Source organism: Ranitomeya imitator, chromosome 1 (genome assembly GCF_032444005.1).
Source record: "Ranitomeya imitator isolate aRanImi1 chromosome 1, aRanImi1.pri, whole genome shotgun sequence".
Taxonomy (NCBI): domain Eukaryota; kingdom Metazoa; phylum Chordata; class Amphibia; order Anura; family Dendrobatidae; genus Ranitomeya; species Ranitomeya imitator.
The window spans coordinates 1,211,043,367-1,211,187,545 of record NC_091282.1 but is presented as its reverse complement, the minus strand read 5'-3'; the positions used below and the strand labels follow the sequence as shown (position 1 = coordinate 1,211,187,545).

Genomic DNA, 144,179 nt, shown 5'->3' with positions numbered 1-144,179 from the left:
CCTTTGTCCCCTCTGGACCCTCAATCTTACTATCAGATTCCTCTGTCTCCTCTAGATCTCTATGTCCTCTTCCGCTTTCTTCTGTCTTCTCTATACACCTATCTTTCCACATTCCTTTGTCCCCTCCAGACCCTCAATCCCACTATCAGATTCCTCTGTCTTCTCTAGATCTCTACGTCCTCTTCCAGATTCCTCTGTCTCCTCTAGATCTCAATGTCCTCTTCCGGATTCCTCTGCCTCCTCTATACACCTATGATTCTTTCCACATTCCTTTGTCCCCTCCAGGCTCTCAATCCCACTATCAGATTCCTCTGTCTCCTCTAGATCTCTATGTCGTCCTCCAGATTCCTCTGTCTCTTCCAGACTCCTCTTTCCACCCCCATTCAGACATCTATGGCTCCATAGACCACTCCTTCTAAACAAAGCTCAAACTATCTTCCACCAGGGTCCTGTTACTTCCAGACAACTATCATCTCTAGAGTTCTTTGCCTCCTTTCACCTCCTTCTCAATTGACATTGCACAGCTGCCGTCACAAGAAAGTATGAACATAACAATGACAGAAGTGACTACTATTTTGGGACAGTCCTACCTGCTCTCTAGATGTTACAAGTCCTCTTACCTGGGGGGCCGGATTTATAATCCCTTCTTATGGAAGGGGACAGTTGGTTTTTCTGCTTGAATGATGTAAGGTTCATGTTTTTCAGCTTCTTCTTTTGTTGTGAAGTCTTCGATGGCTGCTGAATACCTTTTCTTCTCGCCTTGTCTTGGCTTTTTTTTGGGTAGACGTCATTCTCCGAGGGTTTATTGTTCTTGTCTACTAATACAGATGTGCCATAAGCTCTCACTGGCTTTGTAGGGATCACACTCACTGTCATTGGGGTAATTGTTTCTTTTTCTGTTGGTACATCTGGTTCATCGTTGGAAAAAGCTTTGTTACTGACAGTCTTGTCAATGTGGGGTGAACTGTCTAGATGAAGCAAGGGATTCACCAAAACTGAGTTGTATTCTTGACTTGGGTGAGCAATCACTCTACTGGAAGGTTGTACCGATGTCTGTTCTATGCCAACTGGACGGGAATTCTCCCTTTTCTGTGGAGTACTTGTCTCTAAAGGTACTGTGCTAATTTGAGTTGTTAATGAGCCCAGCTTCAAGGTTGTTGCTTCAGTAACTATCACTGACAGTGTTGATTCTGGAACCGTCTCCGATTTTGTTGAATCTGGGTTAAGCTCTGATTTTGTTGGTTCTGGAACCTGTTCATGTTGGGTTGCCTGTTGAATAATCTCTGATTGTGTTGGTTCCAAGTACAGTTGTGATGGTGTTTGCTCTGGGACTAGTTGTGATAGTGTTGGTTCTGGGTCCAGCTGTGATGGTGTTGGTGCTGGGTCCAGCTGTGATGGTGTTGGTTCTGGGTCCAGCTGTGATGGTGTTGGTTCTGGGTCCAGCTGTGATGGTGTTGGTAATGGGTCCAGCTGTGATGGTGTTGGTAATGGGTCCAGCTGTGAAAGTGTTGGTTCTGGGTCCAGCTGTGATGGTGTCGGTTCTGGGTCCAGCTGTGATAGTTTTGGTTCTCGGTTCTGCTGTGATGGTGTTAGTTCTGGATCCAGCGGTGATGATGTTAGTTCTAGATCCAGCTGTGATGGTGTTAGTTCTGGGTCCAGCTGTGATGGTGTTGGTAATGGGTCCAGCTGTGATGGTGTTGGTTCTGGGTCCAGCTGTGATGGTGTTGGTTCTGGGTCCAGCTGTGATGGTGTTGGTAATGGGTCCAGCTGTGATGGTGTTGGTTCTGGGTCCAGCTGTGATGGTGTTGGTTCTGGGTCCAGCTGTGATGGTGTTAGTTCTGGGTCCATCTGCAATGGTGTTGGTTCTGGGTCCAGCCGTGATGGTGATCTGTCTGATATGAGCGCTGGTTGAGCTGTGCTGGTTTCCTCCTCATCTAAGCTTGTATCTAGTCATAAGTAAAGAGAATCTCATGGGGTCACCAGCAATAGAGAAAACTTCTGTAATAGTAAAAGACAATATCATGCAATCGTGATTTAGAAACAAAACCTTCAGCTTTATCTTCCTTCACTGGACAGAGGACATATTAATACTGTACTGAGGACTGAGGCCGTTTTCCCATCCTTTCCATATTCCATGGGTGATACTGTTTGTATTATTTGAATATTTGGTAAAATATATACCGTAAATTCCCTCCTGTATGTTGCTGGACAGGATCCCCACCAATAACTGCAGGGCTGTTACCAGTACGGCACGGCCAGAATTAACCCTACACTTTCATTTCCCTGTAAGATGATGCTGGAGAGGTGACTGGTTAGTTTGTTCTACTCACTTATAGAGCGCCATTAATTCCACAGCTCTTCACACACATTATCATCGCTGTCCCCATTGGGGCTCACAATCTAAATTCAGAATGTCTTTGGAGTGTGGGAGAATACACAGGGAGAAGATACAAACTCCTTGGTTGGGTTTGAACCCAGGAGCCCAGTGCTGCAAACAATAGTACTAACCACTGAGCCATCGTGCTGCATCACTGGATCACCATGGACAGCGTGTTCCTTCCCACCATCTGACACATTCTCTTCTCTCCATTTTTGAGGGATTTTTTGCCTTTAAGTGGTGACTGAGACATCATCTAAGAGATTGCAATAGTATAAGGGGGAATAAAATGAGGTAATGCGCTACACAAGGTATGGACAGTGACCCCGATGACTGGCGCTTAGTCATCTGGGCTACAACCAATGTACTTATAAAGCCTCATTTCATTCTCCCCTTGTGCCATGGCGGTCTGTTTGATGAAGGTCTGATGTTTCAGACCCAAACATTACATTTCAATCATTTGGATCTTTGTCTTTGCATTATTCATGGAGTGGTGTCCTATCCGAGCACCCAACATCACAGAATCACATAGATCCTGCTTGAAAATCATCTAAGCTTATTGGAGTCCGACTTTTTGTAGATATGGGGTCTGTGTACACAGGAGCAGAGTTATTCATCATCTCTTTCATCTTAGACAAACCGACAGATTGATCGTCCTGATCCTGTGCAGCAAGGACGGGTCTGAGCTCATCCGATCCTCCTCTGTTCTTCTCCATTTCTGAGGAGGCTGAATAGATGGAGATAATGCCTATGGTAGACCTTGTGTCCGAGGGGAAAACGCCTCATTTACTGCTCATCCTCTGTCATGTACAGCGCAATATAAGGCTAGAGAAAAAGTTTTGGAGCACCTTAAGACTTACACATGAAGGAGGTTGGGGAGGGTGCAATTCACTCATGCCAACGTGAAGGAGAAAGTGGGACATCACCAGAAAGTAGGATTGAGCAACTACGGTGAAGCTGGAGAAGATACTAGCTAACATTTCTAATGTGCCTCCATAAAACATGTGAGAGTGCCTCAATAACAGTGTTATGGAGACATAGACAGACACAATATCAGTTTCAGTGTACCCCCATAAAATGTTGCAGACTACCCCAACAGCAGTATCAAAGTTCCCCCATAACCGCTGTTGAGGTGCCCTGCAAACAGGGCAAGATTTCCCCATAAGAAGCTCCTAATTGCATTCAGTGGAAAGGTCCAGAAGATCCCTAGAGGGGTCCATATACTGAACGGCTAGTGAGCAATGAGCTGTGTGCACAGGACCAGGTCAGGAAAAGCTTTTCTCCTGGATTTAGCTTGTGTCCCAACTTACTGACACAAAACAGAGACCTTGACCATGAAAAAAGTGAAAGTTTCAGAAAGTTACATTAGTGTGAAGGATCAGAGTTACACCGCACTGCCCAATGCCTGATCCAGGCCGGAGCCATATCGTGACCCTGAGGATCCAGTACACACATGAAGAAGTGTTATCATACTAATGCTGGGAGGTGGGAACACTGCCGAAAAATGCTGCAGCAGCCCATGGTCTACCAAGCTGGAATATTGGCATTGGGTGCGCGTCAGAGGCTGTGATGGCGTTGACCCCCTGTAATCCACGCAGAACCGGGTGGTCCGGTCTTTCTTTGGCACGAGAACTACAGGTGAGGCCCACGCGCTCTTTGACCATCGAATCACCCCCAGCTGTAACATCTCATTGATCTCTTGGCGCATAATCTGCTGCACCTGGTCAGAGATTCGATAGGGTGTTCGCCATAGTGGGGCGTGATTCCCGGTGTCCACCTCATGGACTGCTAACTCAGTCCTCCCTGGTCGGTTGGAGAACACGACCCGGCAGGGCTCCCGTGTGGTTTGCAACTGCAACCGCTGGGGTTCAGTTAACAAGGCGCTTGAGGAGGATAATTTGCATATTCCAGGTGCCTTCTGGGAAAAGCAAAAAGTCTCCCTCAGCAAGAAGATTGTTGGGTATAGCTGGGACCAGCTGCTTGGAAAGCATCACCAAACCAGGGATTCAAGCTTGAGGAGGATAATTTGCATATTCCAGGTGCCTTCTGGGAAAAGCGAAAAGTCTCCCTCAGCAAGAAGATCGTTGGGTACAGCCGGGACCAACTGCTTGGAAAGCATCACCAAACCAGGGATTCAAGCTTGAGGAGGATAATTTGCATATTCCAGGTGCCTTCTGGGAAAAGCAAAAAGTCTCCCTCAGCAAGAAGACCGTTGGGTACAGCCGGGACCAGCTGCTTGGAAAGCATCACCAAACCAGGGATTCAAGCTTGAGGAGGATAATTTGCATATTCCAGGTGCCTTCTGGGAAAAGCAAAAAGTCTCCCTCAGCAAGAAGATCGTTGGGTACAGCCGGGACCAGCTGCTTGGAAAGCATCACCAAACCGCGCGCTGTACGGCGCGCAAATTTTTGCCTGTAGGACATTATTGCAAGAGAGCTTGGCTGAGTAGATTACACAAGAAGGAAAACACACAGCAAGTCAGCAGGATCTAGGAGCAACGTGGCAGATGTGACAACCTACATGGTCAGCTGCAGCATGTGCTACATGTTCGCAGATCGACCAGAAGAAGAATCCAATTTCACCTGTCAGAAGTGTAGACTAGTGGCCCTTTTAGAAGAAAAGGTGCGGGGTCTGGAAGAAAGAATATCAACTTTGAAACTCATCAAAGAGAATGAAGACTTCCTAGACAGAACAGAAGCATCTCTACTGGTCACAGAAGGTGAAAAAAGTGTCAGAGAACCTCCAAAAGCAGATGAGTGGAAGCATGTGACCAAAAGAAGCAAGAAGACCATGGAGAAATCACCAACCACACAACTGAAGAACCGATATCAAATCTTTGTAGAGGATGAAGATGGCACACCTAAGGATGAAGCAATACCAGCAAGCAAAAAAGAAAAGGGCACACAGCAACAAGTGACAGCAAAAAGTACAGCCAAGAAGCAACGAAGAGTGGTGGTGGTGGGAGACTCACTACTGAGAGGCACAGAAGCAGCCATCTGCAGACCGGACATAACTGCAAGAGAAGTATGCTGCCTTCCAGGTGCGATGATCAAGGATGTGACCGATAGGATACGAAAGCTCTTCAGCTTCAAGGACGTCCACCCATTTCTTCTGATACATGTTGGCACCAATGACACGGCAAGGAAGGACCTACCGACAATCTGCAAGGACTTTGAAGAGTTGGGGAAGAAAGTAAAGGAACTGGATGCACAGGTAGTTTTTTCTTCTATCCTTCTAGTTTTTTCTTCTATCCTTCCAGTAGACGGGCATGGAACCAGGAGATGGAACAGGATCCTTGATGCGAACAACTGGTTAAGACGATGGTGCAGACAACAAGGATTCGGATTCCTGGACCACGGTGTGAATTACTTGTACGATGGACTCCTCGCCAGAGACGGACTACACCTCAACAAACATGGGAAACACACATTCGCCAGAAGACTCGCTACACTCATCAGGAGGGCGTTAAACTAGAAGAAGAGGGGACGGGAAGAAAAACATTAGACTCGAACAAAGAAGACCCAGGAAAACATACTCAGAAGGGAGGTAAGAACATTTCTAAAACAATCCACAGCAAGGAGATTGGAACAAAACAAAATCCTCTAAACTGCATGCTCGCAAACGCCAGAAGCCTGACAAACAAGATGGAAGAACTAGAAGCAGAAATATCTACAGGTAACTTTGACATAGTGGGAATAACCGAGACATAGTTAGATGAAAGCTATGACTGGGCAGTTAACTTACAGGGTTACAGTCTGTTTAGAAAGGATCGTAAAAATCGAAGAGGAGGAGGGGTTTGTCTCTATGTAAAGTCTTGTCTAAAGTCCACTTTAAGGGAGGATATTAGCGAAGGGAATGAGGATGTCGAGTCCATATGGGTCGAAATTCATGGAGGGAAAAATGGTAACAAAATTCTCATTGGGGTCTGTTACAAACCCCCAAATATAACAGAAACCATGGAAAGTCTACTTCTAAAGCAGATAGATGAAGCTGCAACCCATAATGAGGTCCTGGTTATGGGGGACTTTAACTACCCGGATATTAACTAGGAAACAGAAACCTGTGAAACCCATAAAAGCAACAGGTTTCTGCTAATAACCAAGAAAAATTATCTTTCACAATTGGTGCAGAATCCAACCAGAGGAGCAGCACTTTTAGACCTAATACTATCTAATAGACCTGACAGAATAACAAATCTGCAGGTGGTCGGGCATCTAGGAAATAGCGACCACAATATTGTGCAGTTTCACCTGTCTTTCACTAGGGGGACTTGTCAGGGAGTCACAAAACACTGAACTTTAGGAAGGCAAAGTTTGACCAGCTTAGAGATGCCCTTAATCTGGTAGACTGGGACAATATCCTCAGAAATAAGAATACAGATAAATGGAAAATGTTTAAGAACATCCTAAATAGGCAGTGTAAGCGGTTTATACCTTGTGGGAATAAAAGGACTAGAAATAGGAAAAACCCAATGTGGCTAAACAAAGAAGTAAGACAGGCAATTAACAGTAAAAAGAAAGCATTTGCACTACTAAAGCAGGATGGCACCATTGAAGCTCTAAAAAACTATAGGGAGAAAAATACTTTATCTAAAAACTAATTAAAGCTGCCAAAAAGGAAACAGAGAAGCACATTGCTAAGGAGAGTAAAACTAATCCCAAACTGTTCTTCAACTATATCAATAGTAAAAGAATAAAAACTGAAAATGTAGGCCCCTTAAAAAATAGTGAGGAAAGAATGGTTGTAGATGACGAGGAAAAAGCTAACATATTAAACACCTTCTTCTCCACGGTATTCACGGTGGAAAATGAAATGCTAGGTGAAATCCCAAGAAACAATGAAAACCCTATATTAAGGGTCACCAATCTAACCCAAGAAGAGGTGCGAAACCGGCTAAATAAGATTAAAATAGATAAATCTCCGGGTCCGGATGGCATACACCCACGAGTACTAAGAGAACTAAGTAATGTAATAGATAAACCATTATTTCTTATTTTTAGGGACTCTATAGCGACAGGGTCTGTTCCGCAGGATTGGCGCATAGCAAATGTGCCAATATTCAAAAAGGGCTCTAAAAGTGAACCTGGAAATTATAGGCCAGTAAGTCTAACCTCTATTGTTGGTAAAATATTTGAAGGGTTTCTGAGGGATGTTATTCTGGATTATCTCAATGAGAATAACTGTTTAACTCCATATCAGCATGGGTTTATGAGAAATCGCTCCTGTCAAACCAATCTAATCAGTTTTTATGAAGAGGTAAGCTATAGGCTGGACCACGGTGAGTCATTGGACATGGTATATCTCGATTTTTAAAAAGCGTTTGATACCGTGCCGCACAAGAGGTTGGTACACAAAATGAGAATGCTTGGTCTGGGGGAAAATGTGTGTAAATGGGTTAGTAACTGGCTTAGTGATAGAAAGCAGAGGGTGGTTATAAATGGTATAGTCTCTAACTGGGTCGCTGTGACCAGTGGGGACCGCAGGGGTCGGTATTGGGACCTGTTCTCTTCAACATATTCATTAATGATCTGGTAGAAGGTTTACACAGTAAAATATCGATATTTGCAGATGATACAAAACTATGTAAAGCAGTTAATACAAGAGAAGATAGTATTCTGCTACAGATGGATCTGGATAAGTTGGAAACTTGGGCTGAAAGGTGGCAGATGAGGTTTAACAATGATAAATGTAAGGTTATACACATGGGAAGAAGGAATCAATATCACCATTACACACTGAATGGGAAACCACTGGGTAAATCTGACAGGGAGAAGGACTTGGGGATCCTAGTTAATGATAAACTTACCTGGAGCAGCCAGTGCCAGGCAGCAGCTGCCAAGGCAAACAGGATCATGGGGTGTATTAAGAGAGGTCTGGATACACTTGATGAGAGCATTATACTGCCTCTGTACAAATCCCTAGTTAGACCGCACATGGAGTACTGTGTCCAGTTTTGGGCACCGGTGCTCAGGAAGGATATAATGGAACTAGAGAGAGTACAAAGGAGGGCAACAAAATTAATAAAGGGGATGGGAGAACTACAATACCCAGATAGATTAGCAAAATTAGGATTATTTAGTCTAGAAAAAAGACGACTGAGGGGCGATCTAATAACCATGTATAAGTATATAAGGGGACAATACAAATATCTCGCTGAGGATCTGTTTATACCAAGGAAGGTGACGGGCACAAGGGGGCATTCTTTGTGTCTGGAGGAGAGAAGGTTTTTCCACCAACATAGAAGAGGATTCTTTACTGTTAGGGCGGTAATAATCTGGAATTGCTTGCCTGAGGAGGTGGTGATGGCGAACTCAGTCAAGGGGTTCAAGAGAGGCTTGGATGTCTTCCTGGAGCACAACAATATTGTATCATACAATTATTAGGTTCTGTAGAAGGACGCAGATCTGGGGATTTATTATGATGGAATATAGGCTGAACTGGATGGACAAATGTCTTTTTTCGGCCTTACTTACTAACTATGTTACCTCCACGTCCTCGATGGACCCACTGGCCTTGGCTTGGGCCAGCATGTCCAGGAGGGTGTCTTCCTCCCCGTCTTCGGGCAAGCTGCAGACCGGTAGGACGAAAGGTTTACGTTCGTGATGAGCCTTCATCATGTTGACGTGAAAGGTCTTTCGTCTACCCCGAGCGTGGTGACCGGATTGAGCTGTTGGTGGACGACGTACGGGCCCTCCTAGGCTGCCTGAAGCTTATCCTTTGGTACGGGGACCAGCACCCACACCTTTTGACCCACGTGGTAGGTCCGCTCCCGGGCGTTCTGGTCGTACCAGTGCTTTTGGTCAGCCTGAGCCTGCGTCATGTTGTCATGCACCAACTGCGTCAAGGTCTGCATCTTGTCACGGAAGCGCATGACATACTCCACTATGGACACTTCAGAAGGGTTCGGCTCCTCTTCCCAGGATTCTCTTACCAACCCAAGGGGTCCCCGGACTCGCCTGCCGTACAGGAGCTCGAAGGGGGAGAACCCCGTCGAGGCCTGCGGAACCTCTCGGTAAGTGAACAGCAGGTGTGGGAGGTACCGCTCCCAGTCGCGCCCTTGAGTCTCAACCAGCATGCGTAGCATCTGTTTGAGGGTACCATTGAAGCGTTCACACAAGCCATTGGTCTGTGGGTGATACGCACTCGATACCAGGTGCTTCACCTGCATTCTTTTACAGAGAGCCTCCATTAGGCGAGACATAAATTGGGTCCTTTGATCAGTAAGCATTTCCCTGGGAAATCCTACATGTGCAAAGATGGCCAACAGGGCATCCACCACCTTATCTGCCCTAGTTGACGACCTCTGGGTACCGGGTAGCGTAGTCTACCACAGTAAGAATATATCGTTTTCCAGAGCTGCTGGGGACGGCCAGCGGGCCCACAATGTCCACCGCGATCCTCTAGAAAGGCTCCTCTATCACTGGCAATGGGATCAGGGAGCCTTAACAGCAGGCCCCGCCTTCCCCACTCTTTGACAGGTGATACAGGAGCGGCAGTAGTTTGACACATCGGTCCCCATCTTAGGCCAATAGAAGTGTTGAGACAGCCGGGCCTTAGTTTTGCTGATCCCCAAGTGTCCAGCTAGCGGGATCTCATGGGCTATCCATAACAACTCACCCCGGAATTGCTGCGGGATGACCAGCTGTCTTTCCCTCAACCACTCCTTTTGTGATTCTCCGGGTACTGTCTCCCTGTACAACCTTCCTCGTTCCCAGAACACCTTCTCCTTATCAGTCTCGGAGAAGAGCGTCCCGGCAAGTTGTCTCAAACTCTGTAGGCTCGCATCTGTGTGCAGAGCGGCCTGAAACTCCTGGCTAGAGGAAGCCAGAAGTGATGTCAAGGTCCCTTCCCCACGGGAACCCTCTTGGACCTGCTCTGGGTCCACCTCTGGTTCAGTCACAGTGATGACTGAGGAGGGTCCGGAAGGCCGACAGTTATCTGCGTTCCGGGCACTCTGACTGCGGGTGACAGCAGCTACGTAGGCTGTCTCCCCAGGGGTTTCTACAGACCCATCAGCCGGCGCTGCTATGGGCTCTACCTCCCCATCCACCCCCAACACTCCAGGGGCAGTGCTACTTATGGGCCAGTTACCTTCCTCCCTCATGGTCGTCAGTTGGGAATTCTTTCAAGGCCGCCTGCAGGTGGGGGTCCAATTCGCCCGGATTGCTAACAGGGCCAGCATTCAGTGGTTGGACCTCTGCTGCAGCACCATGTTCGCTTGTGCTGGCTTCTGCAGCCTCTGGGCTCTGGGAGTGGTCTAGAGCGGCTTCCCATTGCACCAGAACTACGACCAGTTGGGCTTTGTTTTTGCTCGCAAAGTCAATGTGCTGTGAGTTGCATAAGGCAATAAGGGTGTCTCTCGTCTGCTGCTCATAGAAGGTTTCTCCCAGCACAACCATGGTTGCCAAATAAAAGATACGGGAGCATGTACTTGACATTGAAAAAGCTCAAACTGAAGATGACCCTCATAAACTCAAGCCCATTCCACGGCATTTTAGAGCTTTCCATGGTTGTGACCCTAAGGGATTGAGCATAAAGGGTATTGACAGAGTCTTTATGGGATTTAGAGGTGGTAATTGGAAAAGGATGTTGGCACAGAAAGAAGCCAGATGGATTTTTAAATTGGATACCATCTCACCATCTGGCCTTAATGACCACAACAGTTTTGCCCCCTTTTTACCTATCTGAGTTGGTAGTCCCTTGATAGGATGAGTTTCTGTTTATATTGCTGTCTTTTTGATTCTGGCCTTTTAGCTTGGTTTTATTTGTTTTAATTTTTTGTGTTTGTGTTTTTCCCTTTAACCCCTTTACCCCCAAGGGTGGTTTGCACGTTAATGACCGGGCCAATTTTTACAATTCTGACCACTGTCCCTTTATGAGGTTATAACTCTGGAACGCTTCAATGGATCCTGGTGATTCTGACATTGTTTTCTCGTGACATATTGTACTTCATGACAATGGTAAAAATTATTTGATAGTACCTGCGTTTATTTGTGAAAAAAACGGAAATTTGGCGAAAATTATGAAAATTTTGCAATTTTCCAACTTTGAATTTTTATGCAATTAAATCACAGAGATATGTCACACAAAATACTTAATAAGTAACATTTCCCACATGTCTACTTTACATCAGCACAATTTTGGAACCAAAATTTTTTTTTGTTAGGGAGTTATAAGGGTTAAAAGTTGACCAGCAATTTCTCATTTCTACAACACCATTTTATTTTAGGGACCACATCTCATTTGAAGTCATTTTGAGGGGTCTATATGATAGAAAATACCCAAGTGTGACACCATTCTAAAAACTACACCCCTCAAGGTGCTCAAAACCATATTCAAGAAGTTTATTAACCCTTCTGGTGCTTCACAGGAATTTTTTGAATGTTTAAATAAAAATGAACATTTAACTTTTTTCACAAAAAATGTAATTCAGCTCCAATTTGTTTTATTTTACCAAGGGTAACAGGAGAAAATGGACCCCAAACATTGTTGTACAATTTGTCCTGAGTATGCCAATACCCCACATGTGGGGGTAAACCACTGTTTGGGCGCATGGCAGAGCTCGAAGCGAAGGAGTGCCATTTGACTTTTCAATGCAAAATTGACTGGAATTGAGATGGGACGCCATGTTTCGTTTGGAGAGCCCCTGATGTGGCTAAACATTGAAACCCCCCACAAGTGACACCATTTTGGAAAGTAGACCCCCTAAGGAACTTATCTAGAGGTGTGGTGAGCACTTTGACCCAACAAGTGCTTCACAGAAGTTTATAATGTAGAACCGTAAAAATAAAAAATCATATTTTTTCACAAAAATTATCTTTTCGCCCCCAATTTTTTATTTTCCCAAGGGTAAGAGAAGAAATTGGACCCCAAAAGTTGTTGTACAATTTGTCCTGAGTACGCGGATACCCCATATGTGGGGGTAAACCACTGTTTGGGTGGATGGGAGAGCTCGGAAGGGAAGGAGCGCCGTTTGACTTTTCAAAGCAAAATTGACAGGAATTGAGATGGGACGCCATGTTGCGTTTGAAGAGCCACTGATGTGCCTAAACATTGAAACCCCCCACAAATGACACCATTTTGGAAAGTAGACCCCCTAAGGAACTTATCTAGAGGTGTGGTGAGCACTTTGACCCACCAAGTGCTTCACAGAAGTTTATAATGCAGAGCCGTAAAAATAAAACAAAATTTTTTTCCCACAAAAATTATTTTTTTAGCCCCCAGTTTTGTATTTTCCTGAGGGTAACAGGAGAAATTGGACCCCAAAATTTGTTGCCCAATTTGTCCTGAGTGCGATGATACACCATATGTGGGGGGAACCACTGTTTGGGCACATGGGAGGGCTCAGAAGGGAAGGAGTGCCATTTGAATGCAGACCTAGATGGAATGGTCTGCAGGTGTCACATTGCGTTTGCAGAGCCCCTAATGTACCTAAACAGTAGAAACCCCCCACAAGTGACACCATTTTGGAAAGTAGACCCCCTTAGGAACTTATCTAGATGTGTGCTGAGCGCTTTGACCCACCAAGGGCTTCACAGAAGTTTATAATGGAGAGCCGTAAAAATAAAACAAAAATTTTTTCCCACAAAAATTATTTTTTAGCCCCCAGTTTTGTATTTTCCCGAGGGTAAAAGGAGAAATTCGACCCTACAATTTGTTGTCCAATTTGTCCTGAGTGCGCTGATACCCCATATGTGGGGGGGAACCACTGTTTGGGCGCATGGGAGGGCTCGGAAGGGAAGGAGCTCCATTTGGAATGAGGACTTAGATGGAATGGTCTGCAGGTGTCACATTGCATTTGCAGAGCCCCTAATGTACCTAAACAGTAGAAACCTCCCACAAGTGACACCATTTTGGAAACTAGACCCCCTAAGGAACTCATCTAGATGTGTTGTGATAGCTTTGAACCCCCAAGTGTTTCACTACAGTTTGTAATGCAGAGCCGTGAAAATTAAAAAAAAAAATCTTTCCCCCCAAAATTATTTTTTAGCCCCCAGTTTTGTATTTTCCCGAGGGTAAGAGGAGAAATTGGACCCCAAAAGTTGTTGTCCAATTTGTCCTGAGTACGCTGATACCCCGTATGTTGGGGGAAACCAACGTTTGAGCGCATGGCAGAGCTCGGAAGAGAAGGAGCGCCATTTGGAATGCAGACTTAGATGGAATGGTCTGCAGACGTCACATTGCGTTTGCAGAACCCCTAATGTACCTAAACAGTAGAAACCCCCCACAAGTGACCCCATATTGGAAACTAGACCCCCCAGGGAACTAATCTAGATGTGTTGTGAGAACTTTGAACCCCCAAGTGTTTCACTACAGTTTATAACGCAGAGCCGTGAAAATAAAAAATCCTTTTTTTCCCCACAAAAAATATGTTTTAGCCCCGAGTTTTGTATTTTCCCAAGGGTAGCAGGAGAAATTGGACCCCAAAAGTTGTTGTCCTATTTGTCCTGAGTACGCTGATACCCCATATGTTGGGGTAAACCCCTGTTTGGGCACACGGGAGAGCTCGGAAGGGAAGGAGCACTGTTTTACTTTTTCAACGCAGAATTGGCTGGAATTGAGATCGGACGCCATGTCGCGTTTGGAGAGCCCCTGATGTGCCGAAACAGTGGAAACCCCCAAATTATAACTGAAACCCTAATCCAAACACACCCCTAACTCTAATCCCAACAGTAACCCTAACCACACCTCTAACCCTGACACACCCCTAACCCTAATCCCAACCCTATTCCCAACCGTAAATGTAATCTAAACCCTAACTGTAACTTTAGCCCCAACCCAAACTGTAGCCCTAGCCCTAACCCTAGCCCTAACCCTAATCCTAACCCTAGCCCTAACCCTAGCCCTAACCCTAGCCCTAACCCTAGCCCTAACCCTAGCCCTAACCCTAACCCTAGCCCTAACCCTAGCCCTAACCCTAACCCTAGCCCTAACCCTAGCCCTAACCCTAGCCCTAACCCTAGCCCTAGCCCTAACCCTAGCCCTAACCCTAGCCCTAACTCTAACCCTAGCCCTAATGGGAAAATGGAAATAAATACATTTTTTTAATTTTTCCCTAACTAAGGGGGTGATGAAGGGGGGTTTGATTTACTTTTATAGCGGGTTTTTTAGCGGATTTTTATGATTGGCAGCCGTCACACACTGAAAGACGCTTTTTATTGCAAAAAATATTTTTTGCGTTACCACATTTTGAGAGCTATAATTTTTCTATATTCTGGTCCACAGAGTCATGTGAGGTCTTGGTTTTTGCGGGACGAGTTGATGTTTTTATTGGTAACATTTTCGGGCACGTGACATTTTTTGATCGCTTTTTATTCCGATTTTTGTGAGGCAGAATGACCAAAAACCAGCTATTCATGAATTTCTTTTGGGGGAGGCGTTTATACCGTTCCGCGTTTGGTAAAATTGATGAAGCAGTTTTATTCTTCGGGTCAGTACGATTACAGCGACACCTCATTTATATCATTTTTTTATGTTTTGGCGCTTTTATACGATAAAAACTATTTTATAGAAAAAATAATTATTTTTACATCGCTTTATTCTCAGGACTATAACTTTTTTATTTTTTTGCTGATGATGCTGTATGGCGGCTCGTTTTTTGCGGGACAATATGACGCTTTCAGCGGTACCATGGTTAGTTATATCTGTCTTTTTGATCGCGTGTTATTCCACTTTTTGTTCGGCGGTATGATAATAAAGCGTTGTTTTTTGCCTCTTTTTTTTTTTTTTCTTATGGTGTTTACTGAAGGGGTTAACTAGTGGGACAGTTTTATAGGTCGGGCCGTTACGGACGCGGCGATACTAAATATGTGTACTTTTATTGTTTTGTTTTTTTTATTTAGATAAAGAAATGTATTTATGGGAATAATATATTTTTTTTTTTTTCATTATTTTGGAATATTTTTTTTTATTTTTTTTTACACATTTGAAATTTTTTTTTTTTACTTTTTTACTTTGTCCCGGGGGGGACATCACAGATCAGTGATCTGACAGTTTGCACAGCACTCTGTCAGATCACTGATCTGACATGCAGCGCTGCAGCCTTCACAGTGCCTGCTCTGAGCAGGCTCTGTGAAGCCACCTCCCTCCCTGCAGGACCCGGATCCGCGGCCATCTTGGATCCGGGGCTGGAGGGAGCAGGGAGGGAGGTGAGACCCTCGCAGCAACGCGATCACATCGCGTTGCTGCGGGGGGCTCAGGGAAGCCCGCAGGGAGCCCCCTCCCTGCGCGGTGCTTCCCTGTACCGCCGGCACATCGCGATCATCTTTGATCGCGGTGTGCCGGGGGTTAATGTGCCGGGGGCGGTCCGTGACCGCTCCTGGCACATAGTGCCCCCCGTGAGCGCTGCCGATCGCATATGACGTACTATTGCGTCCTTGGGAAGTAAAGCCCACCCCACATGGACGCAATAGTACGTCTAATGGCAGAAAGGGGTTAAGGATGTTTTAGTACCGATATCTGGTTACCTACAGTGGATTGTCAAGCACTGGACTTACGTGTTATTCTTCATTGATGGCTCCTTCGTATTCATCTTCTGTCGTGCGGCTGTGTGTCCATGCAATTTTGGGTTTTATTGATATTATATTATTCTTGTTGTTAATAAATATAAATATATGTAATGAGGCACTTGTATAATTACATTACTATATCACATGTGTATATAATTGTTTTGTGTATTGTTGTATGTATCTTAATAATTTTCCTTTATAGGTCTTCTTATTATTTTTCTATGCACATACGCACTTTAAATCACTTTACGCACTTTTTACGCCGCTTTCTACGGCTTTTGAGTAGTTGCGGCTCTATCATTGCGCGTTATGTGCTTGGTTCGGTCATGCGCACTTATATCCGGCAGTTTGTAGTTCTTAGGAGTCGCGTATCTTTAGTGCAGGGCGCTTACCGGATATGATGCCAGTGGTCTGTCACCTGATGTGTTATGGGCCTGTGGTGCTGCTGTATGTGGGCGTTTCCGGTCATGCGCCGTTGTATCCGGTGGCATGTAGTTTCTAGGAGTCGTGTCCCGATGATCGGTGGATGCGCGCCGGATATGACGTCAGCGGCTCTCATTCTTTGTTACTCGGCGGTTGCATACGTGGGCGGTCTAACTAATTGTATGCTCCTATACTACCGTGGTGATTCACTTCCGGTACCTTGGCGTCCCATGTGCGTTATGTGTGTCTTCTACACAGTAGGTATCCATTAGTCGCTTAATTAGTGCACTTATTTTATTGGTCCATAGGGAATATATATATATTAACATAGCTGGCCAGCACCCAACCACCCCTGGACGAAGCATTTCCGTGCGAAACGCGCGTCGGGTGTGGTGGGTCCTCAGGAGTGCTCCTTGGTAAAAATGTCTTAGTACTGACTTTTCATACACTTGTATATTTACTATCCTTTGTACCTTGGGATTGCAGGGTCACACAGTTATCAGACATGGTACCTGTGTTTATTGTTGCATTACATTTTGTGTAAGTTACCATATGTATTATATATACTCTTGTTAACTTTGGAGTTATTACCTGGGGTGTCCCACCTACTGTTACCTGTGCCTGTGGTTATGTACCTGTATATGTATTTTAATAGGATTTAATAAAGATTATGTTGATTTTACTGGCCGTATATGAAGAGATTCTTCTTTTTTTGGTGAAATATTTGGCATATTGCTTCATGGCCTTATATATGGATATATTTAGGTGTGTTCAAATAAAATATAGGACAGAAAAACAAAGAGAAAGGGAAGGGATAATTACCAGTACACAATTGTCTCAAGACTAATAAACACTGAGTTCGTTCTCCAAACTTATTTGCGCAGAGTCCTCGCAAGAACTTTGCAAGTTTTTAGTGAGGGGAATGATTGCTCAAACCAAATCACTAATGCTCTAATATCCCACCTCCTTGCCACCAATTTGTCACGATTCACACCGTGACCGTCACCCCTACGTCACGGGTCGGGGTGACTTTAGGCCAACAGATGGCTATCACATGTGCAGGGGGGCTTATCTTAGTTATCCCTCCACTGCTAGCAATGTGATGAAAAAACACACACAAGGCTATTGACCTCTTAGTTTACAGCAGGGGCTTATGCTAGGTATCCCACTGCTCTTCAATATACCACGAACTGCAGGGATTTATGTCTATCCCGCTTACAGTTCCACTTAACACTTGCAGCTCTCTGGCGCCCCCTTACTCTTAGGTCAGATTAGGTACTGCACCCTGGGTAATTAGTCGCCAGACAGGCTGCCTGCTATGTACTGGCTATTGGGCACGCTGCAGCGACGCGATAAACTACTCCCACTCAGGCAGGAACAATAATTATTAACGCCGCAGTCGCTATAACATCACCCAAAAGCCTAGTACAAAACATATGCTGCCACCAGCTTCGATTAAACAGGTCCGAAGCTAACCCAAAACAGTAGCGTAATTCCCTTCAGAAGACAGGGTACGTTTTAGAACAGGAGAATGAACTAGTATTAAATAATATACCCCATCAAAAGTTTCAGGCAGTGTTTATAAACGGTTATATAAAGATGTTACAATATGAGACAATTGAAAATATGTACAAGATAATTATAAAATAAACAGGGATTACGTAAGAAAAGGTACAACTCACATGTTCTCAGTTCATATCAGTTCAGGCAACCAGGCTAGTGGGGGGGGGGGGGGTTCCATCTGTCCCAGTGCATTGGATACGCTCTTCAGATCAGACTCACATGTTCTTCCAACAGCAGACTGACTGCTGGGATCTGGCCAGACAGTTATAGCTGCAGCCTGTGACATCCCAGAAAGGGGTTGGATCACCTCATTCCTCCTACCTCTTCAGTTAACTAATTTTACCCTAACTTTTATCTAATTTCTGTAACTCCGCTACAGAACATGTCATAGACATAACAAACCCAGCATTCATCTCGTATTAACATGGGCATTCTAATGAGATCATATGTGTGATGCGTCATTACAGAGAAATCCCTATGTTTTTACCTGATGGCGTTAGAAGCTCATGTTTAGAGTGGTGGATAGATCCGCCGAGGGATGTAAAGAATATATATTTTTCCTATTTCTAGCTTAAATTGTTTGCCTAATATCTTACAATAACAGAAGAAAGGACTTTCATGGATTTCTGGAAACTTCTAGACACTTCTAAACAGTTCTCTGCTAGAGGAAGATTCTAGCCTGGTCGTAAAAATTCCTTTCGGCAATAAAACTCTCTTCCCCCATACCTTGGAAAGGAAAGCTCTTGGCTGAGTTAAAGGGAAGGGGGGCTTTTTTAGCCCGCAGCCTGGCTAACAAGAGAAACTCAACTTCTATGATATTTCACACCATATCGTGACACCAGGGAGGAAGCCACTCCAGCCAGTGTAATGTTGCACCTTTATTTGGGTCACATGGTAACTCACATGCATTTATTTACAGTCCACAGACTCCACTCTACCTCTCTCCTGTTTGCTCCTCCCACATGACTCACAGTCACACTTCACTGGCTGAATCTGAGAAGCTGCCAGGCCCAGACAAGAAAGAAAAAAAAAGACTTGGCTCACTCATGCTGCAGAGCCGGCTCCTTTCATTCACAGCAGGGAGCCGGCTCTTTGTATCGGCTCGTTCAGGAAAGACAACATCACATCACCAGCGGCGTCCTCTGCCTCCTCCTGTAATAACAGCGGCGTCCTCTGCCTCCTCCTGTAATAACAGCGGCGTCCTCTGCCTCCTCCTCCTGTAATAACAACGGTGTCCTCTGCCTCCTCCTCCTGTAATAACAGCGGCATCCTCTGCCTCCTCCTCCTGTAATAACAGCGGTGTCCTCTGCCTCCTCCTCCTGTACTAACAGCGGCATCCTCCGCCTCCTCCTACTGTAATAACAGCGGTGTCCTCTGCCTCCTCCTCCTGTAATAACAGCGGTGTCCTCCGCCTCCTCCTACTGTAATAACAGCGGTGTCCTCTGCCTCCTCCTCCTGTAATAACAGCGGTGTCCTCCGCCTCCTCCTGTAATAACAGTGGTGTCCTCTGCCCCCTCCTCCTGTAATAACAGCGGTGTCCTCCGCCTCCTCCTACTGTAATAACAGCTGTGTCCTCCACCTCTTCCTCCTGTAATAACAGCTGCGTCCTCTGCCCCCTCCTCCTGGAATAACAGCGGTGTCCTCTGCCTCCTCCTCCTGTAATAACAGCGGTGTCCTCCACCTCTTCCTCCTGTAATAACAGCTGCGTCCTCTGCCCCCTCCTCCTGGAATAACAGCGGTGTCCTCTGCCTCCTCCTCCTGTAATAACAGCGGTGTCCTCCGCCTCCTCCTGTAATAACAGTGGTGTCCTCTGCCCCCTCCTCCTGTAATAACAGCGGCGTCCTCTGCCTCCTCCTCCTGTAATAACAGCGGTGTCCTCCACCTCTTCCTCCTGTAATAACAGCTGCGTCCTCTGCCCCCTCCTCCTGGAATAACAGCGGTGTCCTCTGCCTCCTCCTCCTGTAATAACAGCGGTGTCCTCCGCTTCCTCCTGTAATAACAGTGGTGTCCTCTGCCCCCTCCTCCTGTAATAACAGCGGCGTCCTCTGCCTCCTCCTCCTGTAATAACAGCGGTGTCCTCCACCTCTTCCTCCTGTAATAACAGCGGCGTCCTCTGCCTCCTCCTCCTGTAATAACAGCGGTGTCCTCCGCCTCCTCCTGTAATAACAGTGGTGTCCTCTGCCCCCTCCTCCTGTAATAACAGCGGCGTCCTCTGCCCCCTCCTCCTGTAATAACAGCGGTGTCCTCCACCTCTTCCTCCTGTAATAACAGCTGTGTCCTCTGCCCCCTCCTCCTCCTGTAATAACAGCGGTGTTCTCTGCCTCCTCCTCCTGTAATAACAGCTGTGTCCTCCACCTCTTCCTCCTGTAATAACAGCGGCGTCCTCTGCCTCCTCCTCCTGTAATAACAGCGGTGTCCTCCGCCTCCTCCTGTAATAACAGTGGTGTCCTCTGCCCCCTCCTCCTGTAATAACAGCGGTGTCCTCTGCCCCCTCCTCCTGTAATAACAGCGGTGTCCTCCACCTCTTCCTCCTGTAATAACAGCTGTGTCCTCTGCCCCCTCCTCCTCCTGTAATAACAGCGGTGTCCTCTGCCTCCTCCTCCTGTAATAACAGCGGCGTCCTCTGCCCCCTCCTCCTGTAATAACAGCGGCGTCCTCTGCCCACTCCTCCTGTAATAACAGCTGTGTCCTCCACCTCTTCCTCCTGTAATAACAGCTGCGTCCTCTGCCTCCTCCTCCTCCTGTAATAACAGCGGCGTCCTCTGCCCCCTCCTCCTGTAATAACAGCTGTGTCCTCCACCTCTTCCTCCTGTAATAACAGCTGCGTCCTCTGCCTCCTCCTCCTCCTGTAATAACAGCGACGTCCTCTGCCTCCTCCTCCTGTAATAACAGTGGTGTCCTCTGCCCCCTCCTCCTGTAATAACAGCGGTGTCCTCTGCCTCCTCCTCCTGTAATAACAGCGGTGTCCTCCGCCTCCTCCTCCTGTAATAACAGCGGTGTCCTCTGCCTCCTCCTGTAATAACAGCGGTGTCCTCTGCCTCCTCCTCCTGTAATAACAGCGGTGTCCTCTGCCTCCTCCTCCTGTAATAACAGCGACGTCCTCTGCCTCCTCCTCCTGTAATAACAGCTGTGTCCTCCACCTCTTCCTCCTGTAATAACAGCGGCGTCCTCTGCCTCCTCCTCCTGTAATAACAGTGGTGTCCTCTGCCCCCTCCTCCTGTAATAACAGCGGTGTCCTCTGCCTCCTCCTCCTGTAATAACAGCGGTGTCCTCTGCCTCTTCCTCCTGTAATAACAGCGGCGTCCTCTGCCTCCTCCTCCTGTAATAATAGCGGTGTCCTCTGCCTCCTCCTCCTGTAATAACAGCGGTGTCCTCTGCCTCCTCCTCCTGTAATAACAGCGGCGTCCTCTGCCCCCTCCTCCTGTAATAACAGCTGTGTCCTCCACCTCTTCCTCCTGTAATAACAGCTGCGTCCTCTGCCTCCTCCTCCTCCTGTAATAACAGCGGCATCCTGTCACAATATTGTATGAAATATAATATGATGTTGCAGCTTTGCCCTTCAGCCCATGCTCTGGGCTAACCCCCCTTCCCCCTTCTCTCTTTGGCTCTCTTTGCTTCTCTGTGTGCTTCGGAATGTATGGTAGAAGGGGGTTTTATTGCCCTGGCCATAAATTCCAGGCTCGAAGCAAGTTACTCGTCCCCTCCCAACTGCACTAGCTGAAACTGGTATAGATGGCTCCAAAATCCATGAGAGTCTTTGTTCTAATATTATAAGATTCTGGGCCAACGACTTGGGCTAAGAGAATAATAAATACATATTGCTAACGTTCATCGGCGCATCTATCCATCACTGTAAGAAGGAGTCTCCAAGTCCAATAGGGACAGAGTACGGATTATGCTGGAATGGAGTGTCCATACTAGCCTGAGTTTAGTATCTATAGAGAGCAAATCCTAATACAAGATGAATGCCGGGTGTGGTATGATTATGACATGTTCTGTAGCGGAGATACAGCAATTAGACAAACTTGTGCGAAATTTACTAAGGCTGAAGAGGTAGGAGGGTCTAAGGAAGCCAGCCCTGTTGGTGATGTCACAGGCTGTGGTTTATATGTTTCTGACAGACCCCAGCAGTGAGTTTTCTACCTGGGAAGCCCTGGCTGCTAGCCTGATGCACTGGGACAGATGGAAACTCCACCAACTAGCCTGGTTGCCTGCAATGCTCTGAACACATGTAAGTGTTGATTTCTCATGTAATCCCTGTTTTTTTTTATAATTACCTTGTACATATTTTCAATTGTCTCATATTGTAACATCTTTATATAACTTTTTTTAAACACTGCCTTATCTTTCGGAGTAAAAATATTTAAAGTACTAGTTCGTTCTTCCTGTTCTAAAACGTACCCTAAGTCTTCTGAAGGAAATTACGCTACTGTTTTGGGTTAGCTTCGGACCCGTTTAATCAAAGCTGGTGGCAGCACGTTTGTACTAGGTAGTTGGGAGTCGTTGTAGCGACTGCGGCGTTGATAATTATTGTTCCTGCCTGAGTGGGAGTAGTTAAATTGCCTCGCTGCAGCGTGCCCAATAGCCAGTACCTAGCAGGCAGCCTTTCTGGCGACTAATTACCCCGGGTGCAGTACCACATCTGACCTGAGAGTAAGGGGGGCACCAGAGAGCTGCAAGTTTCAAGTGGAACTGTAAGTGGGATATACATAAATCCCTGCAGTTCGTGGTATATTGAAAAGCAGTGGGATACCTAAAATAAGCCCCTGCTGTAAACTAAGAGGTCAATAGCCTTGTGTGAGTTTTTTCATCACATTGTAGAGGAATAAATAAGATAAGCCACCCTGCACATGTGATAGCCGTCTGTTGGGCTAAAGTCACCCCGATCCGTGACGTGGGGGTGACGGTCACAGTGTGAATCGTGACAAATTGGTGGCAAGGCGGTGGGATCTTAGAGCATTAGTGATATGGTTTGGGCAATCATTCCTCTCACTAAAAACTTGCAAAGTTCTTGCGAGAACTCTGCGCTAATAAGTTTGGAGAACGAACTCAGTGTTTATTAGTCCTGAGACAATTGTGTGTACTGGTAATTATCCCCTACCCTTCTCCTTGTTTTTCTGTCCTATCTTTTATTTGGCAACCATGGTTGTGCTGGGAGAAACCTTTTATGAGCAGCAGACCAGAGACACCCTTATTGCCTTATGCAAGTCACAGCACATTGACTTTGCGGGCAAAAACAAAGCCCAACTGGTGGCAGATCTGGTGCAATGGAAAGCTGCTCTAGACCACTCACAGAGCCCAGTGGCCGCAGAAGCCAGCACAAGCGAACATGGTGCTGCAGCAGAGGTCCAACCACTGAATACGGGCCCGACTAGCAACCAAGGCGAATTGGACCCCCACCTGCTGGCGGCCTTGGAAGAACTCCCCACTGATGACCATGAGGGACGTCGGCAGCTGATTCAGCAATACCGGCAGGAGGCTGAGGCCCGAGCCGAGCGAGAGGCCCAGCGAGCCGAGCGGGAGGCTGAGAGAGCCGAGCGGCAAGCGGAGCGGGAGTACCAGCTTCAGATAGCCCGACTGCCAATGCAGGGGTCGTCCCAGTCCAGCCGTGAGCCCAGCAGCGCTCAGATACCGAAGCCCCGGCCCAATCACTTTCCTGTTATGGAAAAGGACGGGGACTTGGACACTTTTCTGTGGGCCTTTGAGAAAGCCTGCAGACAGTACCAGCTGCCTGCACAAGAATGGGCACGATACCTGACCCCAGGGCTGAGAGGCAAAGCTCTGGAGGCGTTTGCTGCCCTCCCTCAAGAACAAGATGGTGACTATGGGGCCATCAAGCAGGCCCTGATAGCATAGTACCAGCTTACACCCGAGGTTTACCGTAGAAAGTTCCGGAACCTCCAACGTGGCCCACACGACAGTTACAGTGATGTGGCACATGGACTGGGGACCCACTTTGACCAGTGGACCCAAGGACTGTCAGTGACCACCTTTGCACAGCTGCGAGACCTGATGATCAAAGACCAGTTCTTACATCTTTGCCTAGCTGAGGTGCGATAGTTCGTGATGGACAGAGAGCCCAAAGACGTGACGAAAGCAGCACAAATTGCCGATGCCTATGAGGCCAATTGTAGATCGGAAGTGCGGAAGCCAGTCACCAAAAGCTGGAGAGGGGGTAAGCCTGCAACCAATGCCAGTACCCCTGCCAGCCAACACACCAGAGGTCCTGTCCCCGTGGCCAACAGCACCAGGCCTACCACCGCACCTCGCCAGTGTTTCCACTGCAAGCGGACTGGCCATATCAGTCCCTACTGCCCAGACAAGCTGTGAGGAACATGTATGTCACGATAATCGGGTCCGGATGGCATACACCCACGAGTACTAAGAGAACTAAGTAATGTAATAGATAAACCATTATTTCTTATTTTTAGGGACTCAATAGTGACGGGGTCTGTTCCGCAGGACTGGCGCATAGCAAATGTGGTGCCAATATTCAAAAAGGGCTCTAAAAGTGAACCTGGAAATTATAGGCCAGTAAGTCTAACCTCTATTGTTGGTAAAATATTTGAAGGGTTTCTGAGGGATGTTATTCTGGATTATCTCAATGAGAATAACTGTTTAACTCCATATCAGCATGGGTTTATGAGAAATCGCTCCTGTCAAACCAATCTAATCAGTTTTTATGAAGAGGTAAGCTATAGGCTGGACCACGGTGAGTCATTGGACGTGGTATATCTCGATTTTTCCAAAGCGTTTGATACCGTGCCGCACAAGAGGTTGGTACACAAAATGAGAATGCTTGGTCTGGGGGAAAATGTGTGTAAATGGGTTAGTAACTGGCTTAGTGATAGAAAGCAGAGGGTGGTTATAAATGGTATAGTCTCTAACTGGGTCACTGTGACCAGTGGGGTACCGCAGGGGTCAGTATTGGGACCTGTTCTCTTCAACATATTCATTAATGATCTGGTAGAAGGTTTACACAGTAAAATATCGATATTTGCAGATGATACAAAACTATGTAAAGCAGTTAATACAAGAGAAGATAGTATTCTGCTACAGATGGATCTGGATAAGTTGGAAACTTGGGCTGAAAGGTGGCAGATGAGGTTTAACAATGATAAATGTAAGGTTATACACATGGGAAGAAGGAATCAATATCACCATTACACACTGAATGGGAAACCACTGGGTAAATCTGACAGGGAGAAGGACTTGGGGATCCTAGTTAATGATAAACTTACCTGGAGCAGCCAGTGCCAGGCAGCAGCTGCCAAGGCAAACAGGATCATGGGGTGCATTAAAAGAGGTCTGGATACACATGATGAGAGCATTATACTGCCTCTGTACAAATCCCTAGTTAGACCGCACATGGAGTACTGTGTCCAGTTTTGGGCACCGGTGCTCAGGAAGGATATAATGGAACTAGAGAGAGTACAAAGTGTTATGTAGGCAATCCAGTGACACAGTGTGCCAGCAATCAGAGCACATACAGTGATCTGACAATAGCCAAAAACAATAGAACGAGCTCTGAGACGTGGAATCTCTGTAGACCGCAATACCTGAACCTATCCTAAACACAACTAAAGGCAGCTGTGGATTGCGCCTGTCACTACCTATGCAACTCGGCACAGCCTGAGGAGCTGACTAGCCTGAAGATAGAAAAACAAGCCTGACTTGCCTCAGAGAAATACCCCAAAGGAAAAGGCAGCCTCCCACATATAATGACTGTTAGCAAGATGAAAAGACAAATGTAGGGATGAAATAGATTCAGCAAAGTGAGGCCCGATATTCTAGATAGAGCGAGGATAGCAAAGAGAACTTTGCAGTCTACAAAAAACCCTAAAGCAAAAAACCACGCAAAGGGGGCAAAAAGACCAACCGTGCCGAACTAACGGCACGGCAGTACACCCTTTGCGTCTCAGAGCTTCCAGCAAAACGAATAGACAAGCTGGACAGAAAAAGTAGCAACAAAAGCAAAGAAGCACTTATCTAAGCAGAGCAGCAGGCCACAGGAAAGATCCAGAAGCTCAGGTCCAACACTGGAACATTGACAAGGAGCAAGGAAGACAGAATCAGGTGGAGTTAAATAACAAAGCAGCCAACGAGCTCACCAGAACACCTGAGGGAGGAAGCTCAGAAACTGCAGTACCACTTGTGACCACAGGAGTGAATTCAGCCACAGAATTCACAACAGTACCCCCCCCTTGAGGAGGGGTCACCGAACCCTCACCAGAGCCCCCAGGCCGACCAGGAAGAGCCACATGAAAGGCACGAACAAGATCTGGAGCATGGACATCAGAGGCAAAAACCCAGGAATTGTCTTCCTGAGCATAACCCTTCCATTTAACCAGATACTGGAGTTTCCGTCTAGAAACACGAGAATCCAAAATTTTCTCCACAATATACTCCAATTCCCCCTCCACCAAAACCGGGGCAGGAGGCTCAACAGATGGAACCATAGGTGCCACGTATCTCCGCAACAACGACCTATGGAATACATTATGTATGGAAACGGAGTCTGGGAGGGTCAGACGAAAAGACACAGGATTGAGAATCTCAGAAATCCTATACGGACCAATAAAACGAGGTTTAAATTTAGGAGAGGAAACCTTCATAGGAATATGACGAGAAGATAACCAAACCAGATCCCCAACACGAAGTCGGGGACCCACACGGCGTCTGCGATTAGCGAAAAGTTGAGCCTTCTCCTGGGACAAGGTCAAATTGTCCACTACCTGAGTCCAGATCTGCTGCAACCTGTCCACCACAGAATCCACACCAGGACAGTCCGAAGACTCAACCTGTCCTGAAGAGAAACGTGGATGGAACCCAGAATTGCAGAAAAATGGAGAGACCAAGGTAGCCGAGCTGGCCCGATTATTAAGGGCGAACTCAGCCAACGGCAAAAAGGACACCCAATCATCCTGGTCTGCAGAAACAAAACATCTCAGATATGTCTCCAAGGTCTGATTGGTTCGTTCGGTCTGGCCATTAGTCTGAGGATGGAAAGCCGAGGAAAAAGACAGGTCAATGCCCATCCTACCACAAAAGGCTCGCCAAAACCTCGAAACAAACTGGGAACCTCTGTCAGAAACAATATTCTCAGGAATGCCATGCAAACGAACCACATGCTGGAAGAACAAAGGCACCAAATCAGAGGAGGAAGGCAATTTAACCAAGGGCACCAGATGGACCATTTTAGAAAAGCGATAACAGACCACCCAAATGACTGACATCTTTTGAGAAACGGGAAGGTCAGAAATGAAATCCATCGAAATATGTGTCCAAGGCCTCTTTGGGACCGGCAAGGGCAAAAGCAACCCACTGGCACGTGAACAGCAGGGCTTAGCCCTAGCACAAATCCCACAGGACTGCACAAAAGTACGTACATCCCGTGACAGAGATGGCCACCAGAAGGATCTAGCCACTAACTCTCTGGTACCAAAGATTCCAGGATGACCAGCCAACACCGAACAATGAAGTTCAGAGATAACTTTAGTAGTCCACCTATCAGGGACGAACAGTTTCTCCGCCGGAAAACGATCAGGTTTATTCGCCTGAAATTTTTGCAACACTCGCCGCAAATCAGGGGAGATGGCAGACACAATGACTCCTTCCTTGAGGATACCCGCTGGCTCAGATAAACCCGGAGAGTCGGGCACAAAACTCCTAGACAGAGCATCCGCCTTCACATTTTTAGAACCCGGAAGGTACGAAATCTCAAAATTGAAGCGGGCAAAAAATAACGACCAACGGGCCTGTCTAGGATTCAAGCGCTTGGCAGACTCGAGATAAGTCAAGTTCTTATGATCAGTCAATACCACCACGCGATGCTTAGCTCCTTCAAGCCAATGACGCCATTCCTCGAATGCCCACTTCATGGCCAGCAACTCTCGGTTGCCCACATCATAATTACGCTCAGCAGCCGAAAACTTCCTGGAAAAGAAAGCACATGGTTTCAACACTGAGCAACCAGAACCTCTCTGTGACAAAACCGCCCCTGCTCCAATCTCAGAAGCATCAACCTCGACCTGGAACGGAAGAGAAACATCTGGTTGACACAACACAGGGGCAGAACAAAAACGATGCTTCAACTCCTGAAAAGCTTCCACAGCAGCAGAAGACCAATTAACCAAATCAGCACCCTTCTTGGTCAAATCGGTCAATGGTTTGGCAATGCTAGAAAAATTACAGATGAAGCGACGATAAAAATTAGCAAAGCCCAGGAATTTTTGCAGACTTTTCAGAGATGTCGGCTGAGTCCAATCCTGGATGGCTTGGACCTTAACCGGATCCATCTCGATAGTAGAAGGGGAAAAGATGAACCCCAAAAATGAAACTTTCTGCACACCGAAGAGACACTTTGATCCCTTCACAAACAAAGAATTAGCACGCAGGACCTGGAAAACCATTCTGACCTGCTTCACATGAGAGTCCCAATCATCCGAGAAGATCAAAATGTCATCCAAGTACACAATCAGGAATTTATCCAGATACTCACGGAAGATGTCATGCATAAAAGACTGAAACACAGATGGAGCATTGGCAAGTCCGAACGGCATCACTAGATACTCAAAATGACCCTCGGGCGTATTAAATGCAGTTTTCCATTCATCTCCTTGCCTGATTCTCACCAGATTATACGCACCACAAAGATCTATCTTAGTGAACCAACTAGCCCCCTTAATCCGAGCAAACAAGTCAGATAACAATGGCAAGGGATACTGAAATTTAACAGTGATCTTATTAAGAAGGCGGTAATCAATACATGGTCTCAGCGAACCATCCTTCTTGGCCACAAAAAAGAACCCTGCTCCCAGTGGTGACGACGATGGGCGAATATGTCCCTTCTCCAGGGATTCCTTCACATAACTGCGCATAGCGGCGTGTTAGGGCACGGATAAATTAAATAATCGACCTTTAGGGAATTTACTACCAGGAATCAAATTGATAGCACAATCACAATCCCTATGCGGAGGTAGAGCATCGGACTTGGGCTCTTCAAATACATCCTGATAATCAGACAAGAACTCTGGGACCTCAGAAGGAGTGGATGACGAAATAGACAAAAATGGAACATCACCATGTACCCCCTGACAACCCCAGCTGGATACCGACATAGAGTTCCAATCCAATACTGGATTATGGGTTTGCAGCCATGGCAACCCCAACACAACCACATCATGCAGATTATGTAGCACCAGAAAGCGAATAACTTCCTGATGTGCAGGAACCATGCACATGGTCAGCTGGGTCCAGTACTGAGGTTTATTCTTGGCCAAAGGTGTAGCATCAATTCCTCTCAACGGAATAGGACACCGCAAAGGCTCCAAGAAAAACCCACAACGTTTAGCATAATCCAAATCCATCAGATTCAGGGCAGCGCCTGAATCCACAAACGCCATGACAGAATACGATGACAAAGAGCATATCAAGGTAATGGACAGAAGGAATTTGGATTGTACAGTACCAATGACGGCAGACCTATCGAACCGCTTAGTGCGCTTAGGACAATCAGAAATAGCATGAGTGGAATCACCACAGTAGAAACACAGCCTATTCAGACGTCTGTGTTCTTGCCGTTCAACTCTGGTCATAGTCCTATCGCACTGCATAGGCTCAGGTTTAATCTTAGACAATACCGCCAAATGGTGCACAGATTTACGCTCGCGCAAGCGTCGACCGATCTGAATGGCCAAAGACATAGACTCATTCAAACCAGCAGGCATAGGAAAACCCACCATGACATCCTTAAGAGCCTCAGAGAGACCCTTTCTGAACAAAGCTGCCAGCGCAGATTCATTCCACAGAGTGAGTACTGACCACTTCCTAAATTTCTGACAATATACTTCTATATCATCCTGACCCTGGCACAAAGCCAGCAAATTTTTCTCAGCCTGATCCACTGAATCAGGCTCATCGTAAAGCAATCCGAGCGCCAGGAAAAACGCATTGACATTACTCAATGCAGGGTCTCCTGGCGCAAGAGAAAATGCCCAGTCCTGAGGGTCGCCGCGCAAAAAAGAAATAATAATCAAAACCTGTTGAATAGGATTACCAGAAGAATGAGGTTTCAAGGCCAGAAATAGCTTACAATTATTTTTGAAATTAAGAAACTTAGTTCTATCACCAAAAAACAAATCAGGAATAGGAATTCTTGGTTCTAACATAGATTTCTGATCAATAGTATCTTGAATCCTTTGTACATTTGTAACGAGATTATCCATTGAAGAGCACAGACCCTGAATATCCATGTCCACACCTGTGTCCTGAAACACCCAAATGTCTAGGGGAAAAAAAAAGACTGAACACAGAGCTGAGAAAAAAAAATGATGTCAGAACTTCTTTTTTCCCTCTATTGAGAATCATTAGGTTGGCTCCTTGTACTGTTATGTAGGCAATCCAGTGACACAGTGTGCCAGCAATCAGAGCACATACAGTGATCTGACAATAACCAAAAACAATAGAACGAGCTCTGAGACGTGGAATCTCTGTAGACCGCAATACCTGAACCTATCCTAAACACAACTAAAGGCAGCTGTGGATTGCGCCTGTCACTACCTATGCAACTCGGCACAGCCTGAGGAGCTGACTAGCCTGAAGATAGAAAAACAAGCCTGACTTGCCTCAGAGAAATACCCCAAAGGAAAAGGCAGCCCCCCACATATAATGACTGTTAGCAAGATGAAAAGACAAACGTAGGGATGAAATAGATTCAGCAAAGTGAGGCCCGATATTCCAGACAGAGCGAGGATAGCAAAGAGAACTTTGCAGTCTACAAAAAACCCTAAAGCAAAAATCCACGCAAAGGGGGCAAAAAGACCCACCGTGCCGAACTAACGGCACGGCGGTACACCCTTTGCGTCTCAGAGCTTCCAGCAAAAACTAATAGACAAGCTGGACAGAAAAAGTAGCAACAAAAGCAAAGAAGCACTTATCTAAGCAGAGCAGCAGGCCACAGGAAAGATCCAGAAGCTCAGATCCAACACTGGAACATTGACAAGGAGCAAGGAAGACAGAATCAGGTGGAGTTAAATAACAAAGCAGCCAACGAGCTCACCAGAACACCTGAGGGAGGAAGCTCAGAAACTGCAGTACCACTTGTGACCACAGGGGTGAATTCAGCCACAGAATTCACAACAACAAAGGAGGGCAACAAAATTAATAAAGGGGATGGGAGAACTACAATACCCAGATAGATTAGCGAAATTAGGATTATTTAGTCTAGAAAAAAGACGACTGAGGGGCGATCTAATTACCATGTATAAGTATATAAGGGGACAATACAAATATCTCGCTGAGGATCTGTTTATACCAAGGAAGGTGACGGGCACAAGGGGGCATTCTTTGCGTCTGGAGGAGAGAAGGTTTTTCCACCAACATAGAAGAGGATTCTTTACTGTTAGGGCAGTGAGAATCTGGAATTGCTTGCCTGAGGAGGTGGTGATGGCGAACTCAGTCGAGGGGTTCAAGAGAGGCCTGGATGTCTTCCTGGAGCAGAACAATATTGTATCATACAATTATTAGGTTCTGTAGAAGGACGTAGATCTGGGGATTTATTATGATGGAATATAGGCTGAACTGGATGGACAAATGTCTTTTTTCGGCGTTACTAACTATGATAATGGAAAAAAACCCTAGTTGAGGGTTTTTGCACTTCCGTCCATGGTCCCAAAAGCTGTGGGCTAACCCCCCCCCCCCCCCCCTTCCCTTTCACTCAGGCAAGAGCGTGTCTTGTCAATTCATGTGGGGGAGTTTTATTGAAGAAAGGTATTTACAACTGGCATAGCTGCAGTGGAAAGTGTACTAGCTGAAACTGGTATAGAAGCTTCCAGAATCCATGAGAGTCTTTGTCCTAATATGATAAGATATTGGGCTAACGAGTTAGGCTAGAAAAAGGAAAAATTTATATTCTTTACGTCCCTCGGCGGTTCTATCAACCGCTGTAAACATGAGCTTCTAACTCCATCAGGTAAAAAGTAGGGATTTCCATGTAATTATGCATCACAAATAGGACATATTTGATCTCATTAGAATGCCAATGTTAATACGAGATGAATGCTGGGTTTGTTATGACTATGACATGTTCTGTAGTGGAGATACAGGCATTAGACAAACTTGTGTTAAATCTAGTAACACTGAAGAGGTAGGACAGACTGGGTAAACCAACCCCTTTTAGTGATGTCACCAGGCTGAGCTATAAGTGTTATGCCAGGCACCCCAGCAGTGAGTCTGTCTGCTGGAGCCTATGTGAGTCTGACTTGAAGAGCTGTTCCTAATCAGAGTCCTAATGCACTGGGACAGATGGAAACTCCACTAGCCTGGTTGCCTGCAATGCTCTGAACACATGTAAGTGTTATTTCTCATTTAACCCCTGTTATTTTTATAATTACCTTGTACATATTTTCAATTGTCTCATAGTATAACATCTTTATATAACTGTTTATAAACACTGCCTGAAACCTTTGACGGGTTATATTATTTAATACTAGATTCGTTCTTCCTGTTCTAAAACGTACCCTAAGTCTCCTGAAGGGAATTACGCTACTGTTTTGGGTCAGCTTCGGACCCGTTTAATCGAAGCTGGTGGCAGCTTACCGTGTGCAGGCCTTTGGGTGTCGTAGCGACTGCGGCATTGATAATTATTGTTCCTGCCTGAGTGGGAGTAGTTAATCGCGTCGCTGCAGCGTGCCCAATAGCCAGTACATAGCAGGCAGCCTTTCTGGCGACTAATTACCCTAGGTGCAGTACCTAATCTGACCTGAGAGTAAGGGGGGCGCCAGAGAGCTGCAAGTTTTGAAGAGCAGTGGGATACCTAAAATAAGCCCCTGCCGTAAACTAAGAGGTCAATAGCCTTGTGTGTGTTTTTTCATCACATTGTGGAGTGGAGGGATAACTAGGATAAGCCCCCTGCAGATATATAGTAACATAGTAACATAGTTAGTAAGGCCGAAAAAAGACATTTGTCCATCCAGTTCAGCCTATATTCCATCATAATAAATACCCAGATCTACGTTCTTCTACAGAACCTAATAATTGTACGATACAATATTGTTCTGCTCCAGGAAGACATCCAGGCCTCTCTTGAACCCCTCGACTGAGTTCGCCATCACCACCTCCTCAGGCAAGCAATTCCAGATTCTCACTGCCCTAACAGTAAAGAATCCTCTTCTATGTTGGTGGAAAAACCTTCTCTCCTCCAGACGCAAAGAATGCCCCCTTGTGCCCGTCACCTTCCTTGGTATAAACAGATCCTCAGCGAGATATTTGTATTGTCCCCTTATATACTTATACATGGTTATTAGATCGCCCCTCAGTCGTCTTTTTTCTAGACTAAATAATCCTAATTTCGCTAATCTATCTGGGTATTGTGGTTCTCCCATCCCTTTTATTAATTTTGTTGCCCTCCTTTGTACTCTTTCTAGTTCCATTATATCCTTCCTGAGCACCGGTGCCCAAAACTGGACACAGTACTCCAAGTGCGGTCTAACTAGGGATTTGTACAGAGGCAGTATAATGCTCTCATCATGTGTATCCAGACCTCTTTTAATGCACCCCATGATCCTGTTTGCCTTGGCAGCTGCTGCCTGGCACTGGCTGCTCCAGGTAAGTTTATCATTAACTAGGATCCCCAAGTCCTTCTCCCTGTCAGATTTACCCAGTGGTTTCCCGTTCAGTGTGTAATGGTGATATTGATTCCCTCTTCCCATGTGTATAACCTTACATTTATCATTGTTAAACCTCATCTGCCACCTTTCAGCCCAAGTTTCCAACTTATCCAGATCCATCTGTAGCAGAATACTATCTTCTCTTGTATTAACTGCTTTACATAGTTTTGTATCATCTGCAAATATCGATATTTTACTGTGTAAACCTTCTACCAGATCATTAATGAATATGTTGAAGAGAACAGGTCCCAATACTGACCCCTGCGGTACCCCACTGGTCACAGCGACCCAGTTAGAGACTATACCATTTATAACCACCCTCTGCTTTCTATCACTAAGCCAGTTACTAACCCATTTACACACATTTTCCCCCAGACCAAGCATTCTCATTTTGTGTACCAACCTCTTGTGCAGCACGGTATCAAACGCTTTGGAAAAATCGAGATATACCACGTCCAATGACTCACCGTGGTCCAGCCTATAGCTTACCTCTTCATAAAAACTGATTAGATTGGTTTGACAGGAGCGATTTCTCATAAACCCATGCTGATATGGAGTTACACAGTTATTCTCATTGAGATAATCCAGAATAACATCCCTCAGAAACCCTTCAAATATTTTACCAACAATAGAGGTTAGACTTACTGGCCTATAATTTCCAGGTTCACTTTTAGAGCCCTTTTTGAATATTGGCACCACATTTGCTATGCGCCAGTCCTGCGGAACAGACCCTGTCGCTATAGAGTCCCTAAAAATAAGAAATAATGGTTTATCTATTACATTACTTAGTTCTCTTAGTACTCGTGGGTGTATGCCATCCGGACCCAGAGATTTATCTATTTTAATCTTATTTAGCCGGTTTCGCACCTCTTCTTGGGTTAGACTGGTGACCATTAATATAGGGTTTTCATTGTTTCTTGGGATTTCACCTAGCATTTCATTTTCCACCGTGAATACCGTGGAGAAGAAGGTGTTTAATATGTTAGCTTTTTCCTCGTCATCTACAACCATTCTTTCCTCACTATTTTTTAAGGGGCCTACATTTTCAGTTTTTATTCTTTTACTATTGATATAGTTGAAGAACAGTTTGGGATTAGTTTTACTCTCCTTAGCAATGTGCTTCTCTGTTTCCTTTTTGGCAGCTTTAATTAGTTTTTTAGATAAAGTATTTTTCTCCCTATAGTTTTTTAGAGCTTCAATGGTGCCATCCTGCTTTAGTAGTGCAAATGCTTTCTTTTTACTGTTAATTGCCTGTCTTACTTCTTTGTTTAGCCACATTGGGTTTTTCCTAATTCTAGTCCTTTTATTCCTACAAGGTATAAACCGCTTACACTGCCTATTTAGGATGTTCTTACACATTTCCCATTTATTATCTGTATTCTTATTTCTGAGGATATTGTCCCAGTCTACCAGATTAAGGGCATCTCTAAGCTGGTCAAACTTTACCTTCCTAAAGTTCAGTGTTTTTGTGACTCCCTGACAAGTCCCCCTAGTGAAAGACAGGTGAAACTGTACAATATTGTGGTCGCTATTTCCTAGATGCCCAACCACCTGTTATTCTGTCAGGTCTATTAGATAGTATTAGGTCTAAAAGTGCTGCTCCTCTGGTTGGATTCTGCACCAATTGTGAAAGATAATTTTTCTTGGTTATTAGCAGAAACCTGTTGCCTTTATGGGTTTCACAGGTTTCTGTTTCCCAGTTAATATCCGGGTAGTTAAAGTCCCCCATAACCAGGACCTCATTATGGGTTGCAGCTTCATCTATCTGCTTTAGAAGTAGACTTTCCATGGTTTCTGTTATATTTGGGGGTTTGTAACAGACCCCAATGAGAATTTTGTTACCATTTTTCCCTCCATGAATTTCGACCCATATGGACTCGACATCCTCATTTCCTTCGCTAATATCCTCCCTTAAAGTGGACTTTAGACAAGACTTTACATAGAGACAAACCCCTCCTCCTCTCCGATTTTTACGATCCTTTCTAAACAGACTGTAACCCTGTAAGTTAACTGCCCAGTCATAGCTTTCATCTAACCATGTCTCGGTTATTCCCACTATGTCAAAGTTACCTGTAGATATTTCTGCTTCTAGTTCTTCCATCTTGTTTGTCAGGCTTCTGGCGTTTGCAAGCATGCAGTTTAGAGGATTTTGTTTTGTTCCAATCTCCTCGCTGTGGATTGTTTTAGAAATGTTCTTACCTCCCTTCTGAGTATGTTTTCCTGGGACTTCTTTGGTCGAGTCTAATGTTTTTCTTCCCGTCCCCTCTTCTTCTAGTTTAACGCCCTCCTGATGAGTGTAGCGAGTCTTCTGGCGAATGTGTGTTTCCCAGGTTTGTTGAGGTGTAGTCCGTCTCTGGCGAGGAGTCCATCGTACAAGTAATTCACACCGTGGTCCAGGAATCCGAATCCTTGTTGTCTGCACCATCGTCTTAGCCAGTTGTTTGCATCAAGGATCCTGTTCCATCTCCTGGTGCCATGCCCGTCTACTGGAAGGATAGAAGAAAAAACTACCTGTGCATCCAGTTCCTTTACTTTCTTCCCCAACTCTTCAAAGTCTTTGCAGATTGTCGGTAGGTCCTTCCTTGCCGTGTCATTGGTGCCAACATGTATCAGAAGAAATGGGTGGACGTCCTTGGAGCTGAAGAGCTTTGGTATCCTATCGGTCACATCCTTGATCATCGCACCTGGAAGGCAGCATACTTCTCTTGCAGTTATGTCCGGTCTGCAGATGGCTGCTTCTGTGCCTCTCAGTAGTGAGTCTCCCACCACCACCACTCTTCGTTGCTTCTTGGCTGTACTTTTTGCTGTCACTTGTTGCTGTGTGCCCTTTTCTTTTTTGCTTGCTGGTATTGCTTCATCCTTAGGTGTGCCATCTTCATCCTCTACAAAGATTTGATATCGGTTCTTCAGTTGTGTGGTTGGTGATTTCTCTATGGTCTTCTTGCTTCTTTTGGTCACATGCTTCCACTCATCTGCTTTTGGAGGTTCTCTGACACTTTTTTCACCTTCTGTGACCAGTAGAGATGTTTCTGTTCTGTCTAGAAAGTCTTCATTCTCTTTGATGAGTTTCAAAGTTGCTATTCTTTCTTCCAGACCCCGCACCTTTTCTTCTAAAAGGGCCACTAGTCTACACTTCTGACAGGTGAAATTTAATATGATAGCTGTCTGTTGGCCTAAAGTAACCTCAATCCGTGACGTAGGGGTGACGGTCACGGTGTGAATCGTGACAGGGGCCATTATACTGTATGGAGCATCTTGTGTGGCCATTATACAGTATTGAGCATAATGTGTGGCGATTATACAGTATGGAGCACTGTGTGGATGGTGCAGCACTGTGGAGAGGACGGGTAGGTGGTAGACAGGTGAGATGTAGGGTGGTGCAGCACTGTGGAGAGGATGGGTAGGTGGTAGACAGATGAGATGTAGGGTGGTGCAGCACTGTGGAGAGGACGGGTAGGGTGATTGTGCTGTTCCATGTGTGTTATGCTCTCCAGTTTTCTATGTGTTCTATTTTCATGCTATTCATAGTACCATTCTTACATGTTACTGTGCTGCCAAAACTCGCCTATAAGCTAAGGCCACCGGCATCAGGGGCTTATCTCCAGCATTCTGTAATGCATTCTGTAATGCTGTAGATAAGCCCCCGATGTAACCTGAAAGATGAGAAAAAGAAGTTAGATTATACTCACCCAGGGGCGGTCCTGGTGCAGTCCGGTCAGATGGGTGTTGCGGTCCGGTCCGGCGCCTCCCATCTTCATACGATGACATCATCTTTGCTTCTTGTCATGGCTCCGACACAGGCGTACTTTATCTCCCTGTTGAGGGCAAAGTACTGCAGTGCGCAGGCCCTGGGAAAGGTCAGAGAGGCCCAGCACCTGCGCACTGCAGTACTTTGCTCTGCCCTCAACAGGGCAAATCAGTACACCTGCGCCAGAGCTGCGGCAGGAAGCAAAGAAGAGGACGTCATCGTATGAAGATAGGAGGTACCAAGCGAATTTTGGGGTGACAGAATCCCTTTAATTCTTCTGGGCATGCCTTCCACTTGTGGTTCAGGGGTCACCTTTTCCTCCCAGCAGCCATGTCATTTCAGTTTCACTTTCTGTGGGAGAAACGCCCTTGATCTGAGCTGAGGAAGGCGTCAGTATCGACCTCTTTTTGCTCACACTTGTTGCTGCACCTTGTTTACACCTGCATTCCTGGAGAAGTTACTGTATTACCATCGTACGCTATATGTCCATAATTTCCAAATAAACATGTCTGGACTGCACAATCCCTGGTGCGTATCATCCCTCCGGACGCCACACAACATCGGTCTTGTCTGTTCTGCATTGAGGAAAATGGAGGTAGGATCTCTCCCAGCCGCTATCAATCAGCCACATCTCCATTCGCCTCATGTGGGGACAGATCAGTCGAAAACTGCCTTGAAGCCACAATTCTAAATTTTCGCCAAATTTCAATTTTTTTCACAAATAAACGCAAGTCATATAAAATAAATTTTACTACCTCTAAAATAAAGTACAATATGTCACGAGAAAACAGTCTCCGAATCACCGGCATCCGTTGCAGCGTTCTAGAGTTATAACCTCATAAAGGGACAGTGGTCAGAATTGTAAAAATTGGCCCGGTCAGGAAGGTGGAAACAGGCTTCGGGGTGAAGGGGTTAAGGATCAGGAAGAGCAGGCGCCCGCGCCCTAAGCACACAGCCAGGAAGTATGCAGCCAGCAAGCAGAGGACATGTGGTTCACAGCATGGAGCCGGCGGCGGCAGAATGCGCAGCATGGCCTAGAGTGGTGAGTAAGTCGGTGTGTGAGCCAGGGGGGAGATGGGAAGCCAGGCAGTGATGCCGGCGGGGGTGCTACAGGTTTCCACGGCTTCTCTTACTCGTCTCTTATCTCCTTTACTGCCCGCTTTCTTTCTTCCCAATGTTGGCACTTAGGAGCCACCTTCTCCATCATGACATTCCATGGAGCATACACCAGCTGTGCATGGAGCCAATGCTTGTGTTCATTCCCAGCCATGTTCAGTAATTATGGAGTCCTTACATATTGAACCCTAACGACACGGACACCAGGCTCTATGTACAATGAAGGGAATTTTTATTAAGATTTTCCAAGTTAAACAATGAAATCAAAATATATAAATAGAAAAAAGCAAAAAATGTTTACGAAGTATGAGTGAAGTAGACTCCGCAGGCCAATCATGGAGATGTGAGTAGGTAATGTACAGGTACAAGGAGAAATAATACACCATGATCCAAGAATATAATACAAAATCACCGAGACAGAAACCATAGTACATGGAACAGTCCTAAGCCATATAACGGGACCGCTGCAGGCAATAGCCATGGATTACTCTCAACATAGAACCACGCATGCAAGAATGGAGTACAAGGATCCAAAGTACAGGGAAAGAGAGAGTTTATTTTAATCAACACATATAAGGCAATACCTTTCCCCCTGAGGAAGCCCACGCGAAACGCGCGTTGGGGCATTGTGTGTGACGCCACAGAGTCAGATATGGTAAGAGCCAATATTGTATATGAGGCTCATGTTGCTGCAGTCAGTGGCATTATGCTTTAACATGGGGATTTACTGTGGGCTTCTTTCCTTCTTGCACTGATGGGGCCACATGAGTAGTTTGACTGGACTTGGTGCACTGTCACTTCATGTACAGGAGCTTCTCGCAAAACTAGAAGATCATCAGAAAGTGAATTTATTTCAGTTATTCAGTACAATAAGTGAAACTAATATATTCTATACAGCAGCTTGTGGGCCTCATCCGGCTCTATGGCTGCCTCATCCGGCCCGCAGACCGTGAGAGCCATGGGGCTGGAAACCAGTGGTCCATGGGCCGCACAGTGTCACCCGCTGCCTCCATCTGTGCTGACATCTTCACTGGAGGAGGGGACCCCGGCCACGTCCTCCACCAATCAGCATGTGAAACAGCTGACGCCATGACGGTATTTAATCCCATCAGCTGTGTGCTGTGGAGTCAGCGCAGCGGAGGCCGGGAGAAGCAGAGCGCCGGCGACAGGACCGAGGGGAGTATGTGCTGTTCATTGTTTTTATGTGTATGGGATGTTTGGGTGGGCATGGGGAGACTATAGGGGTGAGGTGGTGCTGTACATGGGGGGTGACATGGTGCTGCGCATGGGGAGACTATGGGGGTGACATGGTGCTGTACATGGGGGGTGACAAGGTGCTGCACATGGGGGGGTGACATGGTGCTGCACATGGGGGGTGACATGGTGCTGTACATGGGGGGTGTCACCCCCCCATGTGCAGCACCATGTCACCCCCCATGTGCAGCACCACATCACCCCCCCATGTGCAGCACCATGTCACCCCCCATGTGCAGCACCATGTCACCCCCCATGTGCAGCACCACATCACCCCCCCATGTGCAGAACCACGTCACCCCCCCTTGTGCAGCACCATGTCAACTCCCCATGCGCAGCACCATGTCACCCCCCATGTGCAGCACCATGTCAACTCCCCATGTGCAGCACCATGTCACCCCCCATGTGCAGCACCACATCACCCCCCCATGTGCAGAACCACATCACCCCCCCATGCGCAGCACCATGTCACCCCCCATGTACAGCACCATGTCACCCCCCATGTGCAGCACCATGTCAACTCCCCATGCGCAGCACCATGTCACCCCCCATGTGCAGAACCATGTCACCCCCCATGTACAGCACCATGTCACCCCCCATGTGCAGAACATGGGGGTTGACGTGGTGCTGCACATAGGGGGTGACATGGTGCTTCACATGGGGGGTGACATAGTGCTGCGCATGGGGGTGACATGGTGCTGCGCATGGGGAGTTGACATGGTGCTGCACATGGGGGGTGACATGGTGCTGCACATAGAGGGTGACGTGGTGCTGCACATGGGGGGTGACGTGGTGCTGCACATGGGAGGTGATGTGGTGCTGCACATGGGGGGGTAACATAGTGCTGTATATGGGGGGTGACATGGTGCTGTATATGGGGGGTGACATGGTGCTGCACATGGGGGGTGACATGGTGCTGGACATGGGGGTTGACGTGGTGCTGCACATGGGGGGGTGACATGGTGCTGCACATGGGGGGTTACGTGGTGCTGCACATGGGTGACGGGGTGCTGCACATGGGGGGTTACGTGGTGCTGCACATGGGTGACGGGGTGCTGCACATGGGGGGTGACATGGTGCTGCACATAGGCGATGATGTGGTGCTGCACATGGGGGGTGACATGGTGCTGCATATGGGGGGTGACATGGTGCTGCACATGGGGGGTGACATGGTGCTGCACATAGGCGATGATGTGGTGCTGCACATGGGGGGTGACATGGTGCTGCACATAGGCGATGATGTGGTGCTGCACATGGGGGGTGACGTGGTGCTGCACATGGGGGGTGACGTGGTGCTGCACATAGGGGGTGACGTGGTGCTGCACATGGGGGGTGACGTGGTGCTGCACATGGGGGGTGACATGGTGCTGCATATGGGGGGTGACGTGGTGCTGCACATGGGGGGTGACATGGTGCTGCACATGGGGGGTGACATGGTGCTGCACATACGCAATGACGTGGTGCTGCACATGGGGGGTGACATGGTGCTGCACATGGGGGGTGACATGGTGCTGCACATGGGGGGTGACGTGGTGCTGCACATGGGGGGTGACGTGGTGCTGCACATGGGGGGTAACATGGTGCTGCACATGGGGGGTGACGTGGTGCTGCACATAGGCGATGATGTGCTGCACATGGGGGGTGACGTGGTGCTGCACATGGGGGGTGACGTGGTGCTGCACATGGGGGGTGACGTGGTGCTGCACATGGGGGGGTGACGTGGTGCTGCACATGGGGGGTGACGTGGTGCTGCACATGGGGGGTGACGTGGTGCTGCACATGGGGGGTGACGTGGTGCTGCACATGGGGGGTAACATGGTGCTGCACATGGGGGGTGACGTGGTGCTGCATATGGGGGGTGACGTGGTGCTGCACATGGGGGGTGACGTGGTGCTGCACATGGGGGGTGACGTGGTGCTGCACATGGGGGGTGACGTGGTGCTGCACATGGGGGGTAACATGGTGCTGCACATGGGGGGTGACATGGTGCTGCACATAGGCGATGATGTGCTGCACATGGGGGGTGACGTGGTGCTGCACATGGGGGGTGACGTGGTGCTGCACATGGGGGGTGACGTGGTGCTGCACATGGGGGGGTGACGTGGTGCTGCATATGGGGGGTGACGTGGTGCTGCACATGGGGGATGACATGGTGCTGCACATGGGGGGTGACATGGTGCTGCACATGGGGGGTGACATGGTGCTGCACATGGGGGGTGACATGGTGCTGCACATGGGGGGTGACGTGGTGCTGCACATGGGGGGTGACATGGCGCTGCACATGGGGGGTGACATGGCGCTGCACATGGGGGGGTGACATGGCGCTGCACATAGGCGATGACGTGGTGCTGTACATAGGGGGTGACATGGTGCTGCACATGGGGGGTGACATGGTGCTGCACATGGGGGGTGACATGGCGCTGCACATGGGGGGTGACATGGCGCTGCACATGGGGGGGTGACATGGCGCTGCACATAGGCGATGACGTGGTGCTGTACATAGGGGGTGACATGGTGCTGCACATAGGGGGTGACATGGTGCTGCACATCCAGACAACCACAACCACACAAGACATTTCCAGTAATGTGAACATGAGTCATCCCACAATGCCATCATTAACGTCTGGTGAAGACGCCGCCGTAATGTACCTGGCAGAATATCTCAGTTGGTTTCTAGAAGACCTAAAAGTTCTCATCCCTTGGAGACATCTACAGGTATTTGTCCACCACAAGTATAAGAATTCTTTGAGAAAGTTTCTGCGGAACGTGACATGGCTGTTAGCGGCTACGGCACATTTGTCTCCCATATATTTCCACTAGGCACCTTATGTAAATAAGCGGAAAGCTTGGATGAAGATTATTTGCCCTTTTACAACTTTTCCATCTTTCTTGAAGGTGAGTGAAGTTGTGTTGGTAAGAAAGTCAGGCCATCTCCAAATGCGAATATTATCAGCAATGAGCGAGCTACACAGGGACAGAGAGGGGGACTTGGCACCATTTCTACTAATATGTTACAGAACAAAAATATTTCCCTTTGTTCTGATGTCAACTAAATATCTATAGGGTACAGAATAGCAAAGTAGTGGCGATATGCTCGGCCGGCCTGAGCCATTCCCTATGCATTGTGCTCTCCATTCATAGAGACCTAGAGGATTAGACAGCGCAGAACATGAAAGTTCATTGAGGAGCTGCGAGAAATTCACAGACTGAGCGGGAAACTTCCAGGATCCGCACATAAATATCAGAGACGTCAACCACGGTTCTCAATGGTGGAACTGTTCCTGATGACCTTCCCATTTCTAGGCATGAATGAAGGCTTCTTGAGGAATGTGGACTGATCCATGGAAGAAGAAACCAAGGATACTCAGAACCTAAGAAGGGAAAAATGGGTAAAATGCATCAGTATTTCTGTTCTGTGTTTTATGGTTCTTCTAGTGTGACCTCTTCTTCAGTATCCCCAGCCCTCCACTCACATTTACCTTTACTGGAACTCTTCCGGAAGGAACAAAGGCCTCTGCCCTATGAATAATCTGCTCCAAACTTCCCATTTACGCCAAACCTCTAATGGTTACTGGTATTTCCCACCACCCTCATCCGAGGGGTCAGAGAGGTCTGCACCAACTTTAGGAGAAAATGGGAGCAACAAACTAAAGATCTAGACTGAACAGGCCCCGACAAGAGACGGGAACCAGCCCAGTGAAACCGGCTGTAGCAGGTTGGTACGTAGCACTTACTAAAACCACCTGGACCAGAAGAGGGAGGCAAGGTTGGATAGGAAATCTTTCGGTGCTAAGAATGGTCCTTCTGTGACAGGTCTTGTGGTTGCTTCTGCTGTAGCTGCTGGTGGTCTCTCTGTGGAAGGCCCAGGATCCTTATGGTCTACTAAACATGCAACACATATAGGACTGTTAGTGTTGTTAGTATTGGTAATATCACCAGTATAGCCATCAGTGGGACATACAGTGTTAGCTGTGTTATGTGCGAGCACAGACAATATGGAGAGGTCAGGTTGTAGGACAAGTCATCTGCTAATATGAACGTCTAGGAAAAGCCTGAAGCTCCATGCAATGTCCTCAGCCCAGACCACCACACTGGTTCTCACCTGCTTTGTGAAGACTGTCATAGCCGAGACTGTCATAGCCGATCCTCACTGCTGTTTAGCTGGTGGGAGGTATAAGCTATAAACCCCTCTCTTGTACCCAAACAGTCTGTAGAGCTGCTTGAAGCTGGGCTTTACAGGAGGTTTGTCGAGGATCTGGCTTTGCTTTTCGTATCCTCCCATAGGTAAAATGTGATTTGTGCGATGAAGAGGAAACACCAATGGAGACTTTGAGTGTGAACTCAGACATGGATAAGGACAAAGTCTTGTAGCCCGTACAAAGTGTGGACCCTGAACAGGGCGACCAAAGTATGTCCACACTGGAGGTCCGCCAAAGAATAAAAGATCAAAAGGTTAAAGATGCAGATAGAATGAACATTCAATCTCATGGAATGCAATGTCCTCACTGCCAATAGATGGCTGACAAGACACGGGCCAGATGGGCAATCTCTATATATCTACTCTATACCTAACAGTGAAAAATGAGGTCTCCGTGGAGGAACCGGAAGGGTCCCTGGAAAGAGAAGAGAGCAGACACTCAAAAACACAGGACCACACATAGGTGAGGGATGATCGGTAATGACAGATGGTGATTGGAAGATCAAGGATGACAGATCATTTATGGGGCTGGGGAAAGATGACGGATACGGAAAAATAATGGATGATGGGTATGAGTGGATGATTAAAAGATTAAGGATGATAAATGGTTTGATGATGAGTGATGACAGATGATTAACAGCTAAATGATCAGCAATAATGGATAGATAATAGATAGATAATAGATATATTTTAACCAATAAATTTTTATTACATTTTCAGAAAATTTTGAACATACAAAGGGTGAAACGAAACCCACAAATACATACAATACCAAAATACGATAGGGACCTGTACTCATTAAAATATGACTTCTTCACCATCCCACAGTGACATCACGGGAACTCCAGGGTTAAAGCATGATGACATAATTCCAATAATGATAGATAGATAATAGATAGATAATAGGTAATAGATAGATAATAGATAGTAGATAATTTAAATAGATGATAGATAATAGATGATAGATAGATGATAGAAGGAATATTGTCTTCTCAATCTATACACTCGGCCTGGGACAACTCATAAGGTCCTATGGCTTCCAGTACCACCTTTATGCTGATGACACTCAGATCTACCTCTCTGGCCCAGATGTCACCTCCCTGCTCTCCAGAATCCCAGAGTGGCTATCAGCCATATCCTCCTTCTTCTCCTCTCGCTTCCTCAAACTCAATGTGGACAAATCTGAACTCATTATCTTTCCCCCATCTCGCATATCTTCCCTACCTGATCTATCTATCAAAATAAATTAAATCACCTCCTGTCGCCTCCAGCTCAAAAATATTTCCAGAATCCGTCCTTTCCTCAACCCACACTCTACCAAAACGCTTGTGCATGCCCTCATCATCTCCCGCCTGGACTACTGCAACATCCTCCTCTGTGGCCTACCTTCTAACACTCTCGCACCCTCCAGTCCATCCTTAACTCTGCTGCCCGACTAATTAATCTCTCTCCTCGCTACTCCTCCGCTTCCCCCCTCTGCAAATCCCTTCACTGGCTCCCAATTTCCCAGCGTATCCAGTTCATACTACTAACACTGATCTACAAAGCCATCCACAACCTGTCTCCTCCGTATATTTCCGAATTAATCTCCTGATATCTTCCCTCACGTAATCTCTGGTCTTCCCAAGACCTCCTCCTCTCAGGTTGATAGATAATAGATAGATAATAGATAATAGATAGACAGATAATAGATAGATAATAGATAGATAATAGATAAATAATAATAATAGATAATAGATAGATAATAGATCATAGACAGATAATAGATAGATAGATGATAGATAAATAATAATAATAGATAATAGATAGATAATAGATCATAGACAGATAATAGATAGATAGATGATAGATAAATAATAATAATAGATAATAGATAGATAATAGATCATAGACAGATAATAGATAGATAGATGATAGATAAATAATAATAATAGATAATAGATAGATAATAGATCATAGACAGATAATAGATAGATAGATGATAGATAAATAATAATAATAGATAATAGATAGATAATAGATCATAGACAGATAATAGATAGATAGATGATAGATAAATAATAGATAATAGATAGATAATTAGATAGCTTCGGGTTTTAACCACCAATGTTACGGTTTCCTTTCAAAATTAGGGGATTGTGCAGGGAAACTATAGAAAAATCACAAGGCTACTGTGGTTAAAAGCTGCAGCCTGACCAGTGTGTGTGAACACTGCCTAACAATGACACCTGGTGTTACTGGTGGCCTGAATGGCAAATGTCACCTGCTTCCTAATGAATGTGCACCTAGATATATTTTTCCTTTTGAATATTCTAGAAAAGTCCTGGATTGTTCTACTGGATTTTATCTAGAGGACCTAGAACAATAAGTAAAGAATAGCGACATTTATTATTAAGCAAGTAAGGAATTATATTATTTATTGCTGTGGACCAGAGACTCGAACGTATAATTGATGGGGTTTTTTTTGTTCGTTCTTTTTTGGCAGAAATGCGTGTAACCACAATTTTAATGTTTATATGTGTAAATAGGTTTAAAAAAATTCCTAGTATTTTTCTAATTATTGCGATTTTATTTGCATCCTTCTCTGACTCCTACCCCCCCCCCCATTTTGGGCCAATGCTGCAGGGCGTGAAGAGATGAGGGTTAGGGGTTCGGTGCCTTAGGAGTCTGGCGCATGTATGGACCCAATTAGTAAGAATAGGAACCTGCTCCAACTGGTACTGCCCAGTGCCCCCCCCACCTGCATCTCTAGACCCCCAATGTAAGATTGGGTGGGGAAATAAGATTGTCACAAGTTAGCCGTGCATATTAGAGATTTGTCTGAATCTTACCTATTGTATTGTCACCCATCCCTTGTAGACTGTGAGCCTTCGCGGGCAGGGTCCTCTCTCCTCCTGTATCCTCACCCATCCCTTGTAGATTGTGAGCCCTCGCGGGCAGGGTCCTCTCCCCTCCTGTATCCTCACCCATCCCTTGTAGATTGTGAGCCCTCGCGGGCAGGGTCCTCTCTCCTCCTGTATCCTCACCCATCCCTTGTAGATTGTGAGCCCTCGCGGGCAGGGTCCTCTCTCCTCCTGTATCCTCACCCATCCCTTGTAGATTGTGAGCCCTCGCGGGCAGGGTCCTCTCTCCTCCTGTATCCTCACCCATCCCTTGTAGATTGTGAGCCCTCGCGGGCAGGGTCCTCACTCCTCCTGTATCCTCACCCATCCCTTGTAGATTGTGAGCCCTCGCGGGCAGGGTCCTCTCTCCTCCTGTATCCTCACCCATCCCTTGTAGATTGTGAGCCTTCGCGGGCAGGGTCCTCTCTCCTCCTGTATCCTCACCCAGCCCTTGTAGATTGTGAGCCTTCGCGGGCAGGGTCCTCTCTCCTCCTGTATCCTCACCCAGCCCTTGTAGATTGTGAGCCCTCGCAGGCAGGGTCCTCTCTCCTCCTGTATCCTCACCCATCCCTTGTAGACTGTGAGCCCTCGCGGGCAGGGTCTTCTCTCCTCCTGTATCCTCACCCATCCCTTGTAGACTGTGAGCCCTCGTTGGCAGGGTCCTCTCTCCTCCTGTATCCTCACCCATCCCTTGTAGATTGTGAGCCCTCGCGGGCAGGGTCCTCACTCCTCCTGTATCCTCACCCATCCCTTGTAGACTGTGAGACCTCGCGGGCAGGGTCCTCTCTCCTCCTGTATCCTCACCCAGCCCTTGTAGATTGTGAGCCCTCGCAGGTAGGGTCCTCTCTCCTCCTGTATCCTCACCCATCCCTTGTAGACTGTGAGCCCTCGCGGGCAGGGTCCTCTCTCCTACTGTATCCTCACCCATCCCTTGTAGACTGTGAGCCCTCATGGGCAGGGTCCTCTCTCCTCCTGTATTCTCACCCATCCCTTGTAGACTGTGAGCCTTCGCGGGCAGGGTCCTCACTCCTCGTGTATCCTCACCCATCCCTTGTAGACTGTGAGCCCTCGCGGGCAGGGTCCTCTCTCCTCCTGTATCCTCACCCATCCCTTGTAGATTGTGATCCCTCACGGGCAGGGTCCTCTCTCTTCCTCTATCCTCACCCATCCCTTGTAGATTGTGAGCCCTCACGGGCAGGGTCCTCTCTCCTCCTGTATCCTCACCCATCCCTTGTAGACTGTGAGCCCTCACGGGCAGGGTCCTCTCTCTTCCTGTATCCTCACCCATCCCTTGTAGATTGTGAGCCCTCGCGGGCAGGGTCCTGTCTCCTCCTGTATCCTCACCCATCCCTTGTAGACTGTGAGCCCTCACGGGCAGGGTCCTCTCTCTTCCTGTATCCCCACCCATCCATTGTAGATTGTGAGCCCTCGCGGGCAGGGTCCTCTCTCCTCCTGTATCCTCACCCATCCCTTGTAGATTGTGAGCTCTCGCAGGCAGGGTCCTCTCTCCTCCTGTATCCTCACCATCCCTTGTAGATTGTGAGCCCTCGCGGGCAGGGTCCTCTCTCCTCCTGTATCCTCACCCATCCCTTGTAGATTGTGAGCCCTCGCGGGCAGGGTCCTCACTCCTCCTGTATCCTCACCCATCCCTTGTAGATTGTGAGCCCTCGCGGGCAGGGTCCTCTCTCCTCCTGTACCATCACCCATCCCTTGTAGATTGTGAGCCCTCGCGGGCAGGGTCCTCTCTCCTCCTGTATCCTCACCCATCCCTTGTAGATTGTGAGCCCTCGCGGGCAGGGTCCTCTCTCCTCCTGTATCCTCACCCATCCCTTGTAGACTGTGAGCCCTCGCGGGCAGGGTCCTCTCTCCTCCTGTATCCTCACCCATCCCTTGTAGATTTTGAGCCCTCGTGGGTAGGGTCCTCACTCCTCCTGTATTCTCACCCATCCCTTGTAGACTGTGAGCCCTCGCGGGCAGGGTCCTCTCTCCTCCTGTATCCTCACCCATCCCTTGTAGACTGTGAGCCCTCACGGGCAGGGTCCTCTCTCCTCCTGTATTCTCACCCATCCCTTGTAGAATGTGAGCCCTCGTGGGTAGGGTCCTCTCGCCTACTGTATCCTCATCCATCCCTTGTAGATTGTGAGCCCTCGCGGGCAGAGTCCTCTCTCCTCCTGTATCCTCACCCATCCCTTGTAGACTGTGAGCCCTCGCGGGCAGGGTGCTCTTTCCTCCTGTATCCTCACCCATCCCTTGTAGACTGTGAGCCCTCGCGGGCAGGGTCCTCTCTCCTCCTGTATCCTCACCCATCCCTTGTAGATTGTGAGCCTTCGCGGGCAGGGTCCTCTCTCGTTCTGTATCCTCACCCATCCCTTGTAGACTGTGAGCCCTCATGGGTAGGGTCCTCACTCCTCCTGTATTCTCACCCATCCCTTGTAGACTATGAGCCCTCGCGGGCAGGGTCCTCACTCCTCCTGTATCCTCACCCATCCCTTGTAGATTGTGAGCCCTCATGGGCAGGGTCCTCTCTCCTCCTGTATCCTCACCCATCCCTTGTAGATTGTGAGCCCTCGTGGGTAGGGTCCTCTCGCCTACTGTATCCCCACCCATCCCTTGTAGACTGTGAGCCCTCGCGGGCAGGGTCCTCTCGCCTACTGTATCCTCACCCATCCCTTGTAGATTGTGAGCCCTCGCGGGCAGGGTCCTCTCTCCTCCTGTATCAGTCGTGACTTGTATTGATTAAGATTATTGTACTTGTTATTATGTATACCCCTCCTCACATGTAAAACGCCATGGAATAAATGGTGCTATAATAATAAATAATAGATAACTTCATATGTAGGTTGTTAGAGATGCATGGATCATCAGAACTCATGGATGTTGGAAGATTAACAATGAATGCTTAGATAATCAGGTATGACAGATGACATATGGATGGACACAGATGATGAGTGACTAGATAAATGGGTGATCACTAATGATGGATGGAGGGATGACAGATGATTTGCCATGCAGACTCTCTGAGATGCTTAAATAGATGCACGGATGATCAATGATGGCAGATGGCTTGTCATGTGGATGATAAGAGATGATGAATGGCTAGATAAATTGGTGATGATAGGGCAATGGTTTGGTGCACTGATAATGGATGACTGACAAATGGTTGGATCAGCTAGATTAAACCTTGTGAGGGCAGTTGAACGTAGACGAGGAACTAGCAGAACCTTGTGTTACAGACCTGCTCACAGAAGGTAATATTTTCCCAGTAACAGTTCCTTTTCTGGCAATTCTAACTACTCAAGCTTTCATATCTACTTGCAGCTTTCACCTTTTTGGTCTTGTGACATTTCTCTTCCATGTGGTGCCATTGCTGACAGAATGAAATAGGAAGGTGTTTTCTTTGTTAGGCATTGCCTTCTTACACTCCCCTTTCGGCTGGACACTGGTGTAATGAATAAATGGGTGAATTTTTATTAATTACGATATTTTAGTCTAAACATCAGCTTTTCTCCAAAGACTTTCGGTGGGATGTACTCAATTTTGGTCTTGAATGAATTTGTTAAAAATTTTTACTTTTTTTTGATGGGCAAAATAACAAATCTTGCTATCTTTTGCTATCAATTGCCCACATGTGGCAGTAGCCTGTAGTATGGCATCCCATAGAAAATGTTCATTTTGAAAGGAAACTAAAAGTTTTCTGACAAATCTATTGGGGTGTACTCTTTTATACTGAGCACTGTATATGCTATAGGTACTTTCACTGGTGTATTGCTAATCATTATTAATCTGTTTGATGATTACTTTGTAATTTTGTATTGTGATTATTGATCCTCCGTGTTAGGGCTAGCGGAACGCACCAAGTAATAGAGAGATTGATACGAGGTGCGTTCGCAGCCTCGGGTCCACCGTGCAGAGATACCTGCTGCAAGTAATGGCGGATGGACACTGAGCTCACACGTGGGTTAAACTTCACCCCGTGTGAAATGAAAGCGAGCTCTGTTGCCTCACAGTCGCGCTGTACACAGGAACTAAAACCCTAACTGAAAGTTGTGCTTGCTCTGGAACTCTTCTGTGCTAACCGCACACATGAAGGAACCAGGTGCTAAGCCAAGGCTAATTGCCCCCACTGACGCTAGCTGCCTGCCTGAGTGTACAGCCCCAAGGCTAAACAGACTCACACCACTAATATATAGTGTGGCAGAGTATCCACTGGCAACTACCAAACACAAATGATACTAGCGCATGGCCGTGAGAAAAGCAGGACTTAGTCCCAGGAGCGCCTGCTCGCCGCCGAACAGTACTGGTTATAATGGCTGGACCTGGAAGGGCAGCAGTAACCAAACGTGCAGTATCTGTCCGAGCCAGGCGCTGGGACCGACGTCTCTGCTGAGCAGGCTCCACTGTGGCTGGAGAAGAATGGGAGACCGCAGCAGACATGGCTTGAGATTCTCCCTATGCAGCGGCAGGAACTCGACGCCTAACATTACCCCACCTCCTAGGGTCCCCTCCTTGGGCCTCGCTATGCTCAAAGACTGCAATGAGCAGCGGAGCCTGAACGTGCTCCACAGGCTCCCAGGTTCTATCCTCTGGGCCGTGACCCTTCCAGTCCACCAGATAGTATTTTTTGCCACGTACCACCTTGCACCCCAAGATAGAGTTCACCTCGTACTCATCCGTGGATGAACCCGATGTCCCGGCACATGACTCAGAAAACCGGGACATATAGACGGGCTTTAAGAGGGATACATGAAAAGTGTCGGTGATACCTAGGCGCCTTGAAAGGGCCTATGTAGCAAGGCGCAAACTTAGTGGGCTCAACTCGCAGCCTGATGTTATGGGCGGAGAGCCACACTAAGTCGCCAGGAGCAAAGGTCGGAGCGGGGTGCCAGTGTGCATCGGCAGAAACCCTCTTTCTCTCCTTGGAGGCCCGGATGGCATCCTGTGTGCGGTCCCAAATGTCACGTGCCTCCACCACCCACTCTGCCACCCTAGAATCGGTGGATGACACGGGCATGGGCACAGGGACACGCGGATGCTGGTCGTAATTAAGGAGAAATGGAGTCTGCCCGGTAGAGTCGGCTACGACATTGTTCAAAGCAAATTCCGCCCAAGGTAACAAAAATGCCCAGTCATCCTGCCTGGCGGAGACAAAATGTCGCAAGTATGTGACCAGAGTCTGGTTGGCGCTCTCTACCAACCCATTCGTTTCGGGATGGTAGGCAGAAGAGAGATTCAGCTCAATGCTGAGTAAAGGACAGAGCTCTCTCCAGAACCGAGACGCAAACTGAGGACCCCGGTCACTGACAATTTTGTCAGGCATGCCATGTAGACGGAAAACATGTTTTATGAACAACGCCGCTAAGGCCCATGCAGAAGGTAATCGTGGAAGCAGAACCAAGTGCACCATTTTAGAAAAATGGTCGGTGACTACCCAGATAACTGTGCAGCTACGAGAATTGGGTAAGCCTACCACGAAGTCCATCCCGACCATCTCCCAGGGCCTGTCTGCCACCAGCAGGGGGTAAAGTAGCCCAGCAGGCATTTGCCGAGGAGACCGATTCTTGGCGCAGGAGACACACGCTCAAATATAGTCCCAGATGTCACGGGCCATATGCGTCCACCAGTACATCCTCGCCAAAAGCTCAGATGTCCTCTTGGTCCCAAAATGTCCACCCACCCTGGACAAGTGAGCCCAAGAGAGAACCTCCGGTCGCAAATTAGATGGAACGAAAGTCTTGCCTGGGGGCACAGAATCTAGCGACACCGGAGTCACAGATTTCAGGCTCTCTGAAGGGACAATAAGCAGAGGCTCCTCCTCCTCCTCTGATGACACTAAGGAGCGGGAGAGAGGGTCAGCATGAGTGTTCTTCTCCTCGGAGAGAAAATGGAGGGTAAAGTGGAACCGGGAGAAGAACAGGGACCATCTGGCCTGGCGAGTTTAGCCGCTGGGCGGTTTGCAAATACACCAAATTTTTGTGGTCGGTGAAAACTTGGAAGGGAAAACAAGCCCCCTCCAGGAGGTGTCTCCACTCCGAAAAGGCCAAATTCATGGCTAGCAACTCCCTATCCCAGATGGAATAATTCCTCTCCGCCGGTGTGAAGGTCTTGGAGAAGAAGAAGCAAGGATGCTTCCGACCTTGAGCATCCTTCTGGAAGATGACTACTCCAGCACCAAAGGAAGAGGCATCCACCTCCATGATAAATGGTTTATCAACATCGGAGCAATGTAAAATGGGAGTGCCAGCGAAGTGAGACTTGATAGAGAGGAAAGCCTTGGAGACCTCCTCCGACCACAATTTGGGATTAGCTCCCTTCTTGGTGAGGGCAACCAGAGGAGCTACCAAAGTTGAGAAGTGGGGAATGAACTGGCGATAATAGTTGATGAACCCCATAAAGCTCTGCACCACTCTGAGAGAATGGGGTTCCTGCCAGTCCATCACAGGCTGTAGCTTGGCGGGATCCATAGCCAATCATTGGGCCGAGATGATATAGCCAAGGAAAGGCAAAGACTCCCGCTCAAATACACCCTTCTCCAACTTGGCATAAAGGGAGTTTGCCCGTAGGAGGTCGAAAACTTTGCAAACATCTCTCCAGTGGGAGTCTATATCTGGAGAGTAGATGAGAATATCATCCAGATAGACTATGACCGAGGCGGAGAGCATATCCCGGAAGATATCATTCACAAAGTCTTGGAAAACGACTGGGGCATTACAGAGCTTGAAGGGCATCACCAGGTATTCATAGTGCCCATCCTTGGTGTTAAAAGCCATCTTCCATTCGTCCCCCTCACAGATGAGAATCAGGTTGTAAGCACCCCGTAGATCGAGTTTAGTAAATACCCTTGCTCCCTGAAGCCTATCAAAAAGCTCAGATATCAGGGGCAGCGGGTACTTATTCTTAACGGTGACTGATGGCGTTAAGACCCCTGTAATCCATGCATGGACCTAACTCTCCATTCTTCTTCTGCACAAAGAAGAACCCAGCCCCTGCAGGTGACACTGACTTCCTAATGAATCCTCTTGCCAGATTCTTCTGGATGTATTGAGACACTGCCTCCATCTCCGGGAGAGATAACGGATAGACTCGACCCCGGGGAGGCTCAGCACCAGGCAAGAGGTCAATAGGATAGTCATAGGGGTGGTGAGGAAGAAGGGTCTCCGCAGCCCTTTTGGAGAACACGTCCGCATAGGGCCAATATTGCTTGGCGAGAGAGGATAGATCTGTGGTTACCTCAGTAGTAGCAACCTGATTGCACTCCCTCTGTCATCTACCCCAACAAGATTCACTCCATCCCAAAATTCTGCCTGTGGACCACTCAATATGAGGGGAGTGGTACCGTAGCCAAGGTATCCCCAACAGGACCTCATCAATTGCCTCAGGAATGACTAGCAGAGATATACGGTAATCTCCTGATGAGATAGCGACGTAGAAAGAACAAATGGGATGTTCTGGTGTGTTATCTGTGAGGGCAGTGTCGACCCATTCACCACTCGTACGGTCACTGGTTTTGTGAGCATCACCAGGGGTATTGCGTGTCGTTTGGCGAAGGCAGAAGACATAAAATTGCCCTCGCCCTGGAATCCACGCAAAGCTCTACCGAATGAGTGGATGAGCCTAACCGCACACATGAAGGAACCAGATGCTAAGCCAAGGCTAATTGCCCCCACTGACGCTAGCTGCCTGCCTGAGTGTACAGCCCCAAGGCTAAACAGACTCACACCACTAATATACAGTGTGGCAGAGTATCCACCGGCAACTGCCAAACACAAATGATACTAGCGCATGGCCGTGCGGCCATGTGAACCTTTTATAGCTGTAGCAGTTCAGGACCTTCCTAGTGGACCAATAGGAGCTGCTACAGGACCTGAGCGTGTGACCCCCGACCTGGAGAGGTCTTCCCTTGGGCATGCTCAGAAGGAGAAAAACAGGACTTAGTCCCAGGAGCGCCTGCTCGCCGCCGAACAGTACTGGTTATAATGGCTGGACCTGGAAGGGCAGCAGTAACCCATTGTGCAGTATCTGTCTGAGCCAGGCGCTGGGACCAACGTCTCCACTGCAGCTGGTGAAGAATGAGAGACTGCAGCGGACATGGCTCGAGATTCCCCCTGTCAGCGGCAGGAACTCAACGCCTAACACTCCGTACCTGAAATCTTCCTTTCTTGACCACTGTCACATGTATATTTGTAATAAAATATATTATTATATATCTTTAGTGTACTTAAATTACTGCTGTAAGGTCCTTTATAGCTTGCTCCATGGGAATGCATACGAATACTGCCTGACCACCATTACCAACAAGACACCTTTTCTAGCTCCAGACCCTTAATTTGCTTCCAAACACTTCTATTTCTAGACCTCTCTGTTCTCCATACTCCATTGTCCTTCACTGTCCGTTGAAGGTACAACCCTCACCTCCAGATCCATGTCTAGACTCCTTCTGTTATTTCAAGACCCCTGTCCCTTTAAGACATTCATCCTTTCCAGACTCCTGTGTGCTTTTATAGACCTTTCTGTTACTTTTAAGAACCCGCTTTCCTTTCGAGATATGTCTGTTTTTTTCTGAACCCCTCTGCTCATGTCTAAATTCCATCCAGCTTCAGACCCAGTCTCCACAAGATCCCTCTGTCTTCACCTAAAACCTTGAATCCACTCCAAACTCACCTAATACTGTTACCTTCAGAACGCATGGCCAAGTGTACACTCCTCTGCTTCTTCCGGACTCCACTTTCTCCTTATAGCTCTGTTTTCTTTCACACTTCTATGTGCCCTTCTACAGTCTCCTGTCTCCTTCAGACACCCTTGGTCCTTCTCTTGACCCTTTTGCCTCAGAAAAGCTCAATCCCACTATCAGATTCCTCTGTCTCCTCTAGATCTCAATGTCCTCTTCCCGATTCCTTTGTCCCCTCTGGACCCTCAATCTTACTATCAGATTCCTCTGTCTCCTCTAGATCTCTATGTCCTCTTCCGCTTTCTTCTGTCTTCTCTATACACCTATCTTTCCACATTCCTTTGTCCCCTCCAGACCCTCAATCCCACTATCAGATTCCTCTGTCTTCTCTAGATCTCTACGTCCTCTTCCAGATTCCTCTGTCTCCTCTAGATCTCAATGTCCTCTTCCGGATTCCTCTGCCTCCTCTATACACCTATGATTCTTTCCACATTCCTTTGTCCCCTCCAGGCTCTCAATCCCACTATCAGATTCCTCTGTCTCCTCTAGATCTCTATGTCGTCCTCCAGATTCCTCTGTCTCTTCCAGACTCCTCTTTCCACCCCCATTCAGACATCTATGGCTCCATAGACCACTCCTTCTAAACAAAGCTCAAACTATCTTCCACCAGGGTCCTGTTACTTCCAGACAACTATCATCTCTAGAGTTCTTTGCCTCCTTTCACCTCCTTCTCAATTGACATTGCACAGCTGCCGTCACAAGAAAGTATGAACATAACAATGACAGAAGTGACTACTATTTTGGGACAGTCCTACCTGCTCTCTAGATGTTACAAGTCCTCTTACCTGGGGGGCCGGATTTATAATCCCTTCTTATGGAAGGGGACAGTTGGTTTTTCTGCTTGAATGATGTAAGGTTCATGTTTTTCAGCTTCTTCTTTTGTTGTGAAGTCTTCGATGGCTGCTGAATACCTTTTCTTCTCGCCTTGTCTTGGCTTTTTTTTGGGTAGACGTCATTCTCCGAGGGTTTATTGTTCTTGTCTACTAATACAGATGTGCCATAAGCTCTCACTGGCTTTGTAGGGATCACACTCACTGTCATTGGGGTAATTGTTTCTTTTTCTGTTGGTACATCTGGTTCATCGTTGGAAAAAGCTTTGTTACTGACAGTCTTGTCAATGTGGGGTGAACTGTCTAGATGAAGCAAGGGATTCACCAAAACTGAGTTGTATTCTTGACTTGGGTGAGCAATCACTCTACTGGAAGGTTGTACCGATGTCTGTTCTATGCCAACTGGACGGGAATTCTCCCTTTTCTGTGGAGTACTTGTCTCTAAAGGTACTGTGCTAATTTGAGTTGTTAATGAGCCCAGCTTCAAGGTTGTTGCTTCAGTAACTATCACTGACAGTGTTGATTCTGGAACCGTCTCCGATTTTGTTGAATCTGGGTTAAGCTCTGATTTTGTTGGTTCTGGAACCTGTTCATGTTGGGTTGCCTGTTGAATAATCTCTGATTGTGTTGGTTCCAAGTACAGTTGTGATGGTGTTTGCTCTGGGACTAGTTGTGATAGTGTTGGTTCTGGGTCCAGCTGTGATGGTGTTGGTGCTGGGTCCAGCTGTGATGGTGTTGGTTCTGGGTCCAGCTGTGATGGTGTTGGTTCTGGGTCCAGCTGTGATGGTGTTGGTAATGGGTCCAGCTGTGATGGTGTTGGTAATGGGTCCAGCTGTGAAAGTGTTGGTTCTGGGTCCAGCTGTGATGGTGTCGGTTCTGGGTCCAGCTGTGATAGTTTTGGTTCTCGGTTCTGCTGTGATGGTGTTAGTTCTGGATCCAGCGGTGATGATGTTAGTTCTAGATCCAGCTGTGATGGTGTTAGTTCTGGGTCCAGCTGTGATGGTGTTGGTAATGGGTCCAGCTGTGATGGTGTTGGTTCTGGGTCCAGCTGTGATGGTGTTGGTTCTGGGTCCAGCTGTGATGGTGTTGGTAATGGGTCCAGCTGTGATGGTGTTGGTTCTGGGTCCAGCTGTGATGGTGTTGGTTCTGGGTCCAGCTGTGATGGTGTTAGTTCTGGGTCCATCTGCAATGGTGTTGGTTCTGGGTCCAGCCGTGATGGTGATCTGTCTGATATGAGCGCTGGTTGAGCTGTGCTGGTTTCCTCCTCATCTAAGCTTGTATCTAGTCATAAGTAAAGAGAATCTCATGGGGTCACCAGCAATAGAGAAAACTTCTGTAATAGTAAAAAACAATATCATGCAATCGTGATTTAGAAACAAAACCTTCAGCTTTATCTTCCTTCACTGGACAGAGGACATATTAATACTGTACTGAGGACTGAGGCCGTTTTCCCATCCTTTCCATATTCCATGGGTGATACTGTTTGTATTATTTGAATATTTGGTAAAATATATACCGTAAATTCCCTCCTGTATGTTGCTGGACAGGATCCCCACCAATAACTGCAGGGCTGTTACCAGTACGGCACGGCCAGAATTAACCCTACACTTTCATTTCCCTGTAAGATGATGCTGGAGAGGTGACTGGTTAGTTTGTTCTACTCACTTATAGAGCGCCATTAATTCCACAGCTCTTCACACACATTATCATCGCTGTCCCCATTGGGGCTCACAATCTAAATTCAGAATGTCTTTGGAGTGTGGGAGAATACACAGGGAGAAGATACAAACTCCTTGGTTGGGTTTGAACCCAGGAGCCCAGTGCTGCAAACAATAGTACTAACCACTGAGCCATCGTGCTGCATCACTGGATCACCATGGACAGCGTGTTCCTTCCCACCATCTGACACATTCTCTTCTCTCCATTTTTGAGGGATTTTTTGCCTTTAAGTGGTGACTGAGACATCATCTAAGAGATTGCAATAGTATAAGGGGGAATAAAATGAGGTAATGCGCTACACAAGGTATGGACAGTGACCCCGATGACTGGCGCTTAGTCATCTGGGCTACAACCAATGTACTTATAAAGCCTCATTTCATTCTCCCCTTGTGCCATGGCGGTCTGTTTGATGAAGGTCTGATGTTTCAGACCCAAACATTACATTTCAATCATTTGGATCTTTGTCTTTGCATTATTCATGGAGTGGTGTCCTATCCGAGCACCCAACATCACAGAATCACATAGATCCTGCTTGAAAATCATCTAAGCTTATTGGAGTCCGACTTTTTGTAGATATGGGGTCTGTGTACACAGGAGCAGAGTTATTCATCATCTCTTTCATCTTAGACAAACCGACAGATTGATCGTCCTGATCCTGTGCAGCAAGGACGGGTCTGAGCTCATCCGATCCTCCTCTGTTCTTCTCCATTTCTGAGGAGGCTGAATAGATGGAGATAATGCCTATGGTAGACCTTGTGTCCGAGGGGAAAACGCCTCATTTACTGCTCATCCTCTGTCATGTACAGCGCAATATAAGGCTAGAGAAAAAGTTTTGGAGCACCTTAAGACTTACACATGAAGGAGGTTGGGGAGGGTGCAATTCACTCATGCCAACGTGAAGGAGAAAGTGGGACATCACCAGAAAGTAGGATTGAGCAACTACGGTGAAGCTGGAGAAGATACTAGCTAACATTTCTAATGTGCCTCCATAAAACATGTGAGAGTGCCTCAATAACAGTGTTATGGAGACATAGACAGACACAATATCAGTTTCAGTGTACCCCCATAAAATGTTGCAGACTACCCCAACAGCAGTATCAAAGTTCCCCCATAACCGCTGTTGAGGTGCCCTGCAAACAGGGCAAGATTTCCCCATAAGAAGCTCCTAATTGCATTCAGTGGAAAGGTCCAGAAGATCCCTAGAGGGGTCCATATACTGAACGGCTAGTGAGCAATGAGCTGTGTGCACAGGACCAGGTCAGGAAAAGCTTTTCTCCTGGATTTAGCTTGTGTCCCAACTTACTGACACAAAACAGAGACCTTGACCATGAAAAAAGTGAAAGTTTCAGAAAGTTACATTAGTGTGAAGGATCAGAGTTACACCGCACTGCCCAATGCCTGATCCAGGCCGGAGCCATATCGTGACCCTGAGGATCCAGTACACACATGAAGAAGTGTTATCATACTAATGCTGGGAGGTGGGAACACTGCCGAAAAATGCTGCAGCAGCCCATGGTCTACCAAGCTGGAATATTACAACAGGTGTGCTAAAGGAAAATGGGATTAAAGCTTTCAATTTTTCATTTTTTGCTTTTCAAGCCCTATTATCTCCCCTACTTGCCAAAAATCCATAGCCCAGAACAGGGCTGCCACTAGGAATTTTGGGGCCCCATACTTGGAAAATTTTCAGGGCCCCCTTGAGACTCCATACAGGCTCCACCCCAGCTTCGCCTCCACCCCTCAAACTGTCCACAGTCCCACCGCTCTCTCCTGGGAAAACTCCACTTCTCACCAATCACACATTAACAGTTCCCATCACCAGATCACACATATAGCCGGCAGTAGGGTTGAGCGACTTTTAGTTTTTTAGAGTCGAGTCGGGTTTCGCGAAACCCGACTATCTCAAAAGTCGAGTCGAGTGGAATCGGCCGATTATCGCGAAAAGTCGGGGATCGACCGAAACACGAAACCCAATGCAAGTCAATGGGGGAGCATAGTCGGCAGTGAGTGGAGGCCAGGAAAACATGTACAGTGCCCATTTTAATGGCAAAAACATCCATTCTTGTTACTGAAGCTTGTCAGTCTTAATTTATCTTATAATAATAGTAAGGCATTGGAAATTGGGGGTCATTTGGCTAAAGTTGTGGGGGGTAGGGCTGGTTCAAGTATTTAGTGGGCCCAGGAAATCTGGACCACGTCACGGCAGTGGAGCAGGGAGAGGTAAGTATTTCAACTTTGCAAGTGCTGTGATCCTGAGCAAGCAGGGGGACCCACTCGTTGGCATTGGCACTGGCACAGGGCCCCTCAAAGTACAGCGGTGTGTTTGCACGGCGGGGGCGCCTCCCACCGGCAGCGACACTTTTGCGTACTATGAGGGGCCCTGTGCCAGTAACGTCGCCAACGAGTATTCCTTCCCCTCACCTGATGAAGGAACCTGCACCTTCATCTGCACCTTCCTCTTTGTAAGGTGGTATGGTATGCGGGAAGAGGAACCTGACTTTCAGCAGGGTCACAATCTTGCTGTGTAGCGTGCACGGGGAATGTTGCGTTATGGGTCAATGTACCAGCAGACTCATCTATCACTGGCTGGGCAATGGGCATGATGAGGAGGAAACAGATATGGGCCCAAAGAATAAAGTGGGCTAAATGCAGTTCAAAATTGGTAACAGGACTAACCTGGGGGCATTGCTCTGTTCAGTGGAGGACAACTGGAATGAGAGGCTGACACAGAGAGTAGGCCCAAATCAGTAAGTAGTCTAAATGCAGTTCAAAATTGGCAACAGTAGTAAACAGGCGGCACAGCTTTGTTCAGTGGAGGAGAACAGCAAGGAGCGGCAGACACCGATAGTAGGCCCCAACCCAACTAGTAGGCCAAATGCAGTCTAACATTAACAACTACTTAACGAGAGCCTGAAAATGGAATTTCAGGACAGGAAACCAGGAGAACAGCAAGGAGCGGCAGACACTGTTAGTAGGCCCCAACCCAACTAGTAGGCCAAATGCAGTTGTTCCATTTAACAACTATTTAACAAGAGCCTGAAGATAGAAGCTCAGGAAAGGCAACCAGGAGAACACCTTGGAGCGGCAGACACTGTTAGTAGGCCGCAACCAAACTAGTAGGCCCACTGCAGTTTTAAAATTCCGATAGGCTGAAAACCTGATAATTGCAGGTCATGTTTTTAAAGAGGACAGCTGTATTGAGTGGCGCAGCCAGACACTGCAAGTAGGTCTTACACCACAAAGTTGGCTCGACGCAGGTTTAAAAAAGGTTACATGGGTACACGGTCTGCATTGGTGTGCTCAGTGGAGGACAATTGGAAGGAGGGACCGCAGAAAGACTTAGTAGGCCTAAAATAACAAAATAGGCTCTATGCAGCTTCGATTATGTGGCAACCTGGAGAACACCTTGGAGCGGAAGACACCGTCTCTACAACCCAGACCCAACTTGTAGTCCTAATGCAGTGTTGTTTCAACAACTACTTAACGAGAGCTAGAAGATAGAATGAGAGTGGAATAAGGGTCTCTAGGCCCAGACACACCACAATGAGAGTGGAATAAGGGTCTCTAGGCCCAGACACACCACACAGAGTGGAATAAGGGTCTCTAGGCCCAGACACACCACAATGAGAGTGGAATAAGGGCCTCTAGGCCCAGACACACCACAATGAGAGTGGAATAAGGGTCTCTAGGCCCAGACACACCACATTGAGAGTGGAATAAGGGTCTCTAGGCCCAGACACACCACAATGAGAGTGGAATAAGGGCCTCTAGGCCCAGACACACCACAATGAGAGTGGAATAAGGGCCTCTATGCCCAGACATAGCACAATGAGAGTGGAATAAGGGTCTCTAGGCCCAGACACACCACACAGAGTGGAATAAGGGTCTCTAGGCCCAGACACACCACACAGAGTGGAATAAGGGTCTCTAGGCTCAGACACACAACACAGAGTGGAATAAGGGTCTCTAGGCCCAGACACACCACACAGAGTGGAATAAGGGTCTCTAGGCCCAGACACACCACACAGAGTGGAATAAGGGCCTCTAGGCCCAGACACACCACACAGAGTGGAATAAGGGTCTCTAGGCCCAGACACACCACAGTGAGAGTGGAATAAGGGCCTCTAGGCCCAGGCACACCACAATGAGAGTGGAATAAGGGTCTCTAGGCCCAGACACACCACACAGAGTGGAATAAGGGTCTCTAGGCCCAGACACACCACACAGAGTGGAATAAGGGTCTCTAGGCCCAGACACACCACACAGTGGAATAAGGGTCTCTAGGCCCAGACACACCACACAGAGTGGAATAAGGGCCTCTAGGCCCAGACACACCACAGAGTGGAATAAGGGTCTCTAGGCCCAGACACACCACAATGAGAGTGGAATAAGGGTCTCTAGGCTCAGACACACCACAATGAGAGTGGAATAAGGGCATCTAGGCCCAGACACACCACAATGAGAGAGGAATAAGGGCCTCTAGGCCCAGACACACCACAATGAGAGTGGAATAAGGGTCTCTAGGCCCAGACACACCACAATGAGAGTGGAATAAGGGTCTCTAGGCCCAGACACCACACAGAGTGGAATAAGGGCCTCTAGGCCCAGACACACAACAATGAGAGTGGAATAAGGGTCTCTAGGCCCAGACACACCACAATGAGAGTGGAATAAGGGCCTCTAGGCCCAGACACACCACAATGAGAGAGAAATAAGGGCCTCTAGGCCCAGACACACCCCAATGAGAGTGGAATAAGGGTCTCTAGGCCCAGACACACCACAATGAGAGTGGAATAAGGGTCTCTAGGCCCAGACACACCACACAGAGTGGAATAAGGGCCTCTAGGCCCAGACACACCACAATGAGAGTGGAATAAGGGTCTCTAGGCCCAGACACACCACAATGAGAGTGGAATAAGGGCCTCTAGGCCCAGACACACCACAATGAGAGTGTAATAAGGGTCTCTAGGCCCAGACACACCACAATGAGAGTGGAATAAGGGTCTCTAGGCCCAGACACACCACAATGAGAGTGGAATAAGGGCCTCTAGGCCCAGACACACCACAATGAGAGTGGAATAATGGCCTCTATGCCCAGACATAGCACAATGAGAGTGGAATAAGGGTCTCTAGGCCCAGACACACCACACAGAGTGGAATAAGGGTCTCTAGGCCCAGACACACCACACAGAGTGGAATAAGGGTCTCTAGGCCCAGACACACCACAATGAGAGTGGAATAAGGGTGTCTAGGCCCAGACACACCACAATGAGAGTGGAATAAGGGTCTCTACGCCCAGACACACCACAATGAGAGTGGAATTATTGTTATCACAGTGGAATGACAACTCCTAAGAACAGAATCCGTACTCTGGGACTAGGGATGAGTGAACCGAACCTGTAGAACCTGGAGAAGTAAACTGGGCCCAGACACCTTTGTTGAAATCCAAAGGTCTATCGCAGCTGACATCCGGCACTATGTGCCAGGAGCGGTCACGGACAGCCCCCGGCACATTAACCCCCGACACACCACAATCAAACATGATCGCGGTGTGCCGGCGGTATAGGGAAGCATCGTGCAGGGAGGGGTCTCCCTGTGGGCTTCCCTGAGACCCCCGCAGCAACGCGATGTGATCGCATTGCTCCAAGGGTCTCTTACCTCTCCTCCCTGCAGCAGGCTCGGATCCAAAATGGCCACGGCATCCGGGTCCTGCAGGGAGGGAGGTGGCTTACCAAGTGCCTGCTCAGAGCAGGCGCTTGGTAAGCCTGCAGTGCTGTAAGTCAGATCGCTGATCTGACAGAGTGCTGTGCAAACTGTCAGATCAGCGATCTGTGATGTCCCCCCCTGGGACAAAGTAAAAAAAAAAAATTCCACATCTGTAAAAAAAAAAAAAAAATAAAAATTCCTAAATAAAGAAAAGAAAAATATTATTCCCACAAATACATTTCTTTATCTAAATAAAAAAAACAAACAATAAAAGTACACATATTTAGTATCGCCGCGTCCATAACGACCCGACCTATAAAACTGTCCCACTAGTTAACCCCTTCAGTAAACACCGTAAGAAAACAAAAAAACCGAGGCAAAAAACAAAAAGTGGAATAACACGCAATCAAAAAGACAGATATAAATAACCATGGTACCGCTGAAAATAATCATCTTGTCCCGCAAAAAACGAGCCGCCATACAGCATCATCAGCAAAAAAATAAAAAAGTTATAGTCCTCAGAATAAAGCGATGCAAAAATAATTATTTTTTCTATAAAATATTTTTTATCGTATAAAAGCGCCAAAACATAAAAAAAATGATATAAATGAGGTATCGTTGTAATCGTACTGACCCGAAGAATAAAACTACTTTATCCATTTTACCAAACGCGGAACGGTATAAACGCCTCCCCCAAAAGAAATTCATGAATAGCTGGTTTTTGGCAATTCTGCGTCACAAAAATCAGAATAAAAAGCGATCAAAAAATGTCACGTGCCTGAAAATGTTACCAATAAAAACGTCAACTCGTCCCGCAAAAAATCAAGACTTCACATGATTCTGTGGACTCAAATATGGAAAAATTATAGCTCTCAAAATGTGGTAACGCAAAAAATATTTTTTGCAATAAAAAGCATCTTTCAGTGTGTGACGGCTGCCAATCATAAAAATCCGCTAAACAACCCGCTATAAAAGTAAATCAACCCCCCCTTCATCACCCCCTTAGGGAAAAATTAAAAAAAAGTATTTCCATTTTCCCATTAGGGCTAGGGTTAGAGCTAGGGTTAGAGCTAGGGTTAGGGCTAGGGTTAGGGCTAGGGTTAGGGTTAGAGCTAGGGTTAGAGCTAGGGTTAGGGTTAGGGTTGGGGCTACAGTTAGGGTTGGGGCTAAAGTTAGGGTTAGGGTTTAGATTACATTTACAGTTGGGAATAGGGTTGGGATTAGGGTTAGGGGTGTGTCTGGGTTAGAGGTGTGGTTAGGGTTACCGTTGGGATTAGGGTTAGGGGTGTGTTTGGATTAGGGTTTCAGTTATAATTGGGGGGTTTCCACTGTTTAGGCACATCAGGGGCTCTCCAAACACGACATGGCGTCCGATCTCAATTCCAGCCAATTCTGCGTAGAAAAAGTTAAACGGTGCTCCTTCCGTTCCGAGCTCTGGCATGCGCCCAAACAGTGGTTTACCCCCACATGTGGGGTATTGGCGTACTCAGGACAAATTGTACAACAATGTTTGGGGTCCATTTTCTCCTGTTACCCTTGGTAAAATAAAACAAATTGGAGCTGAAGTAAATTTTTTGTCAAAAAAAGTTAAATGTTCATTTTTATTTAAACATGCAAAAAATTCCTGTGAAGCACCTGAAGGGTTAATAAACTTTTTGAATGTGGTTTTGAGCACCTTGAGGGGTACAGTTTTTAGAATGGTGTCACACTTCGTTATTTTCTATCATATAGACCCCTCAAAATTACTTCAAATGAGATGTGGTCCCTAAAATAAAATGGTGTTGTAAAAATGAGAAATTGCTGGTCAACTTTTAACCCTTATAACTCCCTAACAAAAAAAAATGTTGGTTCCAAAATTGTGCTGATGTAAAGTAGACATGTGGGAAATGTTACTTATTAAGTATTTTCTGTGACATATCTCTGTGATTTAATTGCACAAAAATTCAAAGTTGGAAAATTGTGAAATTTTCAAAAATTTCGCCAAATTTCTGTTTTTTTCACAAATAAACGCAGGTAATATCAAAGAAATTTTACCACTGTCATGAAGTACAATATGAACAAAACAAAATCCTCTAAACTGCATGCTCGCAAACGCCAGAAGCCTGACAAACAAGATGGAAGAACTAGAAGCAGAAATATCTACAGGTAACTTTGACATAGTGGGAATAACCGAGACATGGTTAGATGAAAGCTATGACTGGGCAGTTAACTTACAGGGTTACAGTCTGTTTAGAAAGGATCGTAAAAATCGGAGAGGAGGAGGGGTTTGTCTCTATGTAAAGTCTTGTCTAAAGTCCACTTTAAGGGAGGATATTAGCGAAGGAAATGAGGATGTCGAGTCCATATGGGTCGAAATTCATGGAGGGAAAAATGGTAACAAAATTCTCATTGGGGTCTGTTACAAACCCCCAAATATAACAGAAAGCATGGAAAGTCTACTTCTAAAGCAGATAGATGAAGCTGCAACCCATAATGAGGTCCTGGTTATGGGGGACTTTAACTACCCGGATATTAACTGGGAAACAGAAACCTGTGAAACCCATAAAGGCAACAGGTTTCTGCTAATAACCAAGAAAAATTATCTTTCACAATTGGTGCAGAATCCAACCAGAGGAGCAGCACTTTTAGACCTAATACTATCTAATAGACCTGACAGAATAACAAATCTGCAGGTGGTCGGGCATCTAGGAAATAGCGACCACAATATTGTGCAGTTTCACCTGTCTTTCACTAGGGGGACTTGTCAGGGAGTCACAAAACACTGAACTTTAGGAAGGCAAAGTTTGACCAGCTTAGAGATGCCCTTAATCTGGTAGACTGGGACAATATCCTCAGAAATGAGAATACAGATAATAAATGGGAAATGTTTAAGAACATCCTAAATAGGCAGTGTAAGCGGTTTATACCTTGTGGGAATAAAAGGACTAGAAATAGGAAAAACCCAATGTGGCTAAACAAAGAAGTAAGACAGGCAATTAACAGTAAAAAGAAAGCATTTGCACTACTAAAGCAGGATGGCACCATTGAAGCTCTAAAAAACTATAGGGAGAAAAATACTTTATCTAAAAAACTAATTAAAGCTGCCAAAAAGGAAACAGAGAAGCACATTGCTAAGGAGAGTAAAACTAATCCCAAACTGTTCTTCAACTATATCAATAGTAAAAGAATAAAAACTGAAAATGTAGGCCCCTTAAAAAATAGTGAGGAAAGAATGGTTGTAGATGACGAGGAAAAAGCTAACATATTAAACACCTTCTTCTCCACGGTATTCACGGTGGAAAATGAAATGCTAGGTGAAATCCCAAGAAACAATGAAAACCCTATATTAAGGGTCACCAATCTAACCCAAGAAGAGGTGCGAAACCGGCTAAATAAGATTAAAATAGATAAATCTCTGGGTCCGGATGGCATACACCCACGAGTACTAAGGGAACTAAGTAATGTAATAGATAAACCATTATTTCTTATTTTTAGGGACTCTATAGCGACAGGGTCTGTTCCGCAGGATTGGCGCATAGCAAATGTGGTGCCAATATTCAAAAAGGGCTCTAAAAGTGAACCTGGAAATTATAGGCCAGTAAGTCTAACCTCTATTGTTGGTAAAATATTTGAAGGGTTTCTGAGGGATGTTATTCTGGATTATCTCAATGAGAATAACTGTTTAACTCCATATCAGCATGGGTTTATGAGAAATCGCTCCTGTCAAACCAATCTAATCAGTTTTTATGAAGAGGTAAGCTATAGGCTGGACCACGGTGAGTCATTGGACGTGGTATATCTCGATTTTTCCAAAGCGTTTGATACCGTGCCGCACAAGAGGTTGGTACACAAAATGAGAATGCTTGGTCTGGGGGAAAATGTGTGTAAATGGGTTAGTAACTGGCTTAGTGATAGAAAGCAGAGGGTGGTTATAAATGGTATAGTCTCTAACTGGGTCGCTGTGACCAGTGGGGTACCGCAGGGGTCAGTATTGGGACCTGTTCTCTTCAACATATTCATTAATGATCTGGTAGAAGGTTTACACAGTAAAATATCGATATTTGCAGATGATACAAAACTATGTAAAGCAGTTAATACAAGAGAAGATAGTATTCTGCTACAGATGGATCTGGATAAGTTGGAAACTTGGGCTGAAAGGTGGCAGATGAGGTTTAACAATGATAAATGTAAGGTTATACACATGGGAAGAAGGAATCAATGTCACCATTACACACTGAATGGGAAACCACTGGGTAAATCTGACAGGGAGAAGGACTTGGGGATCCTAGTTAATGATAAACTTACCTGGAGCAGCTAGTGCCAGGCAGCAGCTGCCAAGGCAAACAGGATCATGGGGTGCATTAAAAGAGGTCTGGATACACATGATGAGAGCATTATACTGCCTCTGTACAAATCCCTAGTTAGACCGCACATGGAGTACTGTGTCCAGTTTTGGGCACCGGTGCTCAGGAAGGATATAATGGAACTAGAGAGAGTACAAAGGAGGGCAACAAAATTAATAAAGGGGATGGGAGAACTACAATACCCAGATAGATTAGCGAAATTAGGATTATTTAGTCTAGAAAAAAGACGACTGAGGGGCGATCTAATAACCATGTATAAGTATATAAGGGGACAATACAAATATCTCGCTGAGGATCTGTTTATACCAAGGAAGGTGACGGGCACAAGGGGGCATTCTTTGCGTCTGGAGGAGAGAAGGTTTTTCCACCAACATAGAAGAGGATTCTTTACTGTTAGGGCGGTGAGAATCTGGAATTGCTTGCCTGAGGAGGTGGTGATGGCGAACTCAGTCGAGGGGTTCAAGAGAGGCCTGGATGTCTTCCTGGAGCAGAACAATATTGTATCATACAATTAGGTTCTGTAGAAGGACGTAGATCTGGGGATTTATTATGATGGAATATAGGCTGAACTGGATGGACAAATGTCTTTTTTCGGCCTTACTAACTATGTTACTATGTTACTATGTCACGAGAAAACATTGTCAGAATCACCAGGATCCATTGAAGCTCCAGAGTTATAACCTCATAAAGGGACAGTGGTCAGAATTGTAAAAATTGGCCCGGTCATTAACGTGCAAACCACCCTTGGGGGTAAAGGGGTTAATATCGGATCCATACAGACCTCAATATTCATAACTTTCCACTGGTGCCCACGTGTCTAGCTGCAGATGTCCTATTGTTCTGCAGGGGACAAAAGTTATCTTTAACGGTGTTAGATTTCCTGCTTATCCTAGACTTCACGTCCATTGCCGTAATAAGTATTCCGCCTTAATTACCTGTCCACACCAGGGAGTCTGTGCTTCAAAAAGAGTTTTAATTAGATTTATCACTTCTTAGCTAGACATAATTTACTGACTTTCCATATATCAAACATGTGGTTCTAGTACCAAAAGAGGTTTAGACGGTCAGCTCTTTCTCCTCCTGGAAATTCTATGTGAGAAGGGAAGAAAGGGGGGTGAGTGTCCCCTCACTGGTGATGTTATAAATTGTAATGTTTTCTATTACATAATATATTACATAATTATTCATATACACCTCCTATATATTGTAACACTGCTGCCTGCATCCCTGCATGGCTTCCTATCCTCCAACATGCAGGGACACCGACGTGGTCACCGCCCCAGGCCGTGCAGTGAGCTCCTTGTCCTCAGCTTGCTACAGTGGGGGAAATAATTATTTGATCCCTTACTGATTTTGTAAGTTTGCCCACTGAAAAAGACATGAACAGTCTATAATTTTAAGGGTAGGTTAATTTTAACATTGAGAGATAGAATATCAAAAACATAATCCAGAAAATCACATTGTATAAATTATATAAATTCATTTGCATTTTTCAGTGAGAAATAAGTATTTGATCCCCTAGCAACCATTAAGAGTTCTGGTTCCTACAGACCAGTTAGACTCCTAATCAACTTGTTACCTGCATTAAAGACAGCTGTCTTACATAGTCACCTTTACAAAAGACTCCTGTCCACAATCTTAATTAATCAGTCAGACATTAACCTCTACAACATGGTCAAGACCAAAGAGCTTTATAAGAATGTCAGTGACAAATCATAGACCTGCACAAAGCTGGAATGGGCTACAAAACCATAAGTAGGACGCTGGATGAGAAGAAGACAACTGTTGGTTCAATAGTAAGAAAGCGGAAGAAATTCAAAATGACTGTCAATCAACATTGATCTGGGGCACCATGCAAAATCTCAACTCGTAGGGTATCCGTGATCATGAGGAAGGTGAGACATCAGCCTAAAGCTACACGGGGGAACTTGTTAATGATCTCAAGGCAGCTGGGACCACAGTCACCAAGAAAACCATTGGTAACACATTACACCGTAAAGGTTTAAAATCCTGCAGTGGCCGCAAGGTCCCCCTGCTCAAGAAGGCGCATGTGCAGGCCCGTCTGAAGTTTACCAATGAACACCTGGATGATTCTGTGAGTGATTGGGAGAAGGTGCTGTGGTCAGATGAGACAAAAATTGAGGTCTTTGGCATTAACTCAACTTGCCGTGTTTGAAGGAAGAGAAATGCTGCCTATGACCCAACGAGCACCATCCCTACTGTCAAGCATGGAGGTGGAAATATTATATTTTCTGGGTGTTTCTCTGCTAAGGGCACAGGACTACTTCACTGCATCAATGGGAGAATGGATGGAGCCATGTACCGTAAAATCCTGAGTGACAGCCTTCTTTCCTCCGCCAGGACATTAAAAATGGGTCGCGGCTGGGTCTTCCAACAAGACAATGACCCAAAACAAGTCAAGGCAACAAAGGAGTGGCTCAAAAATGATCACATTAAGGTCATGAAGTGGCCTAGCCAGTCTGTCTCCAGATCTTAATTCCATAGAAACTCATGAAGGGAGTTAAAGTTTCGACTTGCCAAGCGTCAGCCTCAAAATCTTAATGATTTAGAGATGATCTGCAAAGAAGAGTGGACTAAAATTCCTGTTGACATGTGGACAAACCAAATCATCAGCTACAAAAAACATCTGACTGCTGTGCTTGCCAACAAGGGTTTTGCCACCTAGTATTAAGTCTTGTTTGCCACTGCAAAATGCAAATAAATGTATATAATTTATACAATGTGATCTTCTGGATTTTATTTTTGATATTCTATCTCTCAATGTTAAAATTAATCTACCCTTAAAATTATAGACTGTTCATGTCTTTGCCAGTGGGCAAACTTACAAAATCAGCAAGGGATCAAATACTGATTTCCCCCACTGTACATGCTTAAGGCGCATCAGCGGGAACTTCCTGATTTTTACAGAGACAGTGCATGCATTCCTAATGTGTCCCCAGCCTATTGCTGAGAGGCACTTGGTACTTAAAGGGAACCTGTCACCCCCACTGGCATTTTTAATTAAAAGAGCCACCTTGTGCAGGACTAATGCTGCATTCTGTCAAGGTGGCTCTTTTATTTGGGGTCCCTTCCAGGACTGAAATATTCGTTTTTATAATTTGCCCGCCATACCTGTAGTGTGCCCAGGGGGCATGTCTTTTCCCCCCGACATAAACGCCTCCCAGCCATCACTCATTTCCTCCGTGCACCGGGCGCCGCCTCCTCTGCCTTCATTTATGTCTCCGGCGCCTGCGCTGTAATGTGATGTGACTCGAAGGGCAGCGCAAACTGCGCATGCCCGGAGAAAAAATTACAGCGCTGGCGCTGGGGATGTAACTGAACACTGAGGAGACGGCGCCCGGCGCAAGGAGCAAATGACTGATGGCTGGGAGGCGTTTGTGTCCGGGACAGACTACAGGTATGGCGGGCAAATTATAAAAACAATTATTTCAGTGGTGGAAGGGACCCCAAATAAAAGAGCCACCTTGAAAGAATGCAGCATTAGGGCTGCACAAGGTGGCTCTTTTAGTTAAAAATGCCAGGGGGTGACAGGTTCCCTTTAAGGCACAGCATCCTGTTGGGAGGTGCCTGTGCAATATTTTTTTTCACAGTGTGTGCAACTATTGAGTTGCCAGGTCCTGTCCTGTTTCTGATCTTGCCTCATTCTGTTTCCCTGGGGGCTGAATACCCAGGCCTGAATGCTGAACCTGTACCGGTGTCTGTCCTTGTCTGAATGAGGACCTATCCCTGTACCTGTTTGTACCTAACCTGGATCTTCCTCTAAACCTACTGTGGTTGAATGAGTAACTATTGATAACCTGCAGTTTCGGAACCAGTACTTATCTCAATTTTGTTGTCGCTATGCAACATTAGTGATCTGTGTGTATACTTACTACTTCATAGTAAGTACCCTGTGTGAATCTGACTCTGTCTGGCTGATTGTCGGAATTTGCAGTTCCCTGCTTGTCCCAAACTGTGGTTTCTTGTCTGTCCAGTCTGAACTGGGTCCTACCTGTTCCTATATTCCAGTAGTACTTGTCAGTGACTCAGTCCTTCATGAAACTGTTCCTGTCTCTCCAGTCAGAAGTGGCTCCTACCTCTGCCTGTACATCAGCTGTGCCTGCCAACACTTGCCTGCCAATCTATCAGCTGTTCCTGCCTGCACTTGCCATGCCCATCCACCTGCCAGTATATCAGCCATGCCCACCAGACTGTCAGTATAAAGTGGGGTCACGATCAACACTCGCTTCAAACAGTCTGGGCGTGAGCGTAAAAGTTTGCTCAGGCCATGGTCCTCGCTGAGGCCCATGGTCCTTCACTCTCAGAGTTATTTGAACTATTAATTTGGCTGCATGACTGACAGGAGGACTTTTTTTCATCTACATATATTGGAGGCCCTAAAGTTTGCTGCATCACCCCAAGTTACAGTTACTGTGGCAGTGCCTATTCAACCTGCAATATGTGCCCCTTGAGTGGAACCTATCCTGTTTGATTCATCACGGTCCAATGGGATTCCTAAGCAGTGCTGTGGGTTCCTGGAGCAGTAGATGTAACACTACAACCCCTTTGGTCATCATTTTCACTCCGATTCGACTTTGACTTCTGAACATCCAGGGCCGACTATCCGCCTGTGACACCCACAGAGAGGCGGTAACAACAAGCTTAGGAAGCTGACAGAACATTGAGTTATAAGGCCAGCGTATCTGAATGAACTGTCATCTTCCTAAGCTTGTCATTATCTCCTCTCTGCATGCCACAGGTGGGGTAGTCAGCCCCGTAAGCAGAAGCCAGGTTGTGACCCTCCGGTCAGCTGGCCTTGTACCTCAATGGACTGTCATGTTCCTAAGCTTGTTGTTACCGTCTGTCTGTGCGTGTCACAGGTGGGGTAGTCAGCCCTGGAAGCTGAAGCCAGGTTGTGACCCTCTGGTCAACTGGCCTTGTACCTGAATGGACTGTCATCTTCCTAAGCTTGTTGTTACCTCCTCACTGTGCATGCCACAGGTGGGGTAGTCAGCCCTGAAAGCTGAAGCTAGGTTGTGACCGTCCGGTCAGCTGGCCTTGTACCTCAATGAACTGTCATGTTCCTAAGCTTGTTGTTACCGTCTCTCTGTGCATGTCACAGGTGGGGTAGTCGGCCCTGGAAGCTGAAGCTAGGTTGTGACCGTCCGGTCAACTGGACTTGTACCTCAATGGACTGTCGTCTTCCTAAGCTTGTTGTTACCTCCACACTGTGCATGCCACAGGTGGGGTAGTCGGCCCTGGAAGCTGAAGCTAGGTTGTGACCGTCCGGTCAACTGGCTTTGTACCTCAATGGACTGTTATCTTCTAAAGCTTGTTGTTAGCTTCTCTTTGTGCATGCCAGAGGTGGGATAGTCGGCTCTGTAAGCTCTGAAGTCACAGCTACTTTTATCCCAGCGAGTCAGCAGAAGGGTGAGACACAGTAATGTGCACAATGATGACACAGCATTGTATCTTAATTAACCAGACTTCTATTTTCAGCAAAACAGGAAGAATAGACTGTTATCTATATATTGATTTTTGAATTTGAGTTTCTGTCTGGAAAACAGACTTTTGCTCATGCAAGCCTGTAATGTTGACTTGCAAGTTTACAATTTGTTGTAACATATTGTGCTCATATCCTGGATGACTAGTGAAAAAGGGTCATGGAGCAATGATGTTTGTTGCTATGTTGATTACACATTGTCCAGGCCAGCTAGTTTGTTGACTTATAAACTACTGGAGGAAAAACTATGAAAATAGATTAAATAATGAAATAATGCAACTCGATCTCTATTCTTCTCCATTACCTGTGAATACTGAATGAAGGACACATGTTAGCTATGAAGAGTTATGTGCCTCTGTAAGAGAGAGACAGAGATTCAGCCAAGACATCCAAATATCCAGAGACAGGACAGCACCAAAGACATCATGGCTCCATCACGAGGACACAGATTTATCATTCTACAGGAAGCCAGCTTAGGGGACCATGGCCCCAGCTGGAAGAATACAGATATGCTCCATTGACCATCAATGAACCATGGATATGTTTGTGTGTACCCGAAATGGGACCTGTCGGTCGCCTGGCTCCATGGAGAAGTCAGGTTTTGACCCTCCAGTCAACTGGACTTGTATCTGAATGGACTGTCATCTTCCAAGGCTTGTCATTATCTCCTCTCTGTGCATACTACAGGTGTGGTCGTCGGCCCTGGAAGCTGAAGCCAGGTTGTGACCCTCCGGTCAGCTGGCCTTGTACCTGAATGGACTGTCATTTTCCTAAGCTTGTCATTACCTTTTTCTCTGTGCTTACCACTGGTGGGGTAGTCTGCCTTGGAAACTCTAAAGTCACAGCTGCTCTTATCCCAGTGAGTCATTGGAAGGGTGAGACTCTGTAATGTGCGCCATCTTGGGTATTTTGATGGGACTGTTCTATGCATTGCCTGTCTGTTTTGTAGTTCAATAAAGCATTATCACACGGTTTACCCTCACCCTGTGTTGTTTGAGTAGCATTATGCCCATGGTAAAAGGAGAGCAGACGTTCGGTGAGATGATCCCTGGTCCATGTGGTTTCGGCTAGCGGACCATGTCTAAAACCTGCAGTGTCTGAATCAGTACCCATCACTACCCTGCAGTTTCTGAACCAGTACCTGTGTGTACATTTTCTGCTTCATAGTAAGTACACTGTGTGAATCTGGCTCTGTCTGTCCTTATGTTGGTCCTGTGTGAACTTGGTTCAGTCTGTCCCATCTGTACCTCTCCTTATCCTGTCTATACTATGTGAACATCCTCCTGTCTGTCCTGCAGGAACCAACGGTTCCGTAGGTGACCCCATCTGCGGTGTCCTGCTTGACCGCATCTACGGTTTAAGGCCTGTCCGCATCTGCGGTTCCCTGCTTGTCCACCTGTGTAGTTCCTTGTCTGTCAAGTCTGAACTTGATCCTACCGATTCCTGAATTCTAGTCATACCTATCTGTGACACAGTCTTTCCTGAAACTGTTCATATCTGTCCAGTCTAATCTAGGTCCTATAATAATAATAATAATCTGTATTTATATAGCGCCAGCATATTCCGCAGCGCTTTACAGTTTAACAGTTTCAAACACAACAGTCATAAGTAACAATGTTAACAGTATAATAATTAAAGCACAATAAGCCGACCCTGCTCGTGAGAGCTTACAATCTACAATGAGGAGGGGGAGATACAAAGTACAGGTGTGTATTTACAATGATGTATTTACAATGATGGTCCAGCCATCTTCAGGGGGATAGATGGAAATAGTGAATGGGCTACACACATTTCATTAGTGAACATGGTAGGCCGCTCTGAACAAAACTATGCAAATTGTGGACGGTCCTAATATCTTGGGGTAGAGCATTCCAGAGGATTGGCGCAGCACGGGAGACGTCTTGGAGTCGGGAGTGGGAGGTACGGATTAGTGCAGAGGTTAGTCGAAAGTCGTTTGCAGAGCGCAGAGGTCGGCTAAGGAGATAGACAGAAATGAGGGAGGAGATGTATGGGGGGCCGCACTGTGGAGAGCTTTGTGGGGGAGAACAAGTACTTTGAATTGGATCCTATAATGAATGGGCAGCCAGTGTAATGACTGGCGAAGAGCGGCTGCATCTGAATACCGATTAGCCAGGTAGATGACCCTGGCTGCTGCATTAAGGATAGACTGGAGAGGAGAAAGTCAAGTAACGGGGAGGCCAATTAATAGAGTGTTGCAGTAGTCCAAGCGGGAGTGGATCAGGGCGACAGTGAGGGTTTTTGTTGTTTCCATGGTGAGAAAATGGCAGATTCTAGAGATGTTCTTTAGGCGTAAGCGGTAAGAGTGGGCAAGAGATTGTATATGGGATGTGAAGGAGAGATCGGAGTAAAACATAACACCCAGACAGCGCGCCTGCCGCCGGGGTGTTATTATGGTGCCACCCATGGAGAGGGAAACGTCAGATTTAGGGAAGTTAGTAGATGGCGGGAGCAGAAGAAGTTCAGTCTGGAGAGGTTGAGTTTCAGATAGAGGGCGAAAATGATGTTGGAGACTGCAGACAGACAGTCACTGGCGTTCTGTTGTACAGCGGGGGTAAGGTCAGGGGATGACGTATATAGTTTTGTGTCATCAGCATAAATATGGTACTGAAAGCCAAATCTGCTAATGCTTTGTCCAATTGGGGCCGTGTAGAGGGAGAAGAGAAAGGGCCAAGGACTAAGCCCTGAGGTACCTTGACAGTGAGAAGAAGAGGAGATGAAGTGAAGCCAGAGAACAGAACACTGAAGGAGAGGTCAGAAAGAGAGGAGGAGAACCGGGAGAGAGCAGTGTCCTTAATGCCAAGTGACTGGAGCCTAGAGAGAGGGAGAGGGTGGTCAACAGTGTCGAAAGCTGCAGAAAGGTCGAGAAGAATGAGCAGAGAGTGGTCACCATTACATTTTGCTGTCAGAAAGTCATTGGTCACTTTGATGAGTGCAGTGTCTGTCAAATGTAGGGGCGGAAGCCGGACTGTGAAGGGTCTAGGAGGGAGTGAATGGAGAGGTAACGGGTAAGGCGGGAGTAGACTAAGCGCTCCAAGAGTTTAGAGATGAAGGGGAGATTGGAGATTGGTCTGTAGTTATTTGTGCAGGATGGGTCGAGAATGGGTTTCTTTAATAATGGAGTAATGCTAGAGTGTTTGAAGGAGAATAAGAAAATGCCTGAGGAGAGGGAGAGATTAAACATTGTTGTTAGGTGAGTTGTGATGACTGGAGAGAGAGACTGGAGGAGATGAGAGGGAATGGGGTCGGTGGTGCATGTAGTCAGACAAGAAGAAGAGAGGAGCCTGGAGACTTCTTCTTCTGTGATGGGATGAAATGTGGAGAGTGAGCCAGGGGAAATGCAGAGAGGGATGGGAGTCACTGAACTTGGTGGTCGGGAGTGGATTTCCTGACGGATGTTCTCACGAATCACAGAGGGATAACTTTATCATCCCCAGCGCTGACACCAATATGTCATGAACCAGGGGTGTTTGGTTGGCCCCGGTTCCTTTCTGAAGGGGATTTATCTATATCCCACTTCCCAGTTCCGGTTTGGAACTTGCAGCTCTCTGGCGCCCGCCTTACCCTCAGGTCAGACAGGGTACTGCACCTAGGATAATTAGTCGCCAGAAAGGCTGCCTTACTAGGTACTGCCTAATGGGCACACTGCAGAGAGGGCGATATAACTACTCCCACTCAGGCGGAAACAATAATTTTCAACGCCGTCCGTCACTGTCAGTTTCCTCAAAAGCGCAGGACAATTCCGCTGCCACCAGCTCCTATCTCTTAATCAATAATGGGTCAGGAGCCAACCCAATTAGTAGTGTAATTTTCCTTCAGAGGACGTGACAGTACGTCATAGAGCAAGGAGAAACGAAGCCAGTAATTTTATATATTTTACTCCAAAAGGTAGGCAGTGTTTACAAAAGGATAAAAAGATATTATAAAAGAAGACAAGTATCGTATGTACAGACAATTACAAAAATAACAGGGATTAAAGGTGAAAATCAACTTACAGTTCTTTTATATCATTCAATGGTACGCCATGTGGTGGCGAGGGAGGGGACCTTCCCAAAATCATCAGGTCAGATTGCACAGCCTGTCATAGCTGAATCCCCCGGCAAAGACCCCCTTGTCTGGGCCTCTGAGTTTATACCTTTGCCCAAAACTAAGGGTCTCCCCCCGGATGACCTCATGGGGTGGGCAGAGCTACGGAATGCACTCCTCTTTCTTGAGTATATGAAAAAACATCATCCCACATATCTCGGCGTATGAACCTCATAGCAAGACGACACCCATGTCGTTATGCTCAGCATGACATGGGGGTTCAGTTAAGTATAAACATGGGGCAGCTGGGTGACCTGGTTAAGTAGTAATCCGTTTCCCAATTGTGCTAGTTCTAGAACCTAGAAAACTAACTGGCTGGTAGTGCTACCAAGGCACATGCGAAAAATGTATTTTTCCCACTACTATTATTAATCGGTGCTTTGATATTTATGTGTGCAAGGACAAAGAAACCTTGGTTTTTCCATGTGCTTCTACTTGTACTTTCAGTGTAAGGTCATAACACTCCTCAGTGAGGGCTGCTGGCATGCTAGTCTCACATTACAGCTGTATAGCAGGGGAGAGGAGGTGTGAAATCATACACAGTGACCTGCCAGTGACCCAGTCATTCCAAAACTGCTCCTGTCTTTCTAGTCTGAACTGGCTCTTACCTCTTCCTGTATATCAGCATGACCTGCCTGCCAGTATTAGCCGTGCCTGCCTGCACTTGCCTGTACATCAGCTCTGCTTGCCTGCCTGCCTGCCAGTATATCAGCCATGCCTGCCTGCCTGCCAGTGTACCAGCCATACCTGCCTGCCTGCCAGTGTATAAGCCGTGCTCACCTGCCTGCCAGTGTATAAGCCATGCCTGCCAGTACATCAGCTGTGCTCGCCTGTACCCATCTGCCTGTACGTCAGCCGTAACAGCCAGCACCTCTCTGCATGCCAGCCAGTGCCTGCCGGTCTATGACTCAGCTGAGCCAGTCAGTAGAACTACAATACTTACCTGCACTTGTTGTTACAGTGTCCTGTGCCCTGGGGGGTCAACTGCTAATGCTGGATGCATCTTTGGAGTGGTACCTTGCAGCTACCTGCCAAGCAAGCCTGACCTCACCATCAGAGGCTCCAGTGAACACATAGTAACATAGTAACATAGTAACATAGTTAGTAAGGCCGAAAAAAGACATTTGTCCATCCAGTTCAGCCTATATTCCATCATAATAAATCCCCAGATCTACGTCCTTCTACAGAACCTAATTGTATGATACAATATTGTTCTGCTCCAGGAAGACATCCAGGCCTCTCTTGAACCCCTCGACTGAGTTCACCATCACCACCTCCTCAGGCAAGCAATTCCAAATTCTCACTGCCCTAACAGCAAAGAATCCTCTTCTATGTTGGTGGAAAAACCTTCTCTCCTCCAGACGCAAAGAATGCCCCCTTGTGCCCGTCACCTTCCTTGGTATAAACAGATCCTCAGTGAGATATTTGTATTGTCCCCTTATATACTTATACATGGTTATTAGATCGCCCCTCAGTCGTCTTTTTTCTAGACTAAATAATCCTAATTTCGCTAATCTATCTGGGTATTGTAGTTCTCCCATCCCCTTTATTAATTTTGTTGCCCTCCTTTGTACTCTCTCTAGTTCCATTATATCCTTCCTGAGCACCGGTGCCCAAAACTGGACACAGTACTCCATGTGCGGTCTAACTAGGGATTTGTACAGAGGCAGTATAATGCTCTCATCATGTGTATCCAGACCTCTTTTAATGCACCCCATGATCCTGTTTGCCTTGGCAGCTGCTGCCTGGCACTGGCTGCTCCAGGTAAGTTTATCATTAACTAGGATCCCCAAGTCCTTCTCCCTGTCAGATTTACCCAGTAAACACGAAGGTAGATCCTTAGTCCTCCAGGGTAAGTCTGATCTGTGGCACAAAGGTGTTGTGAATTCCGCTCTTGGGCTCCCTCCGGTGGTTGTAAGTGGCACTTTTGTGAGTTCTGCTCTTGGGCTCCCTCTTGTGGTTTCTAGTGGTATGGCTGCTCCTTGGAGTTAGCTGTCATCAGCTGCCTCCACTTATCGTCTCTTCTGTTCGGCTATTTAGGTCTGGCTCTTTCTTCAGCCTGTGCCACTTGTAAATGGTTCCTGGTTGGATTCACATCTCTTTGGAGTTCCCTGTTATCCTGACCAGTTCAGCTAAGCTAAGTTTTTGCTTGCTCTTTTCTGTCCATAGATTGTGGACTTATCCATTCTGTGCTTTCTATGTTTGTCCAGCTTATCAGTGTGAATTAATTCTGTCTTGCTGGAAGCTCTGGGAGGCAGATTTGCCCTCCACACCTTTAGGCCGGCGTCACACACACCGTATGAAAATATGGTCCGTATATTACGGCCGTAATACGCTGAAAAGTCCCGAAAATAGTGGTCCGTAGCTCCTCCGTAGGCAGGGTGTTTCAGCGTTTTTTGCGCATGGCATCCTCCGTATGTAATCCGTATGGCAGCCGTACTGCATGTTTTTATCACAGGCTTGCAAAACCGACATACGGCTATACAAGGGATCCATGTGTAAAAAATAAAAAAAAACATATATACTGTCATTATATATATATGTCAGTAGACACATATATGTATGTACAGTGGGGCAAAAAAGTATTTAGTCAGTCAGCAATAGTGCAAGTTCCACCACTTAAAAAGATGAGAGGCGTCTGTAATTTACATCATAGGTAGACCTCAACTATGGGAGACAAACTGAGAAAAAAAAATCCAGAAAATCACATTGTCTGTTTTTTTAACATTTTATTTGCATATTATGGTGGAAAATAAGTATTTGGTCAGAAACAAAATTTCATCTCAATACTTTGTAATATATCCTTTGTTGGCAATGACAGAGGTCAAACGTTTTCTGTAAGTCTTCACATGGTTGCCACACACTGTTGTTGGTATGTTGGCCCATTCCTCCATGCAGATCTCCTCTAGAGCAGTGATGTTTTTGGCTTTTCGCTTGGCAACACGGACTTTCAACTCCCTCCAAAGGTTTTCTATAGGGTTGAGATCTGGAGACTGGCTAGGCCACTCCAGGACCTTGAAATGCTTCTTACGAAGCCACTCCTTCGTTGCCCTGGCGGTGTGCTTTGGATCATTGTCATGTTGAAAGACCCAGCCACGTTTCATCTTCAATGCCCTTGCTGATGAAAGGAGGTTTGCACTCAAAATCTCACGATACATGGCCCCATTCATTCTTTCATGTACCCGGATCAGTCGTCCTGGCCCATTTGCAGAGAAACAGCCCCAAAGCATGATGTTTCCACCACCATGCTTTACAGTAGGTATGGTGTTTGATGGATGCAACTCAGTATTCTTTTTCCTCCAAACACGACAAGTTGTGTTTCTACCAAACAGTTCCAGTTTGGTGAAGAGGTCAGACTGGACACCTCCACCTGGACGCAATCCTCATTTGGATAACTATATAGACTCCTTCAGATATTTGATAAAATCCACCATCATAGATACTAACAGGAGACAAGCATCCAACATCAGGGTCCAGGAGAGAAAGGCCATACAGTCTCTGAAAACCAGCAAAGAAATCATCATCAAACCTGCTGACAAGGGAGGTGCAGTAGTCATGATGAACACATCAGACTATATGAGGTAGGCAAACAGACAACTTATGGACACACGCTACTACAAAAAATTGGAGTCGGATCCTACACAGGATTATTACAAGGAACTAAACAAGTTGGTATCTTGTCTGCCCGACGTATCCATAAGAACCAATGACCTGATACCAGAAAGTCCAAGAACAGGGACATTCTACATGCTTCCCAAAATCCACAAATCTGGAAACCCAGGAAGACCAATTATTTCGTGTGTGGGCACCTTACTGAGCAGGTATCTGGATGGGTAGAGGGTATTCTTATACCCCTGGTAAAAGATACACCCAGCTTCATTCAGGACACAACTGACCTAGTGAATAAACTATCAGCAATAGGTCCTCTACCAGAAGAAACCATCCTGGCCACCATGGATGTGGAATCTTTGTCCTCCAATATCCCACACCAGGATGGATTAAATGCCTGCAAATTCTTCCTGGAAAACGCAGGGACTGATGCAAATTCTGTGGTGAAACTTATAAAATTCATCCTCACCCACAATTACTTTGGGTTTGACAAGAAGATCTATCTGCAGGAGACTGGCACAGCAATGGGAAGTAAAATGGCCCCACAGTGCGCAAATCTTTTCATGGCCAAGCTTGAAAGCGACTTTTTGTCCTCATGCCCCATCAGGCCTCTGACGTACTACCGCTACATTGATGACATTTTAATCATCTGGACGGAGTCTGAGCCGCAGCTAAAGACATTCCATGAACAGTTTAATCAATTTCACCCTACCATCAACTTGACACTCAACTACTCCTGCACTGAAATTAACTTTTTGGACACCATCATTAAGCTGCAGAACAATAAAATAGAGACATCCCTGTATCAGAAGCCAATCGACCGCCCAACATACCTTAAATGGGACAGTTTCCATCCTAAACACATAAAAAACTCTATTGTCTACAGCCAAGCCATCAGATACAATCGTATATGTTCCAACCCAATGGATAGGGATGAACACCTTGGTCGCCTCAGAAAGACCTTTATGAATCAGGGCAACCATCCAAGAACAATTGAAAATCAGATCACAAGAGCCACCAGAATATCAAGGAATCACCTGCTACATTACAAAGCTAAAGAAAATAATCGGCTGCCTCTAGTGGTCACCTACAACCCAAATCTGGAGGTGCTGAGGGGAGCTGCACGGAAATTGCAACCTTTACTACAAAAAGATGCCGCTTACAATCCATATTTCCAGACCACCCACTACTGTGTTTTAGGCAGCCCCCAAATCTAAGAAGTATCATTGTCAGGAGCTCCCTGTCCTCTCCAACAGCTGCAGGAACCTTTCCTTGCAACCAGAAAAAATGTAAAACCTGTCCATTTATAATGACCACGGACAAGATAAAGACCCCAACTCACATCAGGACTACAAGATCCCAGGGACTTTCAGCTGCGTCACTTCTAATGTGGTATACCTAATTATATGTAATAAATGTCCAACTGGGGGTCTGTATGTGGTGGAGACAGGGCAGAAACTGAGAACAAGGATGAACTCTCATCGCCACACAATAAGAGAAAAAATAATGGATCTACCTGTGGCAATACATTTCTGTCTCCCAAATCATAACATTATGGACATGAAATTACTTGTATTGAAAGGAAACTTCAAATCTCAGAAAGACAGGAGAGTCTGGGAATATAAACTGATGACGACCTTTGACAGTCTTGATGCAGGAATGAATGTGTCGCACGGATTTATGTCTTTTTACATCAACTAAGGAACTTGCCCCTCAGACCATGAAGGGTCATCACAACAGAGACCCTAATCACAGGACAATAAAACAATCCTTATCTAAGAATTGGCCCAATATTTATGGACGTAACTGTTTATCACCCATGGTAATTCTGCTTCATGACACCTGGCTTATCCATGGTTTTTTTTTCCCTTTTTTTTTTTTCCCTATACTATGTTGTGCATAAATATGTGATTCTTCAGAATTTGTTTTAGTCTTTGCCTGATGAAGAGACCTGTGTAGTCTCGAAAGCTGCAATTTGTTACCATCCTTTCAGTTAGCCATTAAAAGGTATCAACCACTGAGGACTCTCAATTCTAAATATTTTTCTATCCACTGGCTAACACGGTACCAAGATTGTTATGTTTGCTAATGACAGGTGTTATGAAGGCAATCCAGAAACACAGAGTGCTTAGCGATCAGAGTGCACACAGTGATCTGACAAATACCCAAAAATACAAGAACGAGCTCTGAGACGTGGAAACTCTGTAGACTGCACACCTGATCCTATCCTAAACACAACTAAAAGCGGCTGTGGATTGCGCCTAACAACTACCTTGGCAACTCGGCACAGCCTAAGAAACTAGCTAGCCTGAAGATAGAAAAATAGGCCTGACTTGCCCCAGAGAAATTCCCCAAAGGAAAAGGCAGCCCCCCACATATAATGACTGTGAGTAAGATGAAAAGACAAAACGTAGGGATGAAATAGATTCAGCAAAGTGGGGCCCGATATTCTAGGACAGAGCGAGGACAGTAAAGCGAACTTTGCAGTCTACAAAAAACCCTAAAGCAAAACCACGCAAAGGGGGCAAAAAAAACCCACCGTGCCGAACTAACGGCACGGCGGTACACCCTTTGCGTCTCAGAGCTTCCAGCAAAACAAAAGACAAGCTGGACAGAAAAAAAGCAACAAAAAAGCAAAAAGCACTTAGCTATACAGAGCAGCAGGTCACAGGAACAATCAGGAGAAGCTCAGATCCAACACTGAAACATTGACAAGGAGCAAGGATAGCAGCATCAGGCGGAGTTAAGTAATGAAGCAGTTAACGAGCTCACCAGAACACCTGAGGGAGGAAGCTCAGAAGCTGCAGTACCACTTGTGACCACAGGAGTGAATTCAGCCACAGAATTCACAACAGTACCCCCCCCTTGAGGAGGGGTCACCGAACCCTCACCAGAGCCCCCAGGCCGACCAGGATGAGCCGCATGAAAGGCACGAACAAGATCGGAAGCATGAACATCAGAGGCAAAAACCCAGGAATTATCTTCCTGAGCATAACCCTTCCATTTAACCAGATACTGGAGTTTCCGTCTAGAAACACGAGAATCCAAAATCTTCTCCACAATATACTCCAATTCCCCCTCCACCAAAACCGGGGCAGGAGGCTCAACAGATGGAATCATAGGTGCCACATATCTCCGCAACAACGACCTATGGAATACATTATGTATGGAAAAGGAGTCTGGGAGGGTCAAACGAAAAGACACAGGATTGAGAACCTCAGAAATCCTATACGGACCAATAAAACGAGGTTTAAATTTAGGAGAGGAAACCTTCATAGGAATATGACGAGAAGATAACCAAACCAGATCCCCAACACGAAGTCGGGGACCCACACGGCGTCTACGATTAGCGAAAAGTTGAGCTTTCTCCTGGGACAAGATCAAATTGTCCACTACCTGAGTCCAGATCTGCTGCAACCTATCCACCACAGAATCCACACCAGGACAGTCCGAAGACTCAACCTGTCCTGAAGAGAAACGAGGATGGAACCCAGAATTGCAAAAAAATGGAGAAACCAAGGTAGCCGAGCTGGCCCGATTATTAAGGGCGAACTCAGCCAACGGCAAAAAGGACACCCAATCATCCTGGTCTGCAGAAACAAAACATCTCAGATATGTTTCCAAGGTCTGATTGGTTCGTTCGGTCTGGCCATTAGTCTGAGGATGGAAAGCCGAGGAAAAGGATAGGTCAATGCCCATCCTACCACAAAAGGCTCGCCAAAACCTTGAAACAAACTGGGAACCTCTGTCAGAAACAATATTCTCAGGAATGCCATGCAACCGAACCACATGCTGAAAGAACAAAGGTACCAAATCAGAGGAGGAAGGCAATTTAGCCAAGGGCACCAGATGGACCATTTTAGAAAAGCGATCACAGACCACCCAAATGACTGACATCTTTTGAGAAACGGGAAGGTCAGAAATGAAATCCATCGAAATATGTGTCCAAGGCCTCTTTGGGACCGGCAAGGGCAAAAGCAACCCACTGGCACGAGAACAGCAGGGCTTAGCCCTAGCACAAATCCCACAGGACTGCACAAAAGTACGTACATCCCGTGACAGAGATGGCCACCAGAAGGATCTAGCCACTAACTCTCTGGTACCAAAGATTCCAGGATGACCAGCCAACACCGAACAATGAAGTTCAGAGATAAGTTTATTAGTCCACCTATCAGGGACGAACAGTTTCTCTGCTGGACAACGATCAGGTTTATTCGCCTGAAATTTTTGCAGCACCCGCCGCAAATCAGGGGAGATGGCAGACACAATGACTCCTTCCTTGAGGATACCCGCTGGCTCAGATAAACCCGGAGAGTCGGGCACAAAACTCCTAGACAGAGCATCCGCCTTCACATTTTTAGAGCCCGGAAGGTACGAAATCACAAAGTCGAAGCGGGCAAAAAATAACGACCAACGGGCCTGTCTAGGATTCAAGCGCTTGACAGACTCGAGATAAGTCAAGTTCTTATGATCAGTCAATACCACCACGCGATGCTTAGCTCCTTCAAGCCAATGACGCCACTCCTCGAATGCCCACTTCATGGCCAGCAACTCTCGATTGCCCACATCATAATTACGCTCAGCGGGCGAAAACTTCCTGGAAAAGAAAGCACATGGTTTCATCACTGAGCAATCAGAACCTCTCTGTGACAAAACCGCCCCTGCTCCAATCTCAGAAGCATCAACCTCGACCTGGAACGGAAGAGAAACATCTGGCTGACACAACACAGGGGCAGAACAAAAACGACGCTTCAACTCCTGAAAAGCTTCCACAGCAGCAGAAGACCAATTAACCAAATCAGCACCCTTCTTGGTCAAATCGGTCAATGGTTTGGCAATGCTAGAAAAATTACAGATGAAGCGACGATAAAAATTAGCAAAGCCCAGGAACTTTTGCAGACTTTTCAGAGATGTCGGCTGAATCCAATCCTGGATGGCTTGGACCTTAACTGGATCCATCTCGATAGTAGAAGGGGTAAAGATGAACCCCAAAAATGAAACTTTCTGCACACCGAAGAGACACTTTGATCCCTTCACAAACAAAGAGTTAGGACGCAGGACCTGAAAAACCATTCTGACCTGCTTCACATGAGACTCCCAATCATCTGAGAAGATCAAAATGTCATCCAAGTAAACAATCAGGAATTTATCCAGATACTCACGGAAGATGTCATGCATAAAAGACTGAAACACAGATGGAGCATTGGCAAGTCCGAACGGCATCACTAGATACTCAAAATGACCCTCGGGCGTATTGAATGCAGTTTTCCATTCATCTCCTTGCCTGATTCTCACCAGATTATACGCACCACGAAGATCTATCTTAGTGAACCAACTAGCCCCCTTAATCCGAGCAAACAAGTCAGATAACAATGGCAAGGGATACTGAAATTTAACAGTGATCTTATTAAGAAGGCGGTAATCAATACACGGTCTCAGCGAACCATCCTTCTTGGCTACAAAGAAGAACCCTGCTCCCAGTGGTGATGACGATGGGCGAATATGTCCCTTCTCCAGGGATTCCTTCACATAACTGCGCATAGCGGCGTGTTCGGGCACGGATAAATTAAATAATCGACTTTTAGGGAATTTACTACCAGGAATCAAATTGATAGCACAATCACAATCCCTATGCGGAGGTAGAGCATCGGACTTGGGCTCTTCAAATACATCCTGATAATCAGACAAGAACTCTGGGACCTCAGAAGGAGTGGATGACGAAATAGACAAAAATGGAACATCACCATGTACCCCCTGACAACCCCAGCTGGATACCGACATGGAATTCCAATCCAATACTGGATTATGGGTTTGTAGCCATGGCAACCCCAACACGACCACATCATGCAGATTATGCAACACCAGAAAGCGAATAACTTCCTGATGTGCAGGAGCCATGCACAAGGTCAGCTGGGCCCAGTATTGAGGTTTATTCTTGGCCAAAGGTGTAGCATCAATTCCTCTCAATGGAATAGGACACCGCAAAGGCTCCAAGAAAAACCCACAACGTTTAGCATAATCCAAATCCATCAGATTCAGGGCAGCGCCCGAATCCACAAACGCCATGACAGAAAACGACGACAAAGAGCATATCAAGGTAATGGACAGAAGGAATTTGGACTGTACAGTACCAATGACGGCAGACCTAGCGGACCGCTTAGTGCGCTTAGGACAATCAGAAATAGCATGAGTGGAATCACCACAGTAGAAACACAGCCCATTCAGACGTCTGTATTCCTGCCGTTCAACTCTAGTCATAGTCCTATCGCACTGCATAGGCTCAGGTTTAACCTCAGGCAGTACCGCCAAATGGTGCACAGATTTACGCTCGCGCAAGCGTCGACCGATCTGAATGGCCAAAGACAAAGGCTCATTCAAACCAGCAGGCATAGGAAATCCCACCATGACATCCTTAAGAGCCTCAGAGAGACCCTTTCTGAACAAAGCTGCCAGCGCAGATTCATTCCACTGAGTGAGTACTGACCATTTCCTAAATTTCTGACAATATACTTCTATATCATCCTGACCCTGGCACAAAGTCAGCAAATTTTTCTCAGCCTGATCCACTGAATTAGGCTCATCGTACAGCAATCCGAGCGCCAGGAAAAACGCATCGACACTACTCAATGCAGGGTCTCCTGGCGCAAGAGAAAATGCCCAGTCTTGAGGGTCGCCGCGCAAAAAAGAAATAATAATCAAAACCTGTTGAATAGGATTACCAGAAGAATGAGGTTTCAAGGCCAGAAATAGCTTACAATTATTTTTGAAACTTAGAAACTTAGTTCTATCTCCAAAAAACAAATCAGGAATAGGAATTCTTGGTTCTAACATAGATTTCTGATCAATAGTATCTTGAATTTTTTGTACATTTATAACGAGATTATCCATTGAAGAGCACAGACCCTGAATATCCATGTCCACACCTGTGTCCAGAATCACCCAAATGTCTAGGGGAAAAAAAAAAAAGTGAACACAGAGCAGAAAAAAAAAATGATGTCAGAACTTTTTCTTTCCCTCTATTGAGAATCATTAGTTAGGCTCCTTGTACTGTTATGTTTGCTAATGACAGGTGTTATGAAGGCAATCCAGAAACACAGAGTGCTTAGCGATCAGAGCGCACACAGTGATCTGACAAATACCCAAAAATACAAGAACGAGCTCTGAGACGTGGAAACTCTGTAGACTGCACACCTGATCCTATCCTAAACACAACTAAAAGCGGCTGTGGATTGCGCCTAACAACTACCTAGGCAACTCGGCACAGCCTAAGAAACTAGCTAGCCTGAAGATAGAAAAATAGGCCTGACTTGCCCCAGAGAAATTCCCCAAAGGAAAAGGCAGCCCCCCACATATAATGACTGTGAGTAAGATGAAAAGACAAAACGTAGGGATGAAATAGATTCAGCAAAGTGGGGCCCGATATTCTAGGACAGAGCGAGGACAGTAAAGCGAACTTTGCAGTCTACAAAAAACCCTAAAGCAAAACCACGCAAAGGGGGCAAAAAACCCCCACCGTGCCGAACTAACGGCACGGCGGTACACCCTTTGCGTCTCAGAGCTTCCAGCAAAACAAAAGACAAGCTGGACAGAAAAAAAGCAACAAAAAAGCAAAAAGCACTTAGCTATACAGAGCAGCAGGTCACAGGAACAATCAGGAGAAGCTCAGATCCAACACTGAAACATTGACAAGGAGCAAGGATAGCAGCATCAGGCGGAGTTAAGTAATGAAGCAGTTAACGAGCTCACCAGAACACCTGAGGGAGGAAGCTCAGAAGCTGCAGTACCACTTGTGACCACAGGAGTGAATTCAGCCACAGAATTCACAACACAAGATATATTTCTTTCCTGTATCAGACCATAGGACATTCTCCCAAAACTCCTCTGGATCATCCAAATGCTCTCTAGCAAACTTCAGACGGGCCCGGACATGTACTGGCTTAAGCAGTGGGACACGTCCGGCACTGCAGGATCTGAGTCCATGGTGGCGTAGTGTGTTACTTATGGTAGGCCTTGTTACATTGGTCCCAGCTCTCTGCAGTTCATTCACTAGGTCCCCCCGCGTGGTTCTGGGAGTTTTGCTCACCGTTCTTGTGATCATTCTGACCCCACAGGGTGGGATTTTGCGTGGAGCCCCAGATCGAGGGAGATTATCAGTGGTCTTGTATGTCTTCCATTTTCTAATTATTGCTCCCACTGTTGATTTCTTCACTCCAAGCTGGTTGGCTATTGCAGATTCAGTCTTCCCAGCCTGGTGCAGGGCTACAATTTTGTTTCTGGTGTCCTTTGACAGCTCTTTGGTCTTCACCATAGTGGAGTTTGGAGTCAGACTGTTTGAGGGTGCGCACAGGTGTCTTTTTATACTGATAACAAGTTTAAACAGGTGCCATTACTACAGGTAATGAGTGGAGGAAAGAGGAGACTCTTAAAGAAGAAGTTACAGGTCTGTGAGAGCCAGAAATCTTGATTGTTTGTTTCTGACCAAATACTTATTTTCCACCATAATATGCAAAAAAAATGATAAAAAAACAGATTTTCTGGATTTTTTTTTCTCAGTTTGTCTCCCATAGTTGATGTAAATTACAGACGCCTCTCATCTTTTTAAGTGGTGGAACTTGCACTATTGCTGACTGACTAAATACTTTTTTGCCCCACTGTATATATATTAATATTTCATCCAGCGCGAGATAGCTTTAAAGCCGGTAATTCAATTACCGGCTTTTGCTATCTCCTTCCTAAACCCGACATGATATGAGACATGATTACATACAGTAAACCATCTCATATCACCTTTTTTTTGCATATTCCACACTAATAATGTTAGTAGTGTGTATATGCAAAATTTGGCCGTTCTAGCTATTAAATTAAAGGGTTAAATGGCGGAAAAAATTGCCGTGGGCTCCCGCGCAATTTTCTCCGCCAGAGTGGTAAAGACAGTGACTGAGGGCAGATATTAATAGCCTGGAGAGGGTCCATGGTTATTGCCCCCCCCCCCCCTGGCTAAAACATCTGCCCCCAGCCACCCCAGAAAAGGCACATCTGGAAGATTCGCCTATTCTGGCACTTGGCCACTCTCTTCCCATTCCCGTGTAGCGGTGGGATATGGGGTAATGAAGGGTTAATGCCACCTTGCTATTGTAAGGTGACATTAAGCCAAATTAATAATGGAGAGGCGTCAATTATGACACCTATCCATTATTAATCCAATACTAGTAAAGGGTTAAAAAAAAACACACACACATTATTAAAAATTATTTTAATGAAATAAAAACAAAGGTTGTTGTAATAATTTATTCTACGCTCAATCCAGTCACTGAAGACCCTCGATCTGTAACAAAAAAAAAAAACAACAATATCCTTACCTTCCGAAGATCTGTAAAGTCCAACGATATAAATCCATCTGAAGGGGTTAAAATATTTTGCAGCAAGGAGTTCTGCTAATGCAGCGCAGCTCCTTGCTGCAAAACCCCGGAGAATAAAGGTAAAGTAGGTCAATGACCTATATTTACCTTCATTTGCGGTGAGGCGCCCTCTGCTGGTTGTTCCTAGATCATGGGAACTTTCCTAGAAAGCTCCCAGGCTCGAGTTCATAAGAGGCGCCCTCTGCTGGTTGTCCTCATATGAACTCGGGCACAGAGGGTACATCAGTGGACATACCAGCAAGATAAACCGGCGCGGTCTCAGATGTTCGACCTGATCTACTTGACAAAGAAATGGCTGCAACCCGAGGTACTGACAATACCCGAAATAATCCAGCGGGTTGTCCTGGACAAGTACCTGAGAGTACTACCACCAGCGCTGAAAAGGTGGGTAAGCCAAGAAAATCCCACGACAGCGGATCAACTTGTGGAGTTGGTCGAGCGTTATTCCGTGGCAGAAGGACTTCCCGACGACACCGCCCGGTCTGTGCCTCCTCCTCGTGGAACCGGTAAGACTGTTCCAGGGACCACGGGTGAAGGAAAATCGCTTAAAACTGTGGGGGAGGAACCCGGGACTGCTCGCACTCCGAGACCGAGAGTATTGGACGGTGGTCTCAGTAGGGGACCTGTTAGGTGTTTCCGCTGCCATGAGAAGGGCCATGTTTCTGTGAACTGTCCTGTTACCGCTGAACCCATGCAGTGCGACGTTATAGACTCTAGAAAACGCATGTCTTTGGTTACACGGCTAGTGAGTGTGAATGCGGGTCAAAATGATACAGCGAAACACCTGTGTGAATTATCTGTTGATGGGAAAAATGTTGTGGCATTACTAGACTCTGGAAGTGTGGTGACTCTGGTGAAAGCTAATGCGGAGAATTCGAAGGCTAGCACTCGACTAATAGGGGTGTGACGGTGCGAGTGAACGGAACCAATAGTCCCATCAAACGTAGCAATATATAATCACTGCACTCATACTATGAAACTTGCTTGATGCAGGTGAAAAAGTTTATTGAGACAATTGTAGCAAAAGATAAAATGGTGAAGCGATAGGCATAAACGACGTTTCGGCCAGCTCGTGGCCTTGATCACGTTATCGCCTAGTGGGAGGTTCCTTATGTATTGTTGTATTGCAGTGTTGCTGAGGGTGACAGCCAGAGGTAAAGGAGTTTAAATAGTCTTGTGAGATGCCATTAGTACACGTATGACGAGCCGTTAGTCGCCGTATAGTGGAGCACACATGTGGGTATGACAGTATAATATTCTTATTATAAACAGTGTGGCAGGCCGGTCGTCGTGGTATGAGACGTACGTGGAAGTATGGCAACTTGATAATTAACTTGTAGTGCACCGGATGTCCCCAATGTATAAAAGATCTATGTGGATATTGCTGCCAGTATGTAGGCCCAATCCCGGTCCAACCATAGGGGTCCCGAGTTCCAAATAGAATCAGGGCTGTGGTGCACAAAAATATGGATCTGTGGTCCGCTGGTCGCGTTCGGGGGGCCGGCGTTGGTGGCCAAGTGGTAAGAGCAGACACAATCTGTGTCTATGCTGAGGGAGCCGTCCTCTGGCTGTCACCCTCAGCAACACTGCAATACAACAATACATAAGGAACCTCCCACTAGGCGATAACGTGATCAAGGCCACGAGCTGGCCGAAACGTCGTTTATGCCTATCGCTTCACCATTTTATCTTTTGCTACAATTGTCTCAATAAACTTTTTCACCTGCATCAAGCAAGTTTCATAGTATGAGTGCAGTGATTATATATTGCTACTCTGGTGAAAGCTAGTCTGGTGGCACTTCCATCTGGTCCGTCTGACAAGTTTTCTGTGACGTGTGTGCATGGTGACACCTGCTCGTACTTAACAGCGGTCATATGGATTTCCACTCCCTATGGGTCAGTGCAGCACAAAGTGGGACTCGTTCCCGCATTGTTACAGGATGTAATCCTGGGCAGGGATTTTCCCTATTTCTGGCAGTTGTGGGAGAATCAGTTGCTCCTTCACGGTAGCTGTACCCGTGAATCTTCTCCCATGCCCTCTGGAGGTCCCGAGTCCCTAGAGGAGACCCCACAGGAAGATGTTGCTGGGGAGGTTAGTGAATCTAACCTTCAGTACCCCTTCTCCGTCATGGCGGGGGAAACGGAGGAAACTGAGGAACCTCAGCGAGAGGCGGAGGCAGACAGCCATCCGGCACCCTGCCTGCCAGATTTGGGAGTCCAGGTGGATGACTTCCACAACGAGCAAATGAAAGATCCTACCCTGACTCCGGCTAGGAAAAATGTAAAAATGATAGATGGGGTACCCGTAGAACCTGACACTAAGCTAGCGTACCCGTATATTGCTCTTGAAAATGATTTGCTCTACCAGGTAGAAAAAAAAGGGGAAGACACAGTGCAACTGTTAGTGGTACCCAAACCTTATCGGCGAAAGGTACTGGACTTGGCCCACGGACATATAATGGGGGGACATCTGGGGGTACAGAAAACCATAGAAAGGATATCGCATTGTTTTGTGTGGCCTGGAATACATTGTGATGTGCGTAACTATTGTGAGTCCTGTCCAGAGTGCCAAATCGCGGCCCCTAAATCTCAGTTCCGTAGCCCTTTGGTACCCCTTCCTATCATCGGGGTCCCTTTTGAGAGAATTGGAATGGATTTGGTTGGGCCCCTTCCCCGATCCGCACGTGGGCACCAACATATCCTCGTCATCGTGGACTATGCCACTCGTTACCCGGAAGCCATCCCTTTGTGTAACACAGCTACCAAGACGATCGCCAAGGAATTGGTACAAGTGTTTAGTCGGGTGGGAATTCCAAAACAGATACTCACCGACCAGGGGACTCCCTTTATGTCGAGGGTAATGAAGGAGCTCTGCAGACTCTTACAAATAGACCCGTTGCGTACGTCTGTCTATCACCCTCAAACAGATGGCCTGGTTGAGCGCTTCAACAAAACCTTAAAACAGATGCTCCGGAAGGCGATAGACAAAGATGGGAAGAACTGGGATTACTTGTTACCCTATTTGCTGTTTGCCATTAGGGAAGTTCCCCAGTCTTCCACAGGGTTTTCGCCTTTCGAACTGTTGTACGCCCGTCGTCCCCGGGGACTGTTGGACGTCGCAAAAGAAACCTGGTAAGGTCAAGTCACTCCCTTTAAAACGGTGATCGACCATGTAACACAAATGCAGGATCGTATTGCCGCTGTCATGCCCATTGTTAGGGACCATATGTTACAGGCCCAGGGAGCACAGAGGCAAAGTTATGATAGAGGCGCTAAGGTCCGTACATTTGCACCCGGCGATAGGGTGTTGGTCCTAATCCCTACGGTGGATAGTAAATTTCTGGCGAAATGGCAGGGCCCATTTGAGGTCCTGGAAAGAGTTGGTGAAGTGAACTATAAAGTGTACCAGCCTGGTAAGAGAAAACCAGAACAGATTTATCATGTGAATCTGATAAAACCCTGGAAAGACCGCTCTGCCCTAACGGCGGATCTGCCCCGTCCGGTTGGTTCACCTACCGTACCGGAGGTGCAGGTTGCCGAGACTCTCTCGGAACGACAAAAATCTGAGGTTAAGCAGTTTTTGTTACAGAACCGACAGTTTTTCTCGGAAAAACCTGGCCGGACTAAGCTAGTGAAACATGAGATTGTCACAGAGCCTGGCGTCACCGTTCATGTGAAGCCCTACCGGATTCTGGAAGCACGCCATGAAGCCGTCTCCCGGGAAGTGATGGCAATGTTGGACTTAGGAGTCATTGAGGAGTCGCACAGCGCCTGGTCCAGTCCAATCGTGTTGATACCTAAACCGGATGGCTCCATACGGTTTTGTAATGACTTTACATAGTTACATAGTTACATAGTTATTAAGGTTGAAGGAAGACTATAAGTCCATCTAGTTCAACCCATAGCCTAACCTAACATGCCCTAACATGTTGATCCAGAGGAAGGCAAAAAAAAACCCATGTGGCAAAGAGTAAGCTCCACATTGGGGAAAAAAATTCCTTCCCGACTCCACATACGGCAATCAGACTAGTTCCCTGGATCAACGCCCTATCAAGGAATCTAGTGTATATACCCTGTAACATTATACTTTTCCAGAAAGGTATCCAGTCCCCTCTTAAATTTAAGTATACTGAATGCGGTTTCTAAATTTGATGCGTACCCTATGCCCCGGGTCGATGAGTTGATCAACCGGTTTGGTAAAGCCCGATACATTACGACCCTGGATTTAACAAAGGGGTACTGGCAGATCCCTCTGGCCGAGGCGGCCAGAGAGAAGACGGCATTTGCTACACCGAAAGGTCTGTTCCAGTATGTCTACATGCCGTTTGGACTTCACAGAGCTCCCGCAACGTTCCAGAGATTGATGGATCGAGTCTTGAGGCCCCACAGACAGTACGCTTCTGCCTACCTGGATGACATCGTAATTTACAGCATGGACTGGAAAACTCACCTCCGGAAGGTTCAAGCGGTGATTGGTGACCTGCGAGATGCAGGCTTAACGGCAAACCCCAAGAAATGTCACATCGGGCTTGAAGAAGCCCGATACTTGGGCTACGTGATTGGCAGAGGAGTGGTTAAACCCCAGATCGACAAAATACAGGCAATCCAGGGCTGGCCACAACCAGTGAACAAAAAACAAGTACAAGCTTTCCTGGGGATTGCCGGCTATTATCGCCGGTTCATACCCATTTTGCAGCCATGGCTACCCCTTGACGGATCTTACCAAAGGGAAGGGTTCCGTCATGGTAAAATGGACCTCAGCTGCTGAAGAGGCCTTCCACAGCCTGAAACGGGCTTTGTGCTATCAGCCCGTACTAGTGACTCCTGATTTCAGCAGCGAGTTTGTGGTACAAACTGATGCCTCTGATACTGGTGTCGGAGCTGTACTTTCCCGGTCCTCTACCTCAGCCGGAAACTGAATGTACATGAGCAGAGGTATGCAGTGGTTGAAAAAGAGTGCCTAGCCATTAAATGGGCTCTCGACTCCCTCAAGTATTACCTGGCCGGTAGGAAGTTTAGGCTGGTCACGGACCATGCCCCTCTCAAGTGGATGCACCTCCACAAGGACCGTAATAGTCGGGTAACCCGGTGGTTCCTTGCCCTGCAGGCTTACTCTTTTACGGTGGAGCACCGACCTGGGGTGCAGATGGGGAACGCCGATGCCCTGTCCCGAGTGCACTGTTTCAAGAGTGTTCTTGCTCGACCGGGGTGGTCTGAGCAAGGGGGGGGATATGTAAGACTGTCATGATATGTACTTTTGCCCTGTCCTGTATTTGAATAATATGCCATTTGATGTATGTAACTGTTCTCTGGTTTCTATTAGCTGTAATTTATGTATTTTCTTGGCTGGGAGTTCACCTGTAACAATGTCTCCTTCCCCCAATACTTGCAGCCCTAAGCTCTAATGTAATTAAGCTTTGTCAACATCACTAGTGGAGGAATAGACATTCTTCCTCACAGCAGGTGGCTAGTCAAATGTACATATTACATAGACTGCCTGGAGCCCACCAGTCTAGAATCTTCTGGTGCACCCAACCATTGAATAGAAGGTGTAACCCCTACCCCCTTCATGGGCGGATCCCAGGAGCTCAGACAATCCATTCTTATTTTGAGATCAGATGTGAGTTGATCCTTGAAGGAGAAGGAGTGGGGATTCTTAGCTGAGGCAAGACCCCACGCCCATCTAGGACTGTGGAAGCGAACGGGGCGAGACTTGAGCTGAGGACATATCTCGTCGTTCGTGAGATTGTTTTGGGATCCCTTGGACTAATTGTGGACTATTGCTTTGTTACCTGGCACAAGGATTATCGGGAGGTGCCCCCGAACCTGTTCCATTGGACTAATTGTGGACTCTGTAGATCTACCTGCATGTGTTGTTCCAGCGTTCTTGATAATAAATCTGTTGAATCATCCCTCGGCCTGTTGTCCCTTCTTGCTCTGCCGTACACCCCGTCACAAAGACTCATGTTGGTGTGGTAGTTGGGGGCAGGTATATCTCACCCAGGTATTTGTCCTATGTGAATTAGGCCACTCAGTATCTTCAGGATGCTAATGGGTTAACAAGTGCAGGAATAAAGGATGACCAGCTGGGGGTTTCCAGCGTCAGCCTGGGGCACACAGATTGCCTGTGTGAGACAAACGTGAGTGAGAGCTGTGCTCAAGAATTGTGTGATGTTAGCTGGGTGGGAGAAGCCCCCCCAGTTGTTGAGATAGCAACGTGTTGGTTTAGTTAGCGCCGGACAGGCTAGGATTTATTTTTATGTTTTGTTTTATCTATGTTGCTTTCACGTTAATAAATCTGACCTGAGGTCAGCCTGCTCAGAAAACCTGCTGTACGCCTTGGATTCAATGCACAAACCACGTGGCCTTTGACCCCAGCAAAGGCGATCCCGGAGTGTTGTGTCACAGATGGGCATTGATTTGTCTTTTTCTTCAGCGTTTCATCCTCAGACTAATGGCCAAACTGAGCGAACTAATCAGACCTTGGAGACCTATTTGAGATGCTTTGTGTCTGCTGATCAGGATGATTGGGTGGCTTTCTTGCCATTGGCCGAGTTTGCCCTTAATAATCGGGCTAGTTCGGCTACTTTGGTTTCACCTTTCTTTTGTAATTTTGGTTTTCATCCTCGTTTTTCTTCAGGGCAGGTTGAGCCTTCTGATTGTCCTGGTGTTGATTCTGTGGTGGACAGGCTGCAGCAGATTTGGACTCATGTGGTGGACAATTTGACGTTGTCTCAGGAAAGGGCTCAACGTTTTGCTAACCGCCGTCGGTGTGTTGGTCCTCGGCTTCGGGTTGGGGATCTGGTCTGGTTGTCTTCTCGTCATGTTCCTATGAAGGTTTCTTCTCCTCGGCTTATTGGTCCTTATAAAATTTCTGAAATTATTAATCCGGTGTCTTTTCGTTTGGCTCTTCCAGCCTCTTTTGCCATTCATAATGTTTTCCATAGATCTTTGTTGCGGAGATATGTGGTGCCCGTTGTTCCCTCGGTTGACCCTCCTGCCCCGGTGTTGGTTGAGGGAGAGTTGGAATATGAGGTTGAGAAGATTTTGGATTCTCGTTTTTCGAGGCGGAGGCTTCAGTATCTTGTCAAGTGGAAGGGTTATGGCCAGGAGGATAATTCTTGGGTTGTTGCCTCCGATGTCCATGCCACCGATTTGGTTCGTGCTTTTCACTTGGCTCGTCCTGATCGGCCTGGGGGCTCTGGTGAGGGTTCGGTGACCCCTCCTCAAGGGGGGGGTACTGTTGTGAATTCCGCTCTTGGGCTCCCTCCGGTGGTTGTAAGTGGCACTTTTGTGAGTTCTGCTCTTGGGCTCCCTCTTGTGGTTTCTAGTGGTATGGCTGCTCCTTGGAGTTAGCTGTCATCAGCTGCTTCCACTTATCATCTCTTCTGCTCGGCTATTTAGGTCTGGCTCTTTCTTCAGCCAGTGCCACTTGTAAATGGTTCCTGGTTGGATTCACATCTCTTTGGAGTTCCCTGTTATCCTGACCAGTTCAGCTAAGCTAAGTTTTTGCTTGCTCTTTTCTGTCCATAGATTGTGGACTTATCCATTCTGTGCTTTCTATGTTTGTCCAGCTTACAGGGGGGAATTAATTCTGTCTTGCTGGAAGCTCTGGGAGGCAGATTTGCCCTCCACACCTTTAGTCAGGTGTGGAGATTTTTTGTAAACTCTGCGTGGATTTTTGTAGTGTTTTGTACTGACCGCACAGTATTCCATCCTGTCTTATCTATTTAGCTAGACTGGCCTCCTGTGCTCATCCTGGTTTCATTCTGTGTATGTCTTTTCCATCTCCACTCACAGTCATTATTTGTGGGGGGCTATCTATCCTTTGGGGATTTTCTCTGAGGCAAGATAGTTTTCCTGCTTCTATCTTTAGGGGTAGTTAGCTCTTAGGCTGTGACGAGATGCCTAGGGAGAGTTAGGAGCATCCCACGGCTACGTCTAGAGTTGTGTTGAGCGTAGGGACTGCGGTCAGTACAGTTACCACTTCCTTCAGAGCTCGTTCCATGTTGCTCCTAGACCACCGTATCATAACACAAAGGCACCACAATCCCCACTCGCGCTAAACAGTCTGGGCGCGAGCAAAATATATATCTGTGTAATGCTCCAAGTTTTTGTGTATGTGCCTTTAAGATACAGCAGAGCTGGCAGCATTGTAAAGAATTGACATAGCAGCCTTGCTTTCCATGCCTGGCCACAGCATAACATGAAAACCACATGACCGGGTCCTGGACTTAGCAATGAAGGAGAAGGAGACATTCTGTGGGCTCGCCGTCAGCCCAGAGAAGAAGGTGAGGGAGCAGCCATCAATCCTGTTCATAAGAAACCACAGCCTCCGCTGCAGACAGCGGTGTGATCAGGAGTCCTACATAGAATTCTCTGCACCATTAATATATCTGCATTACTATACTGGGAATTGAGTCTCTGTTCAATCATCGTTTGTCTGGATGCACAGAGGTATTTGTGTTATCACCGTCCCTCTCGCCTCCCTGTTTTCTGGACTATTCGGAGTGCACCACATTACATTACCATTGAGCAGAGGTCCAGTAATCGCACCCTGGCATCACAAACTTTCGTTTCTTTTTGTCACTGCCATAGCGAAGTGGTAACGTCCGCACTCCACATGGTGTCTGACCGATGGCGCATTATATTACATCTGTGAGTTCTTCTTGTCCTTTTACATGTTTCCCTAAATGTTGCTATCTTTGTAGAATGAGCTCTATCCTCATCCTGGAAACCATGACATGGCCACTGCTCTCCCTCATTCTTTGTATCAGCCATGATGGTCCTCACTGATCGTCATTAGACCACTCCTGAATCACAAGGGTTTGAACTTTCGGGGATCTGTGAATTTGAGTGGATGTGTAGACGATGGATGTGTAGACGATGGATGTGTAGACGATGGATGTGTAGACGATGGATGTGTGGACGATGGATGTGTAGACGATGGATGTGTAGACGATGGATGTGTAGACGATGGATGTGTAGACGATGGATGTGCTCATATCTAGAACCGAGGTCCTTTATATCGCCGGACAAGGATGATGGATGTTTGGACTTACCCACACATAATGATTCCTCACATATGTGTGACGAGGGGCAGGATGAACAGGGCTCACCGGGGATGTAGGGCTTCTCTCCTTGAAAGTTGCCCCTGCAAAGTAAAAGGGAGAGGATAGGAAATGAGGTTAGGAATACCGATCTGGTGAGTCAAAAGACGTGAGCACAGCTACTAGGGTGCACGGGTAGGTTCCCAAACCATATGCATATAGATATAAAGAACCCGGCACTCAACTTGAATTAAACTTGAGGTTTTTTATTCCATAGTAAGAAAAAACGTTTCGGCCTAGTGTGGCCACATCACACAAGTCACATGTCACAAGATGAGTTGGCATGACTACCGGGGCTCTGCAGGAGACCCCTGTGGTTGTCATCGCTGATCTGCTATAAGTGCCGCTCAGTGGCCGGTGCACATAGCAGATGAGCATTTCTGCTACACATAGAAGAGCTGGGCCCGCTGGGTGCACCGCAGGCGGCAGAAGATCGCAGCTTCAAGTCTCCTAAGGAAACTAATGAAGCCAGTGAAAAGTAAAAAACAACGAATTTAAAATTATTACAGAAATTAAAAAAATATAAAAGTTAAAACCACCCCCCTGCGCACCATTCAAAATAAAATAAACAGTACAGATATTTGGTATTGCTGCATTCAGAAACGCCTGATCTATAAAAAGACAAAAATCATTAATGCAATCTGTAAACGGCGTAAAGAGAAAAAATCAAAACGCCAAAATTACATCTATTGCTCACTGTAACATTGCAATAAAATGCAATCACAGGTGATGAAAACATCGTATCGATCCCAAAATGGTATAAATAAAGTATAAGCTCAGTACGCAGAAAATAAGCCCTCACCGAGCCCCAGATCCCCCAAAATGGAGACAATACAGGTGTCAGAAAATGGCAACATTTTTTTTTCTTTCCAAACTTTGGATTTGTGGAGTTTTACGAAACGCGCGTCGGGGTGCGCAGAGACGGGACCCAGCTTATTCCCCAGGTATAGGACATATGCTTCACTGTGCCATTATATCTTTTTTGTGTGCACTTTTTGGAGATTGTGCACTCTGTTTTGGCCCTAGATGTGTGGCCATTTGCACTCTTTTGCACTTTAGTGTTTATCCCAGGTATAGAATATATATCTCACTTATTAGTACGGTAGATCTATGCATATTTTTGCACATGATTGGCCCTTAAATGTGTGATTTTCATGCACGGATGCACTTTAGTCTCTATTTTTCTTAATTGATTGATTTTTGTGTGTATTTATTTTATTTGGCCCATTTTATGCACTTATTTTTACTTTATTATGGTAAAATCACTTTTTTACTTTACCAAATAGTTTTTTATATAATAATGTTGAGCAATATATTACCATCTTGATACTGTGTTCTTTCTGGGGTTGCTGTAAATGATTACATTATACATTAATTAGTCCTGGTCTTGCGCACATTCTGATTTTAATCTTTATATATTTTTTATTGTAACTATTCGCCACTTTGTTATAAATAAAGGCATATTTTTAATCTGAATTTAGCCTGTATACTTTCTGGCAGTCTCATGTTCGGTGTTACTTTAGCTTTAGTGTCTTCTCTGTAGTCGTTTCCACTAAATAATTTTCACAGCACACCACGACCACCTGGATATTATTAGTATATATACTATATTATTTGATATTTTTAAATCTTTGGATAAGTTTTAGGTGTTCTGTGTTTTTATACTCCAGGAAAGGCAAGGATTCCTGCCCAAATATTTCTCGAACTTAGCGGAGCAGAGGTCTCAAACTGCATTCCCTGAGGGCTGCAAACAGGTCATGTTTTCCGGATTTCCTTGTACTGCACAGGTGATAATTTAATCATCTACACATATATTGATTACAGCATTATGTGCAATGCTAAGGAAATCTTGAAAACACGTATGGTTTGCGACCCTCGAGGAATGCAGTTTGACACCCCTGGTGTAAAGGGAATATTAGGGCGTAGTAAGTCAAAGACTTTACAGACATCTCTTCGGTGAGTGTCAATATCTGGAGAGTAAATAATTATATCATCCAGATACACTACTGCTGAGGAGGATAGTAACTCCTGAGAGATGTCATTATCAAAGCCTTGGAAGACAGCGGAAGCGTTACAGAGACCGAACAGCATTATGAGATACTCACAGAGTCACAGCATGTGCACACACACAAACTCCTCTCCGGAGGTTCTGGATTTCTAAAGGCTATACACCTGCCCTGAATTAACCCAAACTCCTCTCCAAAGGTGCTGGAATTCTAAAGGCTATATGCCTGCCCTGAGCACACGCAGTCCACACTACCGCAATGTTCCACACACACACATATGACATAAGTGATCTTAACGCGCCGCGTGCGCTCCAGAGAACATTTTATTCGTTCCGCTTAAGTCCTGTCAGACAGGACCTTGCTTGAGGACCAATCCAGAACTGCCACATCACCCGAGCAGATGACCGACCACTAATGAGAAGTCGCCATCTCACGAGCATGCTCAGTAGAGTGATTTCTGGACTTAGCCTCTGGAGCATCTGTTTGCCACTGCTTGTTGCCGATTACCATAGCTTTGGCTGGAAGGCCCGCAGTAACCAAGCGAACAGCCCTGGTCTGAACAAGATGCTGACGTCTTTGCTGAGCAGCTCCTACTGCGGCTGGAGTAGAATGGGAGACCGCAGAGGCAGACAAGGCTTGGGATCTACCCCGTGTGGTGGGAGAATCCCGGTGACTAACACACGTTGGGCCTTTTTTCTCCAGGTTTAATTTTATCATTTCTTATCTGCCTGGTTCAAGAAACGGCAAGGCTGATGCTCTGTCCAGGATATTTACTGAACCTCAGGAGAGGTCTAACACTGACTGTATCATTCTACGTCCAAAAAATATTGGGGAAACCTGGACACCAAAGAATTTTTAATCGAAGACCAAAGATGGATACTAAACTGACTTTTTTCTTAACCATCCTTCTAAAGACAATGATCTTTCTTTTAAGGAAGGGTTTTGGATACAGAACCCTCAAATATATTTCCCCGAATCTGCTCGATTTAAAGTCCTCAAAATCGTCCATCATTCTAAACTTGCAGGGCACCCTGGAGTCATGAAAACTCAAGAACTACCGCTTCATTCTTTTTGGTGGCCTAATTGTAGGAAGGATGTGAGAAAATATGTTTCCTCCTGTTTAACATGTGCACGGAACAAGATATCACGATCCTCACCTCTAGGACTTCTTCAATCCAATGGCCAGACTGAAAGAACTAAACAACCTCTCGAACAATATCTGTGCTGCTTTATTTCTTGCCTACAGGAGGACTGGGTGGACTATTTACCATCAGCAGAAGTTGCCTATAATAATTCCAAGCACAGTTCTACATCCCATCGACCATTTTTTGCTAATTATGGCATGCATCCGGTATTTATTCCTTTAAATATTTTGGTTCCTGCTGTTACTGACAGACTTACAAAGTTGCAGAAAGCTCACAAAGAACTGATCATGATGTTATAAAAGGCCCAAGAAGATTACAAAGAAACAGCAGATAAACATCGCAAAGCTCCTCCTACCCTTCAGGTTGGTGACAAGGTTTGGCTTTCTGCAAAAAATCTGAAAACAAACTACTGTCTTCTAAATTGGGTCAAAAATTCATAGGACCTTTTCATATTTCTGCACACATTAACCCAGTTGCCTTCCGCTTAAAACTTCATAACAGCCTGAAAATACAACCTGTATTCCATGTGTCCTTGCTCAAACCATTCACTGAGAACCCTTTTCCTGAAAGAACTCAGCCACCTCCTCCACCAGAAAAGGTCCATGGTGAAAAAGAGTACATTGTGGATAAAATTCTGGACTCTAGAAGATTTAGAGTAAGATTGCGATATTTGGTGCAATGGAGAGGTTATTTGCCAAAAGATAATTAATGGGAACCAGGAGGACAAAATTCATACACCCAGGTTTAAAACAGCCTTTCATCAGATCAGAGACATCCAGAGAAGCCAATGCCTGAGATGTCCGGAAGCCGTCCTGGAAGGTGGGTGGTACTGTCATGACTCTAACTCAGCAGCTCTTGTGCACCAGACAGCAGCTCTTCCCTCAGAGCTATTCCACTCGCTGGACAGTTCCTTAATAACCCAGTTACGAGTACCTTTTTTTCCTGATTGCTTCCACCCTGAGTTCTTGATTGTCTACACTCTGAGTTCCTTATTGTCTCCGCCCGGAATTCATGATTCGCTCCTCCCTGTGATCACCTGATTATCATGAACCTGGGGTGTTTGGTTACCCAGTTTCTTTCTTCAGGGATTTAATTATATCCCACTCCCAGTCCTGGTTTGGAACTTGCAGCTCCCTGGCGCCCCCCTTACCCTCAGGTCAGTCAGGGAACTGCACCTAGGATAATTAGTTACCAGAAAGGCTGCCTTGCTTTGTACTGGCTATTGGGCACACTGCAGTGAGAGCGATATAACTACACCCGGTCAGGAATTATAATTATCAAATGCCGTCCGTCGCTGCCAGTTTTGCACAACCAGCTCAGGACACTTGCTGCCACCAGCTCCTATTACTATGATTAATAGCAGGTCAGGAGCCAACCCAATCAGTAGCACTGGCACTGACTTAGGTCAGAGGACTTAGGGTACATTTAGAGCCAGGAAAACGAAGCTAATATATATTTTAGCTTTCACTCCAAAAAGATTAGGCAGTGTTTACAAAAGTATATAAAAAGATATTACCAAAACGAGACAATCATAGTATGTGCAGATCGATTACAAAATAAAAGGGATTAAAGATGAAAATAAACTTACATTTGTCTTATGCCATTCCATGGTTACCCATGCAGCAGGGAGGAGGAGTGTTGTGAATTCTGTTGTCGGGCTCCCTCCTGTGGTCATGAACGGTACTTCGTCTGGTTCTGTCCATGGAATTCCTCTGGTGGCTGTGGGTGTTTCTGAGTTTCCTTCCACAGGTGACGAGGTTAATTCGTTAGCTGGCTGCTCTATTTAACTCCACTTAGATCTTTGCTCCATGCCACCTGTCAATGTTCCAGTATTTGTCTTGTTCACTCCTGGATCGTTCTTGTGACCTGTCTTCCCAGTAGAAGCTAAGTCCTGCTTGTTTTTCTCTGGTTTGCTATTTTTTTGTCCAGCTTGCTATTTTGTTGTTGTCTTGCTTGCTGGAAGCTCTGGGACGCAGAGGGAGCGCCTCCGCACCGTGAGTCGGTGCGGAGGGTCTTTTTGCGCCCTCTGCGTGGTCTTTTTGTAGGTTTTTGTGCTGACCGCAAAGCTACCTTTCCTATCCTCGGTCTGTTCAGTAAGTCGGGCCTCACTTTGCTAAATCTATTTCATCTCTGTGTTTGAATTTTCATCTTTACTCACAGTCATTATATGTGGGGGGCTGCCTTTTCCTTTGGGGAATTTCTCTGAGGCAAGGTAGGCTTTATTTTTCTATCTTCAGGGCTAGCTAGTTTCTTAGGCTGTGCCGAGTTGCATAGGGAGCGTTAGGAGCAATCCACGGCTATTTCTAGTGTGTGTGATAGGATTAGGGATTGCGGTCAGCAGAGTTCCCACGTTCCAGAGCTCGTCCTTTATTATCAGTAACTACCAGGTCATTCCGTGTGCTCTTATCCACCAGGTCCATTATTGTCCTGACCACCAGGTCATAACAGTACAGGTGGCCCAAAGTACTAATGCATCTCAATAGAGGGATAAGAGAAGTTCTGAGACCATTTTTTTTCTTTGCAGTGTGTTTTGTCTCTCTTTTCCCCTTTACATCTGGGTGGTTCAGAACACAGGTGTAGACATGGACATTCAAGGTCTGTCCTCTTTGATGGATAATCTCACTATAAGTGTACAAAACATTCAAGATTTTGTGGTTCAGACTCCGATGTCAGAGCCTAGGATTCCAATTTCTGATTTGTTTTTTGGTGATAGATCTAAGTTCTTGAATTTCAAAAATAATTGTAAATTGTTTCTTGCCTTGAAACCTCGCTCCTCAGGTGACCCTGTTCAACAAGTAAAGATCATTATTTCTTTGTTACGTGGTGACCCTCAAGACTGGGCATTTTCCCTTGCGCCAGGGGATCCGGCATTGCGTGATGTTGATGCGTTTTTCCTGGCGCTTGGATTGCTTTATGACGAACCTAATTCAGTGGATCAGGCAGAGAAAATCTTGCTGGCTCTGTGTCAGGGTCAGGATGAAGCGGAGATATATTGTCAGAAGTTTAGAAAGTGGTCTGTGCTCACTCAGTGGAATGAATGTGCCCTGGCAGCGATCTTCAGAAAGGGTCTCTCTGAAGCCCTTAAGGATGTCATGGTGGGATTTCCCATGCCTGCTGGTCTGAATGAGTCTATGTCTTTGGCCATTCAGATCGATCGACGCTTGCGTGAGCGTAAAGCTGTGCACCATTTGGCGGTACTATCTGAGCATGGGCCTGAGCCTATGCAATGTGATAGGACTTTGACCAGAGCTGAACGGCAAGAACACAGACGTCGGAATGGGCTATGTTTTTACTGTGGTGATTCCACTCATGCTATCTTCGATTGTCCTAAGCGCACTAAGCGGTTCGCTAGGTCTGCCACCATTGGTACGGTACAGTCTAAATTTCTATTGTCAGTTACTCTGATTTGCTCTTTGTCGTCCTATTCTGTTATGGCATTTGTGGATTCAGGCGCTGCCCTGAATTTGATGGACTTGGAGTATGCTAGGCGCTGTGGTTTTTTCTTGGAGCCCTTGCAGTATCCTATTCCATTGAGAGGAATTGATGCTACGCCTTTGGCCAAGAATAAGCCTCAGTACTGGACCCAACTGACCATGTGCATGGCTCCTGCACATCAGGAGGATATCCGCTTTCTGGTGTTGCATAATCTGCATGATGTGGTCGTTTTGGGGTTGCCATGGCTACAGGTCCATAATCCAGTATTGGACTGGAAATCTATGTCTGTGTCCAGCTGGGGTTGTCAGGGAGTACATGGTGATGTTCCATTTTTGTCTATTTCGTCTTCCACTCCTTCTGAAGTTCCAGAGTTTTTGTCGGATTATCGGGATGTATTTGATGAGCCCAAAGCCAGTGCCCTACCTCCTCATAGGGATTGCGATTGTGCAATTAATTTGATTCCTGGTAGTAAGTTTCCTAAGGGCCGATTGTTCAATTTATCTGTGCCAGAACACGCCGCTATGCGGAGTTATATAAAGGAATCCTTGGAGAAAGGCCATATTCGCCCGTCGTCATCACCGTTAGGAGCAGGGTTCTTTTTTGTGGCCAAGAAGGATGGTTCTTTGAGACCTTGTATTGATTACCGCCTTCTCAATAAAATTACATTCAAATTTCAGTATCCTTTGCCGTTGCTGTCTGATTTGTTTGCTCATATTAAAGGGGCTAGTTGGTTCACCAAGATAGATCTTCGAGGGGCGTATAATCTTGTGCATATTAAACAAGGCGATGAATGGAAAACAGCATTTAATACGCCCGAGGGCCATTCTGAGTACCTGGTTATGCCATTCGGGCTTTCCAATGCTCCATCAGTATTTCAGTCCTTTATGCATGACATCTTCCGAGAGTACCTGGATAAATTCCTGATTGTGTATTTGGATGATATTTTGGTCTTTTCGGATGATTGGGAGTCTCATGTGAAGCAGGTCAGAATGGTGTTCCAGGTCCTTCGTGCTAATTCCTTGTTTGTGAAGGGGTCAAAGTGTCTCTTTGGAGTTCAGAAGGTTTCATTTTTGGGGTTCATTTTTTCCCCTTCTACTATCGAGATGGACCCTGTTAAAGTCCAGGCCATTTACGATTGGACTCAGCCGACATCTGTGAAGAGCCTGCAAAAGTTCCTGGGCTTTGCTCATTTTTATCGGCGCTTCATCGCTAATTTTACTAGTGTTGCTAAACCGTTGACTGATTTGACCAAGAAGGGTGCTGATGTGGTCAATTGGTCTTCTGCAGCTGTAGAGGCTTTTCAGGAGTTGAAGTGTCGTTTTTCTTCTGCCCCTGTGTTGTGTCAGCCAGATGTTTCTCTCCCGTTTCAGGTTGAGGTTGATGCTTCTGAGATTGGAGCTGGGGCTGTTTTGTCGCAAAGAAGTTCTGATGGCTCGGTGATGAAGCCATGTGCTTTCTTTTCTAGAAAGTTTTCGCCTGCTGAGCGCAATTATGATGTTGGTAATCGAGAGCTGTTGGCCATGAAGTGGGCATTCGAGGAGTGGCGTCATTGGCTTGAAGGAGCCAAGCATCGCGTGGTGGTCTTGACAGATCACAAGAATTTGACTTATCTTGAGTCTGCCAAACGGTTGAATCCGAGACAGGCTCGATGGTCATTATTTTTCTCCCGTTTTGATTTTGTGGTTTCGTACCTTCCGGGCTCTAAGAATGTGAAAGCTGATGCCCTGTCAACGAGTTTTGTGCCTGACTCTCCGGGTGTTCCTGAGCCGGCGAGTATCCTCAAAGAGGGGGTAATTTTGTCTGCCATCTCCCCTGATTTGCGGCGGGTGTTGCAAAAATTTCAGGCTGATAGACCTGACCGTTGCCCAGCGGAGAAACTGTTTGTCCCTGATAGATGGACTAGTAGAGTTATCTCTGAGATTCATTGTTCAGTGTTGGCTGGGCATCCTGGAATCTTTGGTACCAGAGATTTGGTGGCTAGATCCTTTTGGTGGCTGTCTTTGTCACGGGATGTGCGTTCTTTTGTGCAGTCCTGTGGGACTTGTGCTCGGGCTAAGCCCTGCTGTTCTCGTGCCAGTGGGTTGCTTTTGCCCTTGCCGGTCCTGAAGAGGCCCTGGACGCATATTTCTATGGATTTTATTTCGGATCTCCCCGTCTCTCAAAAGATGTCGGTCATTTGGGTGGTTTGTGATCGCTTTTCTAAGATGGTCCATTTGGTACCTTTGTGTAAATTGCCTTCCTCCTCTGATTTGGTGCCATTATTTTTCCAGCATGTGGTTCGTTTGCATGGCATTCCGGAGAACATCGTTTCTGACAGAGGTTCCCAGTTTGTTTCGAGGTTTTGGCGAGCCTTTTGTGCTAGGATGGGCATTGATTTGTCTTTTTCCTCGGCTTTCCATCCTCAGACAAATGGCCAAACCGAACGAACTAATCAGACTTTGGAAACATATCTGAGATGCTTTGTTTCTGCTGATCAGGATGATTGGGTGTCCTTTTTGCCGTTGGCTGAGTTCGCCCTTAATAATCGGGCCAGCTCGGCTACTTTGGTTTCGCCGTTTTTCTGCAATTCTGGTTTCCATCCGCGTTTCTCTTCAGGGCAGGTTGAGTCTTCGGACTGTCCTGGTGTAGATACTGTGGTGGATAGGTTGCAGCAGATTTGGACTCATGTGGTGGACAATTTGACATTGTCCCAGGAGAAGGCTCAACGTTTCGCTAACCGCCGGCGCTGTGTAGGTCCCCAACTTCGTGTTGGGGATTTGGTTTGGTTGTCGTCTCGTTATGTTCCTATGAAGGTTTCCTCTCCTAAGTTTAAGCCTCGTTTCATTGGTCCGTATAAGATTTCTGAGGTTATCAATCCTGTGTCATTTCGTTTGGCCCTTCCTGCTTCTTTTGCCATTCATAATGTGTTCCATAGGTAGTTATTGCGGAGATACGTGGCGCCTGTGGTTCCATCCGTTGATCCTCCTGCCCCGGTGTTGGTTGAGGGGGAGTTGGAGTATGTGGTGGAGAAGATTTTGGATTCTCGTATTTCGAGACGGAAACTCCAGTACCTGGTCAAGTGGAAGGGTTATGGTCAGGAAGATAATTCCTGGGTTTTTGCCTCTGATGTTCATGCTGCCGATCTGGTTCGTGCCTTTCATTTGGCTCATCCTGGTCGGCCTGGGAGCTCTGGTGAGGGTTCGGTGACCCCTCCTCAAGGAAGGGGTACTGTTGTGAATTCTGTTGTCGAGCTCCCTCCTGTGGTCATGAACGGTACTTCGGCTGGTTCTATCCATGGAATTCCTCTGGTGGCTGTGGGTGTTTCTGAGTTTCCTTCCACAGGCGACGAGGTTAATTCGTTAGCTGGCTGCTCTATTTAACTCCACTTAGATCTTTGCTCCATGCCACCTGTCAATGTTCCAGTATTGGTCTTGTTCACTCCTGGATGGTTCTTGTGACCTGTCTTCCCAGTAGAAGCTAAGTCCTGCTTGTTTTTCTCTGGTTTGCTATTTTTCTGTCCAGCTTGCTATTTTGTTGTTGTCTTGCTTGCTGGAAGCTCTGGGACGCAGAGGGAGCGCCTCCGCACCGTGAGTCGGTGCGGAGGGTCTTTTTGCCCCCTCTGCGTGGTCTTTTTGTAGGTTTTTGTGCTGACCGCAAAGCTACCTTTCCTATCCTCGGTCTGTTCAGTAAGTCGGGCCTCACTTTGCTAAATCTATTTTGTCTCTGTGTTTGTATTTTCATCTTTACTCACAGTCATTATATGTGGGGGGCTGCCTTTTCCTTTGGGGAATTTCTCTGAGGCAAGGTAGGCTTTATTTTTCTATCTTCAGGGCTAGCTAGTTTCTTAGGCTGTGCCGAGTTGCATAGGGAGCGTTAGGAGCAATCCACGGCTATTTCTAGTGTGTGTGATAGGATTAGGGATTGTGGTCAGCAGAGTTCCCACGTCCCAGAGCTCGTCCTTTATTATCAGTAACTACCAGGTCATTCCGTGTGCTCTTATCCACCAGGTCCATTATTGTCCTGACCACCAGGTCATAACAGAGGAGGAGCATATGTCTCAATGCATCAGGCACACACAGTTTCTGCTTCCCAGGCCAAGAGAGAGAACTCTAGTCCCGCCTCCGTGTCTTATACCTGTGCTCAAACTTCAGGCACTACTACTGTGTTGATCTCACTGGGTGGTTGGGGAACTCCCCTTTCTGAACAATTAGGCCATGTTCACACAGTGCGTTTTTTACTGCGGAACCGCAGCGGTTTTGCCGCTGCGGTTCCGCAGCTGTTTTCCATGCAGGGTACATAACAATGTAACCCTATGGAAAACAGTCACTGCTGTGCACATGATCCGTAATTTCGTTTAAAAAGCCGCGCAGAATAGCTGCGGCAAAAAAGAAGGAGCATGTCACTTCTTTTTCCTGAACCGCAGCGGTTCTGCACCCATAGACCTCCATTGTGAGGTCAAAATCGCAGTAAAACCCGCAGATCAAAAATATATCTGCGGGTTTTACTGCGATTTGATGTGCAGAACCGCTGCAGCAGGAAGTGCGGGGGAGCGGGCGGAAGTGCGTGGGCGGAGTGTGGCTGCCCCCCCGTGCTCCGATCCCGCCCCCCCCGTGCTCCGATGCCCCCCCCAGTGCTCCGATGCCCCCCCCGTGCCCTAATCTCCCCCCCTTATACTTACCCGGCGTCCCGGTGTCCGTCCGGCCGTCTTCTCCCTGGGCGCCACCATCTTGCAAAATGGCGGGCGCATGCGCAGTGCGCCCGCCGAATCTGCCGGCCGGCAGATTCGCTCCAAAGTGCATTTTGATCACTGAGATATAACCTATCTCAGTGATCAAAATAAAAAAATAGTAAATGACACCCCCCCCACTTTGTCACCCCCATTGGTAGGGACAATAAAAAAAATTAAGAATTTTTTTTTTTTTTTTCACTAAGGTTAGAATAGGGGTAGGGGTAGGGTTAGGGGTAGGGTTAGGGTTAGGGGTAGGGTTAGGGTTAGGGTTAGGGGTAGGGTTAGGGGTAGGGTTAGGGTTAGGGGTAGGGTTAGGGGTAGGGTTAGGGGTAGGGTTAGGGTTAGGGGTAGGGTTAGGGTATTTTCAGCCATTTTAGCCCTAAAAAGCTTCCTAGGAAACACACAGTCTCTGCATAGAAAACTGCATAAAAAAAGGATAAAAAAACGCATCAAAAAACGCATCAAAAAACGCATCAAAAAAGGACAGAAAAAGGACCAAAAAAAGGACCTGCGTTTTCTGCCAAGAGCTGCAGTTTTTAAAAAAAACTGTCCTGAAAAAAAAAGGATGGAAATCCTGAATGTGTGAACATACCCTTATGAAATACTCTATTACCCATATCTCTTTGGCTGAACCTTGTAGAAGAAAGACAAAATTATCATTATGCTCAGCCCGACATTGGGGTTCTCTTAAGCATAAACACGAAGTGTATACATGACCTGCTCACTGAGAAATCCTAGAGATTTCAGTGGGTTATAGATCTATTGGTGGACATTCGGAATATGTAACTTTTATATCTCTATCTAGTGATGTTATGCCCTACTATCCCCTAACTAGTTTCCCCAATCCATCTCTTCTGACCCAGTATTGTGGACTACAAATTTAGACACCTCCTAAGGGGTGCACGCATGTGGGGGTGCACACAAGCATCCCGAAGCAAAGTTTCCCAGAAGAAAAGCATCAAGTAGGGCAGCACGGTGGAGCAGTGGTTAACACTGCAGCCTTCCAGCGCTGGGGTCCTGGGTTCTAATCCCACCCAGGACAACATCTGCAAAGAGTTTGTATGTTCTCTCTGTGTTTGCGTGGGTTTCCACCGGGCACTCCGGTTTCCTCCCACATTCCAAAGACATACTGATAGGGATTCTAGATTGTGAGCCCCATCGGGGACAGTGATGATAATGTGTGCAACCTTTAAAGCTGCAGAATATGTTAGGGCTATATAAAAATAAAGATTATATTAAGGGTCACCAATCTAACCCAAGAAGAGGTGCGAAACCGACTAAATAAGATTAAAATAGATAAATCTCCGGGTCCGGATGGCATACACCCACGAGTACTAAGAGAACTAAGTAATGTAATAGATAAACCATTATTTCTTATTTTTAGGGACTCTATAGCGACAGGGTCTGTTCCGCAGGATTGGCGCATAGCAAATGTGGTGCCAATATTCAAAAAGGGCTCTAAAAGTGAACCTGGAAATTATAGGCCAGTAAGTCTAACCTCTATTGTTGGTAAAATATTTGAAGGGTTTCTGAGGGATGTTATTCTGGATTATCTCAATGAGAATAACTGTTTAACTCCATATCAGCATGGGTTTATGAGAAATCGCTCCTGTCAAACCAATCTAATCAGTTTTTATGAAGAGGTAAGCTATAGGCTGGACCACGGTGAGTCATTGGACGTGGTATATCTCGATTTTTCCAAAGCGTTTGATACCGTGCCGCACAAGAGGTTGGTACACAAAATGAGAATGCTTGGTCTGGGGGAAATTGTGTGTAAATGGGTTAGTAACTGGCTTAGTGATAGAAAGCAGAGGGTGGTTATAAATGGTATAGTCTCTAACTGGGTCGCTGTGACCAGTGGGGTACCGCAGGGGTCGGTATTGGGACCTGTTCTCTTCAACATATTCATTAATGATCTGGTAGAAGGTTTACACAGTAAAATATCGATATTTGCAGATGATACAAAACTATGTAAAGCAGTTAATACAAGAGAAGATAGTATTCTGCTACAGATGGATCTGGATAAGTTGGAAACTTGGGCTGAAAGGTGGCAGATGAGGTTTAACAATGATAAATGTAAGGTTATACACATGGGAAGAAGGAATCAATGTCACCATTACACACTGAATGGGAAACCACTGGGTAAATCTGACAGGGAGAAGGACTTGGGGATCCTAGTTAATGATAAACTTACCTGGAGCAGCCAGTGCCAGGCAGCAGCTGCCAAGGCAAACAGGATCATGGGGTGCATTAAAAGAGGTCTGGATACACATGATGAGAGCATTATACTGCCTCTGTACAAATCCCTAGTTAGACCGCACATGGAGTACTGTGTCCAGTTTTGGGCACCGGTGCTCAGGAAGGATATAATGGAACTAGAGAGAGTACAAAGGAGGGCAACAAAATTAATAAAGGGGATGGGAGAACTACAATACCCAGATAGATTAGCGAAATTAGGATTATTTAGTCTAGAAAAAAGACGACTGAGGGGCGATCTAATAACCATGTATAAGTATATAAGGGGACAATACAAATATCTCGCTGAGGATCTGTTTATACCAAGGAAGGTGACGGGCACAAGGGGGCATTCTTTGCGTCTGGAGGAGAGAAGGTTTTTCCACCAACATAGAAGAGGATTCTTTACTGTTAGGGCAGTGAGAATCTGGAATTGCTTGCCTGAGGAGGTGGTGATGGCGAACTCAGTCGAGGGGTTCAAGAGAGGCCTGGATGTCTTCCTGGAGCAGAACAATATTGTATCATACAATTAGGTTCTGTAGAGGGACGTAGATCTGGGGATTTGTTGTGATGGAGTGTGGGCTGAACTGGATGGACAGATGTCTTTTTTCGGCCTTACTAACTATGTTACTATGTTACTATGTTACTATGTTATTATCAAGTAAAAGGCAGCTATTCCATGGCAGTTAGTCAGAGCAGGAGTCAGGTAACCTTTTAGCCATGTGCTTTATTTCTTTCCTCCTGTGTTCCCTTGCCATCCACATTCACCGCTCATACCCCCCTTATTAACGACTCACACACATCAGCCCATTTATACTTCCCTCTCCCATGTACAGCTCCCATGCACTTCTCACCTTTCTGAAAAACCTCAGCCCATCTTGCCCAAACACATTGCACAAAAAAACTTTGCACAATTCCAATACCTACTTGCTCTTTATCCTCCTACTCCTTCTGATTTGAGATGCCTATTGGTGGTCCTAGTAGGGTATATATATGGGGACATCTCCCCCAACCCTGGTCTACAATTCCCCAACCTCAACCCCTATTCTTCCTCGTTTCAAAACCACACTAATCTTATTAATATTACTTGAACTCCTTCTTTTAATTGTGCCCTCTGGAATACACAGTCTGTATGTAACAAACTTCCTTTTCTGCACAATTACTTTCTGAATCTGTTGGCCCTCACTGAAACCTGGATTCAGGATTCTGACACTGTCTCCCCTTGTTAGGGTTGGCGGAACGCACCAAATATATAGTTTATTAGATGGAATTGGTGCGTTCGCAACCCGGGATCCACCGTGCAGGAAAGTACCTGCTGCTAAGTAAGACGGACTATATGGCGGTACTATAAGTATACATACAAGGGTTAACTTCACCCTGCGTGAAGGAAGCGATCCTGTTGCGTCACAGGACCGCGGTACCGCACATAGAGCGCGAGCAATAAGTCAGCAAACACAACCCCAACTAGGATTGAAGTCCGATTAGACCACTGCTGGCACAACACCGCAACTGGGTGTGTAAGGAAACTATAGAAATAGTAAATAAAGGCACGAGAGTGCGTGCGGTGCCGCAGTGACGGACGCCACTAACCACCCAGGCTTGGGTAAGGAAAGCGCAGAGGAAGCGCACGGCGCCGTACTGGCGGACACAGCAACTGGACGCTGAGATGTGTGTTAAGTGCTGTTGGATAAGTCGGGCGCTAGATAGCAAACATACACCTTCCGCGAACAGACATTCAATAGGGAGGGTTATTTAAAGAGCGACTTTCACTCACAACAACAATACTAGCGCATGGCCGTGCGGTCATGCGCAGTTTATATAGTTGCAGCACAGGAAGCTGCTACTGAAGTTTTTGCCCTTTCAGGACCTTCCAGAAGGACCAATGGAAAGTGCTGCAGTTCCTGAGCATGTTTTGCCCTTTCAGGACCTTCCAGAAGGACCAATGGAATGTACTGCAGCACCTGAGCATGTGACCGAACATGTGGCCCTCGCCCTCCAATGGGAGACCCTGCCCTGGGCATGCTCAGTGTGAGTAAACAAGGACTTAGTCCCAGAGAGGCTCGCTCGCCGCAGATCAGTGCAGGGTACCACAGGAAAGCCAGAAAAGGCAGTAGTGACCCTATGCACCGAATCAGCCCCAGCGAGACGCTGGGAGCGACGTCTCCGCTGAGCAGAGCCCACTGCGGTCGATACCGAATGGGTGACCGCAGCAGACACGGATCGAGATTCCCCCTGTGCAGCAGAGGAAACTCGACTCCTAACACCCCTGCTGCCATTTCCCATGATGGCTTACAATTCTCCCATTCCCCGAGACCCACAAACAAACCTGGTGGTGGAGTCGGCATACTCCTGTCCCCACAATGCACCTTCCAGGCCATCCCCCCAGTCCCATCACTCTCATTCCCTTCTTTTGAGGTCCACACCATCAGGCTGTTCCATCCTCTCTTCCTCAGAGTAGCAGTCATATACCGGCCCCCAGACTCACTCACCCACCCTTGACCACTTCTCAGTCTGGCTGCCGCACTTCAAGTCCTCAGAACTCCCAACCCTTATCCTGGGAGACTTCAACATCCTCACAAAAGATGGTAACACCCTTGGTCTTCTCCCAGCTCTGCTCAATTTCTCACCTAAATAACTAACCTCTTCCCCTCTCTGACCACACCATTCTCTCCTTTGTGCTCACAATCCCTTGCCCACCCCAGCACACTCCTACCTACCACACATTCAGAAATCTACACGACAGTAACTCTCATTCACTTTCAGACTCCTTACACTCATCTCTTTTTCCTTTCCTGATCTGGCTGTACATCACTACAATGACACTCTCAGAAGCACCCTGGACCAAGTAGTATCACTCACCCTCAGAACCTCCAAGCACAGAGTATAACAGCCCTGGCTCACATAGCAAACTCGGCTTCTCCAGCGATGCTCTAGAAGTGCTGAACGCTTATGGAGGAAAACTCGCACACCAGAAGACTTCATACACTTCAAATTTATACTAAGAACCTAAACTCTGCCTTTCACCTCACCAGAAAGACCTACTACACCACCCTGATCTCCTCACTAGCCAACAACCCCAAGAAATGTTTTGACACCTTTCACTCCCTCCTCAGGCTAAAAGCACAAGCCCCTATCACAGACATTTGTGCTGATGACCTGGCCTCCCACTTTATAGAGAAAATAGATAATATCCATAAGGAAATCTGCTCCCAGCCACTAAGTGCTGTGACTCCCATCCCTCCCTGAATTTCCCCTGGATCACTCTCCACATTTGATCCCATCACAGAAGAAGACATCTCCAGGCTCCTCTCGTCTTCTCGTCTGACTACATGCTATACCGACCCCATTCCCTCACATCTCCTCCAGTCGCTCTCTACAGTCGTCACAACTCACCTAACGATAATCTTTAATCTCTCCGTCTCCTCAGGCATCTTCCTATCCTCCTTCAAACACTCTATCATTACTCCATTAATAAAGAAATCCTCCCTCAATCCATCTTGCACAAATAACTACAGACCAGTCTCAAACCTCCCCTTCATCTCTAAACTCTAGTAGCTCCTGGTCCACTCCCATCTTACATAGTAACATAGTAACATAGTTAGTAAGGCCGAAAAAAGACATTTGTCCATCCAGTTCAGCCTATATTCCATCATAATAAATCCCCAGATCTACATCCTTCTACAGAACCTAATAATTGTATGATACAATATTGTTCTGCTCCAGGAAGACATCCAGGCCTCTCTTGAACCCCTCGACTGAGTTCGCCATCACCACCTCCTCAGGCAAGCAATTCCAGATTCTCACTGCCCTAACAGTAAAGAATCCTCTTCTATGTTGGTGGAAAAACCTTCTCTCCTCCAGACGCAAAGAATGCCCCCTTGTGCCCGTCACCTTCCTTGGTATAAACAGATCCTCAGCGAGATATTTGTATTGTCCCCTTATATACTTATACATGGTTATTAGATCGCCCCTCAGTCGTCTTTTTTCTAGACTAAATAATCCTAATTTCGCTAATCTATCTGGGTATTGTAGTTCTCCCATCCCCTTTATTAATTTTGTTGCCCTCCTTTGTACTCTCTCTAGTTCCATTATATCCTTCCTGAGCACCGGTGCCCAAAACTGGACACAGTACTCCATGTGCGGTCTAACTAGGGATGTGTACAGAGGCAATATAATGCTCTCATCATGTGTATCCAGACCTCTTTTAATGCACCCCATGATCCTGTTTGCCTTGGCAGCTGCTGCCTGGCACTGGCTGCTCCAGGTAAGTTTATCATTAACTAGGATCCCCAAGTCCTTCTCCCTGTCAGATTTACCCAGTGGTTTCCCGTTCAGTGTGTAATGGTGATATTGATTCCTTCTTTCCATGTGTATAACCTTACATTTATCATTGTTAAACCTCATCTGCCACCTTTCAGCCCAAGTTTCCAACTTATCCAGATCCATCTGTAGCAGAATACTATCTTCTCTTGTATTAACTGCTTTACATAGTTTTGTATCATCTGCAAATATCGATATTTTACTGTGTAAACCTTCTACCAGATCATTAATGAATATGTTGAAGAGAACAGGTCCCAATACCGACCCCTGCGGTCCCCACTGGTCACAGCGACCCAGTTAGAGACTATACCATTTATAACCACCCTCTGCTTTCTATCACTAAGCCAGTTACTAACCCATTTACACACATTTTCCCCCAGACCAAGCATTCTCATTTTGTGTACCAACCTCTTGTGCGGCACGGTATCAAACGCTTTGGAAAAATCGAGATATACCACGTCCAATGACTCACCGTGGTCCAGCCTATAGCTTACCTCTTCATAAAAACTGATTAGATTGGTTTGACAGGAGCGATTTCTCATAAACCCATGCTGATATGGAGTTAAACAGTTATTCTCATTGAGATAATCCAGAATAACATCCCTCAGAAACCCTTCAAATATTTTACCAACAATAGAGGTTAGACTTACTGGCCTATAATTTCCAGGTTCACTTTTAGAGCCCTTTTTGAATATTGGCACCACATTTGCTATGCGCCAGTCCTGCGGAACAGACCCTGTCGCTATAGAGTCCCTAAAAATAAGAAATAATGGTTTATCTATTACATTACTTAGTTCTCTTAGTACTCGTGGGTGTATGCCATCCGGACCCGGAGATTTATCTATTTTAATCTTATTTAGCCGGTTTCGCACCTCTTCTTGGGTTAGATTGGTGACCCTTAATATAGGGTTTTCTGTTATGAAGGCAATCTAGTAACACAGTGTGCCAGCAGTCAGAGCACATACAGTGATCTGACAATAACCCAAAAACAATAGAACGAGCTCTGAGACGTCGAATCTCTGTAGACCGCAATACCTGAACCTATCCTAAACACAACTAAAGGCAGCTGTGGATTGCGCCTGACACTACCTATGCAACTCGGCACAGCCTGAGGAACTGACTAGCCTGAAGATAGAAATACAAGCCTGGCTTGCCTCAGAGAAATACCCCAAAGGAAAAGGCAGCCCCCCACATATAATGACTGTTAGCAAGATGAAAAGACAAACGTAGGGATGAAATAGATTCAGCAAAGTGAGGCCCGATATTCTAGATAGAGCGAGGATAGCAAAGAGAACTTTGCAGTCTACAAAAAACCCTAAAGCAAAAAACCACGCAAAGGGGGCAAAAAGACCCACCGTGCCGAACTAACGGCACGGCGGTACACCCTTTGCGTCTCAGAGCTTCCAGCAAAACGAATAGACAAGCTGGACAGAAAAAATAGCAACAAAAGCAAGAAGCACTTATCTAAGCAGAGCAGCAGGCCACAGGAAAGATCTAGAAGCTCAGATCCAACACTGGAACATTGACAAGGAGCAAGGAAGACAGAATCAGGTGGGGTTAAATAACAAAGCAGCCAACGAGCTCACCAGAACACCTGAGGGAGGAAGCTCAGAAGCTGCAGTACCACTTGTGACCACAGGAGTGAATTCAGCCACAGAATTCACAACAGTACCCCCCCCTTGAGGAGGGGTCACCGAACCCTCACCAGAGCCCCCAGGCCGACCAGGATGAGCCACATGAAAGGCACGAACAAGATCTGGAGCATGGACATCAGAGGCAAAAACCCAGGAATTATCTTCCTGAGCATAACCCTTCCATTTAACCAGATACTGGAGTTTCCGTCTAGAAACACGAGAATCCAAAATTTTCTCCACAATATACTCCAATTCCACCTCCACCAAAACCGGGGCAGGAGGCTCAACAGATTGAACCATAGGTGCCACGTATCTCCGCAACAACGACCTATGGAATACATTATGTATGGAAAAGGAGTCTGGGAGGGTCAGACGAAAAGATACAGGATTGAGAATCTCAGAAATCCTATACGGACCAATAAAACGAGGTTTAAATTTAGGAGAGGAAACCTTCATAGGAATATGACGAGAAGATAACCAAACCAGATCCCCAACACGAAGTCGGGGACCCACACGGCGTCTGCGATTAGCGAAAAGTTGAGCCTTCTCCTGGGACAAGGTCAAATTGTCCACTACCTGAGTCCAGATCTGCTGCGACCTGTCCACCACAGAATCCACACCAGGACAGTCCGAAGACTCAACCTGTCCTGAAGAAAAACGAGGATGGAACCCAGAATTGCAGAAAAATGGAGAGACCAAGGTAGCCGAGCTGGCCCGATTATTAAGGGCGAACTCAGCCAACGGCAAAAAGGACACCCAATCATCCTGGTCTGCAGAAACAAAACATCTCAGATATGTTTCCAAGGTCTGATTGGTTCGTTCGGTCTGGCCATTAGTCTGAGGATGGAAAGCCGAGGAAAAAGATAGGTCAATGCCCATCCTACCACAAAAGGCTCGCCAAAACCTTGAAACAAACTGGGAACCTCTGTCAGAAACAATATTCTCAGGAATGCCATGCAAACGAACCACATGCTGGAAGAACAAAGGCACCAAATCAGAGGAGGAAGGCAATTTAGCCAAGGGCACCAGATGGACCATTTTAGAAAAGCGATCACAGACCACCCAAATGACTGACATCTTTTGAGAAACGGGAAGGTCAGAAATGAAATCCATCGAAATATGTGTCCAAGGCCTCTTTGGGACCGGCAAGGGCAAAAGCAACCCACTGGCACGTGAACAGCAGGGCTTAGCCCTAGCACAAATCCCACAGGACTGTACAAAAGTACGTACATCCCGCGACAGAGACGGCCACCAGAAGGATCTAGCCACTAACTCTCTGGTACCAAAGATTCCAGGATGACCAGCCAACACCGAACAATGAAGTTCAGAGATAAGTTTATTAGTCCACCTATCAGGGACGAACAGTTTCTCTGCTGGACAACGATCAGGTTTATTCGCCTGAAATTTTTGCAACACTCGCCGCAAATCAGGGGAGATGGCAGACACAATGACTCCTTCCTTGAGGATACTCGCCGGCTCAGAAGAACCCGGAGAGTCGGGCACAAAACTCCTAGACAGAGCATCCGCCTTCACATTTTTAGAGCCCGGAAGGTACGAAATCACAAAATCGAAGCGGGCAAAAAATAACGACCAACGGGCCTGTCTAGGATTCAAGCGCTAAGCAGACTCGAGATAAGTAAGGTTCTTATGATCAGTCAATACCACGCGATGCTTAGCTCCTTCAAGCCAATGACGCCACTCCTCGAATGCCCACTTCATGGCCAGCAACTCTCGGTTGCCCACATCATAATTACGCTCAGCAGCCGAAAACTTCCTGGAAAAGAAAGCACATGGTTTCAACACTGAGCAACCAGAACCTCTCTGTGACAAAACCGCCCCTGCTCCAATCTCAGAAGCATCAACCTCGACCTGGAACGGAAGAGAAACATCTGGTTGACACAACACAGGGGCAGAACAAAAACGACGCTTCAACTCCTGAAAAGCTTCCACAGCAGCAGAAGACCAATTAACCAAATCAGCACCCTTCTTGGTCAAATCGGTCAATGGTTTGGCAATGCTAGAAAAATTACAGATGAAGCGACGATAAAAATTAGCAAAGCCCAGGAATTTTTGCAGACTTTTCAGAGATGTCGGCTGAGTCCAATCATGGATGGCTTGGACCTTAACCGGATCCATCTCGATAGTAGAAGGGGAAAAGATGAACCCCAAAAATGAAACTTTCTGCACACCGAAGAGACACTTTGATCCCTTCACAAACAAGGAATTAGCACGCAGGACCTGAAAAACCATTCTGACCTGCTTCACATGAGACTCCCAATCATCTGAGAAGATCAAAATGTCATCCAAGTAAACAATCAGGAATTTATCCAGATACTCACGGAAGATGTCATGCATAAAGGACTGAAACACAGATGGAGCATTGGCAAGTCCGAACGGCATCACTAGATACTCAAAATGACCCTCGGGCGTATTAAATGCAGTTTTCCATTCATCTCCTTGCCTGATTCTCACCAGATTATACGCACCATGAAGATCTATCTTAGTGAACCAACTAGCCCCCTTAATCCGAGCAAACAAGTCAGATAACAATGGCAAGGGATACTGAAATTTAACAGTGATCTTATTAAGAAGGCGGTAATCAATACACGGTCTCAGCGAACCATCCTTCTTGGCTACAAAAAAGAACCCTGCTCCCAGTGGTGATGACGATGGGCGAATATGTCCCTTCTCCAGGGATTCCTTCACATAACTACGCATAGCGGTGTGTTCAGGCACGGATAAATTAAATAATCGACCTTTAGGGAATTTACTACCAGGAATCAAATTGATAGCACAATCACAATTCCTATGCGGAGGTAGGGCATCGGACTTGGGCTCTTCAAATACCTCCTGATAATCAGACAAGAACTCTGGGACCTCAGAAGGAGTGGATGACGAAATAGACAAAAATGGAACATCACCATGTACCCCCTGACAACCCCAGCTGGACACCAACATAGAGTTCCAATCCAATACTGGATTATGGGTTTGCAGCCATGGCAACCCCAACACTACCACATCATGCAGATTATGTAGCACCAGAAAGCGAATAACTTCCTGATGTGCAGGAGCCATGCACATGGTCAGCTGGGTCCAGTACTGAGGTTTATTCTTGGCCAAAGGTGTAGCATCAATTCCTCTCAACGGAATAGGACACCGCAAAGGCTCCAAGAAAAACCCACAACGTTTAGCATAATCCAAATCCATCAGATTCAGGGCAGCGCCCGAATCCACAAACGCCATGACAGAATACGATGACAAAGAGCATATCAAAGTAATGGACAGAAGGTATTTGGATTGTACAGTACCAATGACGGCAGACCTATCGAACCGCTTAGTGCGCTTAGGACAACCAGAAATAGCATGAGTGGAATCACCACAGTAGAAACACAGCCTATTCAGACGTCTGTGTTCTTGCCGTTCAACTCTGGTCATAGTCCTATCGCACTGCATAGGCTCAGGTTTAATCTCAGACAATACCGCCAAATGGTGCACAGATTTACGCTCGCGCAAGCGTCGACCGATCTGAATGGCCAAAGACATAGACTCATTCAAACCAGCAGGCATAGGAAAACCCACCATGACATCCTTAAGAGCCTCAGAGAGACCCTTTCTGAACAAAGCTGCCAGCGCAGATTCATTCCACAGAGTGAGTACTGACCACTTCCTAAATTTCTGACAATATACTTCTATATCATCCTGACCCTGGCACAAAGCCAGCAAATTTTTCTCAGCCTGATCCACTGAATTAGGCTCATCGTACAGTAATCCGAGCGCCAGGAAAAACGCATTGACATCACTCAATGCAGGGTCTCCTGGCGCAAGAGAAAATGCCCAGTCCTGAGGGTCGCCGCGCAAAAAAGAAATAATAATCAAAACCTGTTGCACAGGATTACCAGAAGAATGAGGTTTCAAGGCCAGAAATAGCTTACAATTATTTTTGAAATTAAGAAACTTAGTTCTATCACCAAAAAACAAATCTGGAATAGGAATTCTTGGTTCTAACATAGATTTCTGATCAATAGTATCTTGAATCCTTTGTACATTTGTAATGAGCTTATCCATTGCAGAGCACAGACCCTGAATATCCATGTCCACACCTGTGTCCTGAAACACCCAAATGTCTAGGGGAAAAAAAAGACTGAACACAGAGCTGAGAAAAAAAAAAAAAAATCTGACAATAACCCAAAAACAATAGAACGAGCTCTGAGGCGTGGAATCTCTGTAGACCGCAATACCTGAACCTATCCTAAACACAACTAAAGGCAGCTGTGGATTGCGCCTGACACTACCTATGCAACTCGGCACAGCCTGAGGAACTGACTAGCCTGAAGATAGAAATACAAGCCTGGCTTGCCTCAGAGAAATACCCCAAAGGAAAAGGCAGCCCCCCACATATAATGACTGTTAGCAAGATGAAAAGACAAACGTAGGGATGAAATAGATTCAGCAAAGTGAGGCCCGATATTCTAGATAGAGCGAGGATAGCAAAGAGAACTTTGCAGTCTACAAAAAACCCTAAAGCAAAAAACCACGCAAAGGGGGCAAAAAGACCCACTGTGCCGAACTAACGGCACGGCGGTACACCCTTTGCGTCTCAGAGCTTCCAGCAAAACGAATAGACAAGCTGGACAGAAAAAATAGCAACAAAAGCAAGAAGCACTTATCTAAGCAGAGCAGCAGGCCACAGGAAAGATCTAGAAGCTCAGATCCAACACTGGAACATTGACAAGGAGCAAGGAAGACAGAATCAGGTGGGGTTAAATAACAAAGCAGCCAAGGAGCTCACCAGAACACCTGAGGGAGGAAGCTCAGAAGCTGCAGTACCACTTGTGACCACAGGAGTGAATTCAGCCACAGAATTCACAACAGTTTTCATTGTTTCTTGGGATTTCACCTAGCATTTCATTTTCCACCGTGAATACCGTGGAGAAGAAGGTGTTTAATATGTTAGCTTTTTCCTCGTCATCTACAACCATTCTTTCCTCACTATTTTTTAAGGGGCCTACATTTTCAGTTTTTATTCTTTTACTATTGATATAGTTGAAGAACAGTTTGGGATTAGTTTTACTCTCCTTAGCAATGTGCTTCTCTGTTTCCTTTTTGGCAGCTTTAATTAGTTTTTTAGATAAAGTATTTTTCTCCCTATAGTTTTTTAGAGCTTCAATGGTGCCATCCTGCTTTAGTAGTGCAAATGCTTTCTTTTTACTGTTAATTGCCTGTCTTACTTCTTTGTTTAGCCACATTGGGTTTTTCCTATTTCTAGTCCTTTTATTCCCACAAGGTATAAACCGCTTACACTGCCTATTTAGGATGTTCTTACACATTTTCCATTTATTATCTGTATTCTTATTTCTGAGGATATTGTCCCAGTCTACCAGATTAAGGGCATCTCTAAGCTGTTCAAACTTTGCCTTCCTAAAGTTCAGTGTTTTTGTGACTCCCTGACAAGTCCCCCTAGTGAAAGACAGGTGAAACTGTACAATATTGTGGTCGCTATTTCCTAGATGCCCGACCACCTGCAGATTTGTTATTCTGTCAGGTCTATTAGATAGTATTAGGTCTAAAAGTGCTGCTCCTCTGGTTGGATTCTGCACCAATTGTGAAAGATAATTTTTCTTGGTTATTAGCAGAAACCTGTTGCCTTTATGGGTTTCACAGGTTTCTGTTTCCCAGTTAATATCCGGGTAGTTAAAGTCCCCCATAACCAGGACCTCATTATGGGTTGCAGCTTCATCTATCTGCTTTGGAAGTAGACTTTCCATGGTTTCCGTTATATTTGGGGGTTTGTAACAGACCCCAATGAGAATTTTGTTACCATTTTCCCTCCATGAATTTCGACCCATATGGACTCGACATCCTCATTCCCTTCGCTAATATCCTCCCTTAAAGTGGACTTTAGACAAGACTTTACATAGAGACAAACCCCTCCTCCTCTCCGATTCTTTCTAAACAGACTGTAACCCTGTAAGTTAACTGCCCAGTCATAGCTTTCATCTAACCATGTCTCGGTTATTCTTACCTGTTACCTCTCCACTCATTCCCTCCTAGACCCTTCACAGTCCGGCTTCCACCCCTTACATTCGACAGAAACTGCACTCATCAAAGTGACCATTGACCTTCTGACAGCAAAGTGTAATGGTGACCACTCTCTGCTCATTCTTCTCGACCTTTCTGCAGCTTTCGATACTGTTGACCACCCTCTCCTGCTCTCTAGGCTCCAGTCACTAGGCATTAAGGACACTACTCTTTCCTGGTTCTCGTCCTATCTTTCTGACCGCTCCTTCAGTGTTTTTTTCATTGGCTCCACTTTGTCCCCTCTTCCTCTTACTGTCAAGATAACTCAGGGCTTAGTCCTTGGACCAGTCCTCAGTCCTTGGCCCCCTTCTCTTCTCTCTCTACAAGGCCCCAATTGGACAGACAATCAGCAGATTTGGCTTTCAGTACCATCTTTATGCCAATGACACACAACTCTACACGTCATCCCCTGACCTTACCCCCGCTGTACTACAAAACACCACTGACTGTCTGTCCACAGTCTCCGACATCATGTCTGCTCTCTATCTGAAACTCAACCTCTCCAAAACTGAACTTCTTCTGCTCCCACCATCTACTAACCTCCCTAAATCAGACATTTCCCTCTCCGTGGGTAGCACCATAATAACACCCCGGCAGCAGGCGCGCTGTCTGGTGTTATGTTTGACTCCGATCTCTCCTTCACTTCCCATATACAATCTCTTGCCCGCTCGTGCCGCTTACACCTAAAGAACATCTCTAGAATCCGCCCTTTTCTCACCATGGAAACAACAAAAACCCCTCACTGTCGCCCTGATCCACTCCCGCCTGGACTACTGTAACGCTCTATTAATTGGCCTCCCCCTCACGCGACTTTCCCCTCTCCAGTCCATCCTTAATGCAGCAGCCAGGGTCGTCCATCTGGCTAATCGTTACTCGGACTCGTCCGCTCTTCGCCAGTCATTACACTGGCTGCCCATTCATTACAGGATACAATTCAAAGTACTTGTTCTCCCCCACAAAGCTCTCCACAGTGCGGCACCCCCTTACATCTCCTCCCTCATTTCTGTCTATCGGCCTAGCCGACCACTGCGCTCTGCAAATGACTTTCGGCTAACCTCTGCACTAATCCGTACCTCCCACTCCCAACTCCAAGAAATTAGGACCATCCACAATTTGCATAGTTTTAGGCGCTCGCTCAAAACACATTTGTTCAGAGCGGCCTATCACGTTCCCTAATCAAAGTTATGTTATGTTTGTGTGTGTGTAGCCCATTCACTATCTCCATCTATCCCCCACCCCCTGAAGATGGCCGGACCCTCATTGTAAATACATAATTGTAAATACACACCTGTGCTTTGTATCTCCCCCACCTCATTGTAGATTGTAAGCTCTCACAAGCAGGGGCGGCTTATTGTGCTTCAATTATTGTTAAGGTTGTTACTTATGACTTGCATTTGAAATTGTTAAACTGTAAAGTGCTGTGGAATATGTTGGCGCTATATAAATAAAGATTATTATTATTATTATTTTTAAATGATCAAAAGAGCACGTTTCCACAGCTGCCTTCAGCCAGCTTAGGGCCATAAACTCCTCAGTGGGGGCTGCTGGCATGATGGCATGATGTTGCACAGAATGTGTAGTGAGAAGGAGCTGGGAGGGGGGTCAAAAAGCCCACAGCGTGTGTCTGTAAAGCCATGGAACCTTCTAGAAGTATACTCAGAATAGGGCACATTTATATTATCGTGTCACTGATTAAACACCCTACTTACACCTGGCATTGACACTCAAGCCCACTTGTTAAAGAGGCAGAGCGTGAACTCCGGATGTGTCCTCAGCCAATAACTGTGAGGTGCTAAGTATTCAGGGCACCTTCCTCAGTAGGGAGGAGAAACATCAGTGTTTAGTTTGTCTGCTACGTCCATTGCCATGTCCTTGTTCTTATATCCATCCTGTTTCTCTGAACCTAAAACCAGTTCTGCCTTCCTGAACCCATCTAGTCTGAACCAGCACCTGGACCCGTTACCCGTCCCGTCATTACCTGTCTGTCCTGTGTTCCTGAACCCGCTCTGTCAGAACCTTTCCAGTATCCTTTGTGTTGATCAGCCGTACAGCATCCTTTGATCTCCTCTCTCATCTCCGTCTATCGCCCTACACGTGCCCTCCATTCTACAAATGACCTAAGACTAACATCCCCCGTAATCCGAACCTCACACCTCCGTCTTCAAGACTTCTCTCGTGCTGCGCCAGCTCTCTGGAATGCTCTTCCCCAGACGATCAGACTGATACCTAGCCCCGACCCATTCAAGCGCGCTTTAAAAACCCATCTCTTCAAACAAGCTGACCACATCAACTACTCAGTAAACTAACTTTGCCCTGTTCCCTCCTTCCAAATATTACTCTGAATCTGCCCCTACTATTCATCTGTCTCCACACCCTCCATGCACACGATAACTGCACCTGATACTTGACTATTGCACTTAAACACACGGGCTGATGACCGGATCATGCAGCTTTATATGAAAATCCCTATTTATTATAATTGCCAGACCTGAAATAACGAGCACTTTTCTCCTATTGTGTCCCCCCATTTCCCTGTAGATTGTAAGGTGCGAGCAGGGACCTCACCCCTAATGTCACTGTGTAATTTGTCTTAACTTGTACTGAATTTATTGTCTGTACGTGTCCCCGCTTATTGTAAAGTGCTGCGGAATATGTTGGCGCTATATAATAAAAATTATTATAATTATTATTATTATTATTAAGAGTACCAGATCCTGACCAGCCTTGGACTCCACACCTGCATTCACAACCCTTAAGGTCAGGAGACGGCCACCTGCAGCTCCAGCCAACCCTCACCAACAGAGGCTCTTGTGAAGACCAGGTAGCCGCTTCGTTACACCCCTCCGGGGTAAGCCTAGTCCGTTGGGCCGTGGGTCCACATCCACCAGCATGACAGTTATTATACTATTCGGATAATATTCTGGTACTTCTATCACCACAAGTAACATTCGGGGGAGGATAATATTCTATACAGCGAATATGCAGGTAAGGATATTTTACTATAGAGGTAACATACAGGTGATATGTAGGTATTGATTTATCAGACAAGAAACGGCAGAGAAAATAAGAAGATATCAATATTTATTAAATGATCTAAAATAATATAAAGCAATGCCGGTAAGTTGTCGTTATCGTTAATGTTAGTCGCAGTCATTGATGTTCAGGATTAGGGTCGGGGATGACGTCGAGGTCCAGCAGTGATCAGGGCTAGATTTAGGGTCAATAATGGGGTAGGAATCACTAGTTCACTATTATGTGGTTATGGATCGGAGCTTGGGTTAGGATAACCGTTAGGTCTGTACTTCCCAGATGCATCACGGTTTGGAGGAGGGTTAGTGGTAAAATCTTAGGGTGAAGATTTAGGATAGGACTAGAGCAAATACTATGGCCATCATATTACTACAGGTTACATGTTGAGGGTCTGAGACCCCCAGGTTATGTTCTCAGATTACTTGAACATGATTAGGTTACTCCTTCCCGGTCACTTTATCCCCCTCCGTGTTTCGTGAATTTCTCTTTAATCTTTTCATATCTACATTTATTGAGGAAAGCAATTTACAAAGACTTACGGGGGTTCGTAATTACAGACGAGTAGATGGATATTCGAGTCATCAAATCCTTCAAGTTTTTCACAAAATTTCTCTCCACAACCGACACGCTCCGTATGAGCCCAGACCATCTAAGACATAAAGGAAAGGCATGAAGGAAGGTTAGGAAGATTTATAATGATACCTGCAAAGCAAAATTGAGAGGACAGGAAAATGAAAATTGGTGGAGAGAAGACATGAAAATGCAGAGTGTCCTGACTTCAGCATTACAGGGAACCTGTCATCAGGTTTGTCCAGAATGAGATATGGCCATCACCTTTCTCCCCATGTGACAGCTTTCTATAATGCTATATATACTATATATATATATATATATATATATATATATATATATATATATATAGATAAGCCTCTAACCTGATCTGCAAGACAAGAAAACTGTCATGAAGCTGCAGTGCAATACAGCGCAACCTTCACCAGGGGGAGTTGAGTAGGGACGTGAGACTGCACACACTGAGCAGCTGAACAGATGCCACCTAGTGGCAAGAGAGTAGTCAGAAAAAGCTGAGTCAGGGCACAAGATGACACGTCAGTACAAAAATAATAATAATAATAATCTTTATTTATATAGCGCCAACATATTCCGCAGCGGTTTACAGTTTAACAGTTTCAAACACAAAAGTCATAAGTAACAAGTTAACAATACAATAATTAAAGCACAATAAGCCGCCCCTGCTGGTGAGAGCTTACAATCTACAATGAGGAGGGGGAGATACAAAGTACAGGTGTGTATTTACAATGATGTATTTACAATGAGGGTCCGGCCATCTTCAGGGGGTGGGGGATAGATGGAGATAGTGAATGGGCTACACACACACAAAAAGGATTAAAACAGAAAGGATAGTCAGGACGTAGCAAAAGATCAGTAAACCAGGGAGAGCAAAATACGGTACAATAGGGACAAATCAAGACAGAGTCAATAGCCAAGCCAGGAGGTCAGAATCAGAGAATCAAGCAGAACAGACAAACACAGGGAAAGGGCAGACAGAGGGGGATAACAAGACACAGGACAAGTTACAGCAGGACAAACCAAGGATTTCCAGAGTCAGGTTCACAAGCCGAAGACAGAACTATAGCTGACACTGCCAGCAAGATTCATGGGAGCTAAATAGCAAATCCGAACCCAGAATGAGACAGAGCAAAGTTAACCCTTGATATGATCCGTTCAAAAAATGGCAGACACTAATAAACCCTGGAACGGATCATGACAAAAAACACCTTTTATTGTATTGACTTGCGAAGCAGTCCGAGGAGTGTTGCTGGTCTTTGTCCGGCGCCTCTCTCCTTGCAATGATGTCCTTCTTGCTTTATGTGGATGACTCATCCCTATGTCACCCACACAGTGTTTTTGGCATAGCTTCCCGTGTAAGCGAGCTTCAAGTCCTGCAGTGCGCATGTGCTGGCGCTCTGCCACCTTTCCTGGTGCCTGCGCACTGCAGGACTTTGCTCTGCCCTCGTTATATACCGCATCGTAGAATACATCAGGCCTCAAAGTGGTGGTCTTCTCTCATATTTGCCAAAGCTGGTGGTCTTTTCTCTTAAAATATTTACTAAATTGACTGGATTAGTATATACAGGCTCACTTTTTTTTCACCATAAAACTACAATGTTTATTTCTAACTAGCTGAAGAGCCCGGCGTTGCCTGGGCATAGTAAATATCTGTGGTTAGTTATAGCACCTCACTCCTCTCATTCCCCCCTAACACTTGTCATTTCAACCTCACAACTGTCATTTTCTGATCACTCCACTATTTTTCCTCACTCCTCTCATTTTGCACTCACATCTTTTCATTTTCACCTCACACCTCTCATTTTCACCTCATCACCTCAGTATATACATGTTTGTCATCTCCCTTATATATAGTATACATCTGTATGTCATCTCCTGTATATAGTATATACCTGTATGTCATCTCCCCTGTATATAGTATATACCTGCTGTGTGTCATCTCCCCTATATATAGTATATACCTGAATGTCATCTCCTTCTATATATAGTATATACCTGTATGTCATCTCCTCCTGTATATAGTATATACCTGTGTGTCATCTCCCCTGTATATAGTATATATCTGTGTGTCATCTCCTCCTGTATATAGTATATACCTGTAGGTCATCTGCTCCTGTATATAGTATATACCTGTGTGTCATCTCCTCCTGTATATAGTATATACCTGTATGTCATCTCTGTTGTGAATTCTGTGGCAGAGCTCCCTCCTGTGGTCACAAGTGGTACTTCAGCTGATTCTCTCTGTGAGCTTCCGTTGGTGGAGGAAAGTGGTACTGCGGCTTCTGAGTTTCCTTCCTCAGGTGATGTGGTGAAGTCGTTAGGTACTGCTCTATTTAACTCCACCTAGTGCTTTGATCCTGGCCTCCAGTCAATGTTCTAGTATTGGACCTGTTTCCTCCTGGATTATTCCTGTGGCCTGCTGCTCTGCATAGCTAAGTTCCGCTTTGCTATTTTGTTTGCTGTTTTTTTCTGTCCAGCTTGTCTATTTGTTTTTTCTTGCTTGCTGGAAGCTCTGGGACGCAGAGGGTGTACCTCCGTGCCGTTAGTTCGGTACAGAGGGTCTTTTTGCCCCCTTTGCGTGGTTTTTGTAGGGTTTTGTGTTGACCGCAAAGTTACCTTTCCTATCCTCGCTCTGTTCAGAAAGTCGGGCCTCACTTTGCTAAATCTATTTCATCTCTACGTTTGTCTTTTCATCTTAACTCACAGTCATTATATGTGGGGGGCTGCCTTTTCCTTTGGGGTATTTCTCTGAGGCAAGGTAGGCTTATTTTCTATCTTCAGGCTAGCAAGTTAGGCGCAATCCACGGCTGCCTCTAGTGTGGTTGGAGAGGATTAGTGATTGCGGTCAGCAGAGTTTCCACGTCTCAGAGCTCGTTCTATGTTTTTGGGTTATTGTCAGGTCACTGTATGTGCTCTGACCTCTATGTCCATTGTGGTACCGAATTACCTTTTCATAACAGTACTGGAGGCCAAAAGTACTAATGATTCTCAATAGAGGGAAAAAAGAAGTTCTGAGACCATTTTTTTTTCTCTGCACTGTGTTTTGCCTTTTTTTTCCCCTAGGCATTTGGGTGGTTCAGGACACAGGTGTAGTGATGGACATTAAGGATCTGTCTTCATGTGTGGATCAGCTCACGGCAAGAGTACAAAATATTCAAGACTTTGTGGTTCAGAATTCTATGTTAGAACTGAGAATTCCTATTCCTGATTTGTTTTTTGGAGATAGAACTAAATTTCTGAGTTTCAAAAATAATTGTAAACTATTTCTGGCTTTGAAACCTCGCTCCTCTGGTGACCCAGTTCAACAAGTTAGGATCATTATTTCTTTTTTACGTGGCGACCCTCAGGACTGGGCATTTTCTCTTGCGTCAGGAGATCCTGCATTAAGTAATATCGATGCGTTTTTCCTGGCGCTCGGATTGCTGTACGATGAACCTAATTCAGTGGATCAGGCAGAGAAAAATTTGCTGGCTCTGTGTCAGGGTCAGGATGAGATAGAGGTATATTGTCAGAAATTTAGAAAGTGGTCCGTACTCACTCAATGGAATGAAGGTGCGCTCGCAGCTATTTTCAGAAAAGGTCTCTCTGAAGCCCTTAAGGATGTCATGGTGGGATTTCCTATGCCTGCTGGTCTGAATGAGTCTATGTCTTTGGCCATTCAGATCGGTCGACGCTTGCGTGAGCGTAAATCTGTGCACCATTTGGCGGTATTACCTGAGCTTAAACCTGAGCCGATGCAGTGCGATAGGACTTTGACCAGAGCTGAACAGACGTCTGAATGGGCTGTGTTTCTACTGTGGTGATTCCACTCATGCTATCTCTGATTGTCCTAAGCGCACTAAGCGGTTCGCTATGTATGCCACCATTGGTACAGTACAGTCAAAATTTCTTTTGTCCGTTACCTTGATCTGCTCTTTGTCATCGTATTCTGTCATGGCATTTGTGGATTCAGGCGCTGCCCTGAATTTGATGGACTTGGAGTATGCTAGGCGTTGTGGGTTTTTCTTGGAGCCCTTGCAGTGTCCTATTCCATTGAGAGGAATTGATGCTACGCCTTTGGCCAAGAATAAGCCTCAGTACTGGACCCAGCTGACCATGTGCATGGCTCCTGCACATCAGGAGGTTATTCGCTTTCTGGTGTTGCATAATTTGCATGATGTGGTCGTGTTGGGGTTGCCATGGCTACAAGTCCATAATCCAGTATTAGATTGGAAATCCATGTCTGTGTCCAGCTGCGGTTGTCAGGGGGTACATGGTGATGTCCCATTTCTGACTATTTCCTCATCCACCCCATCTGAGGTTCCAGAGTTCTTGTCTGATTACCGGGATGTATTTGATGAGCCCAAGTCCGATACCCTACCTCCGCATAGGGATTGTGATTGTGCTATCGATTTGATTCCTGGTAGTAAATTCCCAAAAGGTCGACTGTTTAATTTATCTGTGCCTGAGCACGCCGCTATGCGGAGTTATGTGAAGGAGTCCTTGGAGAAGGGGCATATTCGCCCGTCATCGTCGCCATTAGGAGCAGGGTTCTTTTTTGTAGCCAAGAAGGATGGTTCGCTGAGACCTTGTATAGATTACCGCCTTCTTAATAAGATCACTGTTAAATTTCAGTACCCCTTGCCGTTGTTATCTGATTTGTTTGCTTGGATTAAGGGGGCTAGTTGGTTCACCAAGATAGATCTTCGTGGTGCGTATAATCTTGTGCGTATTAAGCGAGGCGATGAATGGAAAACTGCATTTAATACGCCCGAGGGCCATTTTGAGTATCTAGTAATGCCATTCGGACTTGCCAATGCTCCATCAGTGTTTCAGTCCTTTATGCATGACATCTTCCGAGAGTACCTGGATAAATTCCTGATTGTGTACTTGGATGACATTTTGATCTTCTCGGATGATTGGGAGTCTCATGTGAAGCAGGTCAGAACGGTGTTTCAGGACCTGCGTGCTAATTCTTTGTTTGTGAAGGGATCAAAGTGTCTCTTTGGTGTTCAGAAGGTTTTATTTTTGGGGTTCATCTTTTCCCCTTCTTCTATCGAGATGGACCCTGTTAAGGTCCAAGCCATCCATGATTGGACTCAGCCGACATCTCTGAAAAGTCTGCAAAAGTTCCTGGGCTTTGCTAATTTTTATCTTCGCTTCATCTGTAATTTTTCTAGTATTGCTAAACCATTGACCGATTTGACCAAGAAGGGTGCTGATGTGGTCAATTGGTCTTCTGCTGCTGTGGAAGCTTTTCAAGAGTTGAAGCGTCGTTTTTCTTCTGCCCCTGTGTTGTGTCAACCAGATGTTTCGCTTCCGTTCCAGGTCGAGGTTGATGCTTCTGAGATTGGAGCAGGGGCTGTTTTGTCGCAGAGAAGTTCTGATTGCTCGGTGATGAAACCATGCGCCTTCTTTTCCAGGAAGTTTTCGCCTGCTGAGCGAAATTATGATGTGGGCAATCGAGAGTTGCTGGCCATGAAGTGGGCATTCGAGGAGTGGCGTCATTGGCTTGAAGGAGCTAAGCATCGCGTGGTGGTCTTGACTGATCATAAGAACTTGACTTATCTCGAGTCTGCCAAGCGGTTGAATCCTAGACAGGCTCGTTGGTCGCTGTTTTTTGCCCGTTTTGACTTTGTGATTTCGTACCTTCCGGGCTCTAAAAATGTGAAGGCGGATGCTCTGTCTAGGAGTTTTGTGCCCGACTCTCTGGGTTTATCTGAGCCGGCGGGTATCCTCAAAGAAGGAGTAATTGTGTCTGCCATCTCCCCTGATTTGCGGCGGGTGCTGCAAAAATTTCAGGCTAATAAACCTGATCGTTGCCCAGCGGAGAAACTGTTTGTCCCTGATAGGTGGACGAATAAAGTTATCTCTGAGGTTCATTGTTCGGTGTTGGCTGGTCATCCTGGAATCTTTGGTACCAGAGAGTTAGTGGCTAGATACTTTTGGTGGCCATCTCTGTCGCGGGATGTGCGTACTTTTGTGCAGTCCTGTGGGATTTGTGCTCGGGCTAAGCCCTGCTGTTCTCGTGCCAGTGGGTTGCTTTTGCCCTTGCCGGTCCCGAAGAGGCCTTGGACACATATCTCTATGGATTTTATTTCAGATCTTCCCGTCTCTCAAAAGATGTCAGTCATTTGGGTGGTCTGTGATCGCTTCTCTAAGATGGTCCATTTGGTACCCTTGTCTAAATTACCTTCCTCCTCTGATTTGGTGCCATTGTTCTTCCAGCATGTGGTTCGTTTACATGGCATTCCAGAGAATATCGTTTCTGACAGAGGTTCCCAGTTTGTTTCGAGGTTTTGGCGAGCCTTTTGTGGTAGGATGGGCATTGACTTGTCTTTTTCCTCGGCTTTCCATCCTCAGACCAATGGCCAGACCGAACGAACCAATCAGACCTTGGAAACATATCTGAGATGCTTTGTTTCTGCTGATCAGGATGACTGGGTGTCCTTTTTGCCTTTGGCTGAGTTCGCCCTTAATAATCGGGCCAGCTCGGCTACCTTGGTTTCGCCGTTTTTCTGCCACTCTGGGTTCCATCCTCGTTTCTCTTCAGGGCAGGTTGAGTCTTGGGACTGTCCTGGTGTGGATACTGTGGTGGACAGGTTGCAGCAGATTTGGACTCATGTAGTGGACAATTTGACCTTGTCCCAGGAGAAGGCTCAACGTTTCGCTAATCGCAGACGCTGTGTGGGTCCCCGACTTCGTGTTGGGGATTTGGTTTGGTTATCTTCTCGTCATATTCCTATGAAGGTTTCCTCTCCTAAGTTAAACCTCGTTTCATTGGTCCGTATAGGATTTCTGAGGTTCTTAATCCTGTGTCTTTTCGTCTGACCCTTCCAGATTCTTTTTCCATACATAACGTATTCCATAGGTCATTGTTGCGGAGATACGTGGCACCTATGGTTGCATCTGTTGATCCTCCTGCCCCGGTTTTGGTGGAGGGGGAGTTGGAGTATATTGTGGAGAAGATTTTGGATTCTCGTGTTTCAAGACGGAAACTCCAGTATCTGGTTAAGTGGAAGGGTTATGCTCAGGAAGATAATTCCTGGGTCTTTGCCTCTGATGTCCATGCTCCCGATCTTGTTCGTGCCTTTCATATGGCTCATCCTGGTCGTCCTGGGGGCTCTGGTGAGGGTTCGGTGACCCCTCCTCAAGGGGGGGTACTGTTGTGAATTCTGTGGCAGAGCTCCCTCCTGTGGTCACAAGTGGTACTTCGGCTGGTTCTCCCTGTGAGCTTCCGTTGGTGGAGGAAAGTGGTACTGCGGCTTCTGAGTTTCCTTCCTCAGGTGATGTGGTGAAGTCGTTAGGTGCTGCTCTATTTAACTCCACCTAGTGCTTTGATCCTGGCCTCCAGTCAATGTTCTAGTATTGGAACTGTTTCCTCCTGGATCGTTCCTGTGGCCTGCTGCTCTGCATAGCTAAGTTCCGCTTTGCTATTTTGTTTGCTGTTTTTTTCTGTCCAGCTTGTCTATTTGTTTTTTCTTGCTTGCTGGAAGCTCTGGGTCGCAGAGAGTGTACCTCCGTGCCGTTAGTTCGGTACGGAGGCTCTTTTTGCCCCCTTTGCGTGGTTTTTGTAGGGTTTTGTGTTGACCGCAAAGTTACCTTTCCTATCCTCGCTCTGTTCAGAAAGTCGGGCCTCACTTTGCTAAATCTATTTCATCTCTACGTTTGTCTTTTCATCTTAACTCACAGTCATTATATGTGGGGGCTGCCTTTTCCTTTGGGATATTTCTCTGAGGCAAGGTAGGCTTATTTTCTATCTTCAGGCTAGCTAGTTTCTCAGGCTGTGCCGAGTTGCATAGGGAGCGTTAGGCGCAATCCACGGCTGCCTCTAGTGTGGTTGGAGAGGATTAGGGATTGCGGTCAGCAGAGTTTCCACGTCTCAGAGCTCGTTCTATGTTTTTGGGTTATTGTCAGGTCACTGTATGTGCTCTGACCTCTATGTCCATTGGGGTACTGAATTACCTTTTCATAACACATCTCCTCCTGTATATATATGTACCTGTATGTCATCTCCTCCTCTATATAGTACGGTATATACCTGTGTGTCATCTCTCCTGTATATAGTATATATCTGTGTGTCATCTCCCCTGTATATAGTATATACCTGTGTGTCATCTCCTCCTGTATTAGACCTCGTTCACACGTTATTTGCTCAGTATTTTTACCTCAGTATTTGTAAGCTAAATTGGCAGCCTGATAAATCCCCAGCCAACAGGAAGCCCTCCCCCCTGGCAGTATATATTAGCTCACACATACACATAATAGACAGGTCATGTGACTGACAGCTGCCGTATTTCCTATATGGTACATTTGTTGCTCTTGTAGTTTGTCTGCTTATTAATCAGATTTTTATTTTTGAAGGATAATACCAGACTTGTGTGTATTTTAGGGTGAGTTTCATTTGTCAAGTTGTGTGTGTTGAGTTGCGTGTGGCGACATGCATGTAGCGACTTTTGTGAGATGAGTTTTGTGTGGCAACATGCGTGTAGCAACTTTTTGTGTGTCGAGTTGCATGTGACAGGTTAGTGTAGCAAGTTGTGTGCAGCAAGTTTTGCGCATGGCGAGTTTTGCGCGTGGCGAGTTTTAGGTGTGGTGCCTTTTGAGTATGTGAAAGTTTTGTGTGAGGCAACTTTTGCATGTGTTGCAACTTTTGTGCATGTGGCAATTTTTCCGCGTGTGCAAGTTTTGCGTGTGTTTTCCATGAGGTGAGTTTTGCACTTGTGGTGAGTTTTGCAAGAGACTAGTTTTTGCTGGTGGCGAGTTCTGCGCGTGGCGAGTTTTGAGTGGCGACTTTTGTGTTTCGACTTTTATGTGGCAAGGTTGGTGTATTTGTGGTGAAATGTGTGCTGAGGGTGGTATATGCGTTCAAGCACGTGGTAGTGTGTGGCGCATTTTGTGTGTGTGTTTATATCCCCGTGTGTGGTGAGTATTCCATGTCGGGGCCCCACCTTAGCAACTGTACGGTATATACTCTTTGGCGCCATCGCTCTCACTCTTTAAGTCCCCCTTGTTCACATCTGGCAGCTGTCAATTTGCCTCCTACACTTTTCCTTTCACTTTTCCCCATTATGTAGATAGGGGCAAAATTGTTTGGTGAATTGGAAAGCGCGGGGTTAAAATTTCACCTCACAACATAGCCTATGACGCTCTCAGGGTCGGGACGTGTGACTGTGCAAAATTTTGTGGCTGTAGCTGCGACGCCTCCAACACTTTTCCTTTCAGTTTTTCCCCATTATGTAGATGGAGGCTGTTGTTTGTTGCACCTGGGTCCAGGTTGCGGGTAGCTGTGAGAGATGGGCGGGTCTGGCTACCCACATACCTCCCCTCTGGGTGTGGTTACAGCCTACATAATGGAGGCTGTTGTTTGTTGCCCTGGGTCCGGGTTGCGGGTAGCTGTGAGAGATGGGTGGGTCTGGCTACCCACATACCTCCCCTCTGGGTGTGGTTACAGCCTATAAAATGGAGGCTGTTGTTTGGTGCACCTGGGTCCGGGTTGCGGGTAGCTGTGAGAGATGGGTGGGTCTGGCTACCCACATACCTCCCCTCTGGGTGTGGTTACAGCCTATAAAATGGAGGCTGTTGTTTGTTGCACCTGGGTCTGGGTTGCGGGTAGCTGTGAGAGATGGGCGGGTCTGGTTACCCACATACCTCATCTCTGGGTGTGGTTACAGCCTATATAATGGAGGCTGTTGTTTGGTGCACCTGGGTCCGGGTTACGGGTAGCTGTGAGAGATGGGTGGGTCTGGCTACCCACATACCTCCCCTCTGGGTGTGGTTACGGCCTATATAATGGATGCTGTTGTTTGTTGCACCTGGGTCCAGGTTGCGAGTAGCTGTGAGAGATGGGTGGGTCTGGTTACCCACATACCTCCCCTCTGGGTGTGGTTACATCCTACATAACGGAGGCTGTTGTTTGGTGCACCTGGGTCCAGGTTACGGGTAGCTGTGAGAGATGGGCGGGTCTGGCTACCCACATACCTCCCCTCTGGGTGTGGTTACAGCCTATATAATGGAGGCTGTTGTTTGTTGCACCTGGGTCCAGGTTACAGGTAGCTGTGAGAGATGGGCGGGTCTGGTTACCCACATACCTCCCCTCTGGGTGTGGTTACAGCCTATATAATGGAGGCTGTTTGGTGCACCTGGGTCCGGGTTGCGGGTAGCTGTGAGAGATGGGTGGGTCTGGCTACCCACATTCCTCCCCTCTGGGTGTGGTTACAGCCTATATAATGGAGGCTGTTGTCTGTTGCACCTGGGTCCAGGTTACGGGTAACTGTGAGATGGGCGGGTCTGGCTATCCACATACCTCCCCTCTGGGTGTGGTTACAGCCTATATAATGGAGGCTGCTGTTTGTTGCACCTGGGTCCAGGTTACGGGTAGCTGTGAGAGATGGGTGGGTCTGGCTACCCACATACCTCCCCTCTGGGTGTGATTACAGCCTATATAATGGAGGCTGTTTGGTGCACCTGGGTCCGGGTTACAGGTAGCTGTGAGAAATGGGCGGGTCTGGTTACCCACATACCTCACCTCTGGGTGTGGTTACAGCCTATATACTGGAGGCTGTTGTTTGGTGCACCTGGGTCCGGGTTACGGGTAGCTGTGAGAGATGGGCGGGTCTGGATACCCACATACCTCCCCTCTGGGTGTGGTTACGGCCTATATAATGGAGGCTGTTTGTTGCACCTGGGTCCGGGTTACAGGTAGCTGTGAGAGATGGGCGGGTCTGGTTACCCACATTCCTCCCCTCTGGGTGTGGTTACATCCTATATAATGGAGGCTGTTGTTTGTTGCACCTGGGTCCGGGCTGCGGGTAGCTGTGAGAGATGGGCGGGTCTGGCTACCCACATACCTCCCCTCTGGGTGTGGTTACACCCTATATAATGGAGGCTGTTGTTTGGTGCACCTGGGTCCGGGTTGCGGGTAGCTGTGAGAGATGGGCGGGTCTGGCTACCCACATACCTCATCTCTGGGTGTGGTTACACCCTATATAATGGAGGCTGTTGTTTGGTGCACCTGGGTCCTGGTTACAGGTAGCTGTGAGAGATAGGTGGGTCTGGCTACCCACATACCTCCCCTCTGGGTGTGGTTACATCCTATATAATGGAGGCTGTTTGGTGCACCTGGGTCCGGGTTGCGGGTAGCTGTGAGAGATGGGTGGGTCTGGCTACCCACATACCTGCCCTCTGGGTGTGGTTACACCCTATATAATGGAGGCTGTTGTCTGGTGCTCCTGGGACTGGGTTGCAGGTAGCTGTGAGAGATAATCGGGTCTGGCTACCCACATACCTCCCCTCTGGGTGTGGTTACAGCCTATATACTGGAGGCTGTTGTTTGGTGCACCTGGGTCCGGGTTACAGGTAGCTGTGAGAGATGGGTGGGTCTTGCTACCCACATACCTCCCCTCTGGGTGTGGTTACAGCCTATATAATGGAGGCTGTTGTTTGGTGCACCTGGGTCCGGGTTACAGGTAGCTGTGAGAGAAGGGTGGGTCTGGCTACCCACATACCTCCCCTCTGGGTGTGGTTACAGCCTATATAATGGAGGCTGTTGTTTGGTGCACCTTGGTCTGGGTTACGGGTAGCTGTGAGATGGGCGGGTCTGGTTACCCACATACCTCCCCTTTGGGTGTGGTTACAGCTTATGTAATGGAGGCTGTTGTTTGGTGCACCTGGGTCCGGGTTACAGGTAGCTGTGAGATGGGCGGGTCTGGCTACCCACATACCTCACCTCTGGGTGTGGTTACAGCCTATATAATGGAGGCTGTTGTTTGGTGCACCTGGGTCCGGGTTACGGGTAGCTGTGAGAGATGGGCGGGTCTGGCTACCCACATACCTCCCCTCTGGGTGTGGTTACAGCCTATATAATGGAGGCTGTTGTTTGGTGCACCTTGGTCCGGGTTACGGGTAGCTGTGAGAGATGGGTGGGTCTGGTTACCCACATACCTCCCCTATGGGTGTGGTTACAGCCTATATAATGGAGGCTGTTGTTTGGTGCACCTGGGTCCGGGTTACAGGTAGCTGTGAGAGATGGGCGGGTCTGGCTACCCACATACCTCCCCTCTGGGTGTGGTTACAGCCTATATAATGGAGGCTGTTTGTTGCACCTGGGTCCGGGTTACAGGTAGCTGTGAGAGATGGGCGGGTCTGGCTACCCACATTCCTCCCCTCTGGGTGTGGTTACAGCCTATATAATGGAGGCTGTTGTTTGGTGCACCTGGGTCCAGGTTACAGGTAGCTGTGAGAGATGGGTGGGTCTGGCTACCCATATAACTCACCTCTGGGTGTGGTTACACCCTATATAATGGAGGCTGTTGTTTGGTGCACCTGGGTCCGGGTTACAGGTATGTTGTGAACTCCCTCCTGTGGTCATGAATGGTACTTCGGCGAGTTCTGTCCATGGACTCCCTCTGGTGGCTGTGAGTGGAGCTGCTGGTTCTGAGGTTCCTTCCACAGGTGACCTGTTTAATTCTTAGGCTGGCTGCTCTATTTAACTCCACCCAGATCGCTACTCCATGCCACCTGTCAATGTTCCAGTACTGGTTCAGTTCGCTCTTGGATCTTTCTGGTGACCTGTCTATGCCAGCAGAAGCTAAGTCCCTGCTGGTTTATTTTGTTGTTCTTGTTTTCTTGTCCAGCTTGCTAATATGATTCTGTCTGGCTAGCTGGAAGCTCTGGGAGGCAGAGTGGCACCTCCGCACCGTGAGTCGGTGCGGGGGTCTTTTTGCACACTCTGCGTGGTCTTTTGTAGTTTTTTGTGCTGACCGCAAAGTTACCTTTTCTATCCTTTGTCTGTTTAGGTACTCTGGCCTCCCTTTGCTGAAACCTCTTTCATTCCTGTGTTTGTGACTTTCATCTTATCTCACAGTTAGTGTTGAGCATTCCGATACCGCAAGTATCGGGTGTTAGGGTTGGCGGAACGCACCAAATATATATGTTATTAAATGGAATTGGTGCGTTCGCAACCCGGGATCCACCGTGCAGGAAAGTACCTGCTGCTAAGTAAGACGGACTATATGGCGGTACTATAAGTATACATACAAGGGTTAACTTCACCCTGCGTGAAGGAAGCGATCCTGTTGCGTCACAGGACCGCGGTACCGCACATAGAGCGCGAGCAATAAGTCAGCGAACACAACCCCAACTAGGATTGAAGTCCGATTAGACCACTGCTGGCACAACACCGCAACTGGGTGTGTAAGGAAACTATAGAAATAGTAAATAAAGGCACGAGAGTGCGTGCGGTGCCGCACTGACGGACGCCACTAACCACCCAGGCTTGGGTAAGGAAAGCGCAGAGGAAGCGCACAACGCCGTACTGGCGGACACAGCAACTGGACGCTGTGATGTGTGTTACGTGCTGTTGGATAAGTCGGGCGCTACATAGCAAACATACACCTTCCGCGAACAGACATTCAATAGGGAGGGTTATTTAAAGAGCGACTTTCACTCACAACACACACACATATTTACAAGACAATACTAGCGCATGGCCGTGCGGTCATGCGCAGTTTATATAGTTGCAGCACAGGAAGCTGCTACTGAAGTTTTTGCCCTTTCAGGACCTTCCAGGAGGACCAATGGAAAGTGCTGCAGTACCTGAGCATGTTTTGCCCTTTCAGGACCTTCCAGGAGGACCAATGGAATGTACTGCAGTACCTGAGCATGTGACCGAACATGTGGCCCTCGACCTCCAATGGGAGACCCTACCCTGGGCATGCTCAGTGTGAGTAAATAAGGACTTAGTCCCAGAAAGGCTTGCTCGCCGCAGATCAGTGCAGGGTACCATAGGAAAGCCAGAAAAGGCAGTAGTGACCCTATGCACCGAATCAGCCTCAGCGAGACACTGGGAGCGACGTCTCCGCTGAGCAGAGCCCACTGCGGCCGATACCGAATGGGAGACCGCAGCAGACACGGATCGAGATTCCCCCTGTGCAGCAGAGGAAACTCGACTCCTAACATTACCCCCCCCTCCTAGGGCCCCCCCCTCCTTGAGCCTCACTACGCTCAAAAGCTGCAATAAGCAGCGGAGCCCAAATGTGCTCCACAGGCTCCCAGGTTCTATCCTCTGGGCCGTGACCCTTCCAGTCCACCAGATAAAATTTCTTGCCACGTACCACCTTGCACCCCACAATAGCATTCACCTCAAACTCATCCGTGGATGAACCCGATGTCCCAGCAGATGGCTCAGAAAACCGGGACAAATGAACGGGCTTTAAGAGGGAAACGTGAAAAGTATCGGTGATACCAAGGCGTGGAGGAATAGCCAAACGGTAGACCACAGGGTTGACCTGTTCCAGAACCTTAAACGGGCCAATGTAGCGAGGAGCAAACTTAGTGGACTCAACTCACAGCCTGATGTTATGGGCGGAGAGCCACACCAGTCACCAGGAGCAAAGACCGGAGCGGGGCGCCAGTGTGTATCAGCCGAAACCCTCATTCTCTCCTTGGAGGCCCGGATGGCATCCTGCGTGCGGTCCCAGATGTCACGTGCCTCCACCGCCCAGTCTGCCACCCTAGAATCGGTGGATGACACGGGCATGGGCACAGGGACACGCGGATGCTGGCCGTAATTAAGGAGAAAAGGAGTTTGGCCAGTGGAATCGGCTACGGCGTTGTTCAAGGCAAATTCCGCCTAAGGTAGCAAAGATGCCCAGTCATCCTGCCTAGCAGAGACGAAATGTCGCAAATATGTCACCAGAGTCTGGTTGGTTCTCTCCACCAACCAATCGTCTCGGGATGGTATGCAGAGGAGAGGTATAACTCTATGCTGAGTAAACGGCAGAGCTCTCTCCAAAACCGAGACGCGAACTGGGGACCCCGATCGCTGACAATCTTATCAGGCATACCATGCAATCGGAAAACGTGCCTAATGAACAACACCACCACGGCCCGTGTTGAGGGTAACCGAGGAATCGGCACCAAATGCACCATTTTAGAGAAATGGTCGGTGACAACCCAAATAATGGAGCAGCCACGTGACTTGGGTAGGCCCACCACAAAGTCCATCCCGACCATCTCCCAGGGCCTGTCTGCCACCGGTAGAGGATAAAGCAACCCAGCAGGCCGTTGCCGAGGAGACCGATTCTGGGCGCAAGAAACGCATGCCTGAATATAGTCCCTGACATCTCGGGCCGTATGCGGCCACCAGCATGTTCTCGCCAAAAGCTCAGAAGTCCTCTTGGTCCCAAAATGCCCACCCACTCTGGAGGAGTGAGC

General features: G+C 46.5%; 2 protein-coding genes across 2 annotated transcripts in view; both read right to left on the bottom strand.

The window, feature by feature from the left end:
* LOC138657121 (uncharacterized) overlaps positions 1-3,093 on the bottom strand; it is a 16,954-nt gene extending 13,861 nt beyond the window's left edge. The window contains exons 1-2 of the mRNA XM_069744674.1: positions 3,018-3,093; positions 621-1,946 (exon numbers count right to left, since the gene is read on the bottom strand). Of these exons, the coding sequence (XP_069600775.1) occupies positions 621-1,946; positions 3,018-3,093 (1,402 nt within the window). The remainder of the gene's footprint in view (positions 1-620; positions 1,947-3,017) is intronic.
* Positions 3,094-41,781: 38,688 nt separating this feature from the next.
* On the bottom strand, positions 41,782-129,041 carry LOC138657288 (putative uncharacterized protein DDB_G0290521). Its single transcript, XM_069744973.1, has 5 exons — positions 128,936-129,041; positions 99,758-99,849; positions 56,248-57,573; positions 43,760-44,076; positions 41,782-43,028 (listed from the first exon to the last, which is right to left on the bottom strand). The coding sequence occupies exons 3-4, from the start codon at positions 57,473-57,475 to the stop codon at positions 43,805-43,807; spliced, it is 1,500 nt and encodes a 499-aa protein (XP_069601074.1). The 5' UTR covers positions 57,476-57,573; positions 99,758-99,849; positions 128,936-129,041; the 3' UTR covers positions 41,782-43,028; positions 43,760-43,804.
* Positions 129,042-144,179: the final 15,138 nt, after the last annotated feature.

Bases quoted from the DNA above. Each gene is read 5' to 3' on its own strand.
- LOC138657288 (XM_069744973.1), bottom strand. From the start codon at position 57,475: ATGGACCCAGAACTAACACCATCACAGCTGGACCCAGAACCAACACCA. The intron at 44,077-56,247 runs GTAAGAGGACTT...GCGGACCTCCAG, and splicing joins TTATAAATCCGGCCCCCCAG to TGTGGACATACTTTGGTCGC.